The sequence below is a fragment of the Lactuca virosa genome, chromosome 6, assembly GCF_052849685.1.
Source record: "Lactuca virosa cultivar CGN04683 chromosome 6, Lactuca_virosa_CGN04683_v6, whole genome shotgun sequence".
NCBI classification, from domain to species: domain Eukaryota; kingdom Viridiplantae; phylum Streptophyta; class Magnoliopsida; order Asterales; family Asteraceae; genus Lactuca; species Lactuca virosa.
The window spans coordinates 220,435,948-220,559,647 of NC_136431.1; the positions used below are offsets into that span (position 1 = coordinate 220,435,948).

General features: G+C 38.8%; 4 protein-coding genes and 2 pseudogenes across 5 annotated transcripts; 5 read left to right on the forward strand and 1 right to left on the reverse strand.

Annotated features, from left to right (window-relative positions):
- The first annotated feature begins 29,628 nt into the window (after window positions 1-29,628).
- Window positions 29,629-31,692, forward strand: LOC145120957 (putative serine/threonine-protein kinase PBL19). The gene is made up of 4 exons (XM_079056743.1): window positions 29,629-29,835; window positions 30,204-30,464; window positions 30,580-30,702; window positions 30,955-31,692. The coding sequence occupies exons 2-4, from the start codon at window positions 30,333-30,335 to the stop codon at window positions 31,333-31,335; spliced, it is 636 nt and encodes a 211-aa protein (XP_078912869.1). The 5' UTR covers window positions 29,629-29,835; window positions 30,204-30,332; the 3' UTR covers window positions 31,336-31,692.
- Window positions 31,693-32,891: 1,199 nt separating this feature from the next.
- LOC145121070 (rRNA processing protein-like protein) lies at window positions 32,892-34,486 on the forward strand. Of its 2 annotated transcripts, none has more exons than XM_079056851.1 (2): window positions 32,892-32,986; window positions 33,389-34,486. In XM_079056851.1, the coding sequence occupies exon 2, from the start codon at window positions 33,394-33,396 to the stop codon at window positions 34,294-34,296; it is 903 nt and encodes a 300-aa protein (XP_078912977.1). In that variant the 5' UTR covers window positions 32,892-32,986; window positions 33,389-33,393; the 3' UTR covers window positions 34,297-34,486. The 2 variants fall into 2 exon arrangements, with proteins under 2 accessions (XP_078912977.1, XP_078912978.1); XM_079056852.1 differs by having other exon boundaries at window positions 32,940-33,032.
- A 12,669-nt stretch (window positions 34,487-47,155) lies between these two features.
- On the forward strand, window positions 47,156-49,500 carry LOC145120215 (subtilisin-like protease pseudogene; annotated as a pseudogene).
- A 3,145-nt stretch (window positions 49,501-52,645) lies between these two features.
- Window positions 52,646-54,911, reverse strand: LOC145118874 (subtilisin-like protease pseudogene; annotated as a pseudogene).
- Window positions 54,912-55,833: 922 nt separating this feature from the next.
- Window positions 55,834-113,042, forward strand: LOC145122310 (subtilisin-like protease 4). Its single transcript, XM_079057931.1, has 4 exons — window positions 55,834-56,314; window positions 61,687-63,046; window positions 111,689-112,065; window positions 112,935-113,042. Exons 1-4 carry the CDS (start codon window positions 55,834-55,836, stop codon window positions 112,994-112,996), a joined length of 2,280 nt encoding a protein of 759 aa, XP_078914057.1. The 3' UTR covers window positions 112,997-113,042.
- Window positions 113,043-115,663: 2,621 nt separating this feature from the next.
- LOC145122311 (uncharacterized) lies at window positions 115,664-117,703 on the forward strand. Its single transcript, XM_079057932.1, has 4 exons — window positions 115,664-116,134; window positions 116,215-116,367; window positions 116,437-116,686; window positions 116,751-117,703. Exons 1-4 carry the CDS (start codon window positions 115,664-115,666, stop codon window positions 117,701-117,703), a joined length of 1,827 nt encoding a protein of 608 aa, XP_078914058.1.
- The last annotated feature ends 5,997 nt before the right edge of the window (window positions 117,704-123,700 follow it).

The following is a 123,700-nucleotide window of genomic DNA, read 5'->3' on the forward strand; positions in this document are numbered from 1 at the left end:
GTGCACTGGTCAAGTCCACCACAAAAGATCAAGAAGACTATTCGTCATGATTTACTTAAGTTCAGTAAATATGGTTACACTTATAAGTTTAAGTATAAGTCTGTAGCATTGGAGAAGTTTCAATATGAGACAGAACGAATAAGAAGAATCAAAGTATGACAGAAAGATAAAAGTTTCTCAAATCTGAAAAGATGGGAGAGTACTTTAGTATCATGTTTATGATCATCTTAATGATTAAGATACCATATCACAATTGGTCCTCTAAAGTCAAGAAGAGGAGTCATGAATTGTTGAAATGATTAAATCAAAAAGATGAGTCATACTTCGTTCCAAAACAATTCTTAGAGTCATACTCCAAGATTGTAACTTGAGTGACATATCTAAAAGAGGGTTTGTTAACACTAGTCAAATGTAAGAGTAAAAGGTTATCTACTCTTGTACATTTGAAATTGGTAAGTTGTGATGTTTTGGATAAAACAGAGACCAACTTAGGCCAATTGTGTAAAGTGTTAGTCTTGATAAAGAATCCGCACTATCTCTTGAATATTTGACAAGGGAGTCTTATATGTCAAGAGGACAGTGGGAGTCTTAAAGCTCTTGAAAGTTTCAAGACTTAATCAAGAATAAAACCTAAAGTCCTTCACTAGCACACGACTTAAGGTTTATAACCTATCGTGTTGAAATTTTTGTGCCTATTCAAGTTGGCTTTGCATAGGAGTTCTGAGAGTTCTCAATTGGTTGCACAACTACTTGGAAGCAATGGCAGGCACCTGAGCTGCCAAATGGCAAGAATTTAAGATTGCACAAGTTTAATCAATATGAGTTTGGATTTGTCACTAACCTTGTCTTGTGATTATGGTTTTGACAAATTCACATGGATAAGAACACATACACTATTAAATCTAAGTGTCATAAGGTTTCTCTCCGATTCATGAAAATGATGGTGAGGAAACACTTTCACTAAGTAGATTTTAGCTAGATAGCAATTGTGATATTTGCATTCTCAAAGTCGTTAGTGGAGCGTGTGTGGTTTACCGGCACACTAACATGGACTTGTGAGAAGTGGCAAAGGTCTAAACAATTGAGACTATGATTACGGCATCCCTTTTCATAGTTCTAAAATTGTTTAGACACACATGTGAGCTATCTAAGAGAGGTGTATGATTTTGATAAAGTTTTATCAAAACAATCTAGAATCAGAAATCTGAACTTTGGTAAGAAAGTCAGCTGATTTCTGAGTACATGTCAAAGCTAGTGGGAGCATAAGTGTTATGCTAATAATCATCATGTTAGTGGGAGCATGATAATTATGACAAAGGTTGCAAGTTAGCAATGTTAATTATAGAAAACAAAAGTTTCAATTCGTGAGGTTGCAGGGGTTGAAAAAGTTGTTTTGCTATAATTAAGGGAGAGGAAATTATACTTCATTTCAATTCTAAGAGCTTAGATTGAGATTTTAATCGTATTTAATCAAGGATATATATATGAATTTCGTGTTGGAATGGCTCAACATAAGGAAATTCTATATATGGGTCCTTTATTTGCGTTCTAAAATTCGATTATGATTACGGCATCCCTTTTCATAATCTGAATTTTGAGAACTTGGAAAATTGAAATGGAAATATTATAGCAAAAGACTGGTTTAGTCTTTATGTGAGACATCATGAATCGTGTCCCATATGCTTCGGATATAGGATCGATTACATATGTTATATTCATCCTTTCTAAAATTTTCCAAATGCCTGGGGCATTATGAAGGGAAAAGGTCTAGAATTGGATATGACTAAAATGATTAAGCAATTGTCGAGGACAATCTAAGGTTTACCAAAGATTGGTTGCTCAAGGACAATTGGAAGTATAATGTTAATTCTGGAAGGACCATATTGACATAATCTGTAAGGAGGCAACTCTTGTTCAGAAGTGATAGTCAAAATGGAATATGGAAATGTTTCAAAGTTAGAAATTATTCAATCTGTGTAAGATTAGGAAACTTAATGAAAGAAGGATGTTTCCAAGGAGCTGATCTCCTTTGGAATGCTCTGTAATGATTGTTGTCAAGTCTTTCTGACTTTGTGCATAATCATTAAGAGGATCAATGCATATAAGTTTAGAATCTAACAGATTTCAGTAAATGGCATGAATTTGGAATTCTTGCATTTGCAGTAAGGATTTGGGACTGTGAAAAGAGGATCATTGGAGTGATGTTCAATTGATCTATTTTACAAAGTAAAGATCATAGACAAACATAGTATGCATACTTGGTGTATGGCATGACTAGTGTTTAGAAAACATAGTGTACATGCTTGGAGCATGGGACAACTATTGTTTTAAATTCAAGTATAAAGTTGATAAAACCGAAACAATGAATAATGAGTAATAAGTATGGTGATAAATAAAAGTGTTTATTTATATTCATAGGGTTTGATACCATATTTGATTCATTTATTCTTGTGTTTCACTTTGCATGTTTTGACTTCCAGAATAACTAAGTCGCTCTTCCCGAATGATTAAGTTATTCAAACCATCCACAGTCGGTCATATGTTGGAAGTAGCTATGAATCAAGACTGTCATGGGTTGGTTTGTAGAGGTCCAAGTTGGTGGACAAAGTGGTGCTACAACACTCATGAGTGCTCATAAGTTCTGAGTATTGGATTCAACCCGCGCTCATTTGAATCACTTCATGGATTTTATCACGAGTGATCATGAGACGATAATATCTTATATTCTTCAAACCTAGAGATATGAGTTGTTACTATGAGTTGGTTATACATTGATTGCACGAAAACGCATTGGTAACTCGATGTTATAAAACGTGCCTTTGTGTATGATTCAACAAGTAGTAGAACAAGCCATATGAGTCGAAGTTTATCCATTCCTTTTACCTTCGGGATAAAAGCGATATCTGTGGGCCCCTCGATGATTTAAAGATGATACATGTGAGTGCTTGGCCAAGCCAGGACTGATTTGATTTGTTCAATCAGTCAGTCATCATGAATCGGAAATCGGGAAACAACAAATGGACAGAGAGAATGATTGATAATCCATGTCTCAGTCCATATGATATCTAGAATGGAGGAATATATGATCCCTTATCTAATGGACAAGTCATTGACAAAGGTCAGAGTTCATCGACAAGGTCAGAGTTCGACAGAAGCTTTTGAGAGCTACGATTGCTGATCGGTTCCTGAAGTCATACGCAATAATAGTTTTAGACTTATCCAAGTGGGAGACTGTTGGATTAATGTCTAAGTCCATAACTATAATTGGTAAGACTTGACCCGACCCGGCATGGTCCATTTGGGTTGCATGGCATCATGCATTTGGATAGACTATAATGAGAGAAATAACACTTAAGGTTGGTTAATATATTATAAGTTCTAATATATTAATAAGGTTATTTAATTAGTATTGATCAAGAATTAATTTGGAATTAATTAAGTGATCAAAAGGAGACTAATTAAATATATGGGTTGATTGTGTAAATCATTCATTCTTATATATATGGGCTTGTGATCCAAGATTCCTTATGTTGGACTAAGTCCATGGGGTGACCCATGGATACTCCATGGAGGTTAAAATCCATGGAGCATAAGGAATGGGTAAAGTTATGAGTTACATGGTGTAACCCTAATAGCCACCATATAAAAGAATCCCATGGCTCAAGAAATCGTGCACTAATGTGTGAGTGTGAGGGCTAGACGATTTCAAGGAGTGTTCAAGTTTCTCTCAAGTTATTCCAAGTGTATTTGGTGTTGTGTGAACCATTTGAGGTGTCACACTTGGGGCAGTAGGCACTCAAGCTTCATGAAGACATTCTACATCAAAGAGGTATGTATTCTATCTTGTTATATTTATTATTTTGTATGCTAGATTAGGATAATACCTTGGATGTTCATAATTGTATGTATAATAGAGAAAACATAGATCCAAGGTATTTAGGGTTGCATGTACACTTAGGAGTGTTAGAATGCTCATAACCCAACACTCATGACCACAATCGGGTCCTGGAATCCATCGAAAATCGGGGGCTTCGTATTATCGAAGTCCCGATACTGAAAGACCCGTCCTGTCCCAAAACCTACAGCCATCACGGCTGCGGAGGCTGCAGCAGCAGCCGTCTCAGCAATGGCTGCGTAGTGATCATAAAAGAACTCCATAATCGCGGTCTTGATGGACCCGAACATCTCCAAAACCTTATCCCAAACGATTGCGACAACCTCCTCGTGGAGGATCCTCCTGATCCTGGCATCTAACTCATATGATCTCATCTGACTGCCAGTCCCTGATCCCGACCCGGATCCGATCTCAACTCGTCTCGTAGTCACCATGCTGAAATTACACCAGGAAGATATCAGATGATCCACATATCATATCGAGGAACTAACTCCCAACGAACCCCAAGGGGTTGTGACATTCTCGCTACGCGCACGGGTCCTATGCTTTCAGTAGTACGGGCCCATACTACCTTCCACACCTACCCGTGTTTGTCTCAAGGATCATCACAACGCCCTAACAAAACTCATAAGCATAGACGAACACTTGATCCTCACTCCCCAATGGAAAGGATAAACATCTCACGACTGGCTGGCTGACCCCACACGACTCATCCACGAAACTTCCACCAACCCTACAACACTCGTGCATGCTAGCCATACATAACACTAGACCCGATAGACATTCGAATATATGATCCTACCCTAAGCCCTTCATCAAACAAGAATAGGAAATAAGGCCAGACCAAACATTCTCAGGCTATAAGATCTTAGTTATATATAATCATGATGCATACATTAAGCAACTACAGTAATGATGTCAATTCCATAAAAGAAAGGCCCTATGCTATCAGTCATCATATAATTAGGCAATTATATCATGCAATTCATGAAGATCCCTAGCCTATCACTAGCATGTTGTTCTAACATATCACAATATCAAATAATTATATGATAATTTGGGGTCTACTTACGGGCTCCGGCTGATCGTACACATCGCATCCTCCTTTAGTATTTTGAAAACCGTTCAAAAATCATTTTGAAAATCTTTTCCTTAGCTTGAGACTGGATTCACACGAGTGGTCCTCCAATATACTCAAACCAGGGCTCTAATACCAACATGTAACATCCATAAAATTTTGAAAATTCTAAAACTTATAAATAAATCCAAAAACCATCATTTATTACATATTATTCTCAAAATAAGTTTCACATCAGAGTTTTCCCATAAATCATAACACAAAATACGAGGAGGTTCACGATCAAGCCTTCGCCTTCTCGCGATTATCTGAGGTACCTGAAACATAATAAAAAATTGTAAGCCCAGAGCTTAGTGAGTTTTCCCTAAAATATCACCACATAAACATAACAGACAACATCATGCATAAATGAGCATTCGGCCTGATTGGACCGCCTTGCAGGGCCTACAGCCTATCTGGACTGCTCCCGAGCCTTCGGCATGACTGGACCGCCTCGCAGGGCCTACAACCTATCCGGACCGCTCTTCGGGCCTTCGGCCTAACTGGACCTCCTCGCAGGGCCTTCAGTCTATCCAGGCTGCCCTAGGTCTATTAGCCTTCAACACAAAGCAGCACCGCCTCAACCCGACGACACACACACATATCGATATATATGTAACTCATAAACACATAATAAATCAACATCCAAGCACAAATCATACATATCAATAAGCATAGCATCATCCTATCTACTAGGATTCAGATTTAACCGATTACTACAATATTCAATTATACGATAACCAGGATAATAATCTGAAGGGTCGGCCTTGGTGCCTTCGACCCAACAAGTACAGTGTGGAATACTCACCTCACAAGTAGTGCTGAACCGGTAAAATCCAACTCGAAACTCAGCTCCGGACTCAAATGCCTACAACCACCATGTGACCATCTCTATCAAAACCCCGAAATACCCAAAATGCTATCAAACTTGGTCAACCATGGTAAAAGTCATAGTCAATCGTCAAGGTCAACAGTCCATGTTGATCCCACTCGTCGAGTGCACATACCAACTCGTCGAGTTACTATAGTATCCAGAGAAGCAGGAAAACCCAAGCCAACTCGCCGAGTTGTCAGGACAACTCATCGAGTTTTCCCAGTCTTAACACTTTCAACCCCTTCTTATCGAATCTAATGCTTAGAAAATGTAGATCTGATACCCAAGGGTTGGAAACCCACGTAAAGTTGCTAACTTTACATCCATGCGTGACACAAGGAGGCTCCAAGACTCAAGAAAGGCTTAATAAGGTACCTAAAGCATGAAAGAGGCCTAGAACTCGATAAAGCTTGCAACTTTGAGTCCAATGAGGCCATAAGACATCTATATCTGAAGTGGTAACTTCATGAAATACTAAACCCATGAAAAATCTCCAAAAATGAGCCAAATATGACAATAAACTTCCAAGAAATAGATTTAAGCAATAGATGAGCAAGGTGTCGACTTTATACCTCAAAATTGTTGGATTAATGTCTAAGTCCATAACTATAATTGGTAAGACTTGACCCGACCCGGCATGGTCCATTTAGGTTGCATGGCATCATGCATTTGGATAGACTATAATGAGAGAAATAACACTTAAGGTTGGTTAATATATTATAAGTTCTAATATATTAATAAGGTTATTTAATTAGTATTGATCAAGAATTAATTTGGAATTAATTAAGTGATCAAAAGGAGACTAATTAAATATATGGGTTGATTGTGTAAATCATTCATTCTTATATATGTGGGCTTGTGATCCAAGATTCCTTATGTTGGACTAAGTCCATGGGGTGACCCATGGATACTCCATGGAGGTTAAAATCCATGGAGCATAAGGAATGGGTAAAGTTATGAGTTACATGGTGTAACCCTAATAGCCACCATATAAAAGAATCCCATGGCTCAAGAAATCGTGCACTAATGTGTGAGTGTGAGGGCTAGACGATTTCAAGGAGTGTTCAAGTTTCTCTCAAGTTATTCCAAGTGTATTTGGTGTTGTGTGAACCATTTGAGGTGTCACACTTGGGGCACTAGGCACTCAAGCTTCATGAAGACATTCTACATCAAAGAGGTATGTATTTTATCTTGTTATATTTATTATTTTGTATGCTAGATTAGGATAATACCTTGGATGTTCATAATTGTATGTATAATAGAGAAAACATGATCCAAGGTATTTAGGGTTGCATGTACACTTAGGAGTGCTAGAATGCTCATAACCCAACAGTGGTATCAGAGCCTAGGCTTGTTTTCTTGTTATACTTGCAAAAGTAGCTGAAAAATCGAGTTGGATGCATATATTCGATTGTTTTGGCTGGAATTGGACTAGGAACATTAACCTAAGATGTTTTTGGACTTATAAACTTGTTTTTGATGTGGTAATGTTCATGCTAATCCAATTTCTAAGATAATTGTCATAATTTCAAGATTTGTATTAGTTTGTATGTTCATGCTAATTTCTTGAAGATTGATGATTTGAATTATCTTGTTCTTATGAGGTTCTTAGATTAATAGAAAAGTTGTGTGAAATAGTTGTTTTCAATCCATTTTAATCTAAGAGTTGATTCCAAAGTGTGTTTTTGTAACTTGTCCTCAAGTTATATGAAAAGTCACATTTAAGAATCATAAAACTCATAAAAGTTGGCAAAGGTTACAAAATGAAGAGTCTAGTTCTAATTAAATGGTTTTATGACTCCATAACTTGTCCTCAAGTTATGGAGGTTCAAGAGTCTCTTCATTAAATTTAAAAAAAAGTGTAACCTTAATTAGTTCCATAAGTTACAATAAAAAAAAGTTATTTTTTTTATTAATTAGTTTAAAGTCTTCCATAACTTGTCCTCAAGTTATGGAACTTGAAGAGTTTTTTTTTTTTAATTAAAACTACTTTAAACTCATAAGTTATGGAATCAATTAGTTTTGAATAGTTTCAAAACTTGCCCTCAAGTTTTGGAATTTGAAAAGTTTTCACTTATGAATACTTTAATTCCAAGTTAGCCCTTAGAATTTTAAAAGTTAAAATTCAACCCTTATACTTTATAATATTATAAGTTAATAATATTTATATATATGTAGAAGAGTAAAGTCAGTCTTACCGTTAGTAGGCCTCATTCACGAAGCCGGTCTATAAGGGGGTATAAGGTTACTGCCTATAAAATGGCAGTTTAATGGGTGTCCACTCTCACCCACCGCTTCCTTGACTGGTGGAGGGTCGTTAGCCGAACGGGTAGGACAAGGACTATAATTCTCCTTTCATTAAAAGTATTAATGATAAATACTAAGTAACTAAACTCTTATTAATACCCAATCTTAGTTACTTAGGAAAATGTGAATTTGGTGCTAACCCATGAAATTACACTTTGCACTTTGCTTAAGTCGTTAGTGGAGCGTGTGTGGTTAACCGGCACACTAACCTGGACTTAACAAGGTAGGCAAAGGGTAACTTAATATTTATCATAGTATCGGTGGAGCGTGTGTGGTTAACCGGCACACTGATTAAGGGGTAAATATTAAGGGTACCAAGTATATTTGCATGGTTATTCACACCTTGTTTTGTGATCCTCGGCATCCCAGTCACAAAACCTGAAGGGCACACTCGAGATTGAAACATGCCTTTGAACAGTTCAATGAATCTCAAAGATCTAGGACTTTCAAATCCAATTAAAACCTAATAAATTATTTCGTTTTTCATGGTGGAAATTGGTGAATCGTCATTCACCTACCTTCAAATATTTTATAGCTTGGATTACGGCATCCCTCTTCTAAGTTATAAAATAGTTTGTTGGGTCCTAGCCTTAATATTTCATATTGGGTGTCATATTAAGGACTTTAAATCAACTATCTTGAATATCTCCCAAAAAGATGTCTGGTCTAGACATTTATGATCTTCCCAAATCTCTTGAAACAAGCTTTCCTAAATGAAGATGATGTCCCATGGATATCATACTTCTTTCACCTCCTCCAATTATTCTCCCTAACCCACAAGTTCCTAAAAAGTTTAAGGTCACTCAAGCCCTATTGGCAAGGCAAGGTCTAGGTGTGATCACATCTTGGAGATGTAGTCACATATTGACAAGCCGGGAGAGTTGGGTGTCAAAGTCTTGAGAAAGTTGGTGGCTCAACTACTTTCTAAGTCACCTAGTGAGTTCTTTTGGGAATCCTATGAAACAGACTAAGACAAGACCCTTAATGATCTTATCTATTTGCTAAGATCAACTTCCTAAAACGCTATGGACATTGACAATGATGACATTGGATATCCAGTAAAGCTCTCTCTTCCCAATGGAAAGGGATCGGCCATAGTCAACTCGGTTGACCCAATGGTAAAGAGAGAGGCGAAGTCTGAGATAGTCCCATTATCAAGGGTCCATAGGTAACTATTGCCAAAGGAAGGGGCATTGGTTACGAAGCTGCCAAATTTACCTAAGGATGTTAAAGTCAATAAGTTTGGCTCTAGTTCAGGTAAAGTCCATTGTCTAACTCTATTAAGTACATGCTGATTCTGATCGCGAAGATGGATTTCAATCGCATGGTTCGGTGATCAGAATTTTGGGCTATTACTTAAGAGTTATGATATTTATATTGCTTAGGAATAGATAACAACAAGGTTTTCATATGGATTGTAAGGATAAGTTTTTCCGCAAAGTTTTAAAATAAAAGAAAAAAGTTTTGATTTTATTTATTTTAAGTATCCTTATAATGGCATTTGTGAAAAGTTGTTGCTCATAAGATTCCATTGATAGCAATATTGGAAAAATGGATTTGATTCTTTCGGTTGTGGTAGTGTCTAATATTACCAAATAAGGAAAGATTCTCATCACCCAAGGTTCAATTGGACCGAAACTTGGAATCATGCAAGTTGTATAGTATGATGAATGAGAACTTTCAGCTTGGAAAATTAAGACTAATTCCTTATGTGAATAAGGAAAGGACTAAGGGATCGAGTACACATTCTTGTGCACTGGTCAAGTCCACCACAAAAGATCAAAAAGACTATTCGTCATGATTTACTTAAGTTCAGTAAATATGGTTATACTTATAACTTTAAGTATAAGTCTGTAGCATTGGAGAAGTTTCAATGTGAGACAGAACGAATAAGAAGAATCAAAGTATGGCAGAAAGATAAAAGTTTCTCAAATCTGAAAAGATGGGAGAGTACTTTAGTATCATGTTTATGATCATCTTAATGATTAAGATACCATATCACAATTGGTCCTCTAAAGTCATCTTAGTGCATTCTTATGACTAAGAAGAGGAGTCATGAATTGTTGAAATGGTTAAATTAAAAAGATGAGTCATACTTCGTTCCAAAACAATTCTTAGAGTCATACTCCAAGATTGTAACTTGAGTGACATATCTTAAAGAGGGTTTGTTAACACTAGTCAAATGTAAGAGTAAAAGGTTATCTACTCTTGTACATTTGAAATTGGTAAGTTGTGATGTTTTGGATAAAACAGAGACCAACTTAGGCCAATTGTGTAAAGTGTTAGTCTTGATAAAGAATCCGCACTATCTCTTGAATATTTGACAAGGGAGTCTTATATGTTAAGAGGACAGTGGGAGTCTTAAAGCTCTTGAAAGTTTCAAGACTTAATCAAGAATAAAACCTAAAGTCCTTCACTAGCACACGACTTGAGGTTTATAACCTATCGTGTTGAAATTTTTGTGCCTATTCAAGTTGGCTTTGCATAGGAGTTCCGAGAGTTCTCAATTGGTTGCACAACTACTTGGAAGCAATGGCAGGCACCTGAGCTGCCAAATGGCAAGAATTTAAGATTGCACAAGTTTAATCAATATGAGTTTGGATTTGTCACTAACCTTGTCTTGTGATTATGGTTTTGACAAATTCACATGGATAAGAACACATACACTATTAAATCTAAGTGTCATAAGGTTTCTCTCCGATTCATGAAAATGATGGTGAGGAAACACTTTCACTAAGTAGATTTTAGCTAGATAGCAATTGTGATATTTGCATTCTCAAAGTCGTTAGTGGAGCGTGTGTGGTTTACCGGCACACTAACATGGACTTGTGAGAAGTGGCAAAGGTCTAAACAATTGAGACTATGATTACGGCATCCCTTTTCATAGTTCTAAAATTGTTTAGACACACATGTGAGCTATCTAAGAGAGGTGTATGATTTTGATAAAGTTTTATCAAAACAATCTAGTATCAGAAATCTGAACTTTGGTAAGAAAGTCAGCTGATTTCTGAGTACATGTCAAAGCTAGTGGGAGCATAAGTGTTATGCTAATAATCATCATGTTAGTGGGAGCATGATAATTATGACAAAGGTTGCAAGTTAGCAATGTTAATTATAGAAAACAAAAGTTTCAATTCGTGAGGTTGCAGGGGTTGAAAAAGTTGTTTTGCTATAATTAAGGGAGAAGAAATTATACTTCATTTCAATTCTAAGAGCTTAGATTGAGATTTTAATCGTATTTAATCAAGGATATATATATGAATTTCATGTTGGAATGGCTCAACATAAGGAAATTCTATATATGGGTCCTTTATTTGCGTTCTAAAATTCGATTATGATTACGGCATCCCTTTTCATAATCTGAATTTTGAGAACTTGGAAAATTGAAATGGAAATATTATAGCAAAAGACTGGTTTAGTCTTTATGTGAGACATCATGAATCGTGTCCCATATGCTTCGGATATAGGATCGATTACATATGTTATATTCATCCTTTCTAAAATTTTCCAAATGCCTAGGGCATTATGAAGGGAAAAGGTCTAGAATTGGATATGACTAAAATGATTAAGCAATTGTCGAGGACAATCTAAGGTTTACCAAAGATTGGTTGCTCAAGGACAATTGGAAGTATAATGTTAATTCTGGAAGGACCATATTGACATAATCTGTAAGGAGGCAACTCTTGTTCAGAAGTGATAGTCAAAATGGAATATGGAAATGTTTCAAAGTTAGAAATTATTCAATCTGTGTAAGATTAGGAAACTTAATGAAAGAAGGATGTTTCCAAGGAGCTGATCTCCTTTGGAATGCTCTGTAATGATTGTTGTCAAGTCTTTCTGACTTTGTGCATAATCATTAAGAGGATCAATGCATATAAGTTTAGAATCTAACAGATTTCAGTAAATGGCATGAATTTGGAATTCTTGCATTTGCAGTAAGGATTTGGGACTGTGAAAAGAGGATCATTGGAGTGATGTTCAATTGATCTATTTTACAAAGTAAAGATCATAGACAAACATAGTATGCATACTTGGTGTATGGCATGACTAGTGTTTAGAAAACATAGTGTACATGCTTGGAGCATGGGACAACTATTGTTTTAAATTCAAGTATAAAGTTGATAAAACCGAAACAATGAATAATGAGTAATAAGTATGGTGATAAATAAAAGTGTTTATTTATATTCATAGGGTTTGATACCATATTTGATTCATTTATTCTTGTGTTTCACTTTGCATGTTTTGACTTCCAGAATAACTAAGTCGCTCTTCCCGAATGATTAAGTTATTCAAACCATCCACAGTCGGTCATATGTTGGAAGTAGCTATGAATCAAGACTGTCATGGGTTGGTTTGTAGAGGTCCAAGTTGGTGGACAAAGTGGTGCTACAACACTCATGAGTGCTCATAAGTTCTGAGTATTGGATTCAACCCGCGCTCATTTGAATCACTTCATGGATTTTATCACGAGTGATCATGAGACGATAATATCTTATATTCTTCAAACCTAGAGATATGAGTTGTTACTATGAGTTGGTTATACATTGATTGCACGAAAACGCATTGGTAACTCGATGTTATAAAACGTGCCTTTGTGTATGATTCAACAAGTAGTAGAACAAGCCATATGAGTCGAAGTTTATCCATTCCTTTTACCTTCGGGATAAAAGCGATATCTGTGGGCCCCTCGATGATTTAAAGATGATACATGTGAGTGCTTGGCCAAGCCAGGACTGATTTGATTTGTTCAATCAGTCAGTCATCATGAATCGGAAATCGGGAAACAACAAATGGACAGAGAGAATGATTGATAATCCATGTCTCAGTCCATATGATATCTAGAATGGAGGAATATATGATCCCTTATCTAATGGACAAGTCATTGACAAAGGTCAGAGTTCATCGACAAGGTCAGAGTTCGACAGAAGCTTTTGAGAGCTACGATTGCTGATCGGTTCCTGAAGTCATACGCAATAATAGTTTTAGACTTATCCAAGTGGGAGACTGTTGGATTAATGTCTAAGTCCATAACTATAATTGGTAAGACTTGACCCGACCCGGCATGGTCCATTTGGGTTGCATGGCATCATGCATTTGGATAGACTATAATGAGAGAAATAACACTTAAGGTTGGTTAATATATTATAAGTTCTAATATATTAATAAGGTTATTTAATTAGTATTGATCAAGAATTAATTTGGAATTAATTAAGTGATCAAAAGGAGACTAATTAAATATATGGGTTGATTGTGTAAATCATTCATTCTTATATATATGGGCTTGTGATCCAAGATTCCTTATGTTGGACTAAGTCCATGGGGTGACCCATGGATACTCCATGGAGGTTAAAATCCATGGAGCATAAGGAATGGGTAAAGTTATGAGTTACATGGTGTAACCCTAATAGCCACCATATAAAAGAATCCCATGGCTCAAGAAATCGTGCACTAATGTGTGAGTGTGAGGGCTAGACGATTTCAAGGAGTGTTCAAGTTTCTCTCAAGTTATTCCAAGTGTATTTGGTGTTGTGTGAACCATTTGAGGTGTCACACTTGGGGCACTAGGCACTCAAGCTTCATGAAGACATTCTACATCAAAGAGGTATGTATTCTATCTTGTTATATTTATTATTTTGTATGCTAGATTAGGATAATACCTTGGATGTTCATAATTGTATGTATAATAGAGAAAACATAGATCCAAGGTATTTAGGGTTGCATGTACACTTAGGAGTGTTAGAATGCTCATAACCCAACAGTTCCAAATGGTACGCTACCTTACAAAATAATAGGGTCAAATCCGTAATAGGGTCAAATCCGTCACTATGAGATTATCCAACCTTTGCCACATGTGAGTTGGTACATTCACTCAATAGCTAACTCTCATCACTTACGAGTTCCACAAAGCACGAAGCAAGCATCATTCGTGCAGAAACACTCCAATTCATAGAACAATCGCTAGCATCCAAACCCACATACTACAACCCATACTAGGAGCTCCCACACCCGCTACTAATTGCCTTAAGCATACAAATCATACCCAATCCAGCATCCCATGCTTCCTAGACTACAGGCATCACATATCAGGCCATCCTATCATTGGCCCATCAGAGCTAGCATGCAAGTCTACAAGCTCATACAACAGGCATACAAGGCATCTCTCATTAGAGATGGGCACAAAAACCGGATTGGGCTCTAGGATCCGATCCGATCCGAAAACCGGATTTGGTCAAAACCGGTTTTGACCAAACCGGATCGGATTAAACCGGCCACCGGATCGAAACCGGATTGCGTATTCGGACAGCATTTCGGATTGACCCTCGGATTGAGAACCGAATTCGGTTCAAACCGGATCCGATCCGGTTTTTTTTTTTTGACCGTTGAAATTTCGGAAATTTGAATTTTTTTTTTTTTTTTTATAGCCGTTGGAAAGGGGAAAAAACGGCTAGTTTGACTTTTCTTGACTTTTTTGCCCTTCCAAACACATATAAATACAACCTATTTGCTCCATTTACATTTTACACACATTTCTACTACTTTCTACTTCTACTTTATACTTTTATTTTCATAATCTTCCAAGAAATGAGCTCCCGAAATTCTACCGCGGCTCAAGAGTCGGATGCAACGGTGGTTAAAATCTTACCAACCACTCGGAGTAAAGATGTTTGGGAACATTACGATTTGTGTTTGTTGTCGAACGGGAAAGAAAAAGCAAGGTGCAAGCAATGCGGGATGTTTTGGGAAAAGATGGCAATAGTACGTTGAGGAGTCATACAACAAAAACGTGTCCGGTTGTAAAAGGTCAAGGCGATCCGGATCAACCAAATATTACTCCCGACGGTTCGATCTTTATTTACAACAATGATGACATTCGTGAAAGCTTTTGCAAGTTCGTCATTCAAGAGGGCTTGCCTTTCAGCCACTTCGACAACCCACGATTAACAAGGATTTTGCGGGAAAAAATGCAACCACAATACCGGCAAGTAAGTCGCACTTCTCTTAGACGTGATGCTTTAAAGTATTGGGATATAGCCAAAAAAGATATGCAATTGGGATTTTTAAATATAAAAACCAGTGTTTCTTTAACGTGTAATGTTTGGTCCTCCACCGGTAGTTGTCCCAAAAGCTATCTTGCCGTCACGGCACATTGGATAGATCCCACTACTTGGGTAATGAACAAACGAGTTATTGCTTTTGAACTTTTTGCGCATCCTCACACGGGGGCACGATTATTTGCAATTTTAGTAAGCGTTATAGAGACTTATAATTTACGCGACAAAATCTTCTCTATTTCGTTTGACAATGCAAGTAATAATACCGTCGCGGCAAAAAGATTAATTGCAAAATATAAACCTATTTTGGATGACTCGTTTTTTCATACTAGATGTGTTTGTCACATTATTAATCTTGCGGTACAAGATGGTTTAAAAATGATAGATTCGACGATTGAAAAATTCAAAACTGTGTTAACTAGAGTTTTTGGAAAAAATAAAGCTACAATGGAAAAATATCGAAAGTTTGCCATTTCCATAAACGTAACTCCATATAGTCCTCATTGGGATGTTGACACTAGATGGAGTTCAACATGTATGATGTTTGAAAGTTTGACACGTCAAAGAATCGCTTTACAATTATTTTACGACACAATTTCAAAAGGAAAAAATCCGGTTTCGGATTATGATTGGGATTTGATGGAAGAGTTTGTGGAAATGTTAAAAGTTTTTAAACAATCAACCACTTTTTTATCGGGCGTGTATTACCCTACAAGTCCGTTGTTACTAAATGAATTATGGTTGATGTCTGCACAATTGGAGCGTTTTGAACAAAGAAGTGAAATATTTGTTTTGGTTACGAGACCAATGAGACAAAAACTAGTCAAATATTTCAAAGAAATGCCACCACTTTTTACTTGTGCCGCGGCATTAAACCCATGTATCAATGTTACAGGTGTAGAGGCTTTGATTACCAAAATTTCTATGTCTTTAAATTTGCACAAAGATGACTCAAACTACATCCGTAACCAAATACACACTTTTAATAATACTTTTACTAATTTGTTTGACATTTACGCTACAAAGTATGGCGATATGTCAAACACTTTTGCAAGTGTAACCGACTCTACTAGTGGTGCATCGGGTAGTGGTGGGGGTCGAACGGATTTTCATATCGACCTCTATAACTACCTTTTGGAGGAACAAAACAAAAGAGCACGCACATTAACCCCTAGTAGCGAACTTGGAATTTATATGGGGTCAAATTTTTTAAAATTCATGAGTGCACCACAATTTAAAATTTTGGATCTTTTGGCTTGGTGGAGAGAAAAGGAAGCACAATTTCCTATTCTCTCCGTCATGGCCCGCGATTTACTAACCGTCCAAGCTTCCACGGTAGCTTCGGAATCCGCTTTTTCTTTTAGTGGTAGAGTTTTATCAAAGTTGAGGACGAATCTTACCCCGGTTGCGGTAGAGGTTTGCGTTTGCTTGAAGGATTACTTGGATTCGGTGGAACGTATACAACACTTGGCATCACTAGAAGGCCCACTACCACAAAATGTTGAACCGGAGATCATGGATGAAGAATATGCACAAGGCTTATCAACACCTCCGGAAGACGAAGACGATGACGATGAAGACGAAGACGAAGATGAAGAATATGGTATTGATGACACCCCTACTTATTTGTGTAGCGGTTAAAGAATATTTTAGTGAAGGTGACACGAAGTGGAAGACCACAAAAACTATTTCTATTTGGCTAAACGTTATAACGCCACTTTATTATTATTATTATTAGTTAACTAGTTTAAAAACTCTTTCTAATTCGACGTTTGATGTATGTTTTAACAATTTTAATGAACCTATGTTGCATTTTGTGTTATATATGAGGTCCAAAAAATGTTTTTTTTTTTAAAAAAAAAAAAAAAACCAAATTCGGATCGGATTTCGGATCGGATTGTAACCGGATCCGATTAAACCGATTCGGATTGGGGCCTCGGAAAACCGGTCAAATCCGGTTTGAAACCGGTTCGGATTATTGGCTTATTCGGATCGGCTATGACCTCGGAAAACCGGATCGGATCCGGATCCGGATCGGATCGGATCGGATCGGGTCTTTGTGCATCTCTATCTCTCATAGCCTCTAACTAGCAAGCGATTCACAAATTTATAAATCAAATCATATCAGATAACATGTATGGGTATTTTGGGAGAAACTTACTTGAGCTCGGCCGATTGCACGCATCACACCTCTTTCTTTGATTAGAAATTTCCTTTTATTTAAATTTTTTTATTTTATAAAATTTTTCACCAAACCCTCAGTTTGAGTTCAGGCACACTCGAGAGTATGCCCGAATCCCTCAAACCAAGGCTCTGATACCAACTTGTAACATCCCAAAAATCAAGGATAAAAATTTCATTTTTATTATAATCAAAACACTATTGAACTTTGTCCAAACATTGAAAAGCATTTCAAATAAAACAATTATTAGAGTTCATTCCTAAAGATCACATATTGCGGAAAACACGGGTGTATGCGTTGCGATCGTCCCGAACTCTTTCATTTGAAAACTGGAGTACCTGAAACATAAACTGAAAACCGTAAGCATAAAGCTTAGTGAGTTTCCCAAGATACCTCATACCAAACACAACTAAGAACATAACGGGCCCCGCCCACTGAGATACGGACCCCGCCCACACTCGACTGAGATACGGGCCCCACCCACACTCGACTGAGATACGGGCCCCGCCTACGCTCGCATAACGGGCCCCGCCCACTGAGATACGACCCCCGCCCACACTCGACTGAGATACTGCCCCCCCCCCCATACTAGACTGAGATACGAGCCCCACCCACACTCGCATAACCATATAATCATATAACATTCAACACATGCGAAAATCACAAAGATAATAGCATACTGAACAATCATCGGGCCCCGCTCACATACAAATCATATATGCATAACCTGATTCTAGCATACAGAAAAACTATCGAGCCCTGGACAGCATACATACCAATACATTCACATGCAAGAGTCACGCAGACAACTAGCGTCCTAACATAATAAACTATGGGTCGACATTGCTGCCTTCGACCCGCTAAACTCAGTGAGGAGACTCACCTCGAATGCAGAAGCTCCTTGAAAGAAATCCCTAGCTGCTGCCCTGACGACGCCTCCGAACTATCAGTTCAAAATAACACCAAATAAAGAATTGGATTCCATTCCAAGGCCTACTAACCAAACTTGGGGTAAAATGACCATTTTACCCCTGACCCAAACAAGAACCAAAACTGAGGCCCAACCTCAATAACCAAAAAGGCCCAAAACCAAAAGATCCACAAAGGCCCACTAATGGTCCAATTTTCCAAATTGATCCCAATCCCATATGGGCCTTATCCTAAGCCCATACTTCCCTTAATTACAATTCAGATTACCTCAATTACCCCTTGGGACAAACTTGCTCAAAGTCATAAATCAAAAGTCAAAGTCAACGGTCCAAGTTGACCCAACTCGCCAAGTTGTCCTTCAACTCGTCGAGTTTCTTCATTATACTGCAAATATCGGGCAAAATCGCATCAACTCGCCGAGTTCACTAATAAACTCATTGAGTTACCAAGAAATCCAACAGCTTAATGCATTAAGCTGCCTTCATCGTATCCAAAAGCTCCAAATATCAAATTTCAACCAAAATGAGCTCAATAAGGGTAAAGTTTCCGACTTTACCCATAGGAACCACCCACATGGGTCCAAACCCAAACCCTAGACTTAAAAGAGTGAGGGCTTTGTTAGGTGCATTTTGTGCACCTTTTTGCACAACTTTTAGTCCCTTTTATGTATGTATTTAGCTTAGTTATATTTCATTATTCTTGCATTATTATCATATTCATGTTAGTCTCCAGAACGACCTTATTTGCACACTTTCATGTCTCTTTCAGGTAAACCGGAGGTTGGAGCGCGCTTTTGGAGGTGCCGGGGAGCATTGGTGAAGATTTCGGGATGATCGGACGAAGAATGGAAAAGTTGGAAAAATCAAGTTTGGATTCGGAGTCAGAGGGGTACACGGGGCGTGTTGGATTTACACTGAAAAGTGAGCACGGGGCGTGTTTGACCAAGAAGAAGTTGTTGACCATGCTGAACACGACCCGTGTCAGTTTAGTGCAAATCAACACGGGCCGTGTTGACTGTTGAACACGACCCGTGTCAGTTTAGCCTATTTTAACACGGGCCGTGTTCGACCCAAAAACTGTCTTTTGACAGTTTTTCCTATTTTTCATATCACGGGAATTGGGTCATTTTTACACACACAAAACATACCAGAGCACTTTTGGAGAGGAGAATTCAAGGGTTTTAGCAAGGGTTTGTTCGTTAATCATTGGGAAACATTTTAATTTCTTCTTTGTAAGCACTTTAGCACTTAATTTCATCTTTTAAACTTGTTAATCTTGTTCTAACCATGTGTGGCTAGAACCCTAACTTCTCCAATTTCATGTTTTGACTTTTTGGTTGTGAATCAAATCATATGACCTGATGTTTGTGTTTAATTTCTATCTAGTGAAACTGATTTTATTTCAATCGAATGTTTGATTCTAATAATGATTCTTATTGGCCATTTGAATTAGGGTTAGGTCATTCAAGTTATTCATTTTGCAAAATCTGTAATTGTTTTGTGAATTGAACTAAGTAACAAGCATTAAATTGATTTCTTATGAATGAATTTAGTGTAAATCTTTTCACACATTCTTACGCTCCCGAGCTTGTGAGGAGTATTGGGTGTTGTTGGGAACATTCACAATAAGCTTAATGCAATCTTTTAATCTAATTCTAAGAGCTTGTTTAGATTAGGTTAGCAAGGTTAAGATTAATCAAAGAGCTTGTTTTGATTGATTAATGTGGTGAATGGAAAGTGTTAGAGCTTGTTAACACTTTCAAGTACCAACTTAGATAGAATGAAACAAATGTCTTGTCATCTTTGATTCACATTGCTGGGTTGTCATACATGAAGTTGGAGTCCTTACAAAAATCTGTACTTAATTCATTCGTTTAGTTGTTTACTCGTGTTTTAAATTTGTTTGTTTAATAATTGCATTCAAACCCCCCCCCCCCTCTTAATCTTTTGTGAACAAATACCTTACGCAAAACAGGTATAGACGGATTGTCTCGTGTCTCTGTGGATCGACCCTACTTGCCTTGTACTACCTTTTAGTGCAATATAGTAGTGTTATTTTGGAGTATATCGTACCCCTATTATTTGTTGGGTTTGACACACCAAACAGGCTTAATCATTAAGCATTTATTCTACAAGGACACAACCCCAAAATGCAGATATGACCACATAAGGCGAGATGGCCAAGTAAAGTCTCCAACTTTACACTTATTCATGACTAGAAGAAGCTCAAATGCTCAAAAGAGGCCAAAAGAAGGACTTAATGAATGCATGAAGCCCTTAGGACCATAAAGTGGGCACCTTTATGCCAAAAGAGTTCATGAAGATCATAAATCTGAAAGAATAAACACTTGGGACTTCTACTTCCCCAACAACCACCCATCCATGGCTAAAAGCATACAATCTAACCCAAGAAGAGATCTAAGCAAATATTAAGCAAGGTTAGAACTTTATACCCGAAATGTGCCGGAAATGGAGCAGAGAATCAAGATCTGAGAGCTCCTACTTTAACCACCACCTTGCACTAAGCTTCTCTTCCTTCAAAGAGCTTAAAACACACCAAAACATACCCAAAATGAGCTCACGGCACTCAAGGAGGCTCTAGGGTTTCGAGATTAGGGTTAGGGGCTATGGAGGCTGGGAATGAGGCCAACACCTGAGACTTCAGGTGTTTAAATAGGGTGCAAAACCCCAAAATCAGGGTTTCCTAAACAGCGTCCAACTCGCCGAGTTGTCTCATTAAACCTCGCGACCAAAACAACTTCTACTCGCCGAGTTGAGGCTCCCAACTCGTTGAGTAGACCCATTAAATCCCCATGATTCTTCATCTTCAACTCGTCGAGTTGGCTCCTCCAACTCGCCGAGTTCAACTTGAAATTGGCATAATTCCACAATTAACCTTCTAGATTCCTGGTATTACACCTTGTTCATAAAATGGTCCTTTGTTCATAAAAATGCAACCTTAATGAGTTATAGTGGACCATGCATGAGTTAGGGTCCTTATTATGGATTTTATTGAGTATTGGGCCCCATTAAGACATGCAAAGGAGTAAAGTTGCCAACTTTACGTATTATAGGATCAGATTTGAGAATTGGACATAGTGGCTTAACCGATTAAGCACTTAATGGCAAGTTGGTCTTGCTGCGGAGTACGTTGGGCGTACCCAGCTCGTACGCTGCGCGCACTGGCTAAAGATGACGTACGTTGGGCGTAAGTCTGAGTACACCGGGCGTACTCAGCAACCTTGACTTTTGCTAACTTTTGCGATTTGGGCCATATTTGGACTATTAGGGTTTTAGGCCTTGTTGGGCCAATAGTCTTTCTGAATTTGGGCCATAGTTAGGCTTTAAGCCTTCTTGAATTTAGACCATAATGGGATTTGGGCCTCATTTAGGAATTTAGGCCATATTGGGCTTTTGGAGCCATTGGGATGGGCCTCGGTTATTGGGCCAAGTGACGAAAGGGTAAAATGGTCTTTTACCGTGGGAGTTGGTCAAATGAATCAAATTCCTAGTTATGTTTATGGCCCAATTATTAATTAGGGTTTTATTTGATTGATTAGCGCGGGGATTATCCGGACAGTAGTCTGAACGTTTATTTGGTTTCCAACGGTTTGAAGTGAGTCTCATCACAGTGTTTAGTGGGTCGAAGGCACCAATGCCAGCTCATGAGTTATTATGATTAGGATGCTAGTTGTCTGTGTGACTCTTGCATGTGTGGTATATGATATGTATACCGTGCGGGGTCCAATGCCAAGCGGGGCCTGATGAGTGTATTGTATGTTATTTATCTTAGTGATGTTTGCATGTATTTTATATATTGTATGTATGTCGGGCGGGGCCTGATGGGTATGTTGGGCGGGGTCGATCACATTATATAGACAGATCTGTTCCAAGCGGGGCTCGATGTCAAGCGGGGCCTGATGGTTGTTAGGCATGGCCCATTGTATGTTTGATATGTATGGTATGAGGTATTTTGGGGAACCCACTAAGCTTCGTGCTTACGGTTTTCAGTTTATGTTTCAGGTAATTCCGGATCGAAGGGGAATGGCTCGGGATGATCGCATCGCACACACCATGTTGTTCCGCATTTTGTTGACTTGATGTATTTGGATGATTATCGGCATACTCTGATTTTCTTTTATGGTTTTATGAACACGTTTTCGATGATGGTTTTATTATTATAAAAATAAATTTTTTAGACTTAAATTTTGGGACGTTACAAGAGATAGGGTAATGGGTCGGACCACCAGAAAATAAGTCTAAAATATGTTCCGGAACGACCCATTCCGGAGAATGTGGTTATTTTGGCAAAAAAAAAAGTTATATTTTTTAAAAACACTCAGAAAATGGTTAGATTAATCAATTTCTCATTAATTAGGGTTGTTATTAATTAAATTGTTTGTACAGTTAGACTAAACGGTGTGGGCAACCGCCGTTAGCCTTTTTCTGACGTGGCGAAAGCCTCAACGCCGTGGTAACGGCACAAACACCGCCCCTCCTCTTCGTTTTTGCGCGTTACAAGCCTCTCGTGGCTTTCCGTTACCACCACAACTTCCTACAAGGCTGTTTTCTTCTTTTCTCTTCTAAAAACGTGGAGTGGGCGTTGCCCACTCTGACCAGTTTTATAGTTTCTAAAAGGAGAATTTCTTCCGTTATTACCATAAATGTCTCAGCATGGCTAGTGGGGGTAGTTTGACGGATCAATTAGGTAATCGGATTTCTTCCTTTGAATTAGTTTCGGTTGTCTATTAAATTCCCTTTGAACATTTGAAAGCAAAACCATTCCACCCCCATTCCTCATCAACCACCTCTTTGTTCTCAACATACAAAAAGCTTAAGCCACACCATTCTCTCATCTTCCCCACGTGGCTTTGCTGCTAATCTCTCTAATATCCCTTGATTCCATCCCTGTTTTCTCATATAACCATTTAGAGTTCTGCTTGCTTGCTGTTCAATGATGAATTTTTTTTAACATTTTCAGTTCCAAAACCAAAAGAAGATCACGGGAATCTTCACCGGAGCAAAACCCATTAACTTCACCACTATTGTACAGAGAAAAAGAACATGCTTTGAGGAAGTTCTCGTTTTCAGAGCTCAAAAATGCTACGAATAATTTTAGTAGATCGCAATGGATCAGAGATGGTCGTCTTGGAAGAGTATATAAAGGGTTAATTAAACCTCCTGGTGGCCGAGGTGCACCTCTCGTGGTCGCCATCACCAAACTGTTGGAAATTTAGTATAAATTTGGACATATATAAATATATACATATGTTGTATATATAACGAACTCTAAGTGGGTTTGTTTTCTCCTCCATGAGGACTTCGAAACGATATATTATATGTCCAAAATAGAGTATAAGTGAATGAGATATCGATACTCAAAGATGGGTATTTGAGAATAAGTTTAGCAAAAGAGAGGAATGTGGGAATGAGTCCCACATTGGTAGAGAGACCAAACTCAACAAGGTTTATAAGCTTCATTGCATGGAAGGCTTACAAGCTTGTGTCTATGGTTATGCTACAATTCCTACCCGCGCGCAGGGGGGGTGCAAATCTTGGTTCCGTAGACCAAAAACACCGAACTCGTGCATGGGCGCGACCTGCGGACACGAATGCAGCTCCGAAAACTCGGGCGCGCGCTACCCTCGTTTTTGCTAAACTTGACAGTTTTGGTCCCTATTTTTGAATTCTGTAACGGATGCATTAATTGCGTAATTAATGACATTTATTGCCATTAAACACTCAATCAATTAGTGATTTGTTTCCGTTTCAAGATTCAACTATAAAAGAAGACCTTGGCCGTCTCATTCAAACACACTGATGAAAATACTCTTCTTCTTCCTCCTTCTCTGTACTCCTGTTTCCGACGATTCTTTCAGGCAAGTCGTCATATCCGGCAGTACACAATACTGCTAAGGTTGTTGTATCCTGGGAACAGACGGCGAATCTGTTTAAGGGAATCGAGTCCAACTCGAGCCTCAGCCACATCGTTTGTTGCTAATCTTTTCATTACAGGAACCATTCTTAAGAGGAAAACGAAGACCCTATACTAACAGTCTTAAACATATTATTCTTTGTTGTAACCATTTCGTTTTTTCCTTTTCTTTTATTCTGAATCGATTTTGTATCGACTTTTTCCTGTAATCTATTTAACTGTGGTTACGATTCTTTCAGAATGTCTGGAACTCCCGCTGCTACTGGAACTCCTGCTGCTGGTGCTAACCCTCCTGTGAACCCAAATACACCAGTTCCAAACATCATGGCTAATCATGCTGAGAGACCTGAAAAATTTTCTGGTCTGAACTTCAAGAGGTGGCAACAGAAGGTGTTGTTCTACTTGACCACCTTGAACCTGGCTCGATTCCTAACAGAAACTGCTCCTGTAATTGCTGAGGGGCAGGCTGATGCTCAATCTGTGAATAGTGGATGCATGGAAGCACTCAGAATTTCTGTGCCGCAACTATGTGTTGAATGGCCTGGCTGATGCACTTTACAATGTTTATTGTAAAGTTGCAACTGCTAAAGAACTATGGGAATCTTTGGAAAGGAAGTATAAGACAGAAGATGCTGGAACTAAGAAGCATGTTGTTGCTAAGTTCTTGGAATACAAAATGGTTGACTCGAAATCTGTTATGAGTCAAGTCCAAGACCTTCAGGTCATCATACATGATAACAATGCAGAAGGGATGGATCTTAATGAATCATTCCAAGTTGCATCAATGGTTGAAAAGCTCCCTCCTGGTTGGATAGACTTCAAAAATTACCTTAAGCATAAGCGAAAGGAGATGTCTGTGGAGGAACTGGTGGTGCGTCTTCGCATTGAAGAAGACAATAGAATGGCCTTGAAGAAAGGCAGTAAAGGTGAATCTTCTAAGGTTCATATGGTGGAAGCTGGTCAAACTTCCAAAAGCAAAGGCAAGGGACCTCACAAAGGGAAAGCAAAGGGCAAAAACCTAGGCCCCAAGGCAGGAACTTTCAAGAAGAAGTTCAAGTGCTACAACTGTGGCCAACCGGGTCACAAGGCTTCGGAGTGCCCTCAACCTAAGAGGGAAAACCGTCAAGCAAACATGGTGAATGATAACATGGAGTTGGTGGCCATGATAACTGATCTCACGGCTATGGTTTCTGAAGTGAATCTCATGAATACAAATTCAAAGGAGTGGTGGATTGACACGGGAGCTACTCGTCATGTGTGTCATGACAAGAGTGTTTTCAACACCTACAAAGAAGTTGAAGATGGTGAAAAGCTCTACATGGGAAATGCAGCTACCGCGGATATCAAAGGTGTTGGTGATGTCATTCTAAAAATGACTTCGGGGAAAGAAGTGAAGCTTAGGGATGTATTGTATGTTCCTGAACTTCGTAAGAATCTAGTGTCAGGTGGTTTGTTGAACCAATTTGGTTTTAAGCTAGTGTTTGAGTCGGACAAGTTTGTTTTGTCCAAGAATGGTATGTCTGTGGGAAAAGGATATGCCTTGAATGGCATGTTCAAATTGAATGTAATGGTGACAAACAAAATGAATAATGAAAGTTCTAGTTCTGCTTATTTGCTTGAGTGTTCAAATGTTTGGCATGGTCGCTTAGGACATGTAAATTACAATTCAATTAAGCGATTAATTAAACTAGAATACATACCAAAACTTAATATTGACTCAAATCACAAATGCCCCACATGTGTTGAAGCCAAACAAACTAGATTGTCTTTCCAAACAATCAAAAGAAACACCGAACCTCTTGATTTAATTCACACTGATGTGTGTGATCTAAAGTCAATTCCTACTCAAGGTGGGAACAAATACTTCATTACATTCATCGATGATAGCACGAAATATTGCTACATATATTTACTTAAGAGTAAAGATGAAGCAATAGACAAGTTTGTCTTGTACAAAAATGAAGTTGAGAATCAACTCAACAAGAGAATTAAAGTGGTTAGAAGTGATAGGGGTGGGGAATATGTTTCTCCATATGCTGATTTTTGTGCTAAAAATGGAATTCGTCATGAATTCACATCACCCTATTCACCTCAATCCAATGGGATTGCTGAAAGAAAGAACCGTACCTTGAAAGAAATGGTCAATGCCATGATAATTAGTTCGGGTGTAAACCAGTCAATGTGGGGGGAAGCTATTTTGTCGGCTAACTATCTTTTAAATAAGATACCTCGCAAAGAAAAGAATGAAACACCGTATGAACTTTGGATGGGAAGAAAGCCATCGTATAAGTACTTACGAGTGTGGGGGTGCCTAGCTAAAGTTGTAGTGCCACCACCTAAGGTACAAAAGCTAGGGCCTAAAACAGTGGATTGTGTATTCATTGGGTATGCACAAAGTAGTAGTGCTTATCGGTTTCTTGTGCATGATTCTAAGAATCCTGAAATACACAAGAATACCATAATGGAATCAAGGAATGCTTTATTCTTTGAAGATGTGTTTCCCTGTTTGAATAAGGAAGTTGAAAGCCCATCTTTACCAAACAACGAAGCTGTTCGAGAGGAAGAACAAGCTCAATCCGAGGAGGAAGAGATAGAACCCAGAAGAAGTAAGAGGGCTAGAGTTGAAAAATCATTTGGTGATGATTTCTTCACCTATGTGGTGGAAAGTGAACCTAAAACCTACCAAGAGGCGGTAACTTCTTCTGAGGGACCTCAATGGAAAGAAGCCATCAAAAATGAGGTAGAATCTATCTTACAAAATCACACATGGGAACTAGTGGATCTACCTCCAGGTAGCAAGCCACTAGGTTACCGTTGGATTTTTAAGAGAAAGATGAAACCTGATGGCAGTATTGATAAATACAAGGCAAGACTAGTAATCAAAGGTTATAGACAAAAGGAAGGTCTAGACTACTTTGATACCTATTCGCCGGTAACGCGGATAACATCCATTAGATTAGTTCTTGCCATTGCAGCTATCAGAAACTTACAAGTTCATCAAATGGATGTAAAAACGGCTTTCCTAAATGGGGAGTTGGAAGAAGAAATTTATATGGAGCAACCTGAGGGCTTCATTGCCTCGGGACAAGAGAACAAGGTTTGTAAACTTGTTAAGTCTCTATATGGATTAAAACAAGCTCCTAAACAATGGCATCAAAAGTTTGATCAAGTCATGATGGAAAGTAGCTTTAGAATCAATGAGTGTGATAAGTGTATCTATGTGAAAAACACCACTCATGGTTATGTCATCTTGTGTTTGTATGTCGATGATATGCTTATCATTGGTAGTGATGACAAGATAATAAGATCCACGAAGGATATGTTGAAATCCAGGTTCGACATGAAAGATATGGTTTTAGCAGATGTGATTCTTGGAGTGAAGATCACAAGAACCCAAAGTGGTTTGATTTTAAGTCAAACACACTATGTGGATAAAATTCTTGAAAAATTTGCTAAGGGAGACACTAGCATAGCTAGAACTCCAATTGACACTAGTCAACATCTACGTAAAAATAGAGGTGATAGTGTTAATCAAGTGGAATATTCAAGAATTATTGGCAGTCTGATGTATCTAATGAGTTGTACCAGACCTGACTTAGCATATGCTGTGAGCAGACTAAGTAGATACACTAGTAAACCCAGTTCTGAACACTGGAAGAGTATTACTAGGTTGCTGAGGTATGTGAGATACACGCGAGAATATGGACTGCATTATGGCAGACATCCAACAGTTATCGAAGGATACACAGATGCAAATTGGATATCTGACATAAAAGATTCCAGATCTACAAGTGGATATGTATTTACACTTGGAGGTGCTGCTGTAGCATGGAAATCATCCAAGCAAACAGTTATATCTAGATCCACGATGGAATCTGAATTTATTGCCTTAGATATTTGTGCTGAAGAGGCAGAGTGGCTACGTCAATTCGTAGAGGACATTCCCGAATGGCCTAAGCCGGTAACGGCCATATGTATACATTGTGATAACCAATCGGCAATTGGTAGAGCTCAAAGTACAATGTATAATGGGAAATCAAGGCACATTAGACGTAGACATAAAACGATACGACAACTAATCTCTACGGGGGTTATCACGGTTGACTGGGTGAAGTCAAAGGATAACATTGCGGATCTGCTTACAAAAGGCTTAAGTAGAGATGTAGTTTATAAGTCGTCAAGAGGAATGGGACTAAAGCCCATGAATGAATAAATTCATACGAAGGAAACCTTACCCAGAAGACTGGAGATCCCAAGATCTGGGTTCAAAAGGATAACCTAACTGTATGAGTGAGGCATGTCACTGCGGGGAGTTAACATGACTTCCTAGTCCATTCCTATATGTAGTGATAAAATTAGGCTAAACATATGGTTTTTAATGATTCTTGGAATCACCTATGTGAGAGAGAAGTGGGGTCGCTTCGAGGGGAATTATAGGGGCACAATTCCTAAAGCTCTTGCAGAACCAGGCTAGTGTTTATGACCAAAACGAACACGTCTATGAGGATATGACCTTGTTAGGGAGAATCCTGTGAGATTTACATTGTCGTCTACATAAATGGCAGCTTAGTTCAAAGACATCGAGATCTACTAACTGCTAGGAGATTAAGTGTAACTTCTTAAGGGAGGGTTCAAAGGGTAATACCTACCTATCCTATGCAGGATTCAACTGTTGAAAATTTCGTTTGGAAATTGGATGTGCAGAGATCGATCTCCATTCATGTGGGGGATTGTTGGAAATTTAGTATAAATTTGGACATATATAAATATATACATATGTTGTATATATAACGAACTCTAAGTGGGTTTGTGTTCTCCTCCATGAGGACTTCGAAACGATATATTATATGTCCAAAATAGAGTATAAGTGAATGAGATATCGATACTCAAAGATGGGTATTTGAGAATAAGTTTAGCAAAAGAGAGGAATGTGGGAATGAGTCCCACATTGGTAGAGAGACCAAACTCAACAAGGTTTATAAGCTTCATTGCATGCAAGGCTTACAAGCTTGTGTCTATGGTTATGCTACAATTCCTACCCGCGCGCAGGGGGGGTGCAAATCTTGGTTCCGTAGACCAAAAACACCGAACTCGTGCATGGGCGCGACCTGCGGACACGAATGCAGCTCCGAAAACTCGGGCGCGCGCTACCCTCGTTTTTGCTAAACTTGACAGTTTTGGTCCCTATTTTTGAATTCTGTAACGGATGCATTAATTGCGTAATTAATGACATTTATTGCCATTAAACGCTCAATCAATTAGTGATTTGTTTCCGTTTCAAGATTCAACTATAAAAGAAGACCTTGGCCGTCTCATTCAAACACGCTTCCGGCGATTCTTTTAGGCAAGTCGTCATATCCGGCAATACACAATACTGCTAAGGTTGTTGTACCCTGGGAACAGACGGCGAATATGTTTAAGGGAATCGAGTCCAACTCGAGCCTCAGCCACATCGTTTGCTGCTAATCTTTTCATTACAGGAACCATTCTTAAGAGGAAAACGAAGACCCTATACTAACACAAACTTCATGATATTCATTTCATGCACGTCTCCCCCCTGGCGTTAAACTTTACTTATATATATATTATCTTCTGTGTGTTTTTGAATTTCTTAATCTCTTTACTATTCAATAATATTTTCATTAATTATTCTCAATTTTTATTTGTTTAATCTTTTTCATAAGTTAGGGATGTACGAATCCATATATGGTTTACTTTTAAAATTTAATTGTATTACATCTTATCCGTGATCAATTCTGTATATCATATAAGACTGGCTTCTCAACTTCAAGAATATTTATAACACTTGCTTAAACTTTGTAGTTAGATCAAGATCGGAGTGTTAGAAAAAAAAAACAAAGATATTTTTTTGGAGTTGTATATAAATTAAGAAAATGTTATCTGATGTGTAGGGGCATGAAAAATGGCTAGCAGCAGTTGAGTTTCTTGGGGATGTGGAACACCCTAATCTTGTAAAGCTATTGGGATACTGTTTAGTAGATAATAAAAAAGAGAGTCAAAGACTATTAGTTTACGAGTATATGCCAAACAAAAGCTTAGAATCTCATCTCTTTAGCAGAGCATATCCACCAATTCCATGGAGAAAAAGGCTTATAATCCTCCTTGGTGCAGCCCAGGGTCTCGCTTATCTTCATCAGGGCTTAGAGACCCAGGTATATATGTATATGTTTTACAAAATGTTTTCCTAATTAATTAATTATCAACAGTAACTATTTTATGACTTATTAGTTAAAGTTTAAACTAATGTTAATTTTTGGAATTTATAAGGTGATATTAGGTAACTTTAACCCGGCGGATGTGTTGTTGGATGAGAATTTCAACCCAAAACTTTCGGATTTTGGGCTTCAGAGAGGACTGCTAGCAGTCGACAAGTCAGTCAAATACATAATGGTGAGTGTATATATGGAGATCATGTGTGTAACAGTAATTAGGTATAGTATTAATTTGTTACTCTCGAATGGTTCTTTTTACTTTTGTTTTGTCGGATGGAATTAATGTAAAATCATTCAATCCATTCTAACCAACCAAACATGATCATAAAATCTAATGACTTATAACTTACTGTATTATATTACGCTTCATTTAATTTAATTAAGTTCATCCAACCACAGGCTTATTATACTAACTTTCTTTGGTTTCCAGTCTCCTTATGATGATTACTATGCCCCAGAATACATAATGACTGGTCGTCTAAATTCAAAAGGCGATACATGGAGTTTTGGGAATGTATTGTACGAGATTTTATCTGGCAGAAAGTTTGTTGATAGAAACCTTCCAGAATCTGAACAAAAACTTATCGAATGGGTGAACCAGTTCCCAGGTAGCAAACGGTTCCGGAAGTTAATGGATCCTCGTCTAAATAATCAATATTATCATTATTCGCATACTGTGGCCCGGAAACTTGCAAAATTGGCGGGCAGTTGCTTGCCACGTCATCCGAAAGGTCGACCCACGATGAGTCAGATAGTTGATGTGTTACAGGAGGCGATTAGAGAGCAGGAAGATGAGAACAAGAGTCGTTAACATGAAAAGAAATTAAAGGAATAGAAGTAGGATCAATGCAATGCCGCATTATATTTATACGTACACTTTCCCTGATTATGGTTATCACATACATAATAACATAAACGACCTCCCAAAGTTCGTAAAATCTAGTGGTCATTGTATGATATAAATTGAAAACAGGCATTATCTGATCACTTTTCATTTTATGTAATTTTAGTGATTAGCTGATTAGCTCGATTGCTCAAATTTTTAGTGCACACATTATTGTTGGTAAAGTGTTGTTGGCTTGGCACGTGAATCTGATGATGATTAAAGTGGTGGATTATATCAAGAGGGGAGTACTATAACATTAGCCATGTTACCATTCAGATTGAAAAAGAGAATAAATCAAGTTTCATATGATTTTGAGCTGTTAATCCATTTTAGGACACGATCGAGTCTTTGAGTTTTCAGCGCTTGTCAGCTTTATGTGCATGTGTTATTGATCATGATTTTTTTTAATCCTATTGCATGATTCACCATTAGTAATGCGATGCATCTTATTCGGCTTGTATCTTATTTGTTGATCTTTTTGTGCTGTAAAACGCAAATATTTGTGTCGATAATCTGTATTGCTTAATTAGAAGTATGAATATAGACTTCCCACTTGGTCCTTTTCAAAGGTTATGCAATGATTTAAGTCATCCTTTTAAGGAAATTGACTTATCATGTAATGGTAAATATGTTCATATTCTCTCATTGTCACTGGCTAATTACCCTCCTAAAATTTTTTTTTTTCCCTATTTATCTCACTTTTAACAGAGATTTTATTTTTCATCTTTTTTTGTATTATTTTTCTAAGCCATCAACAAACACTCATTTGTTTTTTGTATTATTTTTCACCATTGATCTTTCCAAGCAGCAAATCCAACACCATTGGATACAAGAATCAAACTAGGATTATCTTAAGATCCTAGATAATATGGGCTTGAAACAGGAATTTATAGATGAATCATTGGTGTTAAGAACATGAATTTCTTTCATTGCAATGAATCAAATGAAAAAAAGAATGATCTTTTCAAATGAAAAAAAGAACTATCAAGGAAGAATCGAAGAAGTTTTAAAAAACATAGTAAAATCGATGAACAAGATCAAAGAACCATGATTCAATGGAAAACTTCTCATTAATTGATTAAAAAATGAATAGCAAGCTACATATATACAACAAATCAACCCGAAACCTTCTAACTAACAATTTCTAACCAACTAATTCTAACAACCATTATATAAAACTACAAAAATGTTCTTGAGGCCGTTTATTTTGTTACTTACTAAGTTGGTTAACATGTTTTCGTAAGTTATTTAAAAAAGAATATAACGAATTGGTAAATCCTTTTTCAACACACTGTTCTAGTGGACTGTTTTTTCTTTTCTTCTTGATGCTTATTAAACCAAATAGTGGATCATTTTTATGGGCTTTATTCCAGACGTTGGGCCTATATATAAGGCCGATAAGGCAGCGCACAACGATTATGAGGTTTAGGTTAATGGACTCAAATACTAAATGTCATTTCTATGGGCTTTATTTCTGGGCCTATATATAATATAGACAATCGCCACCGAAACATACACTGCGTTCTTTGAGGGTTTAGGGTTTATACATCCACACATCTGTCTCGCCCTTCTCAAGGTTAGTTCTCTACATCATCTGTCTACGAATTTCATCACTTATCCAGGTAGTTTGCTGTCAAATAGTCGGACTCCTGTTTTCTATGCATACGTCCATTACATGTATGATTTCGCAAGTTTGGTGTTCTCAGATTAGCGAGAAACCTGAATATTCATGTAGTTTTTCATCAGATAAATTATGTAAATTTCTACATTTACACATGGAAAAGGAGTTACTCGATAATGACCAGTCTGTTGCTGTTAATTATGTAGGATCGTTGTACAAATATGCTTATTGGATTCGTTTTTCTTTTGTAACTGTGCGAATGTTGGTCGATAGGAAATTTGGTAGCTGAAATACTTGTTTCTAGTTTGAATTTGTGGTATACTCACAAAAGATTTGCTGAATGATATTTCGTAACAGACTAGATGGCCATAAAAAAGCCCACACCAGAATTGTTACCTGAAGATCTCGATGTGGAGGCTTCTGAATCGGAACAAGAAACAGATTCTGAATCAGAATCAGAGTCAGAAGGAGATGAAGATATAAAATTATCAGAACCTTCAAAAACCTCCATATACAACAAAGAAGGTCTACTCGATAAACTTAATGACATCACCTGGCCTGAAGACATTGACTGGATCCACAAACTCTCACTTGACATCCAACAAGAACAAGAAGTAGATGTAAACGATGACCTGGCACGTGAGCTGGCATTCTACACTCAAGCACTAGAAGGTACACGTGAAGCCTTTCTGAAATTCCAAACCATGGGCCTCCCATTCCTTCGTCCCACAGACTACTATGCTGAAATGGTGAAAACTGATTCCCACATGGAGAAAATCAAGGGTAGACTTTTAGCTGAAAAGAGAAGAATGGAAGAAGCTGAAGAAAGAAGAAAGATGAGGGATAATAAAAAGAAGGCTAAAGAAGTACAAGCTGTGAAACAGAAAGAGAGGGTGAAACAGAAGAAAGATGAGATTGAATCTGTTAAGAAATGGAGGAAACAGAGACAACAAAGTGGGTTTGCTGAGAAGAAAGATGGTGACATGGGTTTGCCATTTGAAGGAGGAAAGGAATCGGATACATTTAAGAAGAATAAGAGACAAGGGGTGTCACCATGGGATAGGTCAGGTGGAAAAGGGAAAGGGAAAGAGCAAAAAGGAGGGAATGGGAATGGAAAGAGGAAGAGTAGGGAGTTTAGGGATTCAAAGTATGGATTTGGTGGAAAGAAAGGAATGAAGAAACAAAACACTGCTGAAACTACTAATGATTTTAAAGGGTTTAGAAACAGTGATTCCGGTCAAAACAAGAAAAGAAAGAAGTTTTGAAAGATTTGATGGATGCTTTTCATTGGTGTACTCTATGTTGTTGATCCACATCAGTTTTGTTTGTTTCGGGTCAGATTTTCAAGTTTTAAAATCGATATTTTGTTTTCATTTTGTGGCTTTATTAAAGTTTCATGTTACATTTTAGTTTCATTTAGGAATCAAATGAAGATATGACATTGTGGTTTTGATATATGCAGAGTTATGAAGTGTAGAAGTTCATTTTTCTTTTAGTAAAAAATCTTCTTTGGATTGATGAGGCCTCTAATGTTTTTGATAAGGGAAACATTCCTGGAATTTTTTAACCAGGGACCATTTCTGTATGCTTTAAAAAAAAGGGACCATTTGTGCATTTTTTTAATCAGAAACTGTTTCTGTTAATTTTTTTGACATGGACCATTCCTGCAGTTTTTTATACAGAGACTATTTCTGTATAATTTCATAAACAGGGATCATTTGTGAATTTTTTCTATAAAGTCAACATTTCTGTGTTTTTCAATCAGGATCTATTTCTGTTAATATTTTTGAGAGGGACCATTTTTACAATTTTTTTTAAATAGGGATAGTTTCTGTATTTATTTAAACAAGGACCTTTGTGAGTTTATTCTAAACAGGGAACATTTCTGGATTTTTTTTTCCCGACCACATGAACTATTTCTGTCCATTTATGCATTTTTTAAAACAGGAACCATTTATATTGAAAGAAATATAACTAATCCCATTATAGCAATGTACTTTGAAGTAGAATGCTATAATTAGGATTTCTTCAAATTTCCTTCAAATTGTTAACTATAAATATGGATTGATATGTGGTTTGATTCTTGGTGTGTATGTTTATTTTTAAAGAAATAAAACTAATCTCCATTATATGCAATATTAACAATATCAAATCGGTATTTTTCTTCTTAAGACATTGTATTTTGAAAATTTGACCCAATTATAACTTTGTCTCAAAGTTTTGTAAGGAGAAGATATGAAAGTAGGATGCTATAGTAAACAAAAAATGACAGTAGGATGTTATATTAGATCAATATATATATATATATATATATATATATATATATATATATATATATATATATAAAAGTAGGATGCATAGCTCCTCCCATTAAAAATCTCATGTTACACACCCCACCACAAGACATCCTATGCCTTTTTTTTCCCAATTTGTCTCATTGGGCTTGGTTTTGACCCAAACATCACTGATCACTTCTTGTTTTGCTGTTTTGCTATCAACTGTTCTTGAAGTTTCTTCTAGACCTAAAACATAGAAAATGAAGATGGTAAAGTCTGAAGAAATAATAAAATTCTTATAATTAGATAGCCTTAAAAGAAGTCAAATATGTATAAAACATATTAGATTTCAAGAAAATCTAAAGAAAACTAATAAATATCTTGAAATTAGAGAGCAAAATCAAGACTTTCTCTTACTCCATCATAAGTTAACTCGGCTCCTCGTTTGTTCTCCCATCAACTAATGCTTCAACGATTCTTATTCCAAAATAATCAATGAAAATAAGAACCATCTAATGAAAAATGATGGCAAAACAAAATGAGAAATAATAATATAATGTACTTTTTTTTACAAATGTAGGCAATTTATTTTAATTTCTACCCATTAAAGCAATATATTTACATTTATTTACCCATAATAGCAATATAGTTTCATTTTATTTACTGATAATATCAACGTATGTAACTCATAATATCAGTGTACTTACATTTTCTTTACACAAAACAGCAACGTACATATAATTCTTTACTCATAGTAGCAGAATACTTACGTTACATTCCTTCACCAATAATTACCAAATGTAACAAAATAAACATAATTTTCACTTTTCATTTTTACCAAACTACTTTTGTTTAACTAGTGAATGTTTCAGCATATGAGCTTGCGAAAGCTATTGAAGAATTGGGACCTGGTGAAATTTTGCTCAACTGTAATGGTTTGTAATAAATCATGAACACATTTTTCAATTTTTATTAAAGTTGAAAAGCATGGTGATGGAAATGATTTCTTTAGGCGGTGTTGTGCAGGTTAAATACGGTGGCTGAAGGTGGTGGTGGCGGCTAATTTTTTTAGAGAGAAAGAGGAAGAATGTGGTAGAAGAGCGTAAAAGAGATGAGAATTAAAACTAGAAAATCGGGCTAGAACCAGAACCATTAGAAATAGAATATGTAGAACAAATCCGGATTCCAGGTTTAAAGAATGGCTTTATCCGGGTTTCGGGTCCTTCGGTCCAGGTAAACCGGGTTTAAGAACCAAAACCGGAACTGTGACGCTTGGTTTAGGTATGAGCTTATTCTTCAAATTGTTTGTATTTTCCTTTGGACTCGGCGAGTTGGAAGCTTCAACTCGGCGTGTCGTGAGGGCTTTGGCCGCGAAAATTAATGAACCAACTCGGCGAGTCGAGGTGTTTCAACTCGGCGAGTTGGCGGCTGGGAAGGAAACCCCAATTTTTAGGGTGTTGCACCCTATTTAAAGGCATTAAGTCCCTTGGATGGCCTCCTTACCAGCCTCCTCTGTCCAGAAAACCCTAATAGCGTACATCATCTTCTTTTGTGAGTATGTGAGCTTGTGGAGGGTCTTGAGTGTTGATCTTTTTTGCTCTTTTGAAGAAGCTTTGAAGTTGGAGGTGTAAACTTGGAGGGAAGACTTAGATCCAGAATCCCCCCACTTATTGCAGTCTCTTGGAGGTATCAAGTTTATACCTTGATTTGTTATCGTTCAGATCTCTTTGTTTTGAAGTTTTATCTTGATTTTGGGCTTATGGGTGGATTGTCCAAGAAGTTGAGTGTTCCAGGGGTTGTTATGTTAGATCTGACCATTTTATGGCCCCTTTTGGCTTAAAGTTGCAAGCTTTACTAAGTTCTAGGTCCCATTCATGCAATAAGTTCCTTTTTAGCCCATCTTGAGCCCAAGGGTTTCTTTTTAGCATGCATGGACGTAAAGTTGGAAACTTTACGTGATTTTCCAGCCTTTGGATGTCAGATCTGTATTTTGGGACTATGTTTTGAGAGTTTAAGGGCTTAATGGGTCAAGCCTCACTCTAAAGAGTCTAGGGTTCGGGTTTGACTCATTTTCGATGGTTCCGAAGGGTAAAGTTGGAAACTTTACCCTTCTAGACATCATTTCGGAGGAGATCTGAGATTTGGAGTTCTTAGATTCGAGGGAAACATCTTAATGCATTAAGTTGTTGGATTTCTGGCTAACTCGGCGAGTTCATTAGTAAACTCGGCGAGTTGATGAGAGTTTTCCTGATCTGTGCAGTTAATGGAGAAACACGACGAGTTGATGGACAACTCGGCGTGTTGGGTCAATGCGGACCTGTAACACCCTGTGCTGAAAGTATTCGCTTATGAATTTCAAAGGCCAAGGCTAGGGGCGTTTTGGTCTTTTATGGGTCTTGAAGTTTTAGTCGAAAGGTTTTTGGGTCGGGTGTGTCACTAGAAGCGTAGGGCTTCTCGCCATCTTTTCGTGGAGATAAAGTTCGTTGGAAACGGACCTTGGATAAGGGAGATATGACACTTGGAAGTTATTGGCATTAATGGTCCCTAATGGAAAAAGTTGACAAGGAAGGACCGTGCATGCAAAGTGGAAGGCGCGTGGGTACGCCCAGCGTATAAAGGGAAATGGTCACGGGTGCCTTAGGCGTACGCCCCGTGTACAGGAAGTACGCCCAGCGTACGACCAGTGTCTAGAAACCCTAATTTTAGAGCCAACCACTATATAAAGAACATAATGGCTCAAACCCTAGCCTCCTTATCAGCCTCCCCAACCTCAGAGAAACCCTAGAACGCCTCATCTCTTCATCCTTGGGTGATTTTGATTTCAAGAAGCTCATTTTGGTGGTGTAAGCTTGGAAGAAGAAAAGAAGAAGTTGGCAAGGAAGAACTTGGGAAGTTGGAGCTCATAGATCTGGAATATCATCATCCTTTGGAGCTCTTTGGAGGTATAAAGTTCATAACTTAAGGGTGCTTAGATCTAGTGAGGTTTAGTGTTGAAGTAATTTTGGTCCAAAAGGTGGAAGCTTTATAGCCCAAATCTGATTTCCAGACCAAGGGTTGCCACCCTTTGTGCTAAATGATTCTCTAGGTCAGAAAGTTGACACCTTGATGGTCTTAATGGATTCATGCAAGAGATAACACCATCTTCATGGAAGTAATACATCATTTTTGGAGTTTGAGCTTGTTTGGGCCAAGTAAAGTCACCAAGTCAGTGACTTTATGGATTAGGACGTGGAAAAGGACCAGAATCTGTGATTGTAACTTCTGAAGTGGATTATTAAGCACTTAATGGAAAAAGGACTTAGCAGGGGATTTACGCTGAGCGTACGTGCAGGTACGCCCAGCGTACGCACCTTCTAGCCTGTACGTGTAACATCCAAAAATTCGAGCCAATTTAAAACTTTTTAAATCATTTAAAACCATTCGTGTCATTACAAATTGTTTTCAAAATAGTTTAAACATCAGAGTTCCTAGAAATCATAATCATCAATCGAGGAAGTGTACGGTCACGCCTTCGCCTTCCCACGGCCATCCATTGAACCTGAAACAATAAACTGAAACTGTAAGCGCGAAAGCTTAGTGAGTTACCCCCAAAATACCAACGACATACCGATATAACCATAACAACATATAAGTAAACAGAACAGCCATGCATCTCGAGTCTACAATGTGACTGGTCCGCCCGCACCGGGTCTTCAGTCCACCTGGTCCGCTCTCTGAGTCTACAGTATACATAATGAGCCTTCAGCCTGACTGGACCGCCCTCCGAGCCTTCGGCACGTCTAGACCGCCTCGCAAGGCCTTCAGCCTATCCGGACTGCTCATTGGGCCTTCGACCTGACTATGTGCCCTCCTGGGCCTGCAGTGTATCCGGTCCGCCCTGGGTATGTTGGCCTTCAGCACAAAGCAGGACCGCCTCAACCCAAACCCCCAATCAAACAACCATGTGCATATATAACAGATAATCACATAACAGTCTATAGACAACAAACCGATCTAACAGATCATATAGCATAACAACATCCTATAACCAGGATACTGACCTAACCAGGTCACTAACATAGCATCATCCTATATACCAGGATACCGATCTAATAGATTATAATAGCATAACATCATCCTATAACCAGGACACCGACCTAACCAGGTCACTAAGCATAAGCATATTCCCATCCTAACTACCAGGATGTAAATCAATAACATAACATGCCATTAGGGGTGTTCAAAACCGGATATCCGAAATTTCGGATAGTGAATTTTTGATATCCGAATCCGTATCCGAAATTTCGAATACGGATCCGGATACCAAATCGGATATCCGAAAATATACAATATTTTACAACCAACTAATTTAAACACAATTAAAATTAACTATACGAGATGTAATATGTAACAAGATAAACAATTAAAAAACTTAATTTTTGTGAATTTGTGAAAACGTCTAAGTGAAATCGAAGACACGCTAACCAATCTAGTATCACAGTAACATTTAAAAGATAGTGTATATATGTAAAGCATACCAAATTAGAATCTCTATTTGCAAAAGAACAACTGGAGTCAAAATGGAACAGTAAATATCCATATTTTTGTAAATGATGAATTTTGTTTTCCTTCTTGGATAACTCTTAATATCCGACAATAAAAGTAATAATGAAAGAATAAAATACCCGAATTTATTTCAATAAAGAAAAATACTTAAGGCTTAAAACAGCACAAAGCATTGATCAAAGAAAAATATATAATTAATTATGCTCTTACAAAACAATTCAGCATAGACGCATGAGTATGGATTGATAAACACATTAAAAATAGTTTAATATTTTATATTTTTCGGATATCGGATATCCGAAATATCCGAAAATTTATAAAACGACTATCCGAATCGGAATCCGAAAAGTCGGATATCCGAAAATTCGGGTATCCGAAATTTCGGATAATTTCGGATCGGATTTTCGGATTTTTTGCTTTGGATTATCGGATACAGATATTTTTGAACACCCCTACATGCCATAATCCGAATACAAATCTATAAGGGCCGGCCTTGGTGCCTTAGACCCTGTTGATATAGTGAGGATAACTCACCTCACACCGCCGATCTGAACTGAAGAGTCGAACTCCCGAATCGTTGCCTCACCAAAATCCCGAACAACTGAGCTCTCGACTCCCAAAGCTATCCATACCGAAATATCAGTTAGTTCAAAACAATAATCCTCCTTAGGGTAAAATGACCATTTTACCCCTAGTCCAACTTGGTCCATTTCCAAGGCCCAAAACTGCAATATAAAAAGGCCCAACACTAGGTAAGCTTCCCAAGCCCACTAGTGGCCCAATAATGGCCCAATTTGCTACATTGGGCCCAATCCCCTTAATGGGCCTTTCCCTAAGCTCAAACATATTCTTGGCCCATAATAACTGACTCCTGATGGCCCATCAAAGCCCAAATACCCAAGCATGGCCTAAATCGTGGCCCAATATCACAGATCCTGATCCTTTTCCACGTCTTAATCCATAAAGTCACTGACTTAGTGACTTTACTTGGCCCAAACAAGCCCAAACTCCAAAAATGATGCATTACTTCCATGAAGATGGCTAGATCTCATGCATGAACCCATTAAGACATTCAAGATGGAGACTTTAATGCTTATGGGACCCTTTTAGCTCTGAGGGTGGCAACCCTAAGCTCAAAAAGAGATTTCATCATAAAGGTCCATTCTTGGGACCAAAATGACTCCAAAACCAAACTACACTAGATCTAAGTATTCTTAGGTAAAGTTATGAACTTTATACCTCCAAAGAGTTTCAAATGATGATGCTATTCCAGATCTATGAGCTCCAACTTCCCAAGTTCTTCCTTCCCAACTTCTTCTTTTCCTCTTCCAAGCTTACACCACCTGAAATGAGCTTCTTGAAGTCAAAATCACCCAAAGATGGAAGGATGAGACGTTTTAGGGTTCTTTGAGGTTGGGGTGGTTGATAAGGAGGCTAGGGTTTGATCCATAATGTTCTTTATATAGTGGTTAGCCCCAAAAATTAAGGTTTAGGGTCTCTGAGAGTACACTGGGCGTACCTCTTGTACGTTGGGCGTACTCCTCCCCATACCCGCGATCATTTACTCCACTACGTTGGGCGTACATCAGCTTACGTTGGGCGTACCCAGCCGGACACGTGCATGCTTCCCTTGCATGCATGGGACTTGCTTGCCAAACATTTCCATTAGGGACCATTTATGCCAAATTCTTTAAAGTGCTATAACTTCTTCATTCTAAGTCCGTTTCCGACGAACTTTATATCCACGAAAAGGTGGCGAGAAGCCCTACGCTCCTAACCACGCACCCAAGCCTTAAACCTTCCGAATAATTCCCGGGACCCTAAAAGACCGAATTACTTATACCATGGGCCTCCGAGACCGCCACAAAGTACTTTTCAAAACAGGGTGTTACAGTACGCTTAGCGTACGTGAATGTATGCCCCGCGTACTCTGTCAGTTTGGGCTTTGCGTTATTGGGCCTCGGTTTGGGCCATGCTTTGGGTCCTTAGGCCTTAGTGGGCCATCAGAAGTCAGATAATATGGGCCAAGGAAATGTTTGGGCTTAGGGTAAGGCCCATTAAAGGGATTGGACCAATTTAGCAAATTGGGCCATTAGTGGGCCACTAGTGGGCTTGGGAAGCTTACCTAGTGTTGGGCCTTTTTCATTATGGTTTGGGCCTTAGTTATGGACCAAGTTGGCCTAGGGATAGAATTGTCATTCTACCCTATGAAGGGTTATTGAATTGGACTAAGTGATATTTTGGTATTAATAGCTCGGGGAGCCGAAGGATCAGCAGTTCGGGAAGTTCCAGTTAGCGGCCAGAGGAGTTTTTAGCAGGACTTCAGTAGTGCAAGGTGAGTCTCCTCACTGTGTGCATGGGTCTACGGCCACAATGTCGACCCATTTAGTTTATGTATGGTAGGAAGACCCGGGGGTTAGCCCTGGGCATTGTATGATAGTATGTTTCCGGACCAAGGTCCGATGTCGGGGCAAGCCCGAGGAATGTTAGTATGTTAGTTATACTTGTTGTCTGTGTGATACTTGTATGTGCATGGTAGGGAGGTAAGTGGGGGTGAGGTCCCGTATATCATCACTAGCTGAGTATGGATGGGGTATCGTATCTCTTTAGTAGCAGAGCAGGGGAGGGCCCGAGATAGGAGAGAAGTGAGTGTGGGCGGGGGCGGGGGCCCAATTTATGTCGGACTTCGGTCCGATGCCGGGTGGGGCCCGATGCAGTGGGCAAGGCCCAGTATGTGTTATATGTGTTATATGTATGGTATGTGGTAGTATGGGGAACTCACTAAGCTTTGTGTTTACGGTTTTCAGTTTTGGTTTTAGGTACTTCTAGTAGCGGAGGGAAGAGCTCGGGATGACTGCATTGCACACACCATGATGTTTTAGCCTGTGATGTTTTACTCTGATATGATATGTTTAGACATAATACTCTGATTAAATATGTTTTGAATGAATGGTTTGACAATTATGGATTTTATTAAGGTTTTAAAATGTAATTTTTGGTCATGATTTTTGGGATGTTACAGGACCATTGAGTTTGACCTTTGACTTTAATATTTGACCGAGTTTGACTTGTAAGGGGTATTGGGGCATTTTGAGTTGTATTTAAGGAATTGTTTCTGTTTAGGGGTTGAGTAGAGATGATATTCTGAGCCGGGACCTAGTCAGCTATCGTTCAGTATTCAATGTGAGTCTTCTCACTACACTCATGGGTCGAAGGCACCAAGGCCGGCCCATTAACTGTTATGTGATGATTTGTATTGGAATATGGAATTGTTTGCTATCTGATCTATATGTGGACTTATATGAAGACCATGGGAGGAGCCCATGGCCCAGGGATATAAGACCATGGGGGTAGCCCTGTCATTCTGTTGAAGACCATGGAGGGAGTCCATGGGAAAACTTATATGTATGTGTGCATGACATTATGCGATTTTATGTTTGCGTGTTTGGGAAACTCACTAAGCATGTGCTTACAGTTTGGTTGGATGTTTCAGGTGCTTCTAGTTCTAAGGGCAAGGGCGCGGCTTGATGGCACGACATGCATTCTCCAGTGTTTTCATATTTGGTTTTGATAGTCAGATCTTTTAAAACACTATGGTTATGTAATGGGATTTTCTGGAAACAACTGTGGTTGGTATTTATGATTATAAAAGTTAAAATTTTCTGTAAAATTTTTGGGCTGTTACAGAAACCAGTTTTTGTGCAAAATTTTAAAACATGCATATCTCATTCGTTTGAAGTTGGATTGACATGAGGTTTTTTCCAGAGTGTAGTTTATAGTTTTTACATGATTTTCGACTATAATTTTGTAATTTTTGGTTTCATATTCATTGAATTATAGTCCCCTAAAGTCGGGATATCAAAGCGGAAAGTTTTCTATTTTTCAATTTTTTTTGGTATTCTATGAAATTTTAAAACATGCATATCTAATTTGTTTGAAGTCGAATTATCATTAGGTTTTTTCCAACGTGTAGTTTAGAGTTTGTACATGATTTTAGACTATAATTTTGTCATTTTTGGTTTAATATTCAATGACTTATAGTCCTCGTAATCGGGATATCAAAGTTGAAAGTTTTCAAAGTTCAACCCACAAAATAATTACCAAAAAATTCCGGTTTTCCGGTTCTAGACTTACTTGACGTGGTTCCATCCGACCTACTTTGATGTTTTCGGGTTATCCGGTTCTATACCCACTTTACCTGGTACCTTACCCGGAACTGAACCGGAACCGATTCCTATATAGCAGTCCGATTTTCGGTCCTACAAAATCCCGTTAACCGGTTACTGGGTTTTCTGGGGCTGGTTTGGACCCACTTTCATCCGTATACTATACAACCTATTAAAAGAAGTATTAAATAGAAATGAGAGGGAATTGTACCTAGTAATGCAATAGATAAACTCGATAGTCGAAAACAAAATATATGATAAGCAGAAAAAATCGTTGAAAGCACGGGAAAGTGCCTAAAGTCACTGAAGATTACAATTAAATCGAGAGCCATTATTGATATGATATTGAAGAAATGGATTTTTCTTAATGATAATGTTGATTTTCTTTCTAATTTGGTGGTGGTTTATTGAATTTCTATCTTATCGACTAACAATTCAGTTCTTGCCTTTTCTGCATCGGTCAATGAAGATTATGATGATACTGAATTTTATCATAAAGATGTGTAAATAATCATTCTAAAATAAAATAAAAAATGAAAGAATTCAAGACCTTGCTAAAAAAACTAGTTAAGGGGGGATCCCACTCAATTTAGCCGGACAAAACAATACGTACCCGTCTAACAAGATAAAGCAAGCATCAAGTATCTACCAGACTAATTCCTACCGGGAAAGAGAATACAACAAAAGCATCTTGTATCTACGCTACTTGGAATACACGGTCCTAAGAAAGATTAAGATCTTATGGGACAATAAATTTATATAAATAAATAATACAAGTACAAAAGCACCACAACCCTACAACAATATAATAAGCTAGGAGAACAACCATTGAAGTCAATACCACCATAATTTAGGGTTACAAAACAAAAATCAGGAAGAGAGTACCTTGATACGACCACCACAAACAAGGAAATTATGAAATTAAGCTCAACGCAATATCCGATCTCAAAACGATAACTAGGCAAGGAAAGGTGTGGGGAACTAGAAGCGGCCTTTACAATTTAAACTTTGGGAATTTTTTATTTTGGGGGGAAATAGAAGCTGGCAACAAAAAAATCCAATTTTTCAGTGATTTAGTGGCAGATAAAAACATGTTCCACTAAAAAATTGTGCCACTAACTGTAATTTTGTTTGTAGTGAAGGAGGGAAAATACCAAAAGAAACCCCCGACCATGTGACATAAGCTTCCCTCTATAAATATAGACGGTAAACAACACATGAAGATAGACTCAATTTTTTCTACTATACACTTTACCAATACCCTTTGATCTAACTTAGGTATCGAAGAGTATGATTGTGATCCATATCGGTAATACTCCTCACTTATTTCTCATATTTGAGAGAATGAGAGGATTAAACATCACCGATTAGGAAGAAGAGTGGAGGAGAATCATTAGCGGCACCAAGTAGGAAGAAGAGAGGAGGAGAGCTTTGGTAGCATCATTGCCGCCGCTAGTCAATGTCTATTTTATGTACAACCATTTATTAGCAAAATAAATATGTTAATATTCTTAGAAGTAGGCAAATTGGAGTCTTGTTAGAAATATTTATCAACAAGATTTGCTTAGAATATGATTAAAACTAATACATTACGTCACAACGAATATGTAAATCAAAAAAACAAAAATATGCTTCTTTGCCTGTTTTACTTATTACTTTTTATTTTACATGCCAAAATGCAAATTAACTCTTTAAACAAAATTTTCTTTTTAGGGATATTCAACATTAAAAATACGATAATTTTTGGTAATCAAGCATTTGATTTGGAATAACGTCAAATCTAGGATATGTTAGTGCATGCACTACTAGAAAAAAGAGAAATAGAAGAGATAAAATACGGTTATTAGGAGTTCCTTATTAGGAAAGGTTCATTTATCTCGTTACATATAACATGGTATTATATATTCAAAATTCATGCAGTCAAGAAATGGGAAAAGAAGAAAAAAGGTGCGGTGAGTTTCTACCACATTGTGGCCGAGACCGCACCCACAGGGAGGTGTTCCGTTTCCACGGTGGCAAGACCTCACCCCTACCATTCCCCCAAGCCTTAAAGTGCGATTAAAGGAGAATGAACACGCTTTTCATTAAAGAGTAACACGTGTTAAAATTAGAAATCTTAATTAGATCGTTTTTGGATTTTTAAACAAATATGACCAGCGTATGTTTGCCGATATCAGTACCATAACCACCAGCGACTATTGCCGCCACCGCCGGCTACTGTTGCAGCCATCGCCGGCGACTGTTTTCGCCACCACCCTGTTTTGCTGTTTGAATCTATAGTATCCTAGCTATTCTTTTCAACTTGTCTGTGGCTTCAGTCTCTGTTTAAATTCTTCGAGGTAAAAATGTACTATTTCTTATATGTATGCATAAAGAGCTTCTCTTTCAATCATTTATTTTACTTGTTTTCGTATTAAATTTTGAACGTAACAGTTAATTTGTGTATTTAATAACAATTTTGTACATTTATAGTTATCCGACAAGTGATGTTTTCTGGACAAATATTGTGATTTCAATTAAAGAATTGGTTTGGGTTATAATTGGCAACTGTAATTGTCGCTGTATTTAAGTGCTTGAACGTATTTTGTGAATAACTCTTGAGGATACAATACAACCAGAGGAGTAATTTAGGTGGGGTTTGAACTTTGAAAGTCAAAAGACTTGGTTGCATTTTGTATTTGTTTTACCTTAGTTCTTAGGCCATTAAGGGCCTTTATTATAAAATGAATAATTAAGCCCAATTTAGCAGACTAAATTTATTGTCCATCAAAAATCCTTGGGGGCATAGGCCCTGCTGTTAGTAAATCAGATTAATAAAATGCCTAAAAATTAAAGAAGATCCGTTCAATAATAGATACAAGTTCTTAACTTTAGCCAAAATTAAGAGAAAAAGTCAACTAAATATCATGCTTCTATTCTTGGTTATATCAAACTTATTTACTCCTTGTTGGCAAATCCAACAATGCTGCTTAGAAGTAATCCCCATAGCTACTTACTATGTAAGAATTTTTTTTAGCTTAGCCCTTTCCCAAAATCCAAAAAGAAAGGTCATTTGCCAAATATCATTAATAAAGCTCTATCCAAAAACGTCCTGTGTGCTATATATAGAATATACAAACATTCAACAAGATATATACTCAAATTCTTCAATAATCATGGATAGGAAGAGATATCACTTCCTACCAGAACTTTCTTTTTTGTTGGTTCTTACTTTCACCAACATCTTTGACACCACTTCTGCGAATTCCAACCAAGCGGATACCTATATTGTCCACTTAGATTCTCCTAACAACATTGTGTTTGCTAAACCAGAAGACCGTGAAAAATGGTACAATTCTTATTTGTCTGAAAGCAGCACTGGATCGGATGAAAAACCGAGCATGATTCATGCATATCACAGTGTGTTCACTGGGTTTGCAGCCAAGATGTCTGTTGATCAAGTAAAAGCCATGGAAAACATGGATGGATTTGTATCTGCAAGACGTGAGAGGGTGTACAAGCTGCATACAACACATACTCCCAGATTCTTGGGATTGCATCAAAATCTAGGATTATGGAGAGGATCAAACTATGGAAAGGGAATCATAATCGGGGTTCTAGACACTGGAATTACACCAGGTCATCCTTCTTTTGATGACAAAGGAGTCCCTCCTCCTCCTCAAAAATGGAAAGGTAAATGTGAAGTTGCAGGGTGTAACAACAAGTTGATTGGAGCAAGGGATTTTACTGATAGTGCTTCTGGTTCACCTCTTGATGATGAGGGACATGGGACCCACACTTCTAGTACTGCTGCTGGGAACTTTGTTGATGGGGCGAATGTCTATGGAATGGCTAAAGGCACTGCTGCAGGAATGGCACCACTTGCTCACGTGGCCATGTATAAAGTGTGCGATGATTTTGGGTGTTCTGATAGTGCTATCTTAGCAGCCATGGATGCCGCCATTGAAGAAGGAGTAGATGTGCTTTCACTCTCACTTGGTGGAGCTTCTGTTCCATTTTATGAAGATGGTATTGCAGTAGGTGCATTCAGTGCTATTCAAAAAGGAATCTTTGTAAGTTGTTCAGCTGGAAACTCCGGGCCTTTCAATTCAACTTTGTCAAATGAAGCCCCATGGATACTCACAGTTGGTGCTAGTACCATTGATAGAAACATTAGAGCAACCGTTTATCTTGGAAACAAGGACTTGCTAGATGGAGAATCTTTATTCCAACCAAAAGATTTCCCTCAAAACTTTATGCCTCTGGTTTACCCAAGTTTGACCGGTGGTCAACAGGCAGCATGGTGTGCGAAAGGATCATTAACATCCATCGATGTCAAAGGAAAAGTAGTAATATGTGATAGAGGTGGTGGTGTAGCAAGAATTGACAAAGGACAAACAGTAAAAGACGCAGGAGGAGCTGCAATGATTCTCATAAATCAAGTAACCGATGGCGATTCTACAGAAGCCGATGCTCATGTTCTTCCTGCATCACATGTTGGCTATTCAGATGGTGTGTCAATCAAGACATATTTGAATTCAACCTCATCTCCTGATGCCACCATCATCTTTCGTGGAACTGTAATTGGTGTAACTACAGCTCCTGAGGTTGCATCATTCTCATCCAGAGGGCCCAGCGTGGCAAGCCCAGGAATCGTGAAGCCCGACATTATTGGGCCTGGAGTTAGCGTTCTTGCAGCTTGGCCTGTATCTGTTGAAAACAAGACCACAAATTCAACATTTAACATGATTTCAGGCACATCAATGTCATGCCCTCATCTTGCTGGGATTTCAGCATTGTTGAAAAGCGCACATCCTGATTGGTCTCCTGCAGCTATTAAGTCAGCAATCATGACATCAGCAGGTCAGGTAAACCTAAATGGTGACCCAATTGAGGATGAGAGAGAGCTTCCTGCTGACATTTTTGCCATAGGTTCTGGGCATGTCAACCCATCAAAAGCTAGTGATCCTGGATTGATTTTTGATATACAACCCAATGACTACATACCTTATTTGTGTGGTTTAGGATATACAAGCAAACAAGTTGGAATCATCGTGCAGAAAAGAGTTACATGCTCAAAAGTAATTCCAGAAGCACAGCTCAACTATCCTTCCTTTGCTGTTACTTTAGGAGTAGGGGATGCCAAAACTTTTACAAGGACAGTGACTAATGTTGGTGAAGCTAATTCAACTTACACCATAACAAGTTCTTCTATTCCAGATGGTCTAACTTTAGGTATTGGCACTGGGGGGCTTAAATTCACTGCATTGAACCAAAAAGTGACATTTGAAATGTACTTCATACGGGATAGTCAGTATGTGGTCAAAACTCCATATGCGGAAGGATCTATCACTTGGGGTTTTGGTAAATACTCTGTTAGAACTCCATTTTCTATCAAGTTTGTGTGAGGGGAATTAATTAACAACCAACGTGGTGATACAGAATCAAATAAATTTTCCAAGTTTTTGTTCAATTCCACTCTCTTTCTGGCTTGTTTCCATTGATGAAGAGCATGGTAGTTCACCATTAATAATACTTTTGTTATTCATGATCATATCATTCCACTAGCAACTGTGAGCATTTAGGTGCTATTTGATTTTCCGAAGCAAAAATTCATGAAGTCTGCGGACCACCTCTGCAACCCTCTGCAGTAGAAGAGGTAGACCAAACGGTTGCAGAGTGTAATAAGAAGCGTGTTTGTTTTTTTAACATCTGCATACTGCTGCAGATATTAAAAAATTAAAATAAACTAATTTTATAAACCGAAAATAGTTTTTTAATACGTAAAATTTAATAATGTATAACATTTCGGCAACAATTAATAATATTTCAGTAAAAAATAATGATATTTCAACAAAAAAAATAAAGATATTTTAGTAAAAAATAATGATATTTCATTAATAAATTATCATTATTAAATATAAAAAAACGAAAAAAAAATCAACAAGAATAAACAAAAAAAAACAAAAAAAAATGGTGAAATAAAATTTCAATAACATATTATCAAAATTACAGCAAGAAAAAAAGAAGAAGAAGAGGTTGGAAGAGGCAGTACAAGTGATGCGCCAAACAGAGCACGTGCAGAGGTTTTTGACTCTGAAGACTTCTAAAAAACAAACAGCTGCGAGATAAAAAGTGTTGCGCGTGTGCTGCGCCGCGCAGCAATAAGATGTTTGAAGATGTTTTTTCCAAAAAACAAACAGCACCTTAATCTCTGAGTGTCTGGTATCAAGTACTAAAACCTCATAAACATCACCTCTTGACTTCTCCATGGCCTCTATATTTTGATAAGAAGATCATGCATCCAGTTATATAGGCAACATAATAAATTTAAAAATTTTAACATACCATACTCTGTACGGCCTAGTAGATATTTTTCACAACAATAATAAAACTTCTTAAATATAAAGAAATAAGAGAATGATATTAGTTTGTTAAACATACGCATCAAGTTATAGACTTGTGATTTATGAATATAGATTCATTTCGCCAGCTTGTGATTCATGAATATAGATTCATTTCGCACACTTAGCGAACTCCTAATGAATCAGTTGCTTATCTGTTTTAAAAGTGGGTAATGGGATAGTCAGAATGGGCCTTTCATGGTATTGACTTGATTAATTATAGTAAAATAAATAGGATATGCATATTTTTAGAACCGATGTATGTAAAATATAAACAAAATTGATTAAACAATAAAACGAGGGCGATCCTTAAGGATATTTAGCCCCAATTAGTTTACGTTATTGGGTTAAACAACTAAGACCCTCCCATCTCGAGTCTAGAAGATGTAGGCAACAACGATCCTACAATCTTCTCCCATGAACACAATGTAATGTACTGATGTGTTTTTTGTGATAAAACAAAAAGACAAAATTGCAAAAATGGTCCCTGTGGTTGTCAATTTTATGTGCTTTTGATCCAAAACGAAATGTTGGTGCACCATTGGTCCAAAATTGGATATTTCTATTGTTTTTGGTCCCTATCAACTTAAAAAGACCATTATGCCCTTATAATTTGTTTTTCCATTTTTTTATCTATTTTTATTCAAAATAAAACTCTCTCTCTCTCTCTCTCTCTCTCTCTCTCTCTCTCTCTCTCTCTCTCTCTCTCTCGGTTCTTTAACTTCATCTATTTAAACACACACATACACAAAATACACAAAATTATGAAGATCCTCGTCCGATGGAGAAAAAGAAATACGAATGGGAACAACCCCAAGGTCAATCGATGGTCCAGTGGTTCAGCTCTTTTGCTCTTCTGTCTCGGAAGAAGGATGCGAAGGAAGGGGGCTCGGTGTGGCTAGGGGTGGTGATGGCGAAGTTGTGATGGCAGCGGGTGGCTCCGCCGCTTCCTCTCTCTTCTATTAGGTAGCTTGATGAGGAACAGATAGAAGGCAGCAGCAGCGTTGGGGTGTTTGATGGTGGTGGGTCACGACAGGGGGAGGCGGAGGAGCTGCCACAGTCGACTGTGGTGGCTCTTTTCGCCGGAGAAGTGAGAAACGAGGGAGAGACGAGTTGGAGATGAAAGGGAGGTCGGGGAAGGGGTTTCGACGACATCAATCGTGGTGGGTGGTGGTGGTTTGCATCGGCGATGGGTGGCAGTAGACTTTTGGTTTTCTTGCTTGCTCTAGAGATTCACGACGATGAAGGGGAAGTAGCGGCCGGTGGGAGGTGTTGGTCGTTTATGGTGGAGCAAAGTGGCCAGAAGGATCATTGAGGTGGGAAGTAGAGTGGTGTAACTTCTTCCTGCTCTTTTTCCGGCACTACAATGGAAAAGATAAGGGGTCAGTATTTTAAGAGATGGGTATAAAGATCATGAGAGAGAGAGAGAGAGGTGGGTTTATTTTGTTTTTGTTTTTCATTTTATTTTAAGAATAAGAAAATAATAAAAGAAATTAAAATATAATTATTTAAGGGGCATATTAGTCATTTTAGGTGGGATGTGGACCAAAAACACAAGAAAATATAATCATAGGGACCAAAACCACACAAGGTATCTAAAATTGGACCAGTGGTGCACCAACATTTCGTTTTGGACCAAAACTACAAAATTTTGCCAACCACAGGGACCATTTTTGCAATTTTGTCAAACAAAAATCTAAAAAAGTGAATGATGGAAAACCAAGCCTAACGACATTAAGCAAACAAAAACCATTTCACAACTAAAGTGATAAATAATTAAAATACTATAGTGCCCCGACATATCTCTCTAACAAATTATTTATTTCCACTCTCTCCAAGGGTGCAAGACCGAAGGGAAGAGATAGTAATCAGTAGGAAAAATAAAACCGCAGGAAGGAAAAAGTAAAACACATACTTTTTTGAGAGGTCGATGATGATAATGTATGTCGAAGTGAAAAAACGCAGTGGAGAGGTCGATGATGATGATGGAGGTGAAAAAACGAAGTTGAATAGGCAAGGGCAATTTGGGAAAGTTTTTTGTTTCTCTCCCAATCAGCCCAATTTTACGGATTGTTTTAGGGGAAGATACTTAATAATGACCGACAATCAGGATTAAATGTGGTTGCATTGGAATGATAATATTAATGACGAACAAAAAGCATAAGTATTATTAATGACGAACATCCATGTTCTTCATCAAAGGAAAAAACCAGATAGATAATGGAAATACAACAAAAACTTGGAAAACGTATATGATGCTTTACAACACTAATTGGTTGTTCCCCTTCAGACAAACTTGATAGAAAATGGAGTTCTGACCGAGTATTTACCAAAACCCCAAGTTATAGATCCTTCCGCATATGGAGTTGTGACCTCAAAATCTCTATTCCGAATGAAGAACGTTTGATATGTCAAACTTTGATTCAATTCAGTGAATTTGAGCTCCGTAGTGCTAATACCTAAAAATAGACCATCTGGAATAGAAAAACTTGTGATGGTGTAATTTGAATTAGCTTCACCAACATTAGTTACTGTCCTTTCGAAGGCTTTTCCATCACCAACTCCAAGAGTAACAACGAAGGATGGATAGTTAATTTCTGCTTCTTCTATTACTTCTGAGCACGTAACTGTTTTCTTCATGATGATTCCAACTTGTTTGCTTGTATATCCTAAACCACACAAAGAAGGTATGTAATCATCCGGTTTTATATCAAAAATCAACCCTGGATCATTAGCTTTTGACGGGTTGACATGACCTGAACCTATGGCAAAGATGTCAGCAGGGAGCTCTCTCTCATCCTCGATTGGGTCACCATTTAGGTTTACCTGACCTGCTGATGTCATGATTGCTGACTTAATAGCTGCAGGAGACCAATTAGGATGTTCGCTCTTCAACAATGCTGATATCCCAGCAAGATGAGGGCATGCCATTGATGTACCTGAAATCATGTTAAATGTTGATTTTGTTTGTGTCTTGTTTTCAACAGATAAAGGCCAAGCTGCAAGAATGTTAACTCCAGGGGCGATAATGTCCGGCTTAATGATACCCGGGCTTGCCATGCTTGGCCCTCTGGATGAAAAAGATGCAACCTCGGGAGCTGTTCTATTCCTAATTACAGTTCCATGAAATGTGATTGTAGCAACAGGAGATGGGATTGAAATCAAATATGTCTTGATTGAGACACCGGATTCATAACCAACATGTGATGCAGGAAGAACATGAGCATCTGCTACTGTGGAAACCCCATCTGTGACTTGATTATGTAGAATCATGGCAGCTCCTCCTGCCTCTTTTACTGTTTGTCCTTTGTCAATTCTTGATATGCCACCACCTCTATCACATATCACTACCTTTCCTTTGACATCAATGTTGGTTAATGATCCTTTCGCACACCATGCTGCCTGTTGACCACCGGTCAAACCTGGGTAAACCAGAGGCAAAAAGTTTTGAGGGAAATCTTGTGGTTGAAATAAAGATTCTCCATTAAACAAAGCCTTGTTTCCAAGATGAACAGTTGCTCTAATGTTTCTATCAATGGTAGTAGCACCAACTGTGAGAATCCATGGGGCTTCATTTGATAATGTTGAATTGAATGGCCCGGAGTTTCCAGCTGAAAAACTTACAAATATTCCATTTTGAATAGCACTAAATGCACCAACCGCAATACCATCTTCATAAAATGGAACAGAAGCTCCACCAAGTGAGAGTGAAATCACATCTACTCCTTCTGCAATGGCTGCATCCATGGCTGCTAAGATGTTACTTTCAGAACAAACAAAATCATCACAGACTATACATGGCCACGTGAGCAAGGGGTGCCATCCCCACTGCAGTGCCTTTAGCCATTCCAAATACATTAGCACCATCCACAAAGCTTCCAGCAGCAGTACTAGAAGTGTGGGTCCCATGTCCCTCTTTATCAAGCGGTGAACTATTAGTAAAATCCCTTGCGCCAATCAACTTGTTGTTACACCCTGCAACTTCACATTTACCTTTTCATTTTTGAGGAGGAGGAGGGACTCCTTTGTCATCAAAAGAAGGATGACCTGGTGTAATTCCAGTGTCTAGAACCCCGATTATGATTCCCTTTTCGTAGTTTGATCCTCTCCAGAATCCGAAATTTTGGTGTAACCCCAAGAATCTGGGAGTATGTGTTGTATGGAGCTTGTACATTCTTTCAGGTCTTGCAGATACAAATCCATCTATAATTTTCATTGCTTTTACTTAATCTACAGACAGCTTGGCTGCAAACCCTATGAACACATTGTGATATGCATGAATGATGCTCGGTTTTTTATTCGATCCGATACTGCTTGATGATAAAAAAGAATGGTACCAACTTTGTAGGTCTTCTGGTTTAGCAAACACTATGCCATTAGGAGATTCTAAATTGACAATATATGTTTCTGCTTGGTTGGCATTTGCAGAAGTGGTGTCAAAGATGCTTGTGAAAGTTAGGATGAATAAAACATAAAGTTCTGGTAAAACGTTATATCTCTTCCTCTCCATGATTATTGAAAATTTTGAGCGTATTTCTCATCTGATGTTTATGGATTCGATATATATAGCACATGGGGGATGTTGTTAGAGACAGCTTACTTCATTGATGATATTTGGATTTTGGCATTTCTTTTTGGATTGTGGGATAGGGCTGATTTAATTGGGTGAATGGATGATATATATTTGATCTTTCTTGTTGGATTTTGGGGAAGTCTTACAAAGTAAGCAGCGATAGTGATTACTTTAATAGTAGCATTGTTTGAACTGTTCTAACAAGGAGGGAGTAAGTTACTTTCATATCTTAGCAAGAATACAAGCACTGTTTTTAATTGACTGTTTTCTTGATTTTGGCAAAAGTTAAGGACTGGGATTATTTTGCCTTAAATATAGACAACCATGGAGGTCCACTTTGAAGCCCATTTATGATTTCGTAGCCCATCAGCCCATTTCACAAATCATTTAAAATTTATGGCTACTTTATGATAAACAAAATCATATTGCATTCATATAGATAACTTATTTAACTTTCTTTAGTCTTGGGAAATAGAATTGAGGTTATTTTGGTTGGTTGGCTCTCTGTGTACGCAATTTGACCATCATTTCCATGTTGACCTTATATATATATATATATATATATATATATATATATATATATATATATATATATATATATAAATGAACATGTGTTTTTTTATATATTTAATATGCAGATCTACATCTACCAAAAGCTAATTACTTTTTCTTATTATAAGTCTTTGGATCTAACTACAAAAACTTAACCCAAAACTTAAAATGTTCAAGTAATATGTATTTGCTAAAACTACTTACACCCTCATACAAATTATAAACAAAGTTCTTAAAAAACCATATGTAGCAAATTACTCTAAACCTCCATCTTGACTTCTCCACGATCTGTAACCGCCTGTCACAGATGACTATCAACACACGCCAAATTTTCATCCAACTACTCCTTACATTCTTTGTTACCATTGCTGCAGGAGGTACTGAATCTAAAAAGACACGTGTCAGTAGTACTGGCTTGAAAAATTACATTGTCCATGTAAAGAGACAAGTAGCTTCGCTATCTACAGTAAGCAGCGAAGATCTGAAGGCATACCATCGATCATTTCTTCCCTTTAATATTCGTCTTGCATCCTCGGAGAAAGATGAACCATTACTTTACTCATACCAAAACGTGGTCAGTAGTTTTGCAGCAAGACTCACTGATGCCGATATTGAAGCCATGAGTAAAAGAGATGGGTTTGTATCAGCTCGTGAAGAAAGAATCTTGAAGCTTCAGACGACTCATACCCCAAAATTCTTGGGTTTGCATCAGAAATCAGGAAGTTGGAAAGAATCCGAGTTTGGGAAGGGTAGCATCATTGGAATATTAGATGCTGGGATTATACCAAATCTGTTGGGGTTGGAAAACTCTTCTATTAAACACTAAAATAGAATTACAATAGGAGGAGCAACTCTCATACTCAACTATTACAAAAAACCAACCCTCTCACTAACACTCTCACTCTAAGTGTTATATTATCTGTTTCTCTGTGTTTGGGATGCTTTACAACTGAAGATGAAGCCTCTATTTATACCCATGGCAGCCACCATTTGTGTAACCTTCATTAATTGTGTTCATCATAGGGTAGGAAGAAAAACTTGTCACTGTAGGTTTCATTTTGTCAACAAAGATGGCTACTGTAGCTTTGGAGGCTTTGGAGGCTGGAATACAACAAATCTCCCCCTCCAGTCTTCGCCCAACAATCCTCATCACAACTATGTCAACACATAGTTTGTGTTTATCTTGTGTCACCACCTTTGTCAACATGTCTGCAGGATTGTTGTTGGTGTTGATCTTTAACAACTTCAATTCTCGTCCCTCAATTGCTTCTCTAAGCCAGTGATAACGAATATCAATATGTTTTGTGCGGGAATGGTACATCGAGTTCTTACTCAGGTCCATAGCACTCTGACTATCGCAATGAATGATGTACTCTTCTTGTGGAAAGCCTAATTCTTGAAGAAACCGTTTCATCCATATAAGCTCCTTCCTAGCTTCAACAGCAGCAATATACTCGGCTTCTGTTGTTGACAATCCGACACACTTCTGTAACTTGGATTGCCACGAGATAGCTTCCCCTGCCAAAGTGAAAATGTAACTTGATGTAGATTTTCTATTATCAAGATCTCCTGCCATATCGGCATCTGTGTAACCTTCCACGATTGGCTTTGCTCCCCCGTAGCATAAACATAGTTTCGAACTACCCTTTAGGTATCAAAGTATCCATTTGACTGCTTCCCAATGTTGTCTTCCCGGATTAGCTAGATATCTACTCACAACACCGACAGCATGAGCAATATCTGGTCTTGTACACACCATTGCGTACATAAGACTTCCTACGGCTGAGGAATAGGGGATTGCCTTCATCTCTTCTTTTTCTTTCTCAGAAGAGGGATATTTTTTCTTACTCAACTTGAAGTGATTATCCAAGGGTGTTCCAACGGGCTTGGCATTTTCCATGTTGAACCTTTTGATCACATGTTCAACATACTCCTCCTGTGATAGGAACAATTTTCTAGATTTTCTATCACGGATAATTTTCATGCCCAGTATCTATTGTGATGGGCCTAAGTCTTTCATATCAAAGAACTTATACAAATCCTTCTTCAAGTTGTTGATCATCGTTGCATCTTGACCCACTATCAACATATCATCCACGTAGAGCAAAAGGATGACAAAGTTCCCATCTGGAAACTTCTTCAGATAGACGCTGTGGTCTGCAACGGTTCTCTTGTACTCGTGATTCATCATAAATGAATCAAACTTCTTGTACCACTGCCTTGGGGCTTGCTTAAGACCATAAATACTCTTCTTTAATTTGCAGACGAGATGCTCTTTCTTTGGGACTTTAAAGCCATCAGGCTGCTCCATGTATATTTCTTCATCCAAATCACCATGGAGAAAGGTTGTTTTCACATCCATCTGCTCAAGTTCAAGATCTAGACTGACAACTAATCTGAGTACAACTCGAATAGACATCATCTTCACAACCGGCGAAAAAATTTCATCAAAGTCGATTCCTTCTTTTTGTTGGAAACCTTTGACAAAGAGTCTCGCCTTATACTTCATAGTATTTCTCTTGCCGTCTTTCTTCAACTTGAAAACCCACTTGTTTTTTAAGGCTTTCTTTCCTTTGGGGAGTTTCACCAACTCATATGTTTGATTCTTCTGCAAAGAATTCATTTCTTCTTCCATGGCCTTCTGCCAATTTGCTTTGTCAATATGAGATTGAGCTTCTTGAAAGCTCTCTGGCTCCCCCTCACTAGTAAGAAGGATGTACTTTGAAGTCGGATATCTTGTTGATGGAGCACGAACTCTTTCAGATCGTCTAACTTGAGTTCCTTCGTTTGTAACTTATGGAAATGTATCTAAAGTATCATGGGGTGGAAGCTCCCCCTGCTCAACACCTTCTTGATTTTCATCATCAACTTCTTCATCCTCTTCTTCAGTGGAAACATCATCTTTATTTTCAGATATTATATCTGACACTTTGGAGCTTTGTTGTTTGTTAACCGGTGCCTTGAAATCATAATACTGGTTTTCAAAGAAAACCACATCTCTACTTCGAATAACCTTCTTTAGTTCTGGGTCCCATAGCCTGTACCCGAACTCTTCATCTCCATATCCAATAAAGATGCATGGAGTGGATTTGAGGTCCAACTTCTTCCGCAATTCACTTGATGCATGTGTGAATGCCTTGCACCCAAATACTCTCAAGTGAGCATATGAGAGGTCTTTACCCATCGATATCTTCTCTGGAACTTCAAAATTCAGTGGAACGGAAGGTGACCTATTTATTAGATAGCAAGCTGTCAATAAAGCTTCACCCCAGAATGGCTTTGGGAGTTTAGTCATGCTGAGCATGCATCGAACTTTTTCAACAATGGTGTGATTCATTCGTTTTGCTACACCATTGTGTTGTGGGGTTCGTGGGACAGTCTTTTCATGTCTGATACCATGTTCCGTGCAATATGTAGAGAACTCACAGGAATAGTACTCGCCTCCATTATCTGATCGGAGACATTTCAATTCCTTGCCTGTTTGTCTTTCCATAATTGCATGAAAAGCTTTGAAGCGGTCCAATACTTGGTCCTTCGTCCTCAGACAGTATGCCCATACCTTTCGTGATGCATCGTCAATGAATGCCACAAAATACCGACTTCCACCAAGAGATTCTACTTCAATGGGTCCACATACGTCAGAGTGGACAAGGCTCAACAACTCAGAGCGGTTCTTTCTTGTGGAGCTAAAGGAAACTCTATGTTGTTTCCCAAATAGGCAGTATTCACAAGGATCCAGGGCAACATCTTTTGCCATTGAAATGGACTCCTTCTTTGCAAGAGTCGTCAATCCCTTCTCGCTCATGTGGCCTAGTCTTCTATGCCACAAGTTTGGTGATGTCCCTTCTTCAATAACATTGAGACTTGGTTGAAGTAGCTTCGCATGACTTTTATAAAGAGTACCATCAAGTTGTCCCCTTGCAACAACCATAGCACCTTTTAACAACTTCCAGATGCCATTTTTGAATTGATTATCATATCCTTGAACATCAAGAGCTCCAACTGAGATAAGATTCATTCTCAGCTCTGGGACATGTCGAACATCTTTCAGCACCAATGTACATCCAAAATTGATCTTTAAATGCACATCACCAATACCAGGAATGCTTTAGAAACTAGTGTTTCCCATCTTCACAGTATCATGGTCTCCGGGTTTATAAGTAGTGAATAAATCCCGGTTTGGAGTCGAATGATATGATGCAGCACTATCAATCACTCACTCATCATTATGAGTTCCAACATGTAGGTATGTTTCCTCCTCGTATGTAACAAGGGAAACGTCTTGTGTTATGGTGACCATGGTTTCACCATTCTCCCTACTTGAATTCTGGCTTATCTCGGGCTGCTCTCGTAAGAACCTTCGGCAATCACTCCTTTTGTGGCCATAATAATTACAGTGATTGCAATAGCCTTCGAACCATGTATTTGAAGATTTACCTCACTCTCGTGATTTCCCTCGGTCTCGTGATTTCCCAAGATCTTGGGATCTTCCTCTACTTTGACCATGTCTGCCTCTACCTCTACCTCGACCTCGACCTCCAGTTCTGCCTCCGCCTCTTTCTTTGTTTTCTGACACTAGGGCAAAAGATTGGTCTGTACCAGCTTCTTTCCTTCTGGCTTCCTCATTCATTAGGGCGTCTGTGACCATCTCTATTGTCACTTTACCACCAGGGGCATAATTGCTGAGAGTAACAACAAGCGTCTCCCAATTATCTGGTAGAGAACTCAAGAGTAATATGGCTTGTTCCTTGTCTTTGAGAGCCCAATCAGCAGCACCGAGCTGGTTTACGAGATCCTGGAACTGACTCGTATGCTCGGTTATGGACGTACCACTTCATAACTTGTGGTTTACAAGGCACCTCATCAACAAGGTCTTGTTGTGTGCCGTCTTTTCCTGATACATATTCTCGAGCTTCTCCCAAAGTTTGTACGCGTTTGTCTCTTGAGAGACATGATGAAAAACATTATGGTCGATCCATTGTCGAATTTGTGCCACCGTTTTCCTGTTTATTCTCGTCCAAACTTCGTCTGTCTTCGTGTCGGGTTTGACGCCTTTCTTTTCTATAGGCTCTGCTAAATCTTTCAGATTAAGCAAATCTTCCATCCTTGGCTTCCACATGTTGTAATTTGTGGGCGTAAGTCGAACCATCGTAATCGTACTTGTATATTCCATCGAAAATAATTACAAATTTATTTTACAAATATTTCGAGGAAAATTTAGATAAAACCAAGCTCTCGGTTGGATTCGGGAGCGTCAAAAATGGTGGGGTAGAGTTTTCCAGGGTTAAAATATACTTTCTGGAAAAGTTATGTGCTAATTTGTAACTTTTCCGAACAATAGGGGGTAAACTGTAATTTTCGGAACTTACAGGGGCCAATCTGAAACGTTTCTGCGAACTAGGGACCTTTCTGAAACTTTTCAGAACTCCAGGGGCGAAAACAGTTATTTTCAGAACAACAGGGACCGAACTGCAGTTTTTCAGAAACAGAGGCACATGTGTACAACTTTCTGGAACTTCAGGGGCTAAACTGCAACTTTCTGAAATTCCGGTCAATGATGACGTCACTAATGACGTCACTCCTTCTCTGGCGGTCTTCTCCGGCCACCTGGTTTTTCCGGCGACTTTTCCGGCGCGATTTGACCAACTTTGACCGGCGATTTGGAGGTCTTCCCGTGGTCAAAAAAATTACGAAAAATATACTTTCGAAATCCTTGAAGCGAGACCTTTCTAATGGTTTTCCCAGAAACTGATTTTGAGACAAAAAAAAATTGACGAAAAAACAGAGAAATTCTTAAAGAATTCCCTGGACACCAAACCAAGCTCTGATACCAGTTGTTGGGGTTGGAAAACTCTTCTATTAAACACTAAAATAGAATTACAATAGGATGAGCAACTCTCACACTCAACTATTATAAAAAACCAACCCTCTCACTAACACTCTCACTCTAAGTGTTATATTATCTGTTTCTCTGTGTTTGGGATGCTTCACAACGGAAGATGAAGCCTCTGTTTATACCCATGGCAGCCACCATTTGTGCAACCTTCATTAATCGTGTTCATCATAGGGTAGGAAGAAAAACTTGTCACCGTAGGTTTCATTTTGTCAACAAAGATGGCTATTGTAGCTTTGGAGGCTTTGGAGGCTGGAACACAACAAGATCATGCTTCATTTAGCGACCATGGAATGCCACCTCCACCTTCTAAATGGAAAGGAAGGTGTGAGTTCAATGCATCAAGCTGCAACAACAAACTCATTAGCGCAAGATCCTTTACAATTGCTGCAAATGCAATGGCTTCAAATATAAGCACGACACCAATAGATGAATTTGGACATGGGACACATACTGCAAGCACAGTTGTTGAACGATTTGTTAAGAATGCAGAAGCGCTCGGTGGTGCTATAGGTGGAACAGCCGTCGGAATGGCACCGTATGCTCATCTGGCAATTTACAAAGTATGCTCCAATGGAGATTGCCCTGACAGTGACATACTGGCGGGGCTTGATGCAGCAGTGGCTGATGGAGTTGACGTGATATCAATGTCTCTTGAGTTGGATGAAAAAGTGCCCTTTTTTCAGGACAACATCGCGATAGCTTCATTTGCTGCAGATCAGAAAGGAATCTTTGTGAGTTGTGCAGTAGGGAACTCTGGTTCGATCAATGGCACTGCAACAAATCTAGCATTGTGGGTTCTAATCGGTGGTGCTAGCACCACCGATCGGAAAATCAAAGCCACCGCAAAACTGGGAAACAATAAAGAATTTGATGGTGAATCTTTATTTCAGCCGAAAGGCTCCCCTTCTTCTCCACTTTCACCACTCATGTATGCTGGTGCTAATGAGAAACAAGATTCCAAGTTATGTGTCAACGGATCACTTGAAGGTATGGATGTCAAAGGAAAAGTTGTGTTGTGTGAGAGAGGTGTGACAGCAAGAATAGACAAAGGAGAAGTGGTGAACAAGGCAGGTGGTGCAGCTATGATATTGATGAATCAAGAAGAAGAAGGATTCAGCCTAAATGCTGATGAACACGACCTCCCTACAACACATGTGAGTTATGCAGCTGGAGAAAAGATCAAAGCTTACATTAACTCAACAGTAATACCAATGGCAGCTTTATTGTTCAAAGGAACAGTAATCGGAGATCCTTTAGCTCCATTTGTGGCTGCATTCTCTTCTAGAGGCCCAAATACAGTGAGCCCAAGAATTCTGAAACCGGACATTATTGGACCAGGAGTAAGCATTCTAGCAGCATGGGGAAGCATTAGCAGCAGAGTACCCTCATTTGACCTGCTGTCTGGAACGTCAATGTCATGCCCGTATCTCAGCGGTGTTGCAACACTGTTGAAAGCTACTCATCCTAATTGGACACCAGCATCTATAAATTCGGCTATAATGACATCTGCATACCTTATCAATCTCAAAGGTACACCAATAGTAGATGAAACACTCCAACCAACTGACCTATTTGCTACGGGTTCGGGTCTTGTTAACCCATCAAAAGCCAATGATCCTGGATTGATCTTGTTTAGCTGTCAAACCAACAAATAATGGGATAAAATAATAACAATAAAATTCAAGTCACTGTTACTTCATACACTAGAGATAGTATAGAGTAAGCAGGGTCGGTCCACAGGAATACGGGACTTCTTATTTAGCCATATTCTCACACATCATACAAACAAAAATTAAAATGGGGGATTGTGTTTGAACTCGAATTAAATTTCATAAATAAGCAAGATTGATAACAAAACTCAGTAAAAGAAATACATTTCCGATTCTGATTCCTATACATGTATTATGTTGAAAGATGTAATATGATTATAACTCATGTTCAATCTAGGTTGGTAATTTAGATATTAATAAACTCTAATATCCAAAATGACAAAAGTATTTTATTCAAAACAAGTTCTTCAAATAAAACTTCATTTAATTGATTCAATTCAAATAAGTTCTTGCATCAAATCATTAAATGACATTAAGTTCTTGCAATAATTACCACAATGTTTAACATTCCTCTTAAGCTTGGGAATATAAACATTTAATCTTTGATTACACTAATTTTGATCTAATTACAACCAAATAAGTGTGTGTTACTAACATCAAATCATAAAACAATTACGAATTTCATAATTTGATTAACTAGATTGATAAGAACCCTAATTCATTGATCAAGTGAAAAAGATAACCAATCAAACACATAATTAAGATCAAATCAAAGATTACTAGACATTAAACATAAGTCAAGTGCAAATTACAACCTAACAACAAATACTTAAGAATTCATGGAACAAACTATGGTCTTACTCTCGTGAAATTGTATGTGACAAAACATGCTCAATCATCTTTGTCTCACAAAATATATCAATGACCGATTCCAGCTATTTGTTGGTCAACAACAATCTTTTTTCTGAAAAATCTTTTCTAAAAATTCCCTAATATTTACCCAAATTGGTTACAAGTTTCAAACTACTTACTCTAGTCAAAGTAATTAACGTTCAGTCCCAATGTCATAAGTTCAAATCCAAGTCCAAGGGAATCTTTTGGCAGCCAAATATTCTTCCTAAACATATTATTCAATAAAGATATAAACACAAATATATACAAACTTCCTAATTACATTTTCCTACAAATAAAGCTCATGGCTTTCTTTGAAATCCGTGTAACGGGCTTCCAACCAACACATCCAGACCAGATGACCTTAGTGTGCTAGATTTAAAAGGGATCCCTCGGGTTTACTTGCCCGAACCTCAAAGGCCACAGATTAGCTTTATTTGGTTATTAATTCCATGACTTTCTATGAAACCCGTGTAGCGAACTTTCAACCCAATCAGTCCCAAACAATTTTGCTTTAGGCGATTAGGTGTAGAACACCCCTCAGAGTTTACTTGTTCGAGTCCCAAAGGTCACAGATTAACTTAATAACATTATTTTTTTATTTTTTTATTTATTATTATTATTATTATTTTTAATTAAGATATATTCACTAACTAAGGTAACACATAACACACTAATTAATTTATTTGTTTGGCCTATTTCTTTATACTTTCATCCTTGACTTTTCTATTGTGGGACATCTCACGATCTATTACCGTGAGGGGCTTCTAGAAATTTTTCGGGGGACTGAAGTTAACATGCAAAGACCCGTAGGTATAGTTGGAAACTATGTCCCCAAGCAGGGTATATAAAAGGGAATGAGTAGGAAGGACTTTTAGAGCGCTGGAAGGCTCGGGACATTGAGATTTATATTCTTTTTATGAATTTTTGAATTTGGCATTTTAAGTTCAATTGAGCATTTACTACTCATAAGACCAATCATATGTCCCAAAGAATTGACTCATACCTGCTGTTATGCTCCAATGTTGACAATCTTCTCACTTTCTGTTTTGCACAAGTAGCTTCGGGAGGTGTGTTCGTGTGCGATTAACTTGCTTTAATATTTTTTCAATAAAAAGAGCAAGCTAATCTCAAGGCACATGACTCACTTACCAGCTCAACTGTTTTGAAAAGATTCGGTTGCTTGGGATTGGATCAAAAAAAAATTTATGCAATGCAAAAATTTAGATACAAAATGCAAAGAATAATAAAAATAGAATAGAAAGAAAATCTTTTTGGCTTTTGAAAAATTTTCTATGTAGAAAAAGAAAATGAAAATTAACGCAATATGTACAAAATTACATGCAACCTACATGTAACGGGATTTATGCATGGATGGATGCCCCTCCCCAAGCTTAAAATTAAGCATCGTCCTCGATGCTTGGAGAGAGGCATAGTCAGCCTATTGAGGACCGGGCGGTGGAGGATATGGTGGGAACTGTGAAGGGTAATCAGTAGGATAAAATGGAGGCCATTGGGGTTGGGATGATGATGACTGCTGCTGCGTGTGAAGGACAAGTACTCGGTGGATATCACTCAGCAAGTGATGAATATTTCTATTATGTTGCTCCTGAACGGCCCACCATTGATCTTGCTCGGTCCATCGCAGCTCTTGTTGTGCCCAACGCTCTTCCTGAAGATTACGGTAGTCTTGAAATTCGGAAGTATTTTCAGCAACACCCGTGTAAATCTCTCCTACCTCCTGCTGTAAGCTCATGTAATGGTGGTCCAAGCGTGAAAATTCTCCCATGTAAAGATTGTGTTCAGGAAAAGGAATGTGGCGAGGTGAACTGGAAGCACCTGCAGTTGCAGTTTGAGCAGAAGGAGTAGGAGTGGTGGTTGGAGGTCTACGGGCTGCAGTAACACCCAAGTTGGATTGGAGGTACCAATTGGTGGAAGGGATGTCATTGACCAATGCTAATATCTTCTTATTTCGGCTATCAATGCGTAGATATTCTTTACCATCGACTGTCCAATGGACATCCCTATTGGGGTTGCGGTGGAAGAGGTGCATGATTTCCATGACATCAAGTGATAAACGAGAACGGCCCGGAATTATATTGATTGGATTGTTGGGTAAATAGAGGCCAAGATGTTCAGCTATAATAGAAACCATGCCTCCATAATGAAGCTGGCCACCGTTGCTCATGGCATTTCTGAGCATTTTCTGAACTACCCAACACCCGAAATGATGGACTTCATCGGGCTTGTTAATCATGCACCATAAAACTTCTAATTCTTTTTTGTTCGCTTTGCTAATCTCTTCTCGAGGAAATAAGAGAGAAGCAATAATCCGGTGGGTGACCTTCAAGACCGGATGAATAATGCTAGAAGCTTTTGCTGTGCCTGACTGATACTCATTTTCACAAGAGATACTTGTCCAAAACCTTCCACAGTTTTGCTCAAATACAACATTTTTTCTGCCCTTTGTTGTATATACATCCCTTTTCGCTTTTGGAGCACCAATAATATCACAGAGAGTATCAGCATGAATCTTATGGGATTGATTGAGCAAACGGAAGGTGTGGATGTGTGTTTGGTAATCGAAGGTTATGGATGACAAGAATTCCAACATTGGTGTTTGATAGCTTACAGCATGGAGATTCAATAACCCTTCCCAACCAATGTTCTTCAAGAGCTTGTGGACACCTTTATAGATATGAAGGTCCTTGAGGGCTTGGATGTCCACAAATTTTTGTGCCCCTTTTACCCTTTGAATAAGGTTTGCATACAACATCTCTTGTTGATTGGACTAAAAAATAAGACCAAATTCATAGGGGTTTTCCATGGGAGGTTGGTCTTGTTCATCATTGGCTTCTTGACCACCCATATGTGAGGTCCCAATTCTTGCCCTTTTTCCACGGGATGCCATTGCCCTAATGAATTCAACAAAGTTTTGCACACAATGTTGGATAATTTTGAACTCTAAGGTATGCACAAGAACTAGCAATATCACCAAAATCACCCCAAAATCTAACTATATGCACAAGTAAAGAGTTTGGAACAACTATACCAATTTTTGCTTGAAAATGGTGGTTGGGTGATGTCCAATGCTTCCCTAAGCTTTCCCAAAGCGTATCCTACAAGAAATTGCAAGCATTAGGTCGAAATTTGGAGACCCAAAATGTGACACCAGTCAAATTTTGGTCAAAAATAAATTGATCAATAATCGTAATTGGGATGAACCAAGTGGTAGAGTTTGTAACAAGGTTTCCAAAAATATAAAGAACACTGAAATCCGAGTTATAACGAAGAAGTTATGACCAATCGAAAATCCGTGACAAAACCGGTAAAACACTATTCAGTGTAAAAACTGAATTTTCGATAAAAGGCTTTTTAGCCTTAAGAATCTAAATGAAAGTTGTAGAATATGTTAAACCGAGAACGTTCATAAAAATAACGTCAAAATCTGACTTCGTATGAGGAAGTTATGATTTTTCTAAGTTTCGGTTTAGCAGTAGACAGCTAAAAATTCGAAATATAAATCGATCGATATTTAGCCGACGCAACTTAAACGAGAATTGAAGGTCTCGTCAAAAGTAGCACAACGGTAAAAAGACAGACGAAAACGGACGTCGGATGAAGAAGTTATGAATTTTTAACGGATTTCCTGTCCCGGTCTGTTAAAAATAATAATATTAAAAATAAAGTCAAAATCAGCCAACGAAGTCTAAACTAAAGTCGTAGAGTATAATTTTACCTATGCGTGCATATAAAGAACGCCGAAAACGGAGCTCGTATGCCAAAATTATGATTTTCGCAAGTTTTTGGCACGAAAATCAAGAAAATCTTGAAAACCGGGCAATTTTGCATAGGTGGCTTCAGACACGTCATCCTCGCATGCGAGCTTCCACGTGTCGACTGCTGATAGGACCGAAGTTCGCGTGGCGCCTTCTGATTCGACCAAGTCCGCGGTCCACTAAGCCTCGGACACCTTCGCATGAGACACACCGCACACACTCCTCGGATGACCCTCGAACCCTCGTGCCCTCCTCCCATTGGACCGAAGTTGGGTCCAGTCCGAAGCTGCCAGCTGCGAGCCACCTGTCCGAAGCAGCCCCTCCCTTCGCCACCTGTCCGAGGCACGTGTCTCGTTCCCTTTGCTTCGGATCCGAGGCTTCGGACTATAAATAGCCCGCGAGACCCTCCGGGTTTTTACACTTTTCCACCCCATTTTTGGTCCACTTTCACTCCTTTCACTTCCATAACCTCACAAACAACCCCCAAGACCCCGGTATCGTGTCTAAAGCCCGAAGTAAGCCCCGGAGCCCCGAAATTCTCAAGAAGTTAACCTCTCTCCAGTCGAAACTCTGCCCGATTTGAGCCGGTTTCTCGTCAAACAAACTCTTTTCCGGGAAACGAAACGCTGCCCGAATCACCGCTTATCAAAGTGAGTTCATACCCCTATAATTTACCTTTTTAATGGTTTTTAAATGCTTTTTAGGGGGGGGGTGGGAATACAAGTTTAACACAATATTAAATTGTGTTAATAACTGTATGTGATAATAATCACACAAAGAGTTTCCGTATGCTTTTAAGAATTACCAAATACTTTCAAAATGACTTAAAGCCATGTTAAATCTTTAAAGTCATGTAAACTCTGTTAAATTCTTTGAAAAATGTTTTATAAACTATTTCAAATTATAAATGCCAAAATCATGTTTATATATGTATAAATATATAAATAAGATTTGAAGGGCTTAGGACTAATGAATTATCTTATTTCCTTTTCCTTGTTTGGATGTGGAATTAAGGTTGTATTATTTGTCCGAAGGTCGTTTCCTTCTTAATTATATATATATATATATATATATATATATATATATATATATATATATATATATATATATATATATATATATATATATATATTATACATATATGAGTATAAAAGGTTACTCCTTTTGGTATCATTACCTTTGTATCAGGCTGAGCAAAGGTGTTCATCTATGAGAAATCATGCTAATCAGATATAACATATAAATTATAATAGGTATAATTTATGATTCAAAACTAAATATACAAGTATGATTCACGACTATATACTTTCCAAGGAAATTACCAAAAATTCATTCAACTATACCAAGATATGTATAATACCTTTAATATATGAACAACATATTAAAGAAGTAAAGATACATCATACCGGGTTTGCATTAACAAAGGTACGATACAGAGTACCAGGGTTAGCAAACACGAGGTAATAATACATCATACCGGGTTTGCATTAACAAAGGTACGATACAGAGTACCAGAGTTAGCAATCACGGGGTAATAATACATCATATCGGGTTTGCATTAACAAAGGTACGATACATAGTACCAGAGTTAGCAATCACAGGGTAATAATAATACATCGTAAATCTCGTTGAAACAATAAGTTTGTGAGACCCTTCACGGTGTACTTATCTAAGTACGACTTTTAAGTCCTGACCTATTAACCAGAATCTCTTGTAGGGAGAGCGTGAATTTGTGTATAGATCTATATGGGACTGACAATCCCGCACCTCTACTGTTCGCTACAGTTTGGCCGACAGGCCTAGGGTGTCAAATATCATACCATTCCGACGCCTGAAGAACGTCGCCGCAGGCATATCAGTCATATTAGTACGGTTAATAGAACTCACATGGATAAAACAACGAGTGAATTACTAAGTAATATATTTCTCTTAAAACAGTAAGAACATATAATTACATCCCGACCAAATATACCTTCTGTAGTTTTTACTTACAGTAAAAGCTACGTATCATGAAATCAAGTATGGTAAATATACTTGTACTTCTGGTTTTGAACATTTAAAACCACAAGGCAGTATTATGGATAATATAATATTTTCCAGGATTAATACTAAGGTTTTTACTATAGAACAGATATAACTAAGAACACTTTTACAAATGAAACGGTTTATGGGATTAAACCACTTTTACAAAGGAAACGGTTTATGGGATTAAACCACTTATACGAATAAAACGGTTTATGGGATTAAACCACTTTTACAAATGGGAACCTAGTCATTCACTTTCGGTAAACTAGTATAACATAAAGGATCTTTAGTGGTTAATTCTATAATTCCTTAGTTTTTACATCAGAGTTATACATAAGTAATATCCGATTGACAGTGAAATGTGTGACTTCCGCCTTACTTCCTATTCCTTGTTTGGTTGTGGGCTTAGGGCAGATACACCCATTTGACTGTCCATTCGATATTGGGTTATATATAATCAGTATAAAGTAAGTAATTACAGAGGGAAACTATTGAGGTTATCAGTTAATCACCTCAGGAAATATAGGATATCCTAGAGAAACCAGTGAACTTATCCAAAGAACTTAGGGTATACTTAACAGAACTAAAATACTTATGAACTCACCAGCTTAAATGATGATCTACTCTTTCCAAATAACTTGTATTCTCAGGAATCCAGAAGACAGGTACACTCCCGAAGCTTTTGAGAATACTACCTAGTACCGTATCGCGACACTTGTCTTCTACTGTACCTACGTTGGTGTTTGAATATGTAATGTTTAAACACTTATGTAAAACTTATACTTATTAATACAATGGTTGTTTGTACTTTGATTACTATATTGCATGTGTTGTGATACTTACCTGAAGTCCTCCGCCCCCGAACGTTTCCGCCATTCTGGTTTAGGGGTGTGACACAAAAATTCTAGGGTTTGCTCAAAACCCCCAACATCGGCCATGAGAGGGTGAATTTGAGATGCAAGACAAAGAAGATGAAGAAAAGAGAAGAATTTCATACCTTGGAGCTTGATTTTTGGAGCAAAATTGAGGAAGATGGAGTGTTTTTAAGGGTTTTTTCGAAGAGGGCAGAAGGGAGAATAAGAGTCGCAGGTCTTGTGAAGAGAATGAACAAAACAATCCGATTTTAGCCTTTAAACTCGTCCAGCTCTGATTTTACGTTTACACGGCCCGTGTAAACAGAAGGGCAAAATTTACACGGCTGTGTAAATGAGGCGTCTGATATTAGCTGGTATGATCGTTTACACGGCCCGTGTAAATTGTAAGCATACGTTTACACGGCCGTGTAAACTTCTGTAAAGGGCAAAAATTGTGATTTTTTTCATTTTTTTGAAATTGCAACCCGCTACTCCACTATTGCCCGAAAAATGATTTTTTTACCCTCTTTAATCATGAAAAACCACTTGGAAACTTAAAAATGAAGAAAACACGATGAAAATTTGAGAAATGACAAAAATACCCCCGGGTTGCCTCCCGGTTAGCCGTCCCTTTTTAATGTCGTTGGCTCGACTTGGACCCCATCTATTTGTCAATCTTGGTACTTTGGATCCATTACTTCCTCCACTTCTTCATTTTTTTACTTGAAATCCTTCATAATAAGGCTTCAAACGGTGACCATTTACCTTAAAGATCTTCCCGGTTTTTTCTGTAACATCCCAAATTTCAAGCCCAAATTTTTCATTTTTAATTAAGTAATCTACGACATAGTTTACCAAAACATTTCCCATGCCATATCATTTGCAAACAGAAATATAACAACGTGTCTGAAACTCATATTGTCAAAGTAAAATAAATCAGAGTACAATCCCAGGAAAACTCCATGCGGAAGTCATGTGTGTGTGATGCGCTGCTACACCGCCGACTCCTTCCCCTTGGACGAAGAGGTACCTGAAACCAAAACTAAAACTGTAAGCACAAAGCTTAGTGAGTTCCCCCATCATACCACATACCATACAATCACATAGCATGCAAACTGTCGGGCAATTCTGGGGTGCCCGTCTTACCCGTGTCAAGCCATTCTGGGGTGCTGACCTACCCATGTCAAGCCATTCTGGGGTGCTGACCTACCCATGTCAGGCTATTCTGGGGTGCCGACTTACCCTTCGGTCTTTCAACCGAACACGGGGACTATTTCACCTCCTACTACTAACACATAATGTCATATCTCTAGCATACTGTCAGGCGTATCTGGGGTGTCCGACCTACCCATCGGTCCTAACGACCGATTCAGGGACTAGTCCCCTCCTACTGATACCATCTCACATAACATAGCAAACTAGCATAGTCACATATCAAGCAAACTAACATATTCGCACATCAAACAATAGCAGACCAGATAATTATCACAAAGACAATCATCCCAGCTAAACATATACTAGTGGGCCGGCCTTGGTGCCGTAGACCCACTCTTACTGTAAGGCAACTCACCTCGATGTCATGTAGTGTCTGAACTGTCCTCGGCGTGAAGGTCGGCTCTCCTCGACTCCTCAATCCCTACACGACAACCCTCAAGTCATCAAACAGAACAAACAACCCTAACCAGGGTCAATCCTTAAACCAAGCAAGTCAACATTGGTCAAAGTCAACACCCAGTTGACCTGACTCGCCGAGTTGGTCTACCAACTCGTCGAGTCCATGCTCCACTAACCCGATCCAACCCCGACATCACTCGTCGAGTCTTGCGAGAACTCGACGAGTTCTCCTTCATTCAAACCATCGGGACTATCTTCATCCGACTCGCCGAGTTGTATGAACAACTCGTCGAGTTCATCCCCATCCTATGAACAAGTCCGCCCTTGACTCGCCGAGTTGTATAAACAACTCGTCGAGTTCGTCTTCATAAGTTGGGAGATTGCCTTGGACTCGCCGACTCTGTTCATACACTCGTCGAGTCCCATGATTCCCAGGCCCCTTTCATGACTAAACATCTACAGGACTTTTCCTTGCTAACAACTGCTTCCTTTACAGAAAGGATTTGGTGGTCAATACACCGCGACTCGCCGAGTCCCAAGAGCGACTCGTCGAGTCCCTCTATGACCATTACTATACAGTCGATTTAAATGGGTCTTAATGTAACGCTCGGGTTTCGGGGCTAAGCATTTTTAGACGATGTAATAGTCTAGGTCAACTATTGTAACTCTTTTGATGTAATAAAAATGAAATATTTGAGTATTTTGTGAATTTATGTGCGTATTATTTAATTATAAATGTATAATTAATAAAGAATAAAAATAAGCGTCAAAATTAAAATATGAGATAAGCCCGATATCTTTACATAAAGTTGTAGTGGTCAAAACAAGGATTCCGGAGATATAAAGAACGCCGAAATCCGAGTTATAACGAAGAAGTTATGACCCGACAAAGTTTCACGACGGAACCGGCACGATACCGGGAAGCGTGAATAGTGAATTTATGATAAAGCGAGTTTTTAGCCGACACGACCTAAACGAGAATCGAAGAGCTCTTTAATTGTGGCGTAACAATAAAAAGACAGACGAAAACGGACGTCGGATGAAGAAGTTATGAATTTTTAACGGACCAATCCTGTCCCGGCCTGTTAAAAATATAACTTTTAAAATAAATTCAAAATTAGCCAACGGAGTCTAAACGAAAGTTGTAGATTACGTTCCCGCCTTCGCGTGGATATAAATAACGTCAAAAACGGAGCTCGTATGCGAGAGTTATGATTTTTCTAAGACGGGAGGCCGATACGCGATATTGGGTGACATGGCACCACCAGAAATTGGACATGTGGCACCACCAGAAATTGGACACATGACACCACCAGAATTTGGACAAGTGGCACCACCAGAAGGCCACCACATGCCCCAACTCACTATAAATAGAAGTGCTGGGTTCTCTCATTTCTTACACCTTTCCTCTTCCACTTTCTCTCTCTAAACTCTCTCTCTAAGCTCCCTTGAGCCCTTAAAGTCTAGGTAAACCCCCTAGCACCCGAAGGAAGTCCCGAGGCTCCCGGAGTCCCGAGAAAAGAACCTTTCGGCTCGGAAACGCTGCTCCAGCGAAGCCCGGTTTTGAGAAAAAAAAAACTCGCTGTAAGTAAGGTACGCCTACGAAATTTTTAATATAACTTTTAAATAATTATAGTAATGTTATTAGGTCCTTAAAATAATTATTTGGGCTATTATTATTTATATACTGAGTGTTATTTAACGCTTGTATAATAATAATAATAGCCAGACTATTAATTAGTCACGGTTAACGTTAAAACTAAACGCTAGTGGTATTAATACTAGGTTTTGATCAAGGAAAAATTGTTTTGAGATAACGGAGTGCTGTTCGAGTACCGAGTCACCACCTAATCAGGTGAGTGCATAGTTACTTTCATCTTACACATAGATATGAAGTATTTTATATTAATTACGTGCTATGTGTGCATATTATCTGAATACTTGCTGCCTATACTGATGAAAGATTTTTATACATGTTTTAAATAATTTAAACTGTATATGTATTTTATATCTACAAAAAAAGGTTGGGGTAAAACATGGGTAGATGTAATAAGACGATGTGTGATAAAATGATGAGAGGCCTCGATGTTGTTGTTGTTGATCCTGTCATCTAGCGGAGTATGGATGACGACCACGGACTCTTCTAGACAGTCCAGTGGAACGCTAGCAGGCTCGCAACCTGTAGGTGTTTGTGAACGATGTGTTCACCGGTGTACTCCATCCCCCTCATGGTTGCCTTTAAGACATTTATTGATGAGGAAACCCCTTGGCAGTAGTGTCCATCCCGATGTTGATCCTTAGGCTAGGTCCCTTATGATAGGTGTTTTAGGGACGTAATGTGAGGATAACGGGAACGAGTAATCGGGTTATTGTTGGTTGATGAAATTAATAAACTTATTTATTGTGGGTTGAAAACCCTATGTGCTCACCAGGCTCCCAAGCCTGACCCACTCAGTTTCTTGTATTACAGGTAGTGGCGCACGAGCATATACATGATGTTTGGGATGAGAGATTACGAACAAATGTAGTAAGGTTATATTGTACTGTTTATGCTTTTGATCTGTATCGAACATGACATCCCGCGGCTTTTAATGAAATACATTTCTACGAAAATGTTTTGATAAATCCTTATCATATTTTATTTTGGGAACAAATTCCGCAACACTTTTATTTAAAAATGTTACTCTGATTTTCAAACAAGCATAAACAAAATCGGTCTTTTCTGGCCGTGAAAATGGGGATGTCACAGTTGGTATCAGAGCATTAGTTTAAGCGAACTAGGAATTTGTAGGATTTCTAGACTTAAACTTAGAATGCTAAGCAATGATTGTGAGGTGTGAGCACTAGCTTATTTTAGGAATTGTGCCTAAAATGCTTTTATGTGCGAAATGATTTATGCCTTATATGCTGTTATTTGTTCGGATCTATGGTCTGTTGCCGACCGGATCTGGAAACCTTATGTGTTTAGGATTCTAAACGTACAACTACGATATTAGAACTAACATGTAAACGTTTCGGAGAGATAAGGATGATTTAAACGTCTATCCTGAATAAAGATCTAAATTCACCTTATTCGGTGTATAGATCAAAATGGCAAGAACCCGTAGTGGAGCTGGAAACGCAAACGAAAACAGGAATCGACCACATGTAATTGAGCAAATACCTGTTGTAGCTGCAGCACCTGAGCCAGTAACGATGGCTGGTGTACAATTGATGATTCAGGCGATGTTGGATAATCAGATGGAAGAAACTAGACGTCTGCTTCGACAAAATCGTGAAGAACTTTCAATCCAAGTTGAAGAGCCCGAAGTGAATGGAGGGCCATCGGAAGGTGGAAACTTCAGTGGTACCGTTGGTCAAGACAACCCACAAATTGTTAGACAAGGCAATCGTAATGGAGGAAATGATGGAAGAGGATGTAAATACAAGGATTTTATGGCGTCTAAGCCACCGTGTCTATCCGGAAGCCCGACGCCGGTGCAAATTATGGATTGGATCTCCGAAATGGAGACAATGTTTGAAAGTTGCGAATGCAGCAACAGGCAGAAGACCGCTCTTGCGATCCCGTTGTTGAAATCTGGCGTGTTGAGTTGGTGGAAGTTGTTAGCTGATTCTATGCCCAAGGGAGAAGCGAGTAAAATGTCTTGGGAAGATTTTGTGGAACAACTGAAACTGCAATACTGCTCAGAGCAGGACCTACTGGAAATCAATAACGAGTTTCAGAATTTGAAGAAGGGAAAGATGAGCGTTGCTGAATACGCTGCAAGTTTCACGGAGAAAATGAAGCTTATCCCATACCTAGTTCCAACAGAACTCTCAAAGGTCAATAAGTTTGCCCTTGGACTACCAGCGGACTATGGTCCAATGGTTAAGCAACCAACCACGTTGAAAGCCGCCATCTGGGCTGCAAGAAATGTTGAGACCCAGATCAGGGAGAAAGGTCTGGAAAGGTCAGAGGTTGGTGAGAAGAGGAAGTTTGACGGACCCTCGGGGCCCAGCAAAAAGGGTAAATTCTCAAAGTCTAGTTCGAAAGGAGGTGGAGGAGGCGAAGTGAAGTGGTGTGACAAGTGCAAGAAGAAGCACTCTGGGAAGTGCGACGGAGGGGTCACTTGTTTCAAATGTGGGAAACCTGGGCACTATGCCAATGAATGCACATTCACTAAGAAGGTCTGTTATGAGTGCAACGAGGAGGGGCACATTTCGAGGGACTGCCCGAAGAAGAAGGAAGCAGGAAGACCCAACATTCCACCAAAGCCGAAGGCTAGAGCCTTCCAGATGACACTGGAAGCTGCTAAGGAAGAAGCTGATGTCGCTTCAGGTACCTTTCTCGTAAACAAATTGCATGCCCAAATTTTATTTGATTCTGGAGCCAACTACTCCTTTATTTCGCATGAATTTGGTAGAAAGCTAGCTTTGCCTGTCGATAGACTAGATAATGCCTTATTAGTCGAAGTTGCTAGTGGCAAGTTTGTACCTGTTAGCCATCGTATGAAAAACATCTTAATTGATTTGAACGGGAATAAGTTTCACGAGGAATTATTGCCTATCGAACTTAACGGTTTCGACATCGTGTTGGGAATGGATTGGCTTAGCACCAATGATGCGGAAATACTGTGCAAAAAAAAGATCGTAAAAGTAAACCCGCCTGGGAAAGAGTGGTTTATGGTGTATGAGGACAAACGCAGGGTAAATTCTGTAGTCATTTCTCTAATGAAAGCCAGAAAATGTTTGACCAAGGGATGTACATCATATTTAGCATTCGTGATCGATGCTAAGAAGGAAAAGAAGGTGATACAGAGCATTCCTGTCGTGTGTGATTATCCAGAAGTATTTCCCGAAGATCTTCTCGGATTACCGCCTGATCGACAAGTAGAATTCCGTATTGACTTGTTACCAGGAACGACACCAATAGCAAAAGCACCTTACCGATTAGCACCGACGGAGATGAAGGAGCTGATGATGCAACTTCAGGAGTTACTGGACAAAGGTTTCATTAGACCTAGTTCATCACCCTGGGGAGCTCCGGTGTTATTCGTGAAAAAGAAAGATGGAAGTATGAGAATGTGTATTGATTACAGAGAGCTGAACAAGGCAACAAAAAAGAATAGATATCCGTTGCCAAGGATTGATGACCTGTTCGATCAACTGCAAGGTTCAAGTTATTTTTCAAAGATCGACCTAAGGTCAGGATATCATCAGCTGAAGGTAAGAGAGCAAGATATAGAGAAGACTGCATTCAAAACATGATATGGACACTACGAGTTTTTGGTTATGTCGTTTGGACTAACCAATGCTCCAGCAGCATTCATGGATTTAATGAACAGGGTTTGTAATCCGTTTCTTGATAAATATGTGATAGTGTTCATAGATGACATTCTGATTTACTCAAAAAGCCAAGAAGAGCATGGTAGACACTTGCGGGAAGTGTTAGAAGTCTTGAAGAAGGAGAAGCTGTATGCTAAATTCTCCAAATGTGATTTTTGGATTCGAGAAGTCCAATTCTTGGGTCACGTGGTCAACCAAGAAGGGATAATGGTCGATCCAGTAAAGATTGAAGCGGTAATGAAGTGGGAACAACCAAAAAGTCCCACGGAGATCCGAAGCTTTTTGGGATTAGCCGGATATTACCGAAGGTTTATCCAAGGATTTTCTTCAATCGCTAGTCCATTAACAGCGTTAACCCACAAAGGAGCTACCTATGCTTGGAGTGATAAGCATAAAGAAGCATTCGAGAAGCTAAAGAAGAAACTATGCGAGGCACCGATACTTTCTCTACCCAATGGAGTTGAAGACTTCGCTGTTTATAGCGATGCGTCTGGTGTTGGGTTGGGTTGTGTTTTGACCCAAAGAGAAAAGGTGATCACATATGCGTCTCGACAGTTGAAGGAACATGAAAAGAACTACCCGACTCATGACTTGGAGTTGGCGGCGGTAGTTTTCGCTCTAAAAATATGGAGGCATTACCTCTATGGCACGAAGTGCAAAGTTTTCACCGATCATAAGAGTCTCCAATATCTCTTTAATCAGAAAGAATTGAACATGAGGCAACGACGCTGGCTAGAATTACTCAAGGACTATGACTGTGAGATACTTTACCACCCCGGTAAAGCAAACGTTGTCGCTGATGCTCTCAGTCGAAAAGTCAACCTTGAAAGAAAAAGGCCAAGAGCGTTGAGAATAGAAGTTGTCTCGACCATTGTGGAAAGTATCAGGGAAGCTCAAGAAGAAGCTTCAGAGAAGAGTGACCGAAAAGAAGAACGTTTGGGAAAAACATTAGTGTTCGGTACAAACAGTCAAGGACTAAAGGTATTCCAAGATCGGATTTGGGTAGCTAAGACTGGAGGAATAAGAGATCTTCTGATGGAAGAAGCTCACAAGACCATGTACTCGATTCATCCCGGTAGCACTAAAATGTATAGGGACCTAAAACCCTACTACTGGTGGCCGACGATGAAGCTCGACGTTGCGAAATATGTGGCCGAGTGTGTAACTTGTGCAAGAGTTAAGGCACAACATCAGAAACCATATGGGAGTTTAGAACCCTTACCTGTACCCATGGGTAAATGGGAAGACATCACCATGGATTTTGTGACTAAACTACCCAGGACGAAGAACGGTCACGACATGATTTGGGTGGTCGTGGATCGTTTCACAAAGAGTGCACACTTCATAGCTGCCAATGAAAGGTGGTCTATGGATAAGCTTGCAAATGCTTACGTGAAGGAAATTATGAGACTTCACGGTGTTCCTCTAACAATTGTATCGGATCGTGATAGTCGTTTCACGTCAAGGTTTTGGAGAAGTCTACAAGAGGAATTGGGTACGAAGTTATGTCTGAGTACAGCTTACCATCCGCAGACTGATGGTCAGAGTGAAAGAACGATTCAAACGCTTGAAGATATGTTGAGAGCATGTACCCTCGAGTTCCAAGGTAACTGGGATGAGCACTTACCTTTAGTAGAATTTTCCTACAACAACAGTTTCCACTCGAGCATCAAGATGGCACCTTATCAAGCTTTGTACGGACAAAAGTGTCGTACGCCTTCTTGTTGGCTTGAGGCTGGAGAAAAGCAGTTTATGGGCCCCGAGATAATCCATGAGACTGCTGAGAAACTGAAGGTGATAAAGGAAAGGATGTTATCAGCTCAGGATCGTCAGAAGAGCTATGCTGACAAGAAAAGACGACCGATGACCTTCGAAGTTGGGGATTCCGTTTTGCTTAAAGTCTCACCGTGGAAAGGACTTATACGATTCGGGAAACGAGGAAAGCTGAGTCCAAGGTTTATTGGACCGTTCAAAGTTCTTCAGAAGATTGGGAACCAAGATTACAAGCTGGAATTGCCCGAAGAACTCGATGGTATTCATAACACCTTCCATGTATGTTATCTGAGGAAATTCACGGGAGAAGTTCCCGACATAATTCTGATCTCGGAGTTGAGAATGGATGAGAATAAGAGGCTAATCGAAGAGCCCGAGGCAATTGTTGACCGTAAGATTAAGAAGTTACAACGCAAGATGGTCGACTTAGTGCTAGTCCGATGGAAACATTCGAATGGGCCGAATCTCACTTGGGAAACAGAGGATGACATGATGAGTCGCTATCCGCATCTGTTTGCTGACGCATGATTCCGGGACGGAATCATCCTAAGGGGGAGAGAATTGTAACGCCCGGGTTTCGGGGCTAAGCATTTTTAGACGATGTAATAGTCTAGGTCAACTATTGTAACTCTTTTGATGTAATAAAAATGAAATATTTGAGTATTTTGTGAATTTATGTGCGTATTATTTAACTATAAATGTATAATTAATAAAGAATAAAAATAAGCGTCAAAATTAAAATATGAGATAAGCCCGATATCTTTACATAAAGTTGTAGTGGTCAAAACAAGGATTCCGGAGATATAAAGAACGCCGAAATCCGAGTTATAACGAAGAAGTTATGACCCGACGAAGTTTCACGACGGAACCGGCACGATACCGGGAAGCGTGAATAGTGAATTTATGATAAAGCGAGTTTTTAGCCGACACGACCTAGACGAGAATCGAAGAGCTCTTTAATTGTGGCGTAACAATAAAAAGACAGACGAAAACGGACGTCGGATGAAGAAGTTATGAATTTTTAACGGACCAATCCTATCCCGGCCTGTTAAAAATATAACTTTTAAAATAAATTCAAAATTAGCCAACGGAGTCTAAACGAAAGTTGTAGATTATGTTCCCGCCTTCGCGTGGATATAAATAACGTCAAAAACGGAGCTCGTATGCGAGAGTTATGATTTTTCTAAGACGGGAGGCCGATACGCGATATTGGGTGACATGGCACCACCAGAAATTGGACATGTGGCACCACCAGAAATTGGACACATGACACCACCAGAATTTGGACAAGTGGCACCACCAGAAGGCCACCACATGCCCCAACTCACTATAAATAGAAGTGCTGGGTTCTCTCATTTCTTACACCTTTCCTCTTCCACTTTCTCTCTCTAAACTCTCTCTCTAAGCTCCCTTGAGCCCCTAAAGTCTAGGTAAACCCCCTAGCACCCGAAGGAAGTCCCGAGGCTCCCGGAGTCCCGAGAAAAGAACCTTTCGGCTCGGAAACGCTGCTCCAGCGAAGCCCGGTTTTGAGAAAAAAAAAAACCCGCTGTAAGTAAGGTACGCCTACAAAATTTTTAATATAACTTTTAAATAATTATAGTAATGTTATTAGGTCCTTAAAATAATTATTTGGGCTATTATTATTTATATATTGAGTGTTATTTAACGCTTGTATAATAATAATAATAGCCAGACTATTAATTAGTCACGGTTAAGGTTAAAACTAAACGCTAGTGGTATTAATACTAGGTTTTGATCAAGGAAAAATTGTTTTGAGATAACGGAGTGCTGTTCGAGTACCGAGTCACCACCTAATCAGGTGAGTGCATAGTTACTTTCATCTTACACATAGATATGAAGTATTTTATATTAATTACGTGTTATGTGTGCATATTATCTGAATACTTGCTGCCTATACTGATGAAAGATTTTTATACATGTTTTAAATAATTTAAACTGTATATGTATTTTATATCTACAAAAAAAGGTTGGGGTAAAACATGGGTAGATGTAATAAGACGATGTGTGATAAAATGATGAGAGGCCTCGATGTTGTTGTTGTTGATCCTGTCATCTAGCGGAGTATGGATGACGACCACGGACTCTTCTAGACAGTCCAGTGGAACGCTAGCAGGCTCGCAACCTGTAGGTGTTTGTGAACGATGTGTTCACCGGTGTACTCCATCCCCCTCATGGTTGCCTTTAAGACATTTATTGCTGAGGAAACCCCTTGGCAGTAGTGTCCATCCCGATGTTGATCCTTAGGCTAGGTCCCTTATGATAGGTGTTTTAGGGACGTAATGTGAGGATAACGGGAACGGGTAATCGGGTTATTGTTGGTTGATGAAATTAATAAACTTATTTATTGTGGGTTGAAAACCCTATGTGCTCACCAGGCTCCCAAGCCTGACCCACTCAGTTTCTTGTATTACAGGTAGTGGCGCACGAGCATATACATGATGTTTGGGATGAGAGATTATGAACAAATGTAGTAAGGTTATATTGTACTGTTTATGCTTTTGATCTGTATCGAACATGACATCCCGCGGCTTTTAATGAAATACATTTCTACGAAAATGTTTTGATAAATCCTTATCATATTTTATTTTGGGAACAAATTCCGCAACACTTTTATTTAAAAATGTTACTCTGATTTTCAAACAAGCATAAACAAAATCGGTCTTTTCTGGCCGTGAAAATGGGGATGTCACACTTAACACCTCAAAACCATAGATTTGGCCTCCTAATGTCCATTTCACACGTAAAGTTCCAAACTTGGTGCACATGCATGGGGTCTTTGGCTCAAAAATCCATAAAAGGAGCTTTACAATGTGCATGGGGCTCTCATGTCCATAGAGTTGGCACCTTTATGCCATGAGACCCCTCCAATGACTCAGATCTGGAAGTAGAACTCCATGAAACACTCCACAAATCCGAAAATGGCTTGGAAAGCCCTAAATGCACCCAAAAATCTAAGCCCTAAAGATGAACAACCAAATGGAAGACCAAAACAGGGGGCATTTACCTTGTTTGAGCTGAAGAGGAATAAGATCTCTGGATCTACAAGCCCCAACTCGAGTTCCCAAGCTTCACCCTTCCTTCCAAGCTTCACAAACTATCCAAAAGCACCAAAAATGGCCTTAGATCACTCAAAGCGGCTAGGGTTTCTATATGAGGTGTTCTGGGAGTGATAGGGGCGATGGAGGCTGAGTTAAGGCGTTTAAATAGGGTGCAAACCCTCAAATTTAGGGTTTCACTCAAACAGCACCTACTCGCCGAGTCAGTCTTCCGAATCGTCGAGTAGGTCACTTAAACTTCCCGCGGATCCCGTCTCTACTCGACGAGTTGGGCCACCAACTCGTCGAGTCCTAGAGGAAAATACATAAAATTCATGAATTAAAGACATACCAGGAATCGGGTGTTACAAATCTCCCCTACTTATCTTAGACTTCGTCCTCGAAGTCTGCTGCTCGATCTTGAAAAAGCTCGGGGTAGTGTTCCCTCATCTCGTCCTCCGACTCCCAGGTCCATTCCGAGCCCTTTCGGTGCTGCCACTGCACCTTTACCAACTCCACTTTCTTGCTCCTCATATCCCTTGACTTCCTGTCAAGGTTTTCCACTGGCCGCTCGATATTGTTCAGGCTGTCATCAACCTGAATATCCTCCAAAGGCACCACTGCCGAATCGTCCACCAGACACTTCTGCAGTTGGGAGACATGAAAAGTGCTATGAATCTGACTGAGTTCGGCCGGCAGATCCAGCCTATACGCCACCTTGCCCACCCGAGCTATAACCCTGAAGGGTCCAATATACCTGGGGCCCAGCTTGCCCCGCTTCCTGAATCGAATGACGCCCTTCCAAGGCGACACTTTCAGGAGCACCATATCCCCGACCTGGAATTCCAGGTCCGATCGACGCTTGTCGGCATAACTCTTCTGCCGACTCTGAGCAGTCTGAAGCCTGCTCCGAACCTGTTGGATCCTTTCCGTAGTCTTGAGTACTACTTCGGTACTCCCCATGACTCTCTGCCCGACCTCTCCCCAGCATATCGGGGTCCTGCACTTCCTCCCATACAACATCTCGAAAGGAGGACGGTCGATACTCGCATGATAACTGTTATTATAAGAGAACTCCGCCAAAGGAAGGTAAGTATCCCAACTACCTCCAAAGTCCAAAACACACGCCCGCAGCATATCCTCCAGAGTCTGGATGGTCCGCTCGCTCTGATCATCCATCTGCGGGTGAAAGGCGGTACTAAAATGCAGACGAGTACCCAGCTCGTCGTGAAACTTCTTCCAAAACCTGGAAGTGAACCGCACATCCCTATCTGAGATCACTGAAACTGGCACCCCGTGCCGCGCCACTACCTCCCTAATATAGATGTCGGCCAACTTTTCGGCCGAAATACTCTCCTGAATCGGGATAAAATGGACGCTCTTGGTCAATCGATCAACGATGACCCAAATCGAATCCACTCCTCGCACGGTCCTGGGAAGCTTCGTAATGAACTCCATATTAATATCCTCCCACTTCCACAGCGGGATATCCAACGGCTGGACCTTGCCGTGAGGTCTCTGGTGCTCAGCCTTGACCTTCCTGCAGGTCAGACACCTCTCCACAACCCAGGCTATGTCCCTCTTCATACAGGGCCACCAATAATCGAAACGAAGATCCCTGTACATTTTTGTCGCCCCGGGATGAATAGAGAACCTGGATTTGTGCGCCTCTGCCATAAATACCTGGCGCACACCCCCATGATAAGGGACCCACACCCTACGGTGAAGAGTCAACAATCCTCGGCTATCATAGTCGAAGGAGGAAACCTGACCCACAATCCGCTCGCTCTTCCGATGTTCCTCCTTCATGGCCTCCTGCTGGGCCTCCCGAATCCGCTCCAACAGCAGAGTCACAACTGTCATCCTCAGACAAACGTCCCTGATCGGCACTGCCTTGCGGCTAAGCGCATCGGCCACGACATTGGCCTTCCCCGAGTGGTAGAGGATCCCGCAATCATAATCCTTCACCACATCAAGCCACCGACGCTGCCTCATATTGAGATTTGGCTGGTCCATGAGATACCTCAGGCTCTTGTGGTCCTTGTAAATGGTACAACGAACACCATAGAGGTAATGACGTCAAATCTTGAGGGCAAAAACAACAGCCCCCAGCTCCAAATCATGCGTCGGGTAATTCGCCTCGTGAGGCTTCAGCTGCCTCGAAGCGTAAGCTATAACATGCCCTCTCTGCATCAATACCGCGCCCAAACCTGAGATGGACGCATCACAATATACCACAAAATCCTCCATGCCCCCTGGCAGGGCTAAGATTGGCACCTCGCACAATCTCTGCCTCAAGGTCTCAAACGCAGCCTGTTGCTCAGGCCCCCAGCGAAAGACCACGACCTTCCTCGTCAGTCGGTTCAGGGGCACGACTATCTTGGAGAAGTCCTGAATGAATCTCCGATAGTAGCCTGCCAATCCCAGAAAGCTCCGAATCTCAGATGGAGACCTCGGAACCTCCCAGCTCATCACGTCCTCAACCTTGACCGGATCAACCGATATCCCATCCTGGTTGACAAGGTGCCCAAGAAACTGCACCTCGCGCAACCAGAACTCACACTTGGAGAGCTTAGCATACAAGTTCTCCCTTCTCAAAGTACCCAAAACCTATCGCAAGTGCTCCTCATGCTGCTCTCGCGTCTTGGAGTAAACCAAGATGTCATCGATGAAAACTATCACGGACCGATCCAACATCGGTCTGCACATGCGGTTCATGAGGTCCATGAACGCGGCAGGAGCATTGGTGAGCCCGAAAGGCATCAACACGAACTCATAGTGGCCATAACGCGCCTAAAACGCAGTCTTCTGCACATCCTCCTCTCTGACCCTCATCTGATGATACCCTGAACGCAAATCAATCTTGGAGAACCAAGATGCTCCCTGTAGCTGGTCAAAGAGGTCATCAATCCTCGGGAGTGGGTAACGGTTCTTCACCGTTACCTTATTCAACTCCCTATAATCTATACACATCCGATGCGACCCGTCCTTCTTCTTCACAAACATAATCGGGGCTCCCCAGGGTGAACTGCTCGGTCTAATGAATCCCTTGTCTAACAACTCCTGCAGCTGTGTAGACAACTCCTGCATCTTAGGAGGAGCCAACCGATACGGTGCCTTGGCTATCGGAGCCGCACCAGGGACTAGGTCGATCCTGAACTCTACCTGCCTCTCCGGAGGTATCCCGGGCAACTCCTCGGGAAATACATCTGCAAACTCTCGTACCACGGGCACATCGCCCACCGTTGCCTTACCCATCTTTCGGGTATCCATAACATAGGCAACAAATCCTGCGCAACCCTGCTGAAGGTAACGCCTAGCCCTCGCTGTTGAACATAAAGCGGGTCCTCGCTGTGGCCTCTCGCCCTGAATTACCAGCTCTCCCCCACTTGGGGTCCTGATATGCACCAACTGCTGCGCACAGTCAATCACTGCCCCATTGGGGCTTAGCCAATCCATACCGATAATAACCTTGTTCCCCCGCAAAGGTATGGGAACCAGATCTACCACATAACGCTCCTCAAACAGCCGTAGGACGCAATCTCGGTAGACCTCTGATGCTCGCACTGACCGGTCGTCCGCAATCTCGACCTCTAGAGGGCAATCCAACGTGCCCGACGACTCAGGAAACTTCTTGCTAAGCGCAAGAGAGACAAACGATCGGGTAGCGCCCGAATCAAACAATACCTGGACTGGGATACCGTTCACATGGACGATCCTATACAGAGCACGTACATAACATATCAAAATCACAGCGACATAAACAAAAGCATAAGAAAGAGATCCTACCCGTCACCACATCAGGTGCAGCGCGTGCCTCCTCGGCTGTCAACTGAAATGCTCGGCTCCGCACCACTGGAGCCTCTGACTTGGCCTTCCAGCCATCTGCAACCCGTGTTGTCGCTGAAACCGGCGCCGCCGCTGGCGCTGCTGCTGACGCTGCTGTCAATCTAGGGCAGTTTGCCTTCTTATGGCCCCTCTGATTGCAATGGAAGCAAATCAGTTCTGACATCTGCACTGTAGGGGCGGGGGCAGTACAATCCCTGCCAAAGTGCCCCGTCATGCCGCACTTGTAGCAGCCGGTCGATCCCGCTCTACAAGCTCCCTCATGCGGCCTGCCGCATTTCCTGCAGCGGCTCTGTCCTGGCTGGCCCTTCGACCTAACGTCGGATCCCTTGGGTTTCTTCCCTGAAACCCCTGTCACCTGCTCTGTCTCTGCTTTCCTCTTCCTGACGTGCTCTAAATCGAGCTCCCTCTCCCGCGCCCTAACAATCATAGACTCCAGGGTCGGGCATGCTGAGTAGCTGACATGCTCCCGAATATCTGCCCTCAACATATCATGGTAGCGAGTCTTCCGCATCTCCTCATCCCCCGCATACTGGGGTACCAACAATGCTCTCTCCCGGAACTTGGCGGTGATCTCCGCCACAGTCTCCGTATTCTGCCTCATATCCAAAAACTCTCTGGCCAACTGCTGAAGCTCTACAGCCGGCGCAAACTCAGCCCTGAATCTAGTCACGAAATCTGACCACGTCATAGCCTCGACGGCTGGGGCTCCCAACAAGTCACCAACCGACTCCCACCAGTCTCTAGCTCTATCCCTCAAACATCCTGCAGCAAAGCGGACCTTCGACCCTTTCGGGCAGAAGCTCGTCAATTGCACAGACTCAATGTTTGCCATCCATCTCCTGGCAGAAATGGGGTCCTTCACCCTGTGATAATCCGGCGCACCGCTCCCTCGAAAGTCCTTGAAGGACAGTGTGCGCGTACCCGTCTGGCTAGACGCCATATCACTCCTGAATGCCCGGAGGCGGTCCTCCATCAGCTCAACAATCCCTTCCTTGATCGACCCGAAAATGATCGGGGTCGACTCAAGGATGCCTCTCGTGATCTCAGACGCGATGAACTCGCGCAGCCCGTCATCAACCTACTCGGATCCTGCACCCGAGCCTGATCCTGATCCTGATCCGGAACCTCCTGCTCCATGTCGCGTGGTCACCATACTGAAAATAAACGCATAAATGTCAGGATCATACATACTATCGATAGGTCTAACACACTCTCCAAGTTGCCCGGTTCTGTCTCAACCTTCCCTGATTCGAGTATGGCTCCTCTGCTTCCAGTAGTACGGGCCCATACTACCTTCCACATCTATCTGTACTTTCCTCAAGGACTGTCTCGACTTCACCAATTCCCTTAACCAATATCCCTTTCCAACTATTCTCATCCTAGGCTTTCCTAGGGCACTCTCCGACCTACCCTCCGCCATCAGCTGCACTAGGAGTCTCTGCTATCCTTCCCTAGCTAGCTTGCGAATACTATCACGTATTCGTTCACTAGATAGTTAAAGTTAGCCAGAACCCTTATAGCACGAAGCAAGCAGCATTCGGGCATTGAGTAACCAATTCAGGCATAACATATACATGCCATCCTACTGCTGACTAAACAGTCCTAGCATACAGCTCATACCACAGGCACATAAGGAATCCTTCCTAGATCCTTAGCCCTACTCTAGCATGCAGTTTTCAGAATCATATATATCAGGCATACAAGGCATCCTCCTAGATCCTTAGCCCTAATCTAGCATGCAGTTCTCAGTATCATACATCATATAACTAATCATAACAAGTATGGGTATCTTGGGGAAAACTTACTTGAGCTCGGCTGGTCGCACGCATCACACACCTTGTTCTTTCTCAAAACCCTTTGACTCAGATTTTTTATTTTTTATTTTTTTTTAAAACCATTTTCCTTGTAAAAATCTTTTAATCCCTCGGTTTGAGTCCAGACACTCCCGAGGGTGTGCCCGAATCCCTCAAACAAGGGCTCTAATACCAACTTGTAACATCCCAAATTTCAAGCCCAAATTTTTCATTTTTAATTAAGTAATCCACGACATAGTTTACCAAAACATTTCCCATGCCATATCATTTGTAAACAGAAATATAACAACGTGTCTGAAACTCATATTGTCAAAGTAAAATAAATTAGAGTACAATCCCAGGAAAACTCCATGTGGAAGTCATGTGTGTGTGTGATACGCTGCTACACCGCCGGCTCCTTCCCCTTGGACAAAGAGGTACCTGAAACCAAAACTAAAACTGTAAGCACAAAGCTTAGTGAGTTCCCCCATCATTGTTGGATTAATGTCTAAGTCCATAACTATATTTGGTATGTACTTGACCCGACCCGGCATGGTCCATTTGGGTTGCACTTCACCGGCACAATTTATATGGATAGTCTTTTGAGAATAGTATATTTATGATTTATATTAATATATTATAAGTTCTAATATATTAATATGGAATCTTATTATTTAATTAGTATTGATCAAGAATTAATTTAGAATTAATTAAGTGATCAAAAAGAACTAATTAAATATGGACTCTTATATATATGGAATGGGCCAAGTTCATTTAGGTTGGGCTAAGCTTTCATGGATGGTCCATGGAGCTTTTAACCCATGGATCCTATGTAAATGAAAGGTCATGGGTATTAGGGTTTATATGGATGTAACCCTAATCCTCCATAATATATAAAGGGGTCCTTGGCTCACAAAATTGGCACAAGTGTGTGAAAATAAGAGTGGGCCGATTTTAGTGTGCATACATATTCTCTCAAGTTCTTCCAAGGTGTTTTGGTGATTTGTGATTCCATTTGAGGCTTCCACACTATTGGGGCTAAGCTCTTAAAGCTTGAAGACATCAAGCTACATCAAAAGGTATGTCATCTAACTAGAACTTTGTAGTATAGGTGCTTCATAATATGCTAGTTAGGATGAAACATTGGAATAGTTAATATTTGCATGTATAATAGAGAAAACATAGATCCAAGGTTTATAGGGTTGCATGTACACCATAGGAGTGTTAGAATGCTCAAAACCCAACAGTGGTATCAAAGCCATGGGTTGTTTTCTGTTATATTGATGCAAATGTTTTATTTTCAAGTTGAAAAAAAAAAAGGAAAACAAACATGACGTTTGTCAAATTTTAAGATAATTACTTGTTTTGTGAAAAACGAATTATTTGTAAAATTTGAATCATTTGTTATATGAGTTGAATTAGGTCAAATTTAGTAAAAGATAAAATGATATGATTATTTTATTAGTTTTAAAAGTGATCTAAATGTTTTAAGAAGTTACATATTTTGTCATAAAATTTTGGAGCTCAAAAGTTTTTTTTTAAAGTTGTGATCTTAAGGGTTTTTGAAACTTCCATAAGTTATGGATATGAAAGTTTTTTTTTTAAAAAAAAAATTTGATTCAAAGTTTTTATGGAATTACAAAATTTGGTGTTAATGTTTTAAAGAATTCCATAACTTGTTCTTAAGTTATGGAACATGGAAAGTTTCATCATAAAACACCATTAATTCCATAAGTTATGGAATCCAAAGGTTTTCAAGAATTACAAAACTTGCTCTCAAGTTTTGGAATTTGAGAAAGTTTTTTATGAAAAAAAGAATTGAATTCTATAACTCTTGGGTTCATAACTTAAACAATTAATTAAATGGTTTTAATTTTGAGTTTAATAATTGGAATTATGATGTTTTGTTGAATAGTTCAAATTAACTCTTATGGACTTTATTAATAGTTAATTAAAGCGTTTAATTAAAAGAGTATTATTAATCCATAAATATATGGTTTGAGTTTAATTAAATTAAAAGTCTAGTTTAATTAATAGATTAAACCACCAAGTATTTTAAATGTCTAAAATACACCCTTATACTATTATAATATTAAAAGTTTAATATATTATATGTATAAGAGCAAGTCGTCTTACCATTAGTAGGTCTCATTCACGAAGCCGGTCTATAAGGGGGGTATAAGGTTACTGCCTATAAAATGGCAGTGTCCACTCTCACTCACCGCTTCCTTGACCGGTGGAGGGTCGTTAGCCGAACAGGTAGGACAAGGACTATAATTCTCCCTTCATTATAAGTATAATGATAAATACTAAGTAACTAAACACTTATAAATTCCCAATCTTAGTTACTTAGGAAAATGTGAACAAGGTGCTAATCCATGAAATTACACTTTGCACTTTGTTTAAGCTGTTAGTGGAGCGTGTGTGGTTAACCGGCACACTAACCTGGACTTAACAAGGTAGGCAAAGGGTAACTTAATGTTTATCATAGTATCGTTGGAGCGTGTGTGGTTAACCGGCACATCGATTGAGGGGTAAATATTAAGGGTATCAAGTATATTTGCATGGTTACTTCACACCTTGTTTTGTGATCCTCGACATCCCAGTCACAAAACCTGAAGGGCACACTCGAGATTGAAACATGCCATTGAAAAGTTCAATGAATCTCAAAAGAATCTAGGAGTTTCAAAACCAATTAAAACCTAATAATACATTTCGTTTATCCTGGTGGAAATTGGTGAATCGTCATTCACCTACCTTCAAATATTTTATAGCTTGGATTACGACATCCCTCTTCCAAGTTATAAAATAGTTTGTTGGGTCCTAGCCTTAATATATCATATTGGGTGTTATATTAAGGACGTAAATCAACTTTACGTGAATTTCTCCCATTGTTGATGTCTGGTTTAGACAACAATGATCTTCCCAAACCAAGCTTTCCTAATGAATATGACTTCCTGAGTTTGGCTCATGGAAGTCATACTTCTCTTCCTCCACCTCCTCCAATTATTCTCCCTAACCCACAAGTTCAAGGTCACTCAAGCCCTAATGGCAAGCAAGGTCTATGTATGATCACATCTTAGATGAAGTCACATATTGACAAGCCGGGAGAGTTGGGTGTCAAAGTCTTGAGAAAGTTGGATGTTCAATCACTTTCTAAGTCACATAGTGAGTTCCTTTGGGACTACTATGAAACAGACTATGACATGAACCTTAATGATCATATCTATTTGCTTGGTGCTGTTGAATCAGCAATGATTTGGAACGATAGTAAAGCAAATTTGATTAGAAGATCAACTTCCCAAAAACTTTATGGACTGTGACAATGGTGACACTGGAAATCCAGAAAAAGCATTCTCTTCCCAATGGAAAGGGATTGGCCATAGTCAACCCGGTTGACCAAATGGTAAAGAGAAAGGCTAAGTCTGAGATAGTCCCATTACCAAAGGGTCCATATGTTTATTTTGCCAAAGGAAGGGGCGTTGATTGCAAAGCTGCCAAATTTACCTAAGGATGTTGAAGTCAATAAGTTTGACTCTACATCAGGTAGAGCCCATTATCTAACTCTGTTAAGTTCTATTCTGAGATCCTCATTACATGATGTGACTGGGTCACATGTTGATGTTTTAAGAATCAAAGAATAGAGAGAAATCTTAAACGAAGTATATGCTGATTCTGATCGCGAAGGTGGATTTCGATCGCATCAGAATTTTGAGCAGTTGCTTAAGAAGTTATGATATATTGCTAAGGAATAGATAACAACAATTTTCCATGTGGATTGTAAGGATAAGTTTTTCCGCAAAGTTTTAAAATAAAAGAAAATTGTTTAATTTTATTTATTTAAAGTATCCTTACAATGGCATTTGTGGAAAATTGTTGCTTATATGATTCCACTGACAGCAATATTGGAAAATGGATTTGATTCTTTCATTTGTGGTAGTGTCTAAATTTACCAAATCAGGAAAGTTCCTCATCGCCCAAGTTTCAATTGGACCGAAACTTGGAATCATGCAAGTTGAATAGTATGATGAATGAGAACTTTCAAGCATTGGAAAATCAAGACTAATTACTTGTTCACATGGATGTGTGAGTCAAGTGAAGGACTAAAGGGATCGAGTACACATTTTTGTGCACTGGTCATGTCCACCACAAAGCTCGTTAAGACTATTTGATTTACTAAAGTTTAGTAAATATGGTTATACATACAAGTTTAAGTATAATTTTGAAACATTGGAAAAGTCTCAATGTATGGCAGAACGAATGGGAAGAATCAAATTAGGCAGAAAGATAAAAGTTTCTCAAATCTGAAAAGATGGGAGAGTACTTTAGTATCATGTTTGTGATCATCTTAATGATTTAGAAATCATATCACAATTAGTCCTCTAAAGGTCATCTTAGTGCATTCTTATGACTAAGAAGAGGAGTCATGAATTGTTGAAATGGTTAGATCAGGAAGATGAGTCATACTTCGTTCCAAAACAATTCTTAGAGTCATACTCCAAGATTGTAACTTGAGTGACATATCTTAAAGAAAGGTTTAAAACACTTGTCAAATGTAAGAGTAAAAGTGTCCTACTCTTGTACATTTGAAATTGGTAAGTTGTGATGTTTTAGATAAAACAAAGACCAAATAAGGCCAATTGTGTGAAGTGTTTGTCTTGATAAAGAATCCGCACTATCTCTTGAATATTTGGCAAGATAGTCTTATATGTCAAGAGGATAGTGGGAGTCTTAAAGATCCTAAAAAGAAAATCAAGAACTAATCAAGAATAAAACCTGAGGTTCTTCACTAGCACACGACTTGAGGTTTATAACCTATCGTGTTGACATATTCTGTGCCCATTCCAGTTAAAGTTGGCTTTGCATAGGAGTTCTGAAAGTTCTCAATTGGTTGCATAACAACTTGGAAGCAATGACAGGCCCTGTACTGCCAGGTGGCAAGAAGTTAAGATTGCATAAGTTCAGTCCATATGAGTTTGGATTTGTCATTATCCTTGTCTTGTGACTATGGTTTTGACGATTCACATGGATAAGAACACATACACCATAAAATCTAAGGGTCATAAGGTTTCTCTCCGATTCATGAAAATGATGGTGAGGAAACACTTCCACCAAGTAGATTTGAAGCAGATGGCAAAAGGTCTAAACAATTGAGACTATGATTACGGCATCCCTTTTCATAGTTCTGAAATTGTTTAGACACACATGCATGCTATCTAAGGAAAGGTGTATGATTTTGATAAAGTTTTATCAAAGCATCTCGTATCAGAAATCTGAACTTTGGTAAGAAAGTCAATAAAGTATTGATTTCTAGAAGTCCAGCTGATTTCTGAGTACATGTCAAAGCTAGTGGGAGCATAAGTGTTATGCTAATAATCATCATGTTAGTGGGAGCATGATAATTATTGTTAGTGTTGCAAGTTAGCAATGTTAATTATAGAAAACAAAAGTTTCAATTCGTGAGGCTGTAGGGATTGAAAAAGTTGTTTTGCTATAATTAAGGGAGAGGATATACTTCATTTCAGTTCTAAAGGCTTAGATTGAGACCTTAATCATCTTTAGTCAAGAATATATATATGAATTTCATGTTGGATTGGTTCAACTTAAGGAAATTCTATATATTGCGTTCTCAAAATTCGATTATGATTACGACATCCCTCTTCATAGTCAAATTTTGAAAACATGGCAAATAAAAATATTGTAGCAAAAGACTGGTCTAGAATCATGTCTTTATGTGAGACATCATGAATCGTGTACCATTTGCTTTGGGTACAGGATCGATTGCAGGTGCTATAATATTTGTCATTTCTAAATTTTTCCAAATTCCCAGAGGCATTAAGAAGGGAAAAGGTCTAGAATTGGATATGACTAAAATGATTAAGCAATTGTCGAGGACAATCTGAGGTTTACCAAAGATTGGTTGCTCAGGGACAGTTGGAAGTATAGTGCTAATTTTGGAAGGACCATATTGACATATTCTGAAAAGAGGCATCTCTTATTCAGAAGTGATAGTCAAAATGAGAATATGGAGTTGTCTCCATAGGTGGAAGTTATATGTGTAAGATCAGAAAACTTAATGCAAGAAGCATGTCCAAAGCAATGTACTTTGAATATGAGACTTAGTTTCCATGGAGTTGATCTCCATTGGAATACCTTATAATGACTGTTGACAAGTCTTTGTGACTTTGTACATATTCATTACAGGAGGGTCAGTGCATATAAGTTTAAAATCTAAACATATTTCGATAAATGATAGGAATTTGAAATTCTCACATTTTTCGATAAGGATTTGGGAGTGTGAAATTAGAATCATTGAAATTATGTTCAATTGGTTTATTTCACAAAGTAAGGATCATAGACAAACATAGAGTGCATACTTGGTGTATGACAAAGATATTGTTTAAGAAAAACATAATGTACATGCTTGGAGCATGGGACAACTAGTGTTTTTAATTCAAGTATAAAGTTGATAAAACTGAAACAATGAATAATGAGTAATCAGTATGGTGATAAATAAAAGTGTTTATTTATATTCATAGGGTTTGATACCATATTTGATTCATTTATTCTTGTGTTTCACTTTGCATGTTTTGACTTCCAGAATAACTAAGTCGCTCTTCCTGAATGATTAAGTTATTCAAACCATCCACAATCGGTCATATGTTGGAAGTAGATATGAATCAAGACTGTCATGGGTTGGTTTGTAGAGGTCCAAGTTGGTGGACAAAAGTGGTGCTACAACACTCATGAGTGCTCATAAGTTCTGAGTATTAGATTCAACCCGCGCTCATTTGAATAACTTCATGGATTTTATCACGAGTGATCATGAGACGATAATATCTTATATTCTTCAAACCTAGAGATATGAGTTGTTACTATGAGTTGGTTATACATTGATTGCACGAAAACGCATTTGGTAACTCGATGTTATAAAACGTGGCTTTGTGTATGATTCAACAAGTAGTAGAACAAGTCATATGAGTCGAAGTTTATCCATTCCTTTTACCTTCGGGATAAAAGCGATATCTGTGGGCCCCTCGATGATTTAGCGATGACACATGTGAGTGCTTGGCCAAGCCAGGACTGATTTGATTTGTTCAATCAGTCAGTCATCATAAATCGAAAATCGGGAAACAACAAATGGACAGAGAGAATGATTGATAATCCATGTCTCAGTCCATATGATATCTAGAATGGAGGAATATATGATCCCTTATCTAATGGACAAGTCATTGACAAGGTCAGAGTTCGACAACGGCTTTAAGAGCTACGATTACCAATTAGGTTTTGAAGTCATACTCAATAATAGTTTTAGACTTATCCAATTGGGAGACTGTTGGATTAATGTCTAAGTCCATAACTATATTTGGTATGTACTTGACCCGACCTGGCATGGTCCATTTGGGTTGCACTTCACCGGCACAATTTATATGGATAGTCTTTTGAGAATAGTATATTTATGATTTATATTAATATATTATAAGTTCTAATATATTAATATGGAATTTAATTAGTATTGATCAAGAATTAATTTAGAATTAATTAAGTGATCAAAAAGAACTAATTAAATATGGACTCTTATATATATGGAATGGGCCAAGTTCATTTAGGTTGGGATAAGCTTTCATGGATGGTCCATGGAGCTTTTAACCCATAGATCCTATGTAAATGAAAGGTCATGGGTATTAGGGTTTACATGGATGTAACCCTAATCCTCCATAATATATAAAGGGGTCCTTGGCTCACAAAATTGGCACAAGTGTGTGAAAATAAGAGTGGGCCGATTTTAGTGTGCATACATATTCTCTCAAGTTCTTCCAAGGTGTTTTGGTGATTTGTGATTCCATTTGAGGCTTCCACACTATTGGGGCTAAGCTCTTAAAGCTTGAAGACATCAAGCTACATCAAAAGGTATGTCATCTAACTAGAACTTTGTAGTATGGGTGCTTCATAATATGCTAGTTAGGATGAAACCTTGGAATAGTTAATATTTGCATGTATAATAGAGAAAACATAGATCCAAGGTTTATAGGTTGCATGTACTGTTGGATTAATGTCTAAGTCCATAACTATAATTGGTAAGACTTGACCCGACCCGGCATGGTCCATTTGGGTTGCATGGCATCATGCATTTGGATAGACTATAATGAGAGAAATAACACTTAAGGTTGGTTAATATATTATAAGTTCTAATATATTAATAAGGTTATTTAATTAGTATTGATCAAGAATTAATTTGGAATTAATTAAGTGATCAAAAGGAGACAAATTAAATATATGGGTTGATTGTGTAAATCATTCATTCTTATATATGTGGGCTTGTGATCCAAGATTCCTTATGTTGGACTAAGTCCATGGGGTGACCCATGGATACTCCATGGAGGTTAAAATCCATGGAGCATAAGGAATGGGTAAAGTTATGAGTTACATGGTGTAACCCTAATAGCCACCATATAAAAGAATCCCATGGCTCAAGAAATCGTGCACTAATGTGTGAGTGTGAGGGCTAGACGATTTCAAGGAGTGTTCAAGTTTCTCTCAAGTTATTCCAAGTGTATTTGGTGTTGTGTGAACCATTTGAGGTGTCACACTTGGGGCACTAGGCACTCAAGCTTCATGAAGACATTCTACATCAAAAAGGTATGTATTTTATCTTGTTATATTTATTATTTTGTATGCTAGATTAGGATAATACCTTGGATGTTCATAATTGTATGTATAATAGAGAAAACATGATCCAAGGTATTTAGGGTTGCATGTACACTTAGGAGTGCTAGAATGCTCATAACCCAACAGTGGTATCAGAGCCTAGGCTTGTTTTCTTGTTATACTTGCAAAAGTAGCTGAAAAATCGAGTTGGATGCATATATTCGATTGTTTTGGCTGGAATTGGACTAGGAACATTAACCTAAGATGTTTTTGGACTTATAAACTTGTTTTTGATGTGGTAATGTTCATGCTAATCCAATTTCTAAGATAATTGTCATAATTTCAAGATTTGTATTAGTTTGTATGTTCATGCTAATTTCTTGAAGATTGATGATTTGAATTATCTTGTTCTTATGAGGTTCTTAGATTAATAGAAAAGTTGTGTGAAATAGTTGTTTTCAATCCATTTTAATCTAAGAGTTGATTCCAAAGTGTGTTTTTGTAACTTGTCCTCAAGTTATATGAAAAGTCACATTTAAGAATCATAAAACTCATAAAAGTTGGCAAAGGTTACAAAATGAAGAGTCTAGTTCTAATTAAATGGTTTTATGACTCCATAACTTGTCCTCTAGTTATGGAGGTTCAAGAGTCTCTTCATTAAATTAAAAAAAAGTGTAACCTTAATTAGTTCCATAAGTTACAATAAAAAAAAAGTTTTTTTTTATTAATTAGTTTAAAGTCTTCCATAACTTGTCCTCAAGTTATGGAACTTGAAGAGTTTTTTTTTAATTAAAACTACTTTAAATTCATAAGTTATGAAATTAATTAGTTTTGAATAGTTTCAAAACTTGCCCTCAAGTTTTGGAATTTGAAAAGTTTTCACTTATGAATACTTTAATTCCAAGTTAGCCCTTAGAATTTTAAAAGTTAAAATTCAACCCTTATACTTTATAATAATATAAGTTAATAATGTTTATATATATATGTATAAGAGTAAAGTCAGTCTTACCGTTAGTAGGCCTCATTCACGAAGCCGGTCTATAAGGGGGGTATAAGGTTACTGCCTATAAAATGGCAGTTTAATGGGTGTCCACTCTCACCCACCGCTTCCTTGACTGGTGGAGGGTCGTTAGCCGAACGGGTAGGACAAGGACTATAATTCTCCTTTCATTAAAAGTATTAATGATAAATACTAAGTAACTAAACTCTTATTAATACCCAATCTTAGTTACTTAGGAAAATGTGAATAAGGTGCTAATCCATGAAATTACACTTTGCACTTTGTTTAAGCTGTTAGTGGAGCGTGTGTGGTTAACCGGCACACTAACCTGGACTTAACAAGGTAGGCAAAGGGTAACTTAATATTTATCATAGTATCGGTGGAGCGTGTGTGGTTAACCGGCACACTGATTAAGGGGTAAATATTAAGGGTACCAAGTATATTTGCATGGTTATTCACACCTTGTTTTGTGATCCTCGGCATCCCAGTCACAAAACCTGAAGGGCACACTCGAGATTAAAACATGCCTTTGAACAGTTCAATGAATCTCAAAGATCCAGGACTTTCAAATCCAATTAAAACCTAATAAATTATTTCGTTTTTCATGGTGGAAATTGGTGAATCGTCATTCACCTACCTTCAAATATTTTATAGCTTGGATTACGGCATCCCTCTTCTAAGTTATAAAATAGTTTGTTGGGTCCTAGCCTTAATATTTCATATTGGGTGTCATATTAAGGACTTTAAATCAACTATCTTGAATATCTCCCAAAAAGATGTCTGGTCTAGACATTTATGATCTTCCCAAATCTCTTGAAACAAGCTTTCCTAAATGAAGATGATGTCCCATGGATATCATACTTCTTTCACCTCCTCCAATTATTCTCCCTAACCCACAAGTTCCTAAAAAGTTTAAGGTCACTCAAGCCCTATTGGCAAGGCAAGGTCTAGGTGTGATCACATCTTGGAGATGTAGTCACATATTGACAAGCCGGGAGAGTTGGGTGTCAGTCTTGAGAAAGTTGGTGGCTCAACTACTTTCTAAGTCACATAGTGAGTTCTTTTGGGAATCCTATGAAATAGACTAAGACAAGACCCTTAATGATCTTATCTATTTGCTAAGATCAACTTCCTAAAACGCTATGGACATTGACAATGATGACATTGGATATCCAGTAATGCTCTCTCTTCCCAATGGAAAGGGATCGGCCATAGTCAACTCGGTTGACCCAATGGTAAAGAGAGAGGCGAAGTCTGAGATAGTCCCATTATCAAGGGTCCATAGGTAACTATTGCCAAAGGAAGGGGCATTGGTTACGAAGCTGCCAAATTTACCTAAGGATGTTAAAGTCAATAAGTTTGGCTCTACTTCCGGTAAAGTCCATTGTCTAACTCTATTAAGTACATGCTGATTCTGATCGCGAAGATGGATTTCAATCGCATGGTTCGGTGATCAGAATTTTGGGCTATTACTTAAGAGTTATGATATTCATATTGCTTAGGAATAGATAACAACAAGGTTTTTCATATGGATTGTAAGGATAAGTTTTTCCGCAAAGTTTTAAAATAAAAGAAAAAGGTTTTGATTTTATTTATTTTAAGTATCCTTACAATGGCATTTGTGAAAAGTTGTTGCTTATAAGATTCCATTGATAGCAATATTGGAAAAATGGATTTGATTCTTTCGGTTGTGGTAGTGTCTAATATTACCAAATAAGGAAAGATTCTCATCACCCAAGGTTCAATTGGACCGAAACTTGGAATCATGTAAGTTGTATAGTATGATGAATGAGAACTTTCAGCTTGGAAAATTAAGACTAATTCCTTATGTGAATAAGGAAAGGACTAAGGGATCGAGTACACATTCTTGTGCACTGGTCAAATCCACCACAAAAGATCAAGAAGACTATTCGTCATGATTTACTTAAGTTCAGTAAATATGGTTATACTTATAAGTTTAAGTATAAGTCTGTAGCATTGGAGAAGTTTCAATGTGAGACAGAACGAATAAGAAGAATCAAAGTATGGCAGAAAGATAAAAGTTTCTCAAATCTGAAAAGATGGGAGAGTACTTTAGTATCATGTTTATGATCATCTTAATGATTAAGATACCATATCACAATTGGTCCTCTAAAGTCATCTTATTGCATTGTTATGACTAAGAAGAGGAGTCATGAATTGTTGAAATGGTTAAATCAAAAAGATGAGTCATACTTCGTTCCAAAACAATTCTAAGAGTCATACTCCAAGATTGTAACTTGAGTGACATATCTTAAAGAGGGTTTGTTAACACTAGTCAAATGTAAGAGTAAAAGGTTATCTACTCTTGTACATTTGAAATTGGTAAGTTGTGATGTTTTGGATAAAACAGAGACCAACTTAGGCTAATTGTGTAAAGTGTTAGTATTGATAAAGAATCCGCACTATCTCTTGAATATTTGACAAGGGAGTCTTATATGTCAAGAGGACAGTGGGAGTCTTAAAGCTCTTGAAAGTTTCAAGACTTAATCAAGAATAAAACCTAAAGTCCTTCACTAGCACACGACTTGAGGTTTATAACCTAGCGTGTTGAAATTTTTGTGCCTATTCAAGTTGGCTTTGCATAGGAGTTCTGAGAGTTCTCAATTGGTTGCACAACTACTTGGAAGCAATGGCAGGCACCTGAGCTGCCAAATGGCAAGAATTTAAGATTACACAAGTTTAATCAATATGAGTTTGGATTTGTCACTAACCTTGTCTTGTGATTATGGTTTTGACAAATTCACATGGATAAGAACACATACACTATTAAATCTAAGTGTCATAAGGTTTCTCTCCGATTCATGAAAATGATGGTGAGGAAACACTTTCACTAAGTAGATTTTAGCTAGATAGCAATTGTGATATTTGCATTCTCAAAGTCGTTAGTGGAGCGTGTGTGGTTTACCGGCACACTAACATGGACTTGTGAGAAGTGGCAAAGGTCTAAACAATTGAGACTATGATTACGGTATCCCTTTTCATAGTTCTAAAATTGTTTAGACACACATGTGAGCTATCTAAGAGAGGTGTATGATTTTGATAAAGTTTTATCAAAACAATCTACTATCAGAAATCTGAACTTTGGTAAGAAAGTCAGCTGATTTCTGAGTACATGTCAAAGCTAGTGGGAGCATAAGTGTTATGCTAATAATCATCATGTTAGTGGGAGCATGATTATTATGACAAAGGTTGCAAGTTAGCAATGTTAATTATAGAAAACAAAAGTTTCAATTCGTGAGGTTGCAGGGGTTGAAAAAGTTGTTTTGCTATAATTAAGGGAGAGAAAATTATACTTCATTTCAATTCTAAAAGCTTAGATTGAGATTTTAATCGTATTTAATCAAGGATATATATATGAATTTCATGTTGGAATGGCTCAACATAAGGAAATTCTATATATGGGTCCATTATTTGCGTTCTAAAATTCGATTATGATTACGACATCCCTTTTCATAATCTGAATTTTGAGAACTTGGCAAATTGAAATGGAAATATTATAGCAAAAGGCTGGTTTAGTCTTTATGTGAGACATCATGAATCGTGTCCCATATGCTTCGGATATAGGATCGATTACATATGCTATATTCATCCTTTCTAAAATTTTCCAAATGCCTGGGGCATTATGAAGGGAAAAGGTCTAGAATTGGATATGACTAAAATGATTAAGCAATTGTCGAGGACAATCTAAGGTTTACCAAAGATTGGTTGCTCAAGGACAGTTGGAAGTATAATGTTAATTCTGGAAGGACCATATTGACATAATCTGTAAGGAGGCAACTCTTGTTCAGAAGTGATAGTCAAAATGGAATATGGAAATGTTTCAAAGTTAGAAATTATTCAATCTGTGTAAGATTAGGAAACTTAATGAAAGAAGGATGTTTCCAAGGAACTGATCTCCTTTGGAATGCTCTGTAATGATTGTTGTCAAGTCTTTCTGACTTCGTGCATAATCATTAAGAGGATCAATGCATATAAGTTTAGAATCTAACAGATTTCAGTAAATGGCATGAATTTGGAATTCTTGCATTTGCAGTAAGGATTTGGGACTGTGAAAAGAGGATCATTGGAGTGATGTTCAATTGATCTATTTTACAAAGTAAAGATCATAGACAAACATAGTATGCATACTTGGTGTATGGCATGACTAATGTTTAGAAAACATAGTGTACATGCTTGTAGCATGGGACAACTATTGTTTTAAATTCAAGTATAAAGTTGATAAAACCGAAACAATTAATAATGAGTAATCAGTATGGTGATAAATAAAAGTGTTTATTTATATTCATAGGGTTTGATACCATATTTGATTCATTTATTCTTGTGTTTCACTTTGCATGTTTTGACTTCCAGAATAACTAAGTCGCTCTTCCTGAATGATTAAGTTATTCAAACCATCCACAGTCGGTCATATGTTGGAAGTAGATATGAATCAAGACTGTCATGGGTTGGTTTGTAGAGGTCCAAGTTGGTGGACAAAAGTGGTGCTACAACACTCATGAGTGCTCATAAGTTCTGAGTATTGGATTCAACCCGCGCTCATTTGAATCACTTCATGGATTTTATCACGAGTGATCATGAGACGATAATATCTTATATTCTTCAAACCTAGAGATATGAGTTGTTACTATGAGTTGGTTATACATTGATTGCACGAAAACGCATTGGTAACTCGATGTTATAAAACGTGCCTTTGTGTATGATTCAACAAGTAGTAGAACAAGCCATATGAGTCGAAGTTTATCCATTCCTTTTACCTTCGGGATAAAAGCGATATCTGTGGGCCCCTCGATGATTTAAAGATGATACATGTGAGTGCTTGGCCAAGCCAGGACTGATTTGATTTGTTCAATCAGTCAGTCATCATGAATCGGAAATCGGGAAACAACAAATGGACAGAGAGAATGATTGATAATCCATGTCTCAGTCCATATGATATCTAGAATGGAGGAATATATGATCCCTTATCTAATGGACAAGTCATTGACAAAGGTCAGAGTTCATCGACAAGGTCAGAGTTCGACAGAAGCTTTTGAGAGCTACGATTGTTGATCGGTTCCTGAAGTCATACGCAATAATAGTTTTAGACTTATCCAAGTGGGAGACTGTTGGATTAATGTCTAAGTCCATAACTATAATTGGTAAGACTTGACCCGACCCGGCATGGTCCATTTGGGTTGCATGGCATCATGCATTTGGATAAACTATAATGAGAGAAATAACACTTAAGGTTGGTTAATATATTATAAGTTCTAATATATTAATAAGGTTATTTAATTAGTATTGATCAAGAATTAATTTGGAATTAATTAAGTGATCAAAAGGAGACTAATTAAATATATGGGTTGATTGTGTAAATCATTCATTCTTATATATGTGGGCTTGTGATCCAAGATTCCTTATGTTGGACTAAGTCCATGGGGTGACCCATGGATACTCCATGGAGGTTAAAATCCATGGAGCATAAGGAATGGGTAAAGTTACGAGTTACATGGTGTAACCCTAATAGCCACCATATAAAAGAATCCCATGGCTCAAGAAATCGTGCACTAATGTGTGAGTGTGAGGGCTAGACGATTTCAAGGAGTGTTCAAGTTTCTCTCAAGTTATTCCAAGTGTATTTGGTGTTGTGTGAACCATTTGAGGTGTCACACTTGGGGCACTAGGCACTCAAGCTTCATGAAGACATTCTACATCAAAGAGGTATGTATTCTATCTTGTTATATTTATTATTTTGTATGCTAGATTAGGATAATACCTTGGATGTTCATAATTGTATGTATAATAGAGAAAACATAGATCCAAGGTATTTAGGGTTGCATGTACACTTAGGAGTGTTAGAATGCTCATAACCCAACATGTACACCATATGAGTGTTAAAATGCTCAAAACCCAACAATCATACCACATACCATACAATCACATAGCATGCAAACTGCCGGGAAATTCTGGGGTGCCTGTCTTACCCGTGTCAAGCCATTCTGGGGTGCTGACCTACCTATGTCAAGCCATTCTGGGGTGCTGACCTACCCATGTCAGGCTATTCTGGGGTGCCGACTTACCCTTCGGTCTTTCAACCAAACACGGGGACTATTTCACCCCCTACTACTAACACATAATGTCATATCTCTAGCATACTGTCAGGCGTATCTGGGGTGTCCGACCTACCCATCGGTCCTAACGACCGATTCAGGGACTAGTCCCCTCCTACTGATACCATCTCACATAACATAGCAAACTAGCATAGTCACATATCAAGCAAACTAACATATTCACACATCAAACAATAGCAGACCAGATAATTATCACAAAGACAATCATCCCAGCTAAACATATACTAGTGGGCCGGCCTTGGTGCCGTAGACCCACTCTTACTGTAAGGCAACTCACCTCGATGTCATGTAGTGTCTGAACTGTCCTCGGCGTGAAGGTCGACTCTCCTCGACTCCTCAATCCCTACACGACAACCCTCAAGTCATCAAACAGAACAAACAACCCTAACCAGGGTCAATCCTTAAACCAAGCAAGTCAACATTGGTCAAAGTCAACACCCAGTTGACCTGACTCGCCGATTTGGTCTACCAAATCATCGATTCCATGCTCCACTAACCCGATCCAACTCCGACATCACTCGTCGAGTCTTGCGAGGACTCGACGAATTCTCCTTCATTCAAACCATCGGGACTATCTTCATCCGACTCGCCGAGTTGTATGAACAACTCGTCGAGTTCATCCCCATCCTATGAACAAGTCTGCCCTTGACTCATCGAGTTGTATGAACAACTCGTCGAGTTCGTCTTCATAAGTTGGGAGATTGCCTTGGACTCGCCGACTCTGTTCATACACTCGTCGAGTCCCATGATTCCCAGGACCCTTTCATGACTAAACATCTACAGGACTTTTCCTTGCTAACAACTGCTTCCTTCACAGAAAGGATTTGGTGGTCAATACACCGCGACTCGCCGAGTCCCTCTATGACCATTACTATACAGTCGATTTAAATGGGTCTTAACACCTCAAAACCATAGATATGGCCTCCTAATGTCCATTTCACACGTAAAGTTCCAAACTTGGTGCACATGCATGGGGTCTTTGGCTCAAAAATCCATAAAAGGAGCTTTACAATGTGCGTGGGGCTCTCATGGCCATAGAGTTGGCACCTTTATGCCATGAGACCCCTCCAATGACTCAGATCTGGAAGTAGAACTCCATGAAACACTCCACAAATCCGAAAATGGCTTGGAAAGCCCTAAATGCACCCAAAAATCTAAGCCCTAAAGATGAACAACCAAATGGAAGACCAAAACAGGGGGCATTTACCTTGTTTGAGCTGAAGATGGAATAAGATCTCTGGATCTACAAGCCCCAACTCGAGTTCCCAAGCTTCACCCTTCCTTCCAAGCTTCACAAACTATCCAAAAGCACCAAAAATGGCCTTAGATCACTCAAAGCGGCTAGGGTTTCTATATGAGGTGTTCTGGGAGTGATAGGGGCGATGGAGGCTGAGTTAAGGCGTTTAAATAGGGTGCAAACCCTCAAATTTAGGGTTTCACTCAAACAGCACCTACTCGCCGAGTCAGTCTTCCGACTCGTCGAGTAGGTCACTTAAACTTCCCGCGGATCCCGTCTCTACTCGACGAGTTGGGCCACCAACTCGTCGAGTCCCAAAGGAAAATACATAAAATTCATGAATTAAAGACATACCAGGAATCGGGTGTTACATTTTCACTTGTGATTTCTATTGCACCATGCTCAAAAACATTAGTTACAACAAATGGTCCCACCCAACGGGACCTTAATTTACCAGGAATCAATTTAAAACGAGAATGGTATAGTAGTACTTTTTGACCTTTTTGAAATACCTTGCGTGTAATCATCTTGTCATGGTATGCTTTGGTCCTTTCTTTGTAAAGAACTCCATTCTCATAGGCTTCATTACGGATCTCCTCAAGTTCTTGTATGTCTAGCTTCCTCTTCTTTCCCGATTCACTTAGATCCATGTTGAACTGCTTGATCGCCCAATAGGCTCTATGCTCCAACTCAACGAGTAATCGACACGGCTTTCCGAAAACAATGCGGTATGAAGACATTCCAATTGGAGTTTTGTATGCAGTGCGGTACGCCCACAAAGCATCATCAAGCCGTGTACTCCAATCTTTCCTTGTTGTATTCACGGTTTTCTCCAAAATACCCTTGATTTGTCGATTGCTCACTTCGGCTTGTCCATTTGTTTGTGGGTGGTATGCTGTGGAAACTTTATGAGTAACACCATATTTCTTCAAAACACTCCCGAGCATACGATTGCAAAAATGTGTACCACGATCACTGATCAAGGCCTTTGGAACACCAAATCTGGAAAAGATGTTAGCCTTCAAGAAATCTATCACAACTTTTGAATCGTTAGTACGGGTAGCCTTTGCTTCCACCCACTTGGAAACATAATCTACAGCCAAAAGAATATAAATAAAACCTGAAGATGATGGAAAAGGTCCCATGAAATCAATGCCCCAAACATCGAAAATTTCACAAACTAAAATGGGATTTAGGGGCATTTGATTCTTTGAGCTTAAAGAGCCCATCCGTTAACATTTATCACAGCTTGAACAAAAGACATAAGAGTCGTGGAAAATACTTGGCCAGTAAAATCCACTCTCTAATACTTTTCTTGCAGTTCTTTGAGGACCAAAATGTCCTCCACAAGCATAAGAGTAACAAAATGTTAAGATAGAAGGTACCTCATGTTGATCCACACATCGTCTAATCATTTGGTCAGCACAATATTTCCACAAATATGGCTCATCCCAAACGTACCTCTTGGCTTCTTTCTTGATCTTATCTTTTTGCCATCGAGTCAAATCTGGTGGAAATTGATTTGTAACGATGTAGTTCATAATATCGGCATACCATGGGGTAACTTTTGCTGAAAATAGGTTCTCATCGGGAAATGCATCATGAATGGGAGTCGAGTCATCGGGAGAAACAATCATGCTAAGATGATCAGCTACAAGGTTTGACTTTCCGCTCTTGTCCTTGATTTCAATATCAAACTCTTGTAAGAGTAATACCCATCGAATGAGTCTAGGCTTCGAATCCTTCTTTGCAAGTAGGTACCTAATAGCTGCATGATCAGAATAAACAATCACTTTAGAACCCAACAAATATTGACGGAATTTCTCTAAAGCAAAGACAATAGATAGCAATTCTTTCTCAGTTGTCGAATAGTTTGCTTGTGCACTATCAAGTGTCTTTGAGGCATAATAAATGACATGAGGAACTCGGTCTTTTCTTTGCCCCAATACTGCACCAACCGCATGATTGCTAGCATCACACATGATTTTAAAGGGCAAACTCCAATCCGATGATTGAAGTATTGGTGATGAGATTAACAACTCTTTCAACTGATCAAAAACTTGCTTGCACTCTTTGGAAAATTCGAACTCTGCATCCTTTTGTAGAAGCTCACACATGGGACAGGATATCTTGGAAAAATCTTTGATAAACCTTCTATAAAAACCTGCATGACCAAGAAACGAGCGTACCTCACGAACACAAGTGGGATAAGGTAAAGACTTAATGACATCAATTTTTGCTTTGTCTACCTCTAACCCCTTAGAAGACACAACATGGCCAAGTATGAGACCTTTATCAACCATAAAATGACACTTTTCGTAATTCAAAACAAGGTTGGTCTCAATACATCTTTGCAAAAAAAATTTCAAATTGGCCAAACATTCATGAAAAGAATTACCATAAATTGTGAAATCGTCCATAAAAACTTCAATGATCTCCTCAAAATACTCTGAAAAAATACTTACCATGCACCTTTGAAAAGTGGCGGGAGCATTGCAAAGTCCAAAAGGCATCCGCCTATATGCAAATGTTCCGAAGGGACATGTGAAAGTGGTTTTTTCTTGATCCTCGGGTGCAACGGGTATTTGATGAAAACCAGAATACCCATCCAAGCAACAATAGTGTGTTTTTCCCACTAATCTTTCCAACATTTGATCAATGAAGGGAAGTGGGAAATGGTCTTTCCGAGTTGAGGAATTGAGTTTTCTATAGTCTATGCAAACTCTCCACCCGTTTTGCACACGGGTGGGGACTAATTCACCTTGGTCATTCTTTGTAACAGTAATACCTGTCTTATTGGGTACAACTTGGACTGGAATTACCCACTTGCTATCCGATATAGGATAGATCATCCCCGCATTCAACAACTTTAAAATCTCTTTTTTCACAACCTCCATCATTGGAGGATTCGAACGCCTTTGAGCTTCTCGGGAAGGTTTGTAATCTTCCTCCATAAGGATCTTGTGCATGCAAAGCGAAGGACTTATCCCTTTGATGTCGGCTATAGTCCACCCAATAGCTTCCTTATACTCCTTCAAGGTGGTGACAAGCTCTTCTTCTTCTTTTGTTGATAACTTTGTGGAGATGATCACCGGTAAAGTCTCTTTCTCTCCAAGATACGCGTACTTGAGATGCTCGGGAAAAGTTTTGAGTTCCAATTCTGGTGCCTGCACAATAGAAGGAACAAGTTTCTTATTAGACATCGGTAATTTCAGCTTTGGAATATCAAACCTCATTTTCTTCTTTTCATCCATGCAAGATACAACTTCCAAAATCTCTTCATCAATTTTAAATTGCTTGGCAAGTTTTTCCACCCTTTATTTTTGAAGATTCCTGTCTAAAATGAGAGCTAACACATCGAGATTAGACAAATCAAAACACTCTTCAGTTAATGGTTCAATAACATCCACAAAATTCAAAGATGAAATATCACTTGGATATCTCATAGCATCATAGATGTTGAAATTTATCACCTCTCCATCAAATTCCATGGATAATGTACCATCATAAACATCAATTTTTGTCCTGGCTGTTTTCAAAAAGGGTCTTCCTAGAAGAATTGAGCTCAAATTTGGTGAGTCATCATCATCCATGTCAAGGACATAAAAATCTGCTGGAAATACTAACTCATTCACTTGGACTAACACATCTTCTAGCACACCTTTTGGATGTACTAAAGATCTATCAGCCAATTGAATGATTACCCCGGTCTTCTTCAATGTGCCAATATTTAAGGTTTTGAAAATAGAATATGGAGAAACATTGATAGAAGCTCCAAGGTCTAGCATAGCTCGTGGAACATGAAGATTATCTAACTTGCAAGGAACCGTGAAAACACCCGGATCCTTACATTTTTGAGGTAATCTTTTCTGTAACACTGCAGATACATTTTCACCCACTTTGACAGTTTCATTCCCTTTCAATCTTTTCTTAGATGTGCATAATTCCTTAAGGAATTTAGCATACCTAGGGACTTGTTTGATGGCATCAATAAGAGAAATATTTACCTCAACCTTTCTGAACATCTCCATGATTTCATTGTCCTCTCTTTCACGCTTTGACTTGCTTAACCTTGTGGGAAATGGAGGAGGAGTGACTTTTGCTTCAATAGGAACTTGCTTTGAAAGTGTTTTTGACTTCTCTTCTTCTTTCTCTAGCTCCATCTCTTCTTCTTCTTCAATCATCTTAGGACCTTCATATTCTTTTCCATTTCTCAAAGTGATGGCACATGCACTATGCTTTGGATTCTTTTCGGTTTGTGCGGGTAGTTTGCCTTGTGACTCCAATTTACTCACAGAAGTGGCGAGCTGAGTCATTTGTTGTTCCAAAGTCTTGATACTCGCCTTGGTCTCATTTTGAAATGTTTGAGTACTTGTGGCTAAACTCTTGACAATGTCTTCCAAAGACATTCTCGATCCGCTTGAACTGCTTCCTTGTTGCATGTTTTGAGGTTGGAATTGAGATTGATGAGGAGGTTGAGTTGGTTGGAATTGTGGTTGATAAGTTTGTTGATGATGCATTTGATTTTGAAATGGAGGTCTTGGTTGATAAGGTGGTGGCCTTGGCTAAAAATTGGCATTAGGTTGATGCCAATTTGGATTGCTTCTTGGCTGAAAGTTTCATTGTTGTTGACTTGAGAATCCTATAGCTTGAACCGGCTCTACATCTTCTTGTAACATCGGACACATATCAGTGGGGTGTCCAACTTGGGTACAAATACCACAAGGTCTAACTGCTGGTGGTTGTACACCCTTGTCCTTAGCAAGCATCATCACTACTTTAGTCAACTCAGAAAGTTGACTCTCAATTTTTGGGGTAGAAATTTCTTTCACTCCTCTTGGTGCATCACTGTACCATTCTTCTTCTTGAGTTGTATGCTTGGACTCTTCTGCCATATTTTTGATAAGAGCTCTGATTTTTGTTGGAGTTTTATCAGCTATTGATCCACCACTTGATGCATTGAGTAATCTCCTATCCCAAGATGACATTCCCTCACAAAAATATTGCAAAAATTGATACTCTGAAATCCCATGTTTTGGACATCTTGAACACAACTTCTTAAATCGTTCCCAGTAAGTATGCAAAGCTTCTCTCTTTTGTTGCTTGATACCAATTATTTCTCTATGTAAAGCTGAAGCTCTCATTTCTGGAAAATATTTATCCAAAAACATCCTTGCAAGTTCATTCCATGTTGTGACTGACCCCGGTGGTAAGTCATATAACCACTCCTTGGCTGAATCTTGTAAAGCAAAGGGGAATGCCCTTAACTTGATTTGATCTTCTGTAACTTCATGTGGCTTCATACCCACACAGACAACATGAAATTCCTTAAGGAATTTATGTGGGTCTTCATTCTCAAGACCACAGAATGAAGGTAACAAATGGATGAGTCCAGACCTGAGTTCAAAGTTTATTGCTGCAGGGTAATTAATGCACAAAGGTTGTTGGGTGACATCTTGAGTGGACCATTGTCTAAAGGTTTGTTCAGGTGGTGGGTTTGGAGGATTTTGGTTTCCTCCATGGTTGTCTACCATGGTAGGAGTAGGTGAAGATGGTGGGGTGGTACTTTTAGATGTTGGTAAAGATGTGGGTTGATGGATTTGACGAAGAAGCTCCGGATTGTTGTTTCTTTAAAAGTTTGGCTTGCTTCCTTCTTTGTTTTGCAGATTTCTCTATCTCCAAATCAACTGGTAAAGGTGTGCCTGTGCGAAAAGATCTTGGCATAAACAATTAGTACTACCGTATCCCCGGCAACGGCGCCAATTTGTTTAGCTGTCAAACCAACAAATAATGGGATAAAATAATAACAATAAAATTCAAGTCACTATTACTTCATACACTAGAGATAGTATAGAGTAAGTAGGGTCGGTCCACAGGAATACGGGACTTCTTATTTAGCCATATTCTCACATATCATACAAACAAAAATTAAAATGGGGGATTGTGTTTGAACTCTAATTAAATTTCATAAATAAGCAAGATTGATAACAAAACTCAGTAAAAGAAATACATTTCCGATTCTGATTCCTATACATGTATTATGTTGAAAGATGTAATATGATTATAGCTCATGTTCAATCTAGGTTGGTAATTTAGATATTAATAAACTCTAATATCCAAACTGACAAAAGTATTTTATTCAAAACAAGTTCTTCAAAAAAAACTTCATTTAATTGATTCAATTCAAATAAGTTCTTGCATCAAATCATTAAATGACATTAAGTTCTTGCAATAATTACCAACAATGTTTAACATTCCTCTTAAGCTTGGGAATATAAACATTTAATCTTTGATTACACTAATTTTGATCTAATTACAACCAAATAAGTGTGTGTTACTAACATCAAATCATAAAACAATTACGAATTTCACAATTTGATTAACTAGATTGATAAGAACCCTAATTCATTGATCAAGTGAAAAAGATAACCAATCAAACACATAATTAAGATCAAATCAAAGATTACTAGATATTAAACATAAGTCAAGTGCAAATTACAACCTAACAACAAATACTTAAGAATTTAGATTCGGAAATGATAAGGAAATCAGCCACACATGTCTAAGTTAAACTACAAAAGTCCTACCTTCAAAAGTCCCTGAAATATCACAAAAGTGTGTGAATGGAATTGCATCATGAAAAATCCCGAAAAATATGCAAAATGCATGAGTTTAAACCTAAATGCAATGCACCTTTATGGATTAAAACTACAAAATGAATGCATGAAATGCACCTAACAGATCTATGATATCCAGCCTGATGATTACATACCCTACGTGTGTGGGCTTGGGTATAGTGATGAAGAAGTTGGGATCATTTCACATCGGTCGATTACATGTTCAACAAAATCTAGCATACCGGAAGGCCAACTAAATTATCCTTCGTTTGCTGTTAAACTAGGACCACCTCAGACATTTACAAGGACAATAACCAACGTCGGAGAACTATGTGCATCATATGTTGTCACGATTACTGCACCAAAAGGAGTATCTGTGAGTGCTAGGCCCAACAAGATCAATTTTACGCAGATGAACGAGAAAGCCACATACTCAATGATCTTCAGCCGCACAAATGAGGAAGCAGGTGATCATTCTCATGGTTATATTGTTGGATTAGGTGTCTAAGCCCATAACTATAATTGGTATGTACTTGAATTGATAGCAGCACAGTCCTTTTGGGTTGCCCTCAACCTAGCAACTGGACAAGGAAATTATGAAAGGAGAGATATTAATTTATAAGATTAATGAATTAATATAAATGATTTATTAATATGTTAAAAGATTAATATATTAATTAGAAATCATTATGTTTAATTAATAGTTAGCCAGAAATTAATCAGAATTAATTTTGGGGTTAAAAGAATTAATTATAAAGTGCAGGGACTAGTTTGCAATTAACTAATAGTTGAGTGGAAGGTTCCAGAACCCCCTTGGAAGGAGGTGGACGAAATTCTTAGGGGAAACCCTAGAGATTTCGTCCAAGGGGTCCAAATAAGGCCTTTGGATCTTGCTTAGGTCCTAAGCAAAGGATAACTAGGGTTTTCCCTAAACCCTTGATCCCTCAGCTATTTAAGGAGCCTCATGGCTTACATTTGAGGTCACTGATTTCTTTGGAAGAAACCCTAAGGCCGAAATTGCATACTCTCTCCATCCTCTCTCCTCCAAGTTTCCTTCTTGCTAGTTCTTGGGTGTGATTCCATTAGAGGCATTACATTTGTGGTGCTAAGCTTCCAAGAAGATCAAGATCAAGATCAAGATCAAGATCAAGATCAAGAGGATTATCAATTGTTTGCTATAACAATTGAAAGGTATGTAACTCCTAAACCCTAGTTTGTTAATTTCGAAATTAGCCTCTCTCCTCTAGGGTTCTTGTTTTGCAATTCAAAGTTATATGTTCAATAGTTAAAACATAGATCCAAAGTAGGTTGCATGTGAACTTAGGAATTGTTTTCTAGTTTATTTGTTTTACTTAAAACCCATCATATATAACATGGGTCTCCACTAAATACATGGTTCGAAGTGTAGTCTCTGTGACCTTGATCATGTAAAACCAGCATATGCGGTACTTATCTGGGTACTTCCGTGTGTTGAAGACCAAGTCAAAACTGATCAATTGAGAATAATTTGTGTTGAAGTCTTGAAGATGAGTCATAACTGAATTGGATAAGATCTAGGATTAGCCTAACATCACTCCACGTGTTGTTATCTGAATTTCCTATTTTCTAGGTACTTTTTCTAATGTGTTTTTGTATAAGCCCAATAGCGACAGAATAGGTAAAATGATATATAATTCGAAGTCTACCTATTCTTAAAATGAATAGTTCTGGTAGACACATGTCATCATTCATCAAGTAAGCTTTTCATTATAATTTTTCTGTATTTTCTATAGTACCATGTTTAGCACATTCTAGCATAAAAAAGTTGGTAAATTATAACATGTCCATTTCATAGGTTTGATTTTGGAGGGAAAATTAAGAAAAATAAATAAATACAACCACAAACACTAAAATGATAATTGTTTAGCACTAAAATGGTGTTTGAATTCCAAACAACCTCTAAAATGGTGGGTTTTAGAGGTTTTCACATTTGACCTTCATATTTGGTGTTAAAATGGTGCTAAATTTTAAGGTCCATTGGAGTATTATAACCCTTCAAAACACAAAAATGGTGTAATATAGTGTATGGTTAGAGTTGGCCTTAGCACAAGGAATGACTTCAAATTTTTGGGGCTTTTTAGCGAATGTTATAAGATTAAGGTAGGGCCTCTTAATTTTTAATTTTTTTAGAATTTGATTTTCATTTATGAAAACATTAAGTATTGTGAATATTGACATAAATTTGTATAATTTAAAATTTTATGTTACCATAAATAGGGTAGTTATTACGGTATTAATTATAAACTTTACTTCAATTACATGATCAGGTTTTATAATTTTTTGAGAAAAAAAATGTTTTAGTTCTTAATAAAAACTGGGGTAAATTACACGGATGGTCCCTGTGGTTTGGGGTAATCTGCGCGCCTAGTCCCTGAGCAAGATTTTTAACTCGGATGATCCCTAATGTTAAAATTCGTAACCCGTCTGGTCCCTCATTTAACATTTCGTCTAGTTGCTCCGTTAAAACACCCCACGTGCAAGGCACGCAGAGGCATTTTTGTATTTTTAATATTCTTGAGTTACCGCCATGTTGTATACGAAGAGGCGATCATTTTCTCAGTACTCCATCTTTCCGTTCAGAAAACCCAGACAAAAATTTCACAGTCAAGATAAGAAAACTCTAATCGTGATATCTTCGTCTCTGAAACGCAATGGTGTTGTGGCGTATACGTGCAAATATGGAGGAAATCGATGTTGGGCGTCGTTACTGTAAGTATTCTTTCACTCTCAATCTTCTATAACTTTGATTTTGTTGAAACCTAAGCTGAAGTGGGTTATTTCACAGGGGGGCATCCGACAATCTTTTCCATTAGCTTGTACCATGGTGGAGAGTTCACCAAATTTCCTGGAAGAAAGTACATCAAAGGAAAACAAACGTGTGTGGACTTACTCGACATGGATACTTTCTCAGTGCATGACATTGATGAAATGATGGAACAGTTAGGCTATGTTGATAAAGGTATACCTTTGTACTATCACTTTAAACGACCTTTTTCAGATTTAGATTTCGGGTTATTTGCTTTGGGTAGTGATCAGGATGTGAGACATCTGGGTACCTTCATTTCCAAGCATAAGTTGATTGAAGTCTATATTGAGCATGGAAAAACCCAATTACATACGCACACAATGTCCCCAAATCAATCAAAAATTCAAATAAAGGAAATTATTGAACCTCCAACATGTTCTCGTAGGCTTTTCTTAGATTGGTATGATACTGGGGAAAAAATGTTATTGGGGATGCTTCTAAAGAGGCTAATGTAGTGGACCTCACTGGAAATGACAATATGGACTGAACTGTTATTGATAATGGGGATAATAACAATGAAGAAAATCCATGTGCTGAATTTGAAATTGGGGACAAATTTGAGCACACAAATAAAGTTGAATTTGGGGATGGTAACAAGGATGGAGAAGATCCATGGGCTGAATTTGAAAGTGGGGACAAATTTGAGGACATAAATGAAGATGAATTTGGAAGCGGGGACAAATTTGGGGATGATAGTGGTTATGAATCCAGTGAGTTCGATGACATAGACTTTTATGTTGACAATGACAACATCTTAGATGATGTAGAAGTTGACATGAACGATTTCAATGATAACATTGATATGGATGCAGAGTGGGTTGGAGGTAAGAATGGCAATGTGGTACAAGAAGAGAATGAAGTTGGGGAGCTTAATGAAGTACTAACGAGGTTCTTTTGTCAGGCTCATCTTCGGATGAAGGACCGGTTGCTCAACAAAATAAGACCATCAAAGCTATCCAAAGAGCTCACGAGAATGATGAAGCAAATGTTGCTGAACCATTTTATATCCTTCAAACCTTTAATACACCCCAAGAGTTTAAAGAAAGAGTTAAACTCCATGCTATTGAGACAAGAAGGGAACTTGATTTTGAAAAAATGACAAGAATAGGGTAAGAGTTGTGTGTAGGGGGACAATACCAAAACTAGGAAACTTAGACAATAGTGGGGAAGGTTAACAAGAAGTCAACAATGAAGATGAAGAAAAGTGCCCGTGGAGCCTCTATGCTAGTAAATGGAAACGTGACATAAACTGGATGGTCAAATCTTACAACAAAGAACATCGTTGTCTCCAAATGCGGAATGTTAAAGCTTGTACTTATAAGTTTCTCACCAAACAAATTGCAACTCAGGTGGAATCTAACCCAACTATTCCAATTCGTGATTTACAAGAACAACTACAACGTGAATACCAAGTGGGACTTTCCAAGATGAAGATGTTTATGGCTAGAACTAAAGCTCTCAATCAGGTGCGAGGGGATTATGTTGGCCAGTATGCTTTATTGAGAGATTATGTTCTAGAACTTCAAAAACATAGCCCAGACACGACTGTGAAGATTGATGTAGAGAGTGAACCAAATCCAAATGTAGAAACTAGAACTTTCAAGCGCATATACATCTGTCTTGGTCCTTTAAAAAAGGGATTTGCTGCTGGAAGAAGAGACTTTCTTGGTCTCGATGGTGCTTTTATGAAGGGTCCATACCCAGGACAAATACTTTCAGCTGTGGTAACCTTTTTTCATATGAACTACATTTATATTATAAAAAGTTGTATTTTAGGTTAATTGTGAAATGTTTACTTATGTAGGGAATTGATGGTAATAATGGAACATATCCATTGGCTTATGCTGTTGTGGAATCTGAGGGTACCAACTCATGGACTTGGTTTCTAACTTGTCTAGGGGATGATTTGGGTTTAGGAACCAACTCGAATTTTACATTTATGACAGACAGGCAAAAGGTATTAATTCGAATATCAAAGTAATACATTATATATGATATACTTTTAATACACATTTTCCATGTATAGGGAGTGTTACCTGCTATAGCAAAGTTGTTTCCATGCGCTGAGCATCGTTATTGTCTTCGTCATATCCATGAAAACATGAAAGCTAATTGGAGGGGAAAGCAATTCAAAGACCTGCTATGGGATTGTGCAAAAGCATCTACTGTTCAACAGTTTCAACGATCAATGGAGGAACTTAGAAAACTTAATAATGATGCGTATGAGTGGCTTAAAAACATTCCTCCTCAACATTGGTCTCGTTCACACTTTACAGGTAGATTTTAATGTTAGATCATTAGTTTGTAACAATGACTGATGCATTATTATTGATTTATCAGGTAGAGCTCATACAGATGCTACGCTTAACAGTATGTGTGAATCTCTGAATAGCAAGATTGTTGAAGGTCGTGATGTACCAATCATTACATGTTTGGAGTACATTAGAGAGTACTTGATGAAGAAAATTGTAATTGTGCAAAAGGAAATTGATAAAGCTACAGGCCCCTTGACTCCTACAGCTACCATATGGGTTGGAAAACTGAAGAAAGAGGCTACACAATTAAGGTATGTTTTCTGTGGGAATGGGAAATATCAAGTCAGTAAAAATGTTATGGAACAGTTCGTGGTAGATATGGGCCAACAAACATGTTCATGTAGAAGGTGGGAACTAATAGGGATACCATGTGCACATGCAATAACAACTATGTGGGAGATGTTGAAGAACAAAGAAACTGATAAGATACCAGAACATTGGGTGAATCGAACGTATTGGTTAGAAACATGGAAGAATATGTATTATTTTACAATTCAGCCAATCAATGGAAGGAACATGTGGGAGAAGTCTACATGCCCTACAACCTTACTCCCTCCAAAACACCATGTGCCCATTGGAAGACCAAAGAAAAAAAGAAGGATATCTACCATGGAGGTTGAGGATTTGGTGAAAGGTAACCAATTGTCAAGAGCACAAAAGTCAGTGACATGTTCTAAGTGTAACAAAAGTGGGCATAATGCAAGGACTTGCAAGGGACAGAAGGCTGGTGGTTCTCAAACTTCAAGGAATGTTGGTGGATCACAAACTTCAAGGAATGTTGGTAGTGCTGGAAGTGCAAAAGTGAAGGCTGGTGGATCACAAACTTCAAGGAATGTTGGAAGTGATGGAAGTGCAAGAGTGAAGGCTGGTGGATCACAAACTTCAAGGAATGTTGGTGGTGTTGGAAGTGCAAAAGTGAAGGATGGAAGTGCAAAAGTGAAGGCAGGTGTTAGCAAAAAAGGGAAAGGTGTCCCATAAATGTGGCTTTTAGGTGCTTATGTATTGTTTTGGTTGATGTTGACAAACATTGTCTTATTTTGAACTAGGTTATATGTTGTCAAGGTTGTGTTGATTGCTTTTGAAAAACAATGTTGTAATTATAGTATCTAGTTTTAGCAATGTACTTTGCCTTTGACAAACAATGTAATCTTTTGATTGCTTTTGGCATTACTTTTATTTTGGTCACCTGTTTTGCTCATTTTTTGACAAACAATGTAATCTTTTGATTGCTTTTAACATTGTAGTTTTAGCAATGTCCCAGTATACTTCACAAATTGTAAAATACAATCAAGTTCAACAAAATATCATTTTCATTGATAAAAGGGTACCCTTGATACAAATAAGATTCATTACAATGCATTGTAAACAACTGCAACTACATCAATTGATCTTAAACCTAACACTACAACTTGTAAACAATTATCCCAAAAAAACAAAAACCAACTGATTATTAACAATGTCTTCAGATTCCGATTTTGGACCTCGAGTTCTTGAATTCGGATTTCAAGCCCCTCATTTTTATTTCCGCCTCATGACCATGCTTTTCATCATCTACCCACTTAATAAAGCCATTCATTGGTCCCTGTATTGTCAATGGCTTCGATTAGCACATACACATACTAGGGTTAAAATAGAAAATCCCCCAAAACAATTCCAGCATCATACCTCTAACGGGCAAGCATAAAATGCCCTACATGGGTTTCTTTTCATAGTTGAAGTCCGTATAACGCCTATCGCACCACAATTGCATTTCACCATTTTTAATCGGCTGGGAGAAGAAAGGTGGGAGGAGAAGACTGCGACTGAGAAAGAAATGATGGAGGAAGACGAATAAATCATGTTTAAAGACTGGGTGATATGAAAAGACAAAAATACCCCCAACGTGCTTATCATGTGGGGGGTTTCTAACCACAAAACAGACGGAATGTTAAGTGAGGGACCAGGTGGGTTACGAATTTTAACATTAGGGATCATCCGAGTTAAAAATCTTGCTCATGGACTAGGCGCGCAGGTTACCCCAAACCACAGGGACCATCCGTGTAATTTACCCTAAAAACTGATATCTAAACGATTTTTTTTATTCAAATAAATGTGACTCGTTGCTCAGTATAAGTATAACAAAATAACTACTAACAAAACCTTGCTCGCATATAAAAGTGACTAAAGTTATAAAATATAGACAATCTTTTTTTGTTTCATAGATAAAATTTGATATAAAAAAATCATGGACACATCATAAATGAAGTCTTACATATGAAAGTATAAATGTTAGTTTGTTATAAATAAAAAGTAATAATAATAAATACAATAAATTCGGACTGTAATATAAAAAAAAAAGTATTACTTTCTTTAAATTGAGAAAATCCAAATAAAAAATTGTTATTTTTATTTTAAAATACATAAAATAAAAGTTAATTACCAAAACTATCATTCGTTACCACCTCATGATTTCTCTATTCCCAATTGACGAGATATGCCAAGTTTGCCGCAAGGCATGTTTGGACACTTTTGGGGAACATGCGGTTCATTGTAGAGAGCTTACTGGTTTCAAGTACCGACATGATGTGGTTAGGGATGTTCTCTTTGATTCTTGTCGGCGTGCTGGTATTTTTGTGAAGAAAGAAGCGTCAGTGAACTTTTTGACGAACCCGCAGGATGGAAGATCCATACTCAGGCCGGCTGGCATTTTGGTCTTTGGATGGATAGGAGGGAAACACGCTTGTGTGGATCTTACTGGGGTCTCTCCTCTCGTCGATTTGAGGAGCGGGGGTTTCACAGCAGGGCATACCATTTTGAAAGTCATTGCGTGCAAAGTGGCAAAGCACGAGAATGCATGTATAGAAAATCAACATGTGTTTGTACCTTTTGCATTTGATATATTTGGTTTTCTCGTGCCAGAAGCGGTGGAGCTCCTCAACAGAGTCCAACGGGTCATGCATTCTAATGTTATATCTCTTAGATCCTCAAATGTTGTTTTCAAAAGAATTAGTTTTGCCATCCAGAAAGGGCTAGTGGCGCAACTTGTTGCCCGTTTGCCTTCCATCGATATGTATTGAACTATACTTATGTGAAATATGAATATATTTAATTGTAAAAAAAATTACCAAAAATATTTATTAAATCTTTTATGAAGTCTAAATGTTAAGGATGTTTCTAAGAAAATCTCAGGACATATGTGTGTGAGGATCACACACACCTACACACTCACATGGAGGCTTTTTTTAAGATTCCCTAATGTTAATTACATTTGTTGATGATTGTCAATTTATTTGTAACACCTCAAATTTTAGCCCAAATTTTTTATTTTTAATTTACCAAAATTAAGGTCTCACAACCAAGTTATCAAATACATAATTATCTCAAAACAACCAGTATCACAAATATCAGAGTTCATAAACTGTCCTAGTAGTAAATCTCCCAGCGAGTGTGTACAACCAGACCTTCGACCTGGCAATTCGTGTATTCATGTCATGAAAACATGTCAGCCACGAATTTGACACGATCGATTACACGATGAGAAATAAGCTTTATCTTAATTTTCAAGATGTATTTGTGTCATGTATTCATGTCGTGGTGTGTCTCTCACAGATTCTTATATTCGTGTCTTGAATTGTCAGGCCTTCCCGCGGTCCTCGGAAGTACCTGCCACATATAAATTAACTAAGCACGAAGTGTAACATCCTAAATTTCAAGACCAAAAATTTCATTTTTAATTAAGTGACTTGTAAAACAATTTACTGAAAAACATCATTGATTCATATCATTTCATAAAACATAGTCATGTGTCTCAAACTAAATCATCAAAATAGTAATAATGTCAGAGTACAATCCCATGGATCTCAAAATGCGGAAATCATATGTGTGCGATGCGCTGCTACCGTGTCGGCTCCTTCCCCTTCGTTGAAGAGGTACCTGAAACAAAAGTGAAAATTGTAAGTACGAAGCTTAGTGAGTTCCCCCATCATACCACATACCATACTATAAACATACTGTCAGGCATATCTAGGTGCCCGACCTACCCTGCTAGGCATACCGGGGTGCCTAACCTACCCCTGTCAGACATACCGGGGGTGCCCGACCTACCCCTCCGGTTTATCTCAACCCGTTACGGGGACTATTTCACCCCTACTACTACCGCATAATATCACAACATAATCATACTGTCTAGCATAGTTGGGTACTAAACTACCCCTTTGGCCCTATCGACCGGTAACCGGGGACTATCCCCCCTACTACCACTATCACATAACATCATATCATACTAGCATGTAAAACACATCAGATAGTGGCAAACCCAAGTAATTATCACAAAGACAACTACTCGACAAACAATCCCTACTAGTGGGCCGGCATTGTGGCCGTAGACCCACTTCTACTGGAAGGTAACTCACATCGTAAAGCTGAGTGTCGAATCTCACAGGAAGTAATCTCTAACAGCTGCTCCGCTGACTCTCGGCTATCATAATCATAATAACACTTAATCAGAATCCATAACACTACTTAGGGTAAAATGATCATTTTACCCCCTTGGCCTAACTTGAACCATTCCTAAGGCCCAATTCTAACTTATTAAACCCAATACACCCATGGTCCATCAAAGGCTCCCTAAGGCCCACTAATGGCCTAATTTTCTAAATTGGGCCCAACTCTTCAAATGGGCCTTTTCACAAGTCCAATAAATCCTTAGCCCAAAATGAATAATCTCGAGTGGCCCAATACTTCTAATTCCAAATTCCCAGGCCCAGAACTATACTCCACAATGGGCCACAGGGCTCAATAGTCCAGGCCCAGCCCTCTAAGGCCCAAAAGCCTAATGTATCCACTCTGCATGCGTACGCGCGGCGTACCTGGCACGTACGCCCAGCGTATGCTGGCCTTGACCGCAAACGGGGAGTTGACCCAGTACGCGCAGCGTACCAGGGTGTACGCTTAGCGTACTGGCCAGCTTTCTTGGGACCTTATTTGTGACTTAATCCATTAAGTCTTCACGTCCAAAATATAGATCCAGGTCCTTTAAGACCTCCTAATCCACAAAGTCACAAACTTTATGTGCTTGCATGCATGGTTGAGGTCAAAACATGATTTTGGTCCTTTTAACAAGCTTTAAGACCATCAAACACTTGCATGGTTGTGGCTTAACCATCAAGGTCCGATTTTTATGACTCTAAATGCCTCTAAGAGCTCAACAGGACATCTCTTTTGGTCTGAAGCTAACAAGATACAAGCAACCTCAACAATGGAGTCCAAAAGTGACATTAAACACTCATATAAACAAATCTAAGCATGCAATGGTCAAGTTTGGAACTTGATACCTCAAAAGAGTCAAAAATGATGTCAATCTTCTGGATCTACAATCTCCTCTTGAATCCTTGCTCCTTCTTCAAGCTCCTTTCTCTTCCAAAACACCAAAACCACACCAAGATACTCTCAAATGGCTTCCAAATCACAAGAACACACAAATATGGGTTAGGGTTTTCGAGGTGGCTGCTTAAGGGTGATAGGGAGGCTGGTCCAAGGACATAAGGTCCTTTAAATAGGGATCAAACCCTAAAAGTTAGGGTTTTAGACTCTACGTGCGTACGCTGCGTACCCTTTGGTACGCTGGGCGTACGTGCATGGCTTCCGCGTTCCAATTCCTTGAGTACGCTGAGCGTACATGGCAAGGTACTCCCCGCGTACGTGCTTCCTCAGCCCAAACACAAAGGCCCAAAGGTCCAAGCTCAAACTTTATCAAGCTAATAACCTTAAATAAATACAAGATTAGTACCTTATAAATCTCGGATATTACATGAAGCTTAGTGAGTTCCCCAAGATACCACATACAGCTCAGCATAAATAAACAACTATAGATTATCAGCAACCCTGTGGACTATCAGCAGTCCCAGTAGGCTAACAGTACGTCATGTAGGTTATCAGCAACCCTGGAGACTATCAACAGTCTCAGTCACATATAAACAACATAACATATTCATAACAGCTAGACCCAACTGGTCATTAGAGATACAACTATTCTACCACACTGGTGACAATAAGTGAGGAGACTCACCTGATACTGACGACAAGTAAATCTCACACCCAAACTGTCGGATCTAGACTCTGCCTAATCAACAAAATAATTAACCCTAATTATAAGGTCCAAAACTCACTCGCGAGTCCAAATCCCACAACTAAATCTTCTAAGGGCAAAAAGACTATTTATCCTTTCTCGTGGTCCAAAACCCTAAATCTTGATCAAATGTCAAAAGTCAACAAAAGTCAACTGCCCAACGAGTACGCTAGGCGTACCACTTCTTACGTGGGGTGTACAACGAAATCAAAATCCATTGGGGGCGGAACCGGCTATGCGGGGCGTAGCCAGGAGTACGCCTGCCGTACTCTGTCTGCCTCTACTTCCACCAACTTAGTGTCTTAATCCCTTAAGACAACTAACCCAACCTCATATCTGACTATTCTAAGATGTCTTAACCCATAAAGTCATTGGCTTTAAGCCTTTGCATGGCTAGGAAGGACCCAATACAACAATCTTTAGCTTCTAACACAATTTAAGCTACTTTACTCATGCATGAGCCAAAGGGAATGATCAAGCAACCATTTTTATGAATCTATAGGTCCTAAAATGCATGAAAGGACAACTACAATTTCTTGGAGTGCTCCAAACTCATAAAGGTCCAATCTTGGGGACAAAACTTCATGAAACTTCAACCATAAAGATCTAATGAAAAGCTTTCCAAGGTATAGATTTTATACGTGGAAATGATGCACAAAGAGGAAAGGTTTCTGGATCTACAAGCTTGCTAGTACCCACTCCTTCTTCTCTAGTCTCCTTCTTCCACTACAAGCACCAAGAACACTCAAAAACTTGCAAAAATTCACACAAGCAATTGAACTCGGGATTAGGGTTTTAAGGAGGGTTTGGTGGCTGATAAGGATGATTAAATGGGGACATCATGTTCTTTAAATAGGGAGCAACCCTTA

Excerpts from the sequence above, each read along its gene's own strand:
- LOC145120957 (XM_079056743.1), top strand. The coding sequence starts at position 30,333 with ATGCCAAACAAAAGCTTAGAATCTCATCTCTTTAGCAGAGCATATCCA. Across the intron at positions 30,465-30,579 it reads ATCAGGGCTTAGAGACCCAG|GTGATATTAGGTAACTTTAA; the intron begins GTATATATGTAT and ends GGAATTTATAAG. Across the intron at positions 30,703-30,954 it reads AGTCAGTCAAATACATAATG|TCTCCTTATGATGATTACTA; the intron begins GTGAGTGTATAT and ends TTTGGTTTCCAG.
- LOC145121070 (XM_079056851.1), top strand. The coding sequence starts at position 33,394 with ATGGCCATAAAAAAGCCCACACCAGAATTGTTACCTGAAGATCTCGAT.
- LOC145122310 (XM_079057931.1), top strand. The coding sequence starts at position 55,834 with ATGACTATCAACACACGCCAAATTTTCATCCAACTACTCCTTACATTC. Across the intron at positions 56,315-61,686 it reads AGATGCTGGGATTATACCAA|ATCATGCTTCATTTAGCGAC; the intron begins ATCTGTTGGGGT and ends GAACACAACAAG. Across the intron at positions 112,066-112,934 it reads TGGTTATATTGTTGGATTAG|TAACATGGGTCTCCACTAAA; the intron begins GTGTCTAAGCCC and ends ACCCATCATATA.
- LOC145122311 (XM_079057932.1), top strand. The coding sequence starts at position 115,664 with ATGGTCAAATCTTACAACAAAGAACATCGTTGTCTCCAAATGCGGAAT. Across the intron at positions 116,135-116,214 it reads GACAAATACTTTCAGCTGTG|GGAATTGATGGTAATAATGG; the intron begins GTAACCTTTTTT and ends TTACTTATGTAG. Across the intron at positions 116,687-116,750 it reads GTCTCGTTCACACTTTACAG|GTAGAGCTCATACAGATGCT; the intron begins GTAGATTTTAAT and ends TTGATTTATCAG.